The sequence below is a fragment of the Ochlerotatus camptorhynchus genome, unplaced genomic scaffold (assembly GCF_037179485.1).
Source record: "Ochlerotatus camptorhynchus isolate MF236.1 unplaced genomic scaffold, CSIRO-AGI_Acam_v1.1 ptg000091l, whole genome shotgun sequence".
Taxonomy (NCBI): domain Eukaryota; kingdom Metazoa; phylum Arthropoda; class Insecta; order Diptera; family Culicidae; genus Ochlerotatus; species Ochlerotatus camptorhynchus.
The window spans coordinates 223,281-337,353 of record NW_027040581.1 but is presented as its reverse complement, the minus strand read 5'-3'; the positions used below and the strand labels follow the sequence as shown (position 1 = coordinate 337,353).

General features: G+C 41.1%; 1 protein-coding gene across 5 annotated transcripts; it reads right to left on the bottom strand.

Moving 5' to 3' along the window:
- Positions 1-9,639: 9,639 nt before the first annotated feature.
- On the bottom strand, positions 9,640-112,875 carry LOC135698609 (diacylglycerol kinase theta). Of its 5 annotated transcripts, none has more exons than XM_065218656.1 (16): positions 112,112-112,875; positions 78,991-79,173; positions 78,719-78,910; positions 78,432-78,638; positions 70,178-71,179; positions 52,412-52,570; positions 51,948-52,084; positions 51,756-51,868; positions 40,040-40,526; positions 39,742-39,971; positions 39,519-39,667; positions 39,176-39,448; positions 32,872-33,163; positions 32,660-32,816; positions 32,495-32,602; positions 9,640-14,447 (listed from the first exon to the last, which is right to left on the bottom strand). In XM_065218656.1, exons 1-16 carry the CDS (start codon positions 112,221-112,223, stop codon positions 14,301-14,303), a joined length of 3,948 nt encoding a protein of 1,315 aa, XP_065074728.1. In that variant the 5' UTR covers positions 112,224-112,875; the 3' UTR covers positions 9,640-14,300. The 5 variants fall into 5 exon arrangements, with proteins under 5 accessions (XP_065074728.1, XP_065074729.1, XP_065074731.1 ...); XM_065218657.1 differs by having other exon boundaries at positions 39,266-39,448; positions 112,112-112,873; XM_065218658.1 differs by having other exon boundaries at positions 14,346-16,520; positions 39,266-39,448; positions 112,112-112,874.
- Between the last annotated feature and the right edge of the window lie 1,198 nt (positions 112,876-114,073).

Genomic DNA, 114,073 nt, shown 5'->3' with positions numbered 1-114,073 from the left:
GCGCCTACCAAAACTTTAAATCGATTTATCTCCGTAAATATAGCTCTAATCGCGAAAAGGGGGGTGTTCAGATGCTCGAAATTTTCATACCCAGATTTCCCAGTATAAAATATTCCAAAAACCTTAATTTATTGGCTGGTGCGCCTACCAAAACTTTAAATCGATTTATCTCCGTAAATATGGCTCTAATCGCGAAAAGAGGGGTGTTCAGATGCTCGAAATTTTCATACCCAGATTTTCCAGTATAAAATATTCCAAAAACCTTTATTTATCGGCTGGTGCGCCTACCAAACCTTTAAATTGATTTATCTCCGTAAATATGGCTCTAATCGCGAAAAGAGGGGTGTTCAGATGCTCGAAATTTTCATACCCAGATGTCTAGTATAAAATATTCCAAAAACCTTAATTTATCGGCTGGTGCGCCTACCAAAACTTTAAATCGATTTATCTCCGTAAATATGGCTCTAATCGCGAAAAGAGGGGTGTTCAGATGCTCGAAATTTTCATACCCAGATTTTCCAGTATAAAATATTCCAAAAACCTTAATTTATTGGCTGGTGCGCCTACCAAACCTTTAAATCGATTTATCTCCGTAAATATGGCTCTAATCGCGAAAAGGAGGGTGTTCAGATGCTCGAAATTTTCATACCCAGGTTTCCCAGCCTATTATATTCCAACAACCTTTATTTATTGGCTGGTGTGCCTACCAACACTTTAAATCGATTTATCTCCGTAAATATGGCTCTAATCGCGAAAAGAGGGGTGTTCAGATGCTCGAAATTTTCATACCCAGATTTCCCAGTATAAAATATTCCAAAAACCTTAATTTATTGGCTGGTGCGCCTACCAAAACTTTAAATCGATTTATCTCCGTAAATATAGCTCTAATCGCGAAAAGGGGGGTGTTCAGATGCTCGAAATTTTCATACCCAGATTTCCCAGTATAAAATATTCCAAAAACCTTAATTTATTGGCTGGTGCGCCTACCAAAACTTTAAATCGATTTATCTCCGTAAATATGGCTCTAATCGCGAAAAGAGGGGTGTTCAGATGCTCGAAATTTTCATACCCAGATTTTCCAGTATAAAATATTCCAAAAACCTTTATTTATCGGCTGGTGCGCCTACCAAACCTTTAAATTGATTTATCTCCGTAAATATGGCTCTAATCGCGAAAAGAGGGGTGTTCAGATGCTCGAAATTTTCATACCCAGATGTCTAGTATAAAATATTCCAAAAACCTTAATTTATCGGCTGGTGCGCCTACCAAAACTTTAAATCGATTTATCTCCGTAAATATGGCTCTAATCGCGAAAAGAGGGGTGTTCAGATGCTCGAAATTTTCATACCCAGATTTTCCAGTATAAAATATTCCAAAAACCTTAATTTATTGGCTGGTGCGCCTACCAAACCTTTAAATCGATTTATCTCCGTAAATATGGCTCTAATCGCGAAAAGAGGGGTGTTCAGATGCTCGAAATTTTCATACCCAGATTTCTCAGTATAAAATATTCCAAAAACCTTTATTTATTGGCTGGTGCGCCTAAAAAAACTTTAAATCGATTTATCTCCGTAAATATAACTCTATTCACGAAAAGAGGGGTGTTCAGATGCTCGAAATTTTCATACCCAAATTTCCCAGTATAAAATATTCCAAAAACCTTAATTTATCGGCTGGTGCGCCTACCAAAACTTTAAATCGATTTATCTCCGTAAATATGGCTCTAATCGCGAAAAGAGGGGTGTTCAGATGCTCGAAATTTTCATACTCAGATTTTCCAGTTTAAAATATTCCAAAAACCTTAATTTATCGGCTGGTGCGCCTACCAAAACTTTAAATCGATTTATCTCCGTAAATATGGCTCTAATCGCGAAAAGAGGGGTGTTCAGATGCTCGAAATTTTCATACCCAGATTTCCTAGTATAAAATATTCCAAAAACCTTTATTTATCGGCTGGTGCGCCTCCCAAAACTTTAAATCGATTTATCTCCGTAAATATGGCTCTAATCGCGAAAAGAGGAGTGTTCAGATGCTCGAAATTTTCATACCAAGATTTCCCAGTATAATATATTCCAAAAACCTTAATTTATCGGCTGGTGTGCCTACCAAAACTTTAAATCGATTTATCTCCGTAAATATGGCTCTAATCGCGAAAAGAGGGGTGTTCAGATGCTCGAAATTTTCATACCCAGATATCCCAGTATAAAATATTCCAAAAACCTTTATTTATTGGCTGGTGCGCCTACCAAAACTTTAAATCGATTTATCTCCGTAAATATGGCTCTAATCGCGAAAAGAGGGGTGTTCAGATGCTCGAAATTTTCATACCCAGATATCCCAGTATAAAATATTCCAAAAACCTTTATTTATTGGCTGGTGCGCCTACCAAAACTTTAAATCGATTTATCTCCGTAAATATGGCTCTAATCGCGAAAAGAGGGGTGTTCAGATGCTCGAAATTTTCATACTCAGATTTCCCAGTACAAAATATTCCAAAAACCTTTATTTATTGGCTGGTGCGCCTACCAAAACTTTAAATCGATTTATCTCCGTAAATATGGCTCTAATCGTGAAAAGAGGGGTGTTCAGATGCTCGAAATTTTCATACTCAGATTTCCCAGTACAAAATATTCCAAAAACCTTTATTTATTGGCTGGTGCGCCTACCAAAACTTTAAATCGATTTATCTCCGTAAATATGGCTCTAATCGCGAAAAGAAGGGTGTTCAGATGCTCGAAATTTTCATACCCAGATTTCCTAGTATAAAATATTCCAAAAACCTTTATTTATTGGCTGGTGCGCCTACCAAAACTTTAAATCGATTTATCTCCGTAAATATGGCTCTAATCGCGAAAAGAGGGGTGTTCAGATGCTCGAAATTTTCATACCCAGATTTCCCAGTATAAAATATTCCAAAAACCTTAATTTATCGGCTGGTGCGCCTACCAAAACTTTAAATCGATTTATCTCCGTAAATATGGCTCTAATCGCGAAAAGAGGGGTGTTCAGATGCTCGAAATTTTCATACCCAGATTTCCCAGTATAAAACATTCCAAAAACCTTTATTTATTGGCTGGTGCGCCTACCAAAACTTTAAATCGATTTATCTCCGTAAATATGGCTCTAATCGCGAAAAGAGGGGTGTTCAGATGTTCGAAATTTTCATACCCAGATTTTCCAGTATAAAATATTCCAAAATCCTATATTTATCGGCTGGTGGGCCTACCAAAACTTTAAATCGATTTATCTCCGTAAATATGGCTCTAATCGCGAAAAGAAGGGTGTTCAGATGCTCGAAATTTTCATACCCAGATTTCCTAGTATAAAATATTCCAAAAACCTTTATTTATTGGCTGGTGCGCCTACCAAAACTTTAAATCGATTTATCTCCGTAAATATGGCTCTAATCGCGAAAAGAGGGGTGTTCAGATGCTCGAAATTTTCATACCCAGATTTCCCAGTATAAAATATTCCAAAAACCTTAATTTATCGGCTGGTGCGCCTACCAAAACTTTAAATCGATTTATCTCCGTAAATATGGCTCTAATCGCGAAAAGAGGGGTGTTCAGATGCTCGAAATTTTCATACCCAGATTTCCCAGTATAAAATATTCCAAAAACCTTAATTTATCGGCTGGTGCGCCTACCAAAACTTAAAATCGATTTATCTCCGTAAATATGGCTCTAATCGCGAAAAGAGGGGTGTTCAGATGTTCGAAATTTTCATACCCAGATTTTCCAGTATAAAATATTCCAAAATCCTATATTTATCGGCTGGTGGGCCTACCAAAACTTTAAATCGATTTATCTCCGTAAATATGGCTCTAATCGCGAAAAGGGGGGTGTTCAGATGCTCGAAATTTTCATACCCAGATTTCCCAGTATAAAATATTCCAAAAACCTTTATTTATTGGCTGGTGCGCCTACCAAAACTTTAAATCGATTTATCTCCGTAAATATGGCTCTAATCGCGAAAAGAGGGGTGTTCAGATGCTCGAAATTTTCATACCCAGATATCCCAGTATAAAATATTCCAAAAACCTTTATTTATTGGCTGGTGCGCCTACCAAAACTTTAAATCGATTTATCTCCGTAAATATGGCTCTAATCGCGAAAAGAGGGGTGTTCAGATGCTCGAAATTTTCATACTCAGATTTCCCAGTACAAAATATTCCAAAAACCTTTATTTATTGGCTGGTGCGCCTACCAAAACTTTAAATCGATTTATCTCCGTAAATATGGCTCTAATCGCGAAAAGAGGGGTGTTCAGATGCTCGAAATTTTCATACTCAGATTTCCTAGTATAAAATATTCCAAAAACCTTTATTTATTGGCTGGTGCGCCTACCAAAACTTTAAATCGATTTATCTCCGTAAATATGGCTCTAATCGCGAAAAGAAGGGTGTTCAGATGCTCGAAATTTTCATACCCAGATTTCCTAGTATAAAATATTCCAAAAACCTTTATTTATTGGCTGGTGCGCCTACCAAAACTTTAAATCGATTTATCTCCGTAAATATGGCTCTAATCGCGAAAAGAGGGGTGTTCAGATGCTCGAAATTTTCATACCCAGATATCCCAGTATAAAATATTCCAAAAACCTTTATTTATTGGCTGGTGCGCCTACCAAAACTTTAAATCGATTTATCTCCGTAAATATGGCTCTAATCGCGAAAAGACGGGTGTTCAGATGCTCGAAATTTTCATACTCAGATTTCCCAGTACAAAATATTCCAAAAACCTTTATTTATTGGCTGGTGCGCCTACCAAAACTTTAAATCGATTTATCTCCGTAAATATGGCTCTAATCGCGAAAAGAGGGGTGTTCAGATGCTCGAAATTTTCATACTCAGATTTCCTAGTATAAAATATTCCAAAAACCTTTATTTATTGGCTGGTGCGCCTACCAAAACTTTAAATCGATTTATCTCCGTAAATATGGCTCTAATCGCGAAAAGAGGGGTGTTCAGATGCTCGAAATTTTCATACTCAGATTTCCCAGTACAAAATATTCCAAAAACCTTTATTTATTGGCTGGTGCGCCTACCAAAACTTTAAATCGATTTATCTCCGTAAATATGGCTCTAATCGCGAAAAGAGGGGTGTTCAGATGCTCGAAATTTTCATACCCAGATATCCCAGTATAAAATATTCCAAAAACCTTTATTTATTGGCTGGTGCGCCTACCAAAACTTTAAATCGATTTATCTCCGTAAATATGGCTCTAATCGCGAAAAGAGGGGTGTTCAGATGCTCGAAATTTTCATACTCAGATTTCCTAGTATAAAATATTTCAAAAACCTTTATTTATTGGCTGGTGCGCCTACCAAAACTTTAAATCGATTTATCTCCGTAAATATGGCTCTAATCGCGAAAAGAGGGGTGTTCAGATGCTCGAAATTTTCATACCCAGATATCCCAGTATAAAATATTCCAAAAACCTTTATTTATTGGCTGGTGCGCCTACCAAAACTTTAAATCGATTTATCTCCGTAAATATGGCTCTAATCGCGAAAAGAGGGGTGTTCAGATGCTCGAAATTTTCATACTCAGATTTCCCAGTACAAAATATTCCAAAAACCTTTATTTATTGGCTGGTGCGCCTACCAAAACTTTAAATCGATTTATCTCCGTAAATATGGCTCTAATCGCGAAAAGAGGGGTGTTCAGATGCTCGAAATTTTCATACCCAGATATCCCAGTATAAAATATTCCAAAAACCTTTATTTATTGGCTGGTGCGCCTACCAAAACTTTAAATCGATTTATCTCCGTAAATATGGCTCTAATCGCGAAAAGAGGGGTGTTCAGATGCTCGAAATTTTCATACTCAGATTTCCTAGTATAAAATATTTCAAAAACCTTTATTTATTGGCTGGTGCGCCTACCAAAACTTTAAATCGATTTATCTCCGTAAATATGGCTCTAATCGCGAAAAGAGGGGTGTTCAGATGCTCGAAATTTTCATACCCAGATATCCCAGTATAAAATATTCCAAAAACCTTTATTTATTGGCTGGTGCGCCTACCAAAACTTTAAATCGATTTATCTCCGTAAATATGGCTCTAATCGCGAAAAGAGGGGTGTTCAGATGCTCGAAATTTTCATACTCAGATTTCCCAGTACAAAATATTCCAAAAACCTTTATTTATTGGCTGGTGCGCCTACCAAAACTTTAAATCGATTTATCTCCGTAAATATGGCTCTAATCGCGAAAAGAGGGGTGTTCAGATGCTCGAAATTTTCATACCCAGATTTCCCAGTATAAAATATTCCAAAAACCTTAATTTTTCGGCTGGTGCGCCTACCAAAACTTTAAATCGATTTATCTCCGTAAATATGGCTCTAATCGCGAAAAGAGAGGTGTTCAGATGCTCGAAATTTTCATACCCAGATTTCCCAGTATAAAATATTCCAAAAACCTTAATTTATCGGCTGGTGCGCCTACCAAAACTTAAAATCGATTTATCTCCGTAAATATGGCTCTAATCGCGAAAAGAGGGGTGTTCAGATGTTCGAAATTTTCATACCCAGATTTCCCAGTATAAAATATTCCAAAATCCTATATTAATCGGCTGGTGCGCCTACCAAAACTTTAAATCGATTTATCTCCGTAAATATGGCTCTAATCGCGAAAAGAGGGGTGTTCAGATGCTCGAAATTTTCATACCCAGATATCCCAGTATAAAATATTCCAAAAAACTTTATTTATCGGCTGGTGCGCCTACCAAAACTTTAAATCGATTTATCTCCGTAAATATGGCTCTAATCGCGAAAAGAGGGGTGTTCAGATGCTCGAAATTTTCATACCCAGATATCCCACTATAAAATATTCCAAAAACCTTAATTTATCGGCTGGTGCGCCTACCAAAACTTTAAATCGATTTATCTCCGTAAATATGGCTCTAATCGCGAAAAGAGGGGTGTTGAGATGCTCGAAATTTTCATACCCAGATTTCCTAGTATAAAATATTCCAAAAACCTTTATTTATTGGCTGGTGCGCCTACCAAAACTTTAAATCGATTTATCTCCGTAAATATGGCTCTAATCGCGAAAAGAGGGGTGTTGAGATGCTCGAAATTTTCATACCCAGATTTCCTAGTATAAAATATTCCAAAAACCTTTATTTATTGGCTGGTGCGCCTACCAAAACTTTAAATCGATTTATCTCCGTAAATATGGCTCTAATCGCGAAAAGAGGGGTGTTCAGATGCTCGAAATTTTCATACCCAGATTTTCCAGTATAAAATATTCCAAAATCCTATATTTATCGGCTGGTGGGCCTACCAAAACTTTAAATCGATTTATCTCCGTAAATATGGCTCTAATCGCGAAAAGGGGGGTGTTCAGATGCTCGAAATTTTCATACCCAGATTTCCCAGTATAAAATATTCCAAAAACCTTAATTTATCGGCTGGTGCGCCTACCAAAACTTTAAATCGATTTATCTCCGTAAATATGGCTCTAATCGCGAAAAGAGGGGTGTTGAGATGCTCGAAATTTTCATACCCAGATTTCCTAGTATAAAATATTCCAAAAACCTTTATTTATTGGCTGGTGCGCCTACCAAAACTTTAAATCGATTTATCTCCGTAAATATGGCTCTAATCGCGAAAAGAGGGGTGTTGAGATGCTCGAAATTTTCATACCCAGATTTCCTAGTATAAAATATTCCAAAAACCTTTATTTATTGGCTGGTGCGCCTACCAAAACTTTAAATCGATTTATCTCCGTAAATATGGCTCTAATCGCGAAAAGAGGGGTGTTCAGATGCTCGAAATTTTCATACTCAGATTTCCTAGTATAAAATATTCCAAAAACCTTTATTTATTGGCTGGTGCGCCTACCAAAACTTTAAATCGATTTATCTCCGTAAATATGGCTCTAATCGCGAAAAGAAGGGTGTTCAGATGCTCGAAATTTTCATACCCAGATTTCCTAGTATAAAATATTCCAAAAACCTTTATTTATTGGCTGGTGCACCTACCAAAACTTTAAATCGATTTATCTCCGTAAATATGGCTCTAATCGCGAAAAGAGGGGTGTTCAGATGCTCGAAATTTTCATACCCAGATTTCCCAGTATAAAATATTCCAAAAACTTTAAATCGATTTATCTCCGTAAATATGGCTCTAATCGCGAAAAGAGGGGTGTTGAGATGCTCGAAATTTTCATACCCAGATTTCCTAGTATAAAATATTCCAAAAACCTTTATTTATTGGCTGGTGCGCCTACCAAAACTTTAAATCGATTTATCTCCGTAAATATGGCTCTAATCGCGAAAAGAGGGGTGTTGAGATGCTCGAAATTTTCATACCCAGATTTCCTAGTATAAAATATTCCAAAAACCTTTATTTATTGGCTGGTGCGCCTACCAAAACTTTAAATCGATTTATCTCCGTAAATATGGCTCTAATCGCGAAAAGAGGGGTGTTCAGATGCTCGCCCTGGAACCGACTCAGGCACCAAGCGACCCTTATGACAGAAGAATGGCAGCTGAATCAGTCGGGAAAATCAATTTGGAGCACTTAATTTGTAACATGACGTGTTTGTTTACGTTGCATGATTACCGTCAAACATGATTGGAGGCAGGAGACGGTAAAAAAGGTTATTTCGGAGTGTATAGTATATTAGGACGACCCCCCGCGGATTAAAACAAGCGCAGTTTTTTTTTGTATATTTTTAATTATACATATATGTATATATATATTTTTTGTTGTTCTTGCTATTGACAAATTATGTTTAACCTATTTATAATCACATATATTTATATATTATATAATTCATTTTGTTTTTTTTTTAATAATAGTTATTAAATAGTTAATAGTATTTCTTTTGTTTATACTCGATTCATGTGTGTGTGTGTGTGTGTAATTTACTTGTTTCCTTCCCGCTCTGCTGCTTCTGCGGTCGGGTGCTACTTACTTGTTGTCTCTCCTTCAACACTGGAAGAGCGGAGAGCGAGGAGATTTCCCTTGTTCTTCTTTCTACGTCTTCTTCTTCTTATTCTTCTTCTTCTTCTGTAAGTGGGTGTAAGTGTAAGTTTTTACCTTGTTTTGTTTTGTTTTTTCCTTCTTTTCATCTTCGTCTACTTCTTCTTCTTCTTCTAGGAGAGAGAGAGTGAGTGAGTATAAACCTCGTCCCCGCTCTCGTTTTTTGTTTTGTTTTGTTTGTTGCTGCGTTCCTATATGCGTTTCTCGTTATTCGCCTAGTGATTGATTTACTTTGTTTGTTTGTTTGGTTTTTGTTTTGTTTTTTTTTTTGTTAAACCCCCCTTCACTTCGCGGTTGGTTTGGGTTGTGTTGTTACGGGTTTTGCTTGTCTATTAGAGTGTTTTTTGTTTTTACATTTTGATTTGTTTTCATTTGTTTAAATTCTTACTTCTTGCGAACCCATTGCTGGGTGGCTGTTCTGTAGATTGGATTTACAACAACGACTTTGTTTTGTTTGGCTTGGAACGAACCCCCCCCCCTCCGCGCAGTGTTGTTTCTCATGGGAGGGGGGATTTCAGTTCAGTAGAGCGCTTGTGTGAGGAATTGTTGTTTTTGAAAATGCAATAATGTCATGCGAGTCCTTGCTTGGTTTTGCATTGTCTATTTGCCTCCACAAGAGAGCGCTTCCGAGTTCATTTGTGTTGTTGTTGCCGTCAGAATTCGGTCTCCCTCGTTCAGTTTTTTGTTTTGTTTTGTTTTGATCATTTAGTATAGTCCGATTTTTGTTTTCGTTTAAGGTGGGACTGATAGTGAGGGAGCGCAATTTTTTGCTTTTTTGTTTGTTTGTTTGTTTCGTCTTCCTCTTTCGGGTTGTGATCCGGCGCATGCGCGAACGTCACCGCTGGCCGTTTGACGTTTCGCATCGACTGGCACGACGCGGTTCGTGTTCGTTCTGGATCGTAGATGGCGGCGCTTCGTTGTCTGTCGGGGTCGGTTGACCGATTTGCGGAAATCGACGCGCGGTTCGACAGGACGCCATTTTTTTTCTCTCTCTATTCTGTTTGTTGGTATATTAGTTTCTCTTTCAGCACGACACCGTTTAGAAGAGTTCTAATGCTTTTGTTTTTGGTTTTCTTTAATTATTCATACGAAAAAATATGGTTTTAATTAAATTTTTAATTATATCTGTTATATTTATATGCTTTTTCGACACTACATCAACTCTATTTTGAGATTTTTATTTAAATTTATTTTCTTTTAAAAGATATACTGTAATATATTATGGTCATTGTTTATTTTCTTTACCTTTCCTTTTTAATTACATCATAATTATAATAATAGTTTTTTCCGCTATTATTACTATTGTGTAGGTATGCGTGTGAGTGTGTGTGTGAGGATGTGTGTATGTGTGGGTGTTGTCGTATGTTTGTCTCTTTGTTTTGATGGGACTTTCGAATGAACTGAAGAGCATAAGTGAATTGGTTCGTTTGGTTTTGCCTAGAAAACCGAACATGTATGCTATATACTAACTTAGAATACCGGAACGGAATCGTTCTGAACTAACCTAGGGCTTAACGAACCTCGTACTTTCGCTTCCAACTGATACACTGGGAGGAGAGGAGTATATGTGTGTATAAATATGTAAATGACTTTATGCTACAAACGATAGCGTCACTATCCAGAAAAGTGTATGTGATACTAGATTTAAAGTGAGTCTGCGTCCGTCACCCAGGTGGTCACCGACCGGCAGGCGTTTCCCGCACTATTTAGGTGGTAAATGCGTGTCGCAAGGTCATCGACCCAATGTGACGTAAAGTGACGATCATGGCCATGGCCGGCCGGTTCCCACGGCAACCGGAATATTGAGGGACGCAACTCGGTTCTGAACCTCCGGAATTGCAAAGCTAGTAACACTGAGCCCCTACAGGTTTCTGGATAGCGAGGAGTCACGTTGTATGGTGCCCGTCGCGTTTGCGGTCGTTCTATTCCGGACCAGTGGGAGGCAACGCGACGAATCGGGAAAACAAGGTTCGAACAATCAAGGTGAAACTAAGGGCCGTCGTCGTCGACGACGACATACCTAGAACCAAGGTGGCTGGAAAGGTGAGTCTAGATGCCTATGGGATTGGCCTCGAGGGTTGTCTACCCGGATGACTTTGCTCTGCTGCTTGTGTGAGTGTGTGTGTGTGAATTTATTTCGACTTATCGCGTGGAAAGACTCGCGACGACCTAGAGATGAAAGGGTTCGTGTGTTGTATGAGTGTGCCTACTAACCCCTCGAAGGCGCGCACCTCTGGAAAGTAACAATGATCGCGTTTAGACTCACCCTTCGGGAGGGAGTTTCTTCGTATAAGCATACATTTCGTTTGTTTTTTTTTCTTCTTCTTCTTCGTCTCGCTTTCTCAACTGAATAACGCTGAGAACATTCTAGAAAACGCACCCATCTTTGTGTTGCTGTTGTTGTTGTTGTTGTTATTGATAACGTGATCCAATCATTCCTCGCTTGCGGTTAAATTTCAAATTTCTCGGGGTGAAATTTCGTCTCGTCTGTGTCTCTTCTTTTGAAAAACCTCGGTTGACCCCTTCGCATACCGTTTCCCGTATGCGAATCCGTGCGTTAACTAAACATTCCCAAGAAACGGTTATTCGAGGCTGCTGCGGCTGCTAGGTGGATTGATCGCCAGCACCCATACTCGCGGGCGTTCGGATCGCACAGCACAGAGCAACCCGAACGTTCAGCCCCGGTTGCTCTGGTTGCTACTGTCAGCGAGCGCCCGTGCATGTGGGGGCGTGGGACGTGTCGGTTGCAGCGCTTTCGCAGCCTACTGTGTTTTCGTGTCCTTCCGACTCAGGTCAGGTAATGAGTTTTTGTTTTTTGTTGTTGTTGTTGTTGTTGTTGTTGCGGATGCAGATTGTTTGTTTTTTTTTTTCCTATGGCTTTTTGGTGGAGGTTGAGCGCTGACCGCGCTTTCAGTGTTTTTGGTTGGTTTTGTTGTTGCTGCGAGCGTGTTTATGTGAGTGTGAGTGCGGTTGAAGTTTCCGTGAGTTTCGTGATTCGTCATATTCGGGATGTTTCGGTTTTTTTGTTTTCCTTACTTACGATTTACTTTTGTTTGTTTTTTTTTTTTGGCAAGTGTAATTTCCCTTGTATTCGTGACTAAGATTGGGTGTTTTTGTTTGTTTTGTTAGTATTTAATAGTGTTTTTTTTTTAATGTAGTTTGGTAAAATACCATACAGAACGTAATTGTTTAAATTACAATTTACGGCTATTAATTGTGTGTGTTTCCACTTGCTAAACGTACTCAACACGTTTGGTTTACCATTGTTTTGTGTTTTGTTTTGTGTACTTTCTCCCGCCGTATTTGCGACTGCGAATCGGACACCTGGAGAAAGATAGAACTAAACGTTAAATTATATCGTTTTGGTTTACCGTTCACGGCTTGTGTCGGCGTTTACTCCATCGTAAAACGCTTCAAAATATACCGTCTTCTAACTGTGTATGTGTGTGTGTGTGTGTTTGTATGTGCTTTGATCAAAGTTCCTTTGATTTTTCTCACCCTTTTCGTCTCCGTTTCCTTTCTTACATAAGCGTATTTATGTTTTTGTTTGTTTACACTTGAACAAGATTCGCTTTTCTGTTCGCTTTCTCGCGTGCTTAATACGTGTATGTTTGTGTCAGTGTGTGAGTGTGTGTTGATTTCAATATAATGACTTGTTTTTATTCTTTGCTTCATTTCACCGTTTGTCGTCCGATCTTCTCTCGGACGCTTGCGCGCGCGAACATTGTATAGAAAAAGAATAGAAATAAAATTCATAGTAAATATAGTCAACAACTTTCCGTATAAATATTTGTTTTTGTTCTTTGTGTTTGTCTCCAGAAGAAATTTGCGCACACACATTGGTAGACTTTTTCTCTTTGCGCGTAAATTAAATCGATCTAAAAAACAGTGTGCATGTACTTGCTTTGTTTACCTCCGCGCTTTACATGCGAATGTATTTGCATTTGTATTTGTTGTTGTTTGTGTGTGTATGTTTTCCTTTTTTTTTCTTCGCTTCGTGTTTGTAGGTAGAATGTTTATGTTCGTTTCGGGAAGAAAAAAAAAATGCAAAAAAATAGACAATAAATTCGATTTTGGTTGCTTTGTTTTCGCTTGTTTAAACAATAGTACCTTCAGCTGACAGCAGCTGTCAAAAAACAACAATTTCACCTTCAAAAATATGCATCTTCGTGTATTGTTAGTTTTTTTCCCCTCTGCTTCCCTTTCCCTCTTGTTTCAAATGCAATACTGAACGCAGATCAGTTTCTTCGTTTTTACTTCTGCTGCTGCATTGTTTGTTTTTGTTTTGTTCTCTTCCATGCTAGTTTTTTGTTTGTTCGTTTGTTAATAACCTAAGAGCCATTAATTTAACGTTCTTTGCGCGTTTGTTTACCTGTTGTTTGAGACATGATCGGGATTTGCGGGTTTCATCATGTTTCGTTTTGGTTTTTTGTTTTGTTTTTGGCAAAAATCATTGTTCCCATGGGGTTGGTTTGTTTGTTTATGGCTAATGCTCGGTTAACAATTTCCTTTGCCTTTCCTTTGCCTGCCTGTTTGGAGTTTTGGAGGGGTGTCGTGACGAGCGGACGAGTCGTCGCGCTTCCTCACCTTTTACATTTACACACACACTGAGCTGCTAGGGTTGCTGCTACACAAAGGTTCTCTAGTGTGTCAGACGGTGTAACTTTGTGTTTGTTTGTTTGTTTGTTTGTTTGTTTACTGACGCTATTTTAACATTGTACAATTGAGTGTTGTGTGTATGTGTATGTGTGGTGGGCTGTTTGCCTCATTATAAAGAGATGATCGCTTTTGTTCGCATGTGTGTGTGTGTTTTTTTTAGTGAGCGTGTGCACTATTGCTCCATCGAAGAAATGGCCCTACTAAGTTTCTCGAAAAAAGTTGCTACCACATGTACACTGGGGTGGGCTGAAGTGAAATGTTTATGTTTTTGTTTACCTTCCTCTCTAGAGTATTTACGACTTGTGGATTGTTTTGCTTGCGGGATTGACTTTTTACAAATGTGCTGCGCGCTGATGGCGTCGTCAGTCAGTGTTGCCAGCAGCGCGTGCTTTGTTTTGGATTGACATGCCGCTGCCAAGATGGCGGGTGTGTGTGTGTGTGTATGTGTGTGATTTATTTTAGCGAGCAGCGCCGATTTGATTTCCTACGAAGCATCCTCGGTTGATTGGCTGTCTGTGGTGGTGTTGGTGGTGGCGGTTGTTGCGGCGTCGGCCGCCGCTGCTGCTTTTGTAGTGATAATTGCCATTGTGGTAGTGGTAGTATCAACAAACGACGAAGCACGTTAAATTAATCGCTCGTTATACCAAATTCAGAAGTCGGTATTGTTCGAGTCGACTTCCTCCGGCTCCTGGGGAGCGGCCAGTGTCATCTGTATCCCCGATGGGCCCATCACCTGCATCGTCGGTTCGGTGTTTCGTCGCTTCATTTTGCCCTTCATTTTTTTCAACATGGTCGCCTGTACCGTCCGGTCCGCGGAAAATGATTTGTTTTCATTGTTTGTTTGTTTTGGTTTCATTTTAAGGGTAACAGTGTAGGTGAGGTGAGTTGATTTTTAAGATTTTTATTTTCGTGTGCATGAGCGTATAAAGGTGCAATAGTAAACAACAAACGATTGCATTTGTTTTGATTGTTGAGTTTCGAAGGGGATTTATTTGGTTGGTTTTCGTTGCGAGTTCGTTATATATTTTTTTTTTGTATTGTAGTTGAATGTATTTTGTTTGCAAATGTGTGTTGGCAACCGAATGAACGTCACACGGAGGTGGTGTTTGTCCAAGAAAAAGAGAAAGAAAAGAAACAAACCGCATCGGTAATGAAAATGGTACTGTTTTTTTTTTGTCGATTTACTCAAATTTTGCTTTTTCTGTTTTTGCGTGTAACAATGACTGTCATTAGCATCGAACGAATCCAAAAGAAGAAAAAAAAAATGAAAGAATGAAGAGAAAGAGTAACAACTGCCAGCGAACGAAAAACGGAAAAACAAGACCTTGTTTCAATCAACGCCAAGGAGCGACTGTGTGGTAGTATTAGTAGTAGTAGTTATAGTAGTAGTAGCAGCGTAAAACAACATTCCGTTAGAGATAGAAAATGAAAGAAATAACACGGTAGGCGACATTCCTTTAATAATAAATAGGTGTTGAAAAATAAAAACCAAATCCAAAACCAATCGAATCGAACGGAACAATGTCGGTGTAAATGCAAAGTCACGGCCGATCTATTCCGCGAAACACTAAACTAAAAAGCCTTTTTATGATTTTCTAATCGTTTTGCATTGGCATCTCCAAGTAGGCCTGGGCTTTTTTTTTTCTCTAGAGAGCAGCAATCAAAGTAACCGAAAACCGCAAAAAACATAAACAAACGCGTTGCCTACTACGTTGCAACAGCAAAACTTAGCTCACGCCGAACAAATATACAGAGAGACTAGGAGTTTTGCTAATTCGAGATATATATATGTGTTGGTTATAGTTTTTTTTTAATTTAGTTTAAATAACGATATACAATAGTAGTAACGAACGAGAGATTATATATTTTACCTCTAAATAAATGGTTAGTTCAATAGCTAGCTCTGAGTTATAGATATAACAATTCGAAAGGTACGGAAATACTATAATTAGCAAATATATAATATATATGAATATGTAGTCGTACAATAAACAAATTAGTAAAAAAGATCAAAAAACAATAGAATATAGACGAACGAGAGATAGTGAAAGAGAGTTATCATAAGATCAAAGAGAGAGAGAGAGAGAGAGAGGGCGTTGTGTTTTTGGTTTGGTGTGGCTAGTGATGAAGGTGGATCGTTCGGGTAGGTGTTTAAATGTATATATATGTGTGTGTGTGTGTGTGTGTGCACTCATTCGATATTTGAGAGGGTATTAGTGTTTGTTTGTTTGTTTTCATTTGGAATTGGACAACAGTTACAACCATAACAGATGCAGTGTGTTAGATTCTTTTTCAGCTAGAGAGTGAGAGTGGGAATATTGAGTGAGAGACTCGAATTCTCCTTAAATCAAAACTGTATAGGACCCAAACTAAGCTTAAACACCTCCTCCTTCGTCTGCCTGTTTTGGAACTAGTTCGGATACCGTGATCGGCGCAGTCCGGAAACCGAAAAAGCAAATATTTTCCATTTTTCTGTATTTCTTTGGACTGTAGTTGGTGGAACTACTGTGCTCTCGCTTCTTCGCTCGATAGTTGAAACGGGTAGTTTTTAGTCTGTGTGCTCTAGTAGTAGTAGTAGTAAGTGTGTGCTATCACGATACTCGAAGGTCCGGATCGCTTTGAGATTGATCAGTTAGATTTGGTTTATTGTTGTTGTTGTTGTTTATTTTGTTGTTGTTGTTGTTGGTTACAGAAAGCAGGAAAACAGAAAACTAGGACCGGACGGACGGGTATTCTATGCTCCGCTCAAGGCGTCTCGATCGCGGTCTCCATTTTCTGGAGCACCACCCTGCGAGAATCCCGATACGGCCGGTGAGATATGCGGCTCAGTGAGTCTCCGTTTGCTCTTGATCTTCTTCAGCATCGTGGCCTAAGAAAACAAGTGGTAGTTGGAGGTATTGGTGTTTTGGTTCTAACAGGGTTTTTTTCGGGGCAATCGCATGGTTTCGAACACAGTCAGTTTGGGGTGGTGGTGATGGTGGTGGAGAAACTCAAAAAATAAAACATGAGGCATAGATTCAGTTCCGTCTGGTGCTGCCTTGTCGGAAACTATTCACAGAACTCAAAAAAAAACATCTAACCGTTGTGGAACTCGAAATAGTTTTGAATAATTTATCGCTTTCGAAACAATGTTCTAATCAACCGTTTCTTTTTCAGATGATCCCGGGAGTGCTGACCTATAGCGTAGCAAACGGAACCAACCTTTCAGAAACGATAAGGTACATCACATTACATTAATCTATTTTGAACAAATTGTTGCATGTTTTGAATCTCCATTGCAGGTAAGTTTTTTTTGGCAACACTGCCGTGAACGTCAAGAATTGATGAAAGCTGCGTATGGCTACAACCTCAGGAACGATCGGGTTTTGACGTAGGACTACGTCTTTGATTTCTATATGGGGGTACACTTTGTGAAAACCGAAAATGGAACATGAAACAAATTAAGAAAGATTTTGAACGTTAATAACTCAGCTGCCCCTAGTCCAATTTCAATAATTTTATCACCAATCGATCAGAAATATGGCTACGCATCGATAACAATGCTTTCGAATGTTGATTTTCAACAAGAAACTATTGAAAAACTGGTAAATGTCCAGCATTATCCAATAGCGTCGAATTAACTAACAAATCCACCAATTACCTACATGCATATGCTGCTTCCCCAGCACAGTCGTCAGAGAGTAGTAAGTAGACGAAACAAGTCGAAGTGGCATTCGCCTCCGATCCTCGGGAGCGTGCGAATAGGAAGGATGGAATTGCGTAATATTTTGCACACTCATCGCCATATTCAGAACCAAACGCAAATTCTTCGAGATAACTACCATCCGTCGTCTGGCTCGCCGTGGCGGTGTCTGACGTATTTCCGGTCTGATTTACGAGGTGTGCTCAAGGTGCTCCTGAAAAATGAGATCCGTGATGCTGTCACCTACACTAAGCCCGCCAAGCGTTTTGAAGTGACAAAGACGCACTCTATTTGGTTTCGGAGGTTAAATCATCACCAACTTTGGCAACAAAATGGCTCTTTTCAGGGCCGGCCACCAACCTTATTACAGTAAAGAGTGGCAATAGAATTCATCTGCCTGTTTGTCCATATTCAGAACCAACGACCACACAAAATGCTCATGTAATCAAACTGGAACCAGGGGTACAAATTATTTTGATCAACCTTGATCAACTTTGAATCGCCACGGCCGGATATTTTCGATGGAAGAAGCAACAATCTAGCATCTAATTCGACGAAGACGGCAGGAAACATTTGTGAAGACGAGTTATTTACGAAAGAGAGTGTCGATGGAGAGAATCGATCAATGTAGATAGGACCTATTGAAAAGTGACGCGAGATTTGTTTTCCGTACTGAGCTCCAATGCTACCGACGCCAGGAAGGCAGCTCCCACACCTGGACCCTACCAATCGACCCATCAGCTCAACCGGGGACCAACGGCTTTACTTCCCGAAGGAAGGCGTGATCAGAGATGTTATGCCTTAGAACATGCCGGTGGCGCCGACTGAGATTGGACCCAGGCCTGCTGGGGTGAGAGGTAATCACGCTAACCACCGGCGCCGATATCTTTCAAGGTGATATCACGGTGAATGAGAACGACCCAAATTTGAGTTTAGTTATCTCAGAAATAAGAAACAAAGTGCAGGAACTCAGCGATGAGACAATTTGTCTCATGTTTTCCCAGGTTTTTCTAGGATTTTCCAGGAAAAAATTTCCGAATTTGAGAAAAGTAAAGATTGGATTCACTCAGTCTATTGGTTCTACTCCGAGACTGAATAAAATTGTCGTCAATTTCCTCATTTTCTGGCAGCCCAAGCAGCACACTTCGATAGAAATAAGCTGCTGCAGCTTGATTTTGACTGGAATAAGTGGCACACAAGTAACCACAATTGTTCAGTGACATGTGTGCTGCTAGGGAGATTTTTTAGGTTTTCCACAGAAAACCATGAGACACATTTACTCATCGCTGAGTTCCTGCACTTTTGGCGATTATGAGTGAACTAAACTCAAATTTGGGTCGTTCTCATTCGTCGTGTACGCAAAAGGAAAAGAGCCAGTGTCGCTACTTGATAGCAAACTACTCATAATGGGAGGAGTCTTTGTAGCTTTTATACCACTTGGTTGCACATCATTCTGCTTTAACCTGAAAAGATATAAAAGAGCGCTGCAGTGTGGCATTAGCTCATTTTCGCTTCGGACGGCGTGGTGAACAGCAATAGCAGCAGTAGGAAGGTGGTGGCTAATCCACTCCTTCACACCTAACAAGCAACAATTGACTGGTCGTGGCAAAGGAGGAAAAGGTCTGGTAAAGGAGGCGCCAAGCATCATCGCAAAGTTCTTCGACATAACCACCATCGGTCGTCTGGCTCACCATGGTGGTGTCAAACGTATCTCCGATCTGATCTACGAGGTGTGCTGAAGGTGTTCCTGGAAAATGAGGTCCGTGATGCTGTCATCTACACTAAACACGCCAAGCGTAAGTGGCCATGGATGTCCTCTTCAATAAAACGGCCCTTTTCAGGGCCATCAAGCTTACATCAGTAAAGAGTTGGAATAGAATTTATCTGTGCTTGTTTGTCCATATTCAGAACCACAAGCCCCCAACGACCACACAAAATGCTCTCCAGAGTTGTAATCTTGTGACCAAACTTGGAAGCAGGGGTGCAAGTGATTTTGATTGATTCTCTTAATCAACTTTCTCTTTGAAAAAGATTTCTACAAATTTGGTACGCCTACAATTCAAAAACGGAAAGAGTTGAGATAATAGATAATTGATCAATTAAAAGAACTAAATGCTCTTCACATTTATTCCGTCCACTAGCGGTCCTACGTCAAGCTTCCGTTCATGCCCCTAGGCACAGACCCTTCTACTTTTTAGCACCCGTTGACGTGAACTCTGTAACTCTTTACTCCTATGGGGAAATTACATATGTAACTGTCAGTCTATGTGTGAAACATGGCAAACTTTTTCTTCCCATAAGGAACTATCAAAATTTGTGTGAAGAAACGTCACTTCGGTACTGCCGTTAAGGCGAATTCAGTTTGATCCGAGGATTTATTACTCTTAAGTTTGATTTCCATTTCGGAGGAATCAATTTAATCGGTTTCATGCCATATAAACGAGCTTAACTATCTTGGTCACATCTCTGTGTATAATTATCATGGCTGGTAACGGTGACAGTCGTTTGTTTATAAGAAAGGAACGTCGCGAAATCTCAACCAACAAAAGGCGGATCAGCTTTTGTTATCAAATCTGGTAATGCTCTTTTCCCGCGAATCGAAGCTTGCCTTTTTTTTTTTTTTTCTTTGGTTTTTTTTCCGTCGATCTTGTTTTCCGTGCTGAGCACCAATGCTACCGACGCCAGGAAGGCAGCTCCCACACCTGGACCCTACCTATCGACCCATCAACTCATGAACCGGGGACCAACGGCTTTACTTCCCTTCCGAAGGAAGACGTGATCAGAGATGTTATGCCTCAGAACATCCCGGCGGCGCCGACTGGGATTGAACCCAGGCCTGCTGGAGTGAGAGGTAATCACGCTTACCACTACACCACCGGCACCGCTCGAAGCTTGCCTTGTCAAATGAACAATACCGTCGGCTAGGCAAAATTCTCTTCTATCCGATACGAGGGGGGCGACACATCTAAATCTCAAGTTTAGATGCTCAACAAATCTCACACTAGCGAATCAATCTTCGAACAATCTTCTTTCATTTGTCGCATCTACTTGCATCGCTCATCAAGTTTTTGCAGGAAATCTTCAGAATCGTCATCAATCTTCTTTCTATCTACTCAGCGTGCGCGCAGGTAGCTACAGCAAAACACAATCTTTTTTGCATCGTAGATAGAGTCGTCCCCCTCGATCCGATAGTGGAATTGGATTGCGTAGATGAGCTTCAGTTTGCATGATAAGTTCATTACATGTTTGCTGATCCACCCTTTAGTAAAGTCTGGTCCACTTAGGATCCGGACCAAGGGTTAATCAACTCTGCACATTGTGCCGAAACGCATCGTGGCACACTGATCGGCACGTCATGCCACACGATGACAAGTATGACACAACATATAATAAAAAATGGCATCACTGTTTTGCGTTGACATTTTGCCAATCGTTGCTAAGGTTTACTTTTTTGTTTACTTCAAGTAAGAGGGAAAAGGGATTTTTTTTTGTCAATGCCATTTTCCAGCGAAATTTTCCCCAATCATAATAAGACATTGTATAATTGACGAGACTATCTGTGTCCTTATGCCGTCTGGGGGATGAACCTCTACAGAAAGTCCACACGGCTTTTGAGAGGCGTCCATAGTTTCAGAGAATTCCGAACGAATTAGTCAGAGTCATCACACCCCGCAGAATTAACTAGAATTATGTATGGCCATAAGATTCGGACCGAGAGTCAATCGAATAGACTTCTTTGACGTTTGTGAAATGGACAAGTATTAGTGTAGAACTTTGGGTAAATTATAAATATTAGTGCAAGAAAACATTTGAATTTATCCAAAGTTCTGCACTAATACTTGTGAAATTCACAAACGTCAGAGAAGTCTATGGGTAATGAGCATTGCAGCGATAATGTACGGTGTCAACAACAGTCCGAACGATCCTACCATTCTTCAGATGCATCTGAAATCGCAGCTGTTTCTCGAGCTGTTCTCTCGCAGAACAACCCCGGTACGCTTTATGGTTCACCAATCAGTCAGCCGTACAGCTCATTCTATGGACTGAACTCGGATTCGATTGACTGTGGAAAGCTGGTGGAGTCAGTGGATCCCGTATTACCGGTTTGCAGTCTCTCTACGCTCTTTCGAAACTGTTCGCATCACCGACGGCAACAGCAACATTAAGAAAGATGCTGCTAACAGAATTGTGAAGGTAACCACACCGGAGGTAGCAGAGCCAATCTGAATCCGGTATGACCAAGGATAAAAATATGAAGGATCGACAAGCAGCATACAAGGAGGAGGTAGTCATCAAAGATAAACCGTGGACGAAGTAGTTTGACCCCTCCTCCCTATAAAGGGGAGATAGTTAAACGAATTTAGTACCTAACCACGACTTCTGACACTGGGAAACTACTGCAGGTCTATTGCCGCTACTACTACCACCGGTGGGCATTTTAGGTCGAGTCCTTATTGTTTTTCAGGTTGTAGCATGATGATAATGCAGACAAGATTCATCTTCCATTTGCCGGTTGGATACTTCGTTTCGGCAAACGTCTGCCAGAATGACGCACGGCACAGAAATGTCTTCTCGCGGAGGGGCTAAACTTCGAGTGCGGAATGAAGCGGATGACCGGCAACCAGCTCGTTAAATATTATCTTGGAATAAAGTTTCACAACTTTTTTCCGTACTTGACTTGAAAATGTAAACACACAATCCCAAGTCATAAGTGCAAGGGTTGCCAAACTCATGGGTTGCTGAAACTGATACATTGATTGCCACACTTCGGCACGTTCGGTACAACGCTTGACCTAGCTTTCGGCCCAGATTGGAATGTGCAGAGTTGAACACCCCTTGATCCGGACACATTAAACCTGGTGTTTATCGGGATTGATTTGACGTAAGAAAAATGAAGGAACTTTATCGTGTCTTCTCTAAAAAAAAATACAAATTACTCCGACGATGTTCGGATGAACTCGCGGACACTTTCTTTGGAATTCCCACCATTATCTGCCGCACACTGGTTTTGAGTCCGCAGCTGAAAATTACCTGCCAGATTATCAGTTTCCGGGCGAATTTATATTGACATAGGTTTCGTCGTCCATGAGAAGGCACCTTATGTACTTCGTCAGAATCCGGTCGTACAACATCCGGGCGCGTGTTATAGCCACTAGATTCTGCTTCATTGTGCGGTTCGGTTGCTTGGAGGCACGGAATGAACGGTAACCTGCTCGCAGATAGATCCTCCGGACGGTACTACGACTGGCACCGTATTTTTTGGCGACATCCCGATCCGAGAGTCCTGGATTTCTCTCGATCGACCTCAACACCTTTCAGTTCAGCTGCCGATCCAAAGATCCAGCACGACATTTGTTTTGAACCTTCCGGGTCACGCTCTTGTGGTTACGGAACAACTTTCGCTATATTTTGAACTGACCACGTCGGTGTGCAGGATTAATTTTCTTTTCTTGTCTTCCATCTTTACAACTTACAACTTTTTGAATGATGCACGTATCGAGACAAAACATTCATCACTGAAACACGTGTACGTTGAAAACAAATCGCTGTCAAAACATTCTCAATCCGACCATTAAAGGCGCTGCTAGAGGATAAATAGGGTGTCCGGATTCTAAGTGGACCAGACTTTACTAATAGACTGAGTGAATCTAATCTTGACTATTCTCATATTCGGGAATTTTGTCCTGGAAAAACTCAGGAGAATTCACTCAGCGCTGCACTTCCTGCACTTTTTGCGATTGGCCGTGTGCTCAAAAAAGCGACAGCTCGGCAGTGAGCATACATAAGGGCGCAAACGCTATGGTCGATTCTCTTCATCGATTTTCTCTTTTGTTAATAACTCGCTTGGATTAACGTTTCTCGGTGCGTTTGCTGGAGCTTTTGATAGCCAATACAACCTGTTACAACTCTGCATTGAACAAATTCTAGAAAATTGTTTCCCTTAACTGTAGCAATGCAAAGAGAAAATCGATGAAGAGAATCGATCATCGCGTATTCGCCCTTATGCATGCTCACTGTCGAGTTCACACCACGAAACACACCAAAAATAACACCACCATAATGCTCGATAATTCTAGCACATCGAAGATTATCGATGAATAGTGGATGAAATCGGATAATATCGGCAGGTGCGTGTTATTAAAGGGTGATACGGTCAAAATTTGGTCAATATCAACTTGACGTATTTCTTTCAATTTTGCATTTAAAAAACCTGAACACCCCTCATTTTGAAGGTGTGTGTGTAGAATGTTGCTCCTATTTTGATTTTGGAATTCACTCTTCAGTTGTCAAAATGCCGTCCAAGCAAGAAGAGCAGCGTATCAAAATTTTGCTCGCGCATCGCGAAAATCCGAGCTACTCGCACGCAAAGTTGGCAAAATCGCTAAAAGTTGCCAAATCAACCGTTACAAATGTAATTAAAGTGTTTGGGGAACGTTTGTCGACAGCCAGGAAGTCTGGATCGGGGGGAAATCGAAAACCGGAAGCCGCTGAGACGACAAAGAGAGTTGCCGGTAGTTTCAAGCGAAACCCTAACCTCTCTCTCCGAGATGCCGCAAATAAGCTGGGTGTATCGTCTACAACCGTGCATCGAGCCAAAAAACGAGCCGGACTATCGACTTACAAGAAGGTAGTGACTCCAAATCGCGATGATAAACAAAATACGACGGCCAAAGCGCGATCCCGGAGGCTGTACACGACGATGCTGACGAAGATTGACTGCGTGGTAATGGACGACGAAACCTACGTCAAAGCCGACTACAAGCAGCTTCCGGGACAGGAGTTTTATACGGCAAAAGGAAGGGGAAAGGTAGCAGATGTTTTCAAGCACATGAAACTGTCAAAGTTCGCAAAGAAATATCTGGTTTGGCAAGCCATCTGTACCTGTGGCTTGAAAAGCAGCATTTTCATAGCTTCCGGGACTGTCAACCAAGAAATTTACGTGAAAGAGTGTTTGAATAAACGTCTGCTGCCTTTCCTGAAGAAACACGGTTGTTCCGTACTGTTTTGGCCGGATTTGGCATCTTGCCATTACGGTAAAAAGGCCATGGAGTGGTACGCCGCCAACAACGTGCAGGTGGTTCCCAAGGACAAGAACCCTCCCAACACGCCAGAGTTCCGCCCAATTGAGAAATACTGGGCTATTGTCAAGCGGAACCTAAAGAAGACCAAAAAAACTGCTAAGGGCGAGTAGCAGTTCAAGGCAAACTGGTTTTCTGCGGCGAAGAAGGTGGACAAGGTGGCTGTACAAAATCTGATGGCAGGGGTCAAGCGTAAGGCCCGGCAATTCGGATTTGGAAAAGCGGAAGCCTAACTGAATATTTTTCCTGAATTTTATACTAATTGAACTTGAAAAAAAAATTTAATTTGATTTTTTAAATAAACGATTTCACCGATTTACACGCGTTTTCCCTTGACCAAATTTTGACCGTATCACCCTTTATTCATAACAAATCGAATTTCTTAAAATCGAAATTTATAGAAATCTGTTATATGAAATGTAGAGTCGATTACTTTCGTCCCCCTCGGTTTGATCCATCAATTTAGAGGTGAATATCTAATTTAAGCGCTGAAAACACACAGCATACACGGCGAATGATAACGACCCACATTTGAGTTTAGTTTACTCATAACCGTAGAAAGTACAGGAGCTCAGCGATGAGTAAATTTACCTTATGCTTTCCTGTGGAAAACTTCAGAAATTTGCGCGGGAAATGAGGAAAGTTGACGAAAATTTTACTCATTCTAGGAATAGTACCAATAGGACTGAGTGAATCCAATCTTAGCTTTTCTCATATTCGGGAATTTTTTCCTGAACAAACCTGGAAAAACATGAGGCAAATTTACTCACCCCTGAGTCCCTGCACTTTATGTAATTTATGGGCAAACTAAACTCAAATTTGGGTCGTTCTCATTCGCCGTGTATAGCGACACAAAATTGATTTGAGTCGATGGTAAATGGGAAATTTTTGGGGGGAAATAAATAAAACGGAAACGGAAAAAAGTGATATTTCGAATGGCGTTGGGGTTTGGTGAACTTGACGGAAGTTCCATGAACACTTTGGAAGTTCTATGAACTGTTCAGAAGCTTTATGTACTGCTCGGAAGTTCTATTCAATTCTTGGAAGTGCTATGAACTGCTCGGAAATTCTTTGATCATCTCGGAACTTCTATGCGAATCTCAGAAGCTCTATAAACACCTCGGAAGTTTTGTGAACTGCTTGTAAGTTCCATGAATATCTTGGAAGTGCTTTGAACTGCAGGGAAGTTCCATGCTCATCTCGGAAGTTCCATGAACATCTCGAAAGTTCTATGTGAGTTTTGGAAGTTCTATGAACTGCTCGGGAATTCTATGATTACCGTGGAAGTTCTATGAACATCTCGGAAGTTCAATGAGAATCTTTGAAGTTCTATGAACACCTCGGAAGTTCTATGAGATTCTCTGAAGTTCTAAGAACACCTAGGAAGTTCTGTGGATTGCTCGGAAGTTCTGTGAATTGCTCTAAAGTTCTGTGAATATCTCGGAAGTGCTATGAACTACTCGGAAGTTCAATGCTCACTTTGGAAGTACCATGAACATCTCGAAAGTTCTATGGTTTGCTCGGAAATTCTACGATCATCTCGGAAGTTCTACGATCATCTCGAAAATTCTACGATCATCTCGGAAGCTCTATAAGACTCTTTGAAGTATTATGAGTGCCTTGCAAGTTCATTTAACATCTCGGAAGTTCTGTGAACTTCTCGGATATTCTGTTAACTGCTTGTATGTTCTATGAATATCTAGGAAGTTCCATTAAATTCTCGGAAGTGCTATAAACTGCTGGAAAGTTCCATGAACTGCTCGCAAGTTCCATGCTCATTTTGGTAGTTCCATGAATATCTCTAAAGTTCTATGAACTGCTCGTAAACTCTAAAATCATCGTGAAAGTTCTATGTGAGTTTTGGAAGTTCTATGAACATCTCAGAAGTTCTATAAACATCTGGAAGTTCTGTGAACATCTCAGAAGTTATATGAACATCTCTTCTTCTTCTTCTTCTTCTTCTTCTTCTTCGCATTTCAAGCTTATTGCATATCGCATATTAGCCTATTGCGTGCTCTCAACTTAGTGTTCTAGATGCACTTCCATAGTTATTAATTAAGAGCTTTCGATCCCTGTACCATTTTCGCATTGGTATAATTGTGTGGCAAGTCCAATCATACTTTTATGCCCAGGGAAGTCGAGAAATTTTCCAACCCGAAAAATTCCTAGACTGGACCAGGAATTTAACCCAGCCACCTCCAGCATGGTCTTGCTTTGTAGCTGCGCTTTTACCCACTGAGCTAAGGGAGACCCCCCTCGGATGTTCTATAAAATGTCCAGAAGCTCTAAGTACTGATTGGAAGTTCTATTATATTCTCGAAAGTGATATGAACTGCTCGGAAGTTGCATACTCACCTTTGAAGCTCCATGTACATCTTGAAAGTTCTATGAGTGTTTTGAAAGTTCTATGATCTGCTCGGAAATTCTATGATCATCTCTGAAGTTCTATGAACATCTCAAAAGTTCTATGAGATTCTTTGCAGTTTCATGAACGCCTTGGAAGTTCTATGAATATCTAGGAAGTACTATTAAATTCCCGGAAGTACTATAAACTGCCGGGAAGTTCCATGAACTGCTCGAAAGTTTCATGAACATCTTAAAAGTTCTATGAGAGTTGGAACTTCTATGGATATCTCTGATGATGATGATATCTATGAGAATTTCTGAAGTTCTATAAACACCTCGGAAGGATTGCTCGGAAGTTATGTGTACTGCTTGTAAGTTCTATGAATATCTCAGAAGTGCTATAAACCGCTGGGAAGTTCTATGAATATTTCGGAAGTTCTGTGAACTGCTGGAACGTCCTATGAATATTTCGGATGTGCTATGTACTGCTGGGAAGATCTATGAACTGCTCGGAAGATCCATGCTCGCCTTGGAAGTTCCATGAACATCTCGAAAGTTCTGTGAGAGTTTTGGAAGTTCTATGGTCTGCACGGAAATTCTATGATCATCTCGGAAGTTCTATGAACACCTCTAAACTTCTATGAACTGCTCGTAAAATCTATGATCATCGTGAAAGTTCTATGAACATCTCGGAAGTTCTATGATAATCTCTGAAGCTCTATGAACATCTCTGAAGTTCTATTAACATGTCAGAAGTTCTACAAACATCTGGAAGTTCTGTGAATATCTCTGAAGTTCTATGAACACCTCGGATGTTCTATGAAATGTTCAGAAGCTCTAAGTACTGTTTGGAAGTTCTATTATATTCTCGGAAGTGGGGGCGACCCCGGCGTAGAGGTTAACATCCATACCTCTCACGTCAAAGTCACGAGTTCAAATCTCACCCCCGGACAAGTCACGAATGACCCAAGAGTGTTAAAGTGACTATAATAAAATAAAAATCTCGGAAGTGCTATGAACTGCTTGGAAGTTGCATGCTCATCTTTGAAGCTCCATGAACATCTTGAAAGTTCTATGAGTGTTTTGAAAGTTCTATGATCTGCTCGGAAATTCTATGATCATCGCTGAAGTTCTATGAACATCTCTGAAGTTCTATTAACATGTCAGAAGTTCTACAAACATCTGGAAGTTCTATGAACATCTCAAAAGTTCTATGAACTGCTCAGAGATTCTATGATAATATCTGAAGTTCTAGGAGAGTTTTGGAAGTTATATGCACTGCTCTGTAATTATATTATCATCGTGGGACTTCCAAGAACATCTCGGAAGTTCTATGAGAATTTCTGAAGTTCTATGAACACCTCGGAAGTTATGTGGATTGCTCGGAAGTTCTGTGAACTGCTTGTAAGTACTATGAATATCTCGGAAGTGCTTTAAACTGCTGGGAAGTTCCATGAACTGGTCGGAAGTTTCATGCTCATTTCGGAAGTTCCTTGAACATCTCTAAAGTTCTATAAGAGTTTTGGAAGTTCTATGATCTGCTCGGAAATTCTATGAACATCTCGGCAGTTATGAGATTCTTTGAAGTTTTATGAACGCCTTGGAAGTTATGTGAACTGCTTGTATGTGCTATGAATATCTCGGAAGTGCTATGAACTGCTCGGAAGATTGCTCGCCTTGGAAGTTCCATGAACATCTCGAAAGTTCTGTGAGAGTTAGGGAAGTTCTATGGTCTGCACGGAAATTCTATGATCATCTCAAAACTTCTATAAAACCTCGGAAATTTTATTATCGCCTTGGAAGCTCTGTGCACATTTCGGAGGTTCTGTGAACTGCTACGAAGTTCTATGAATATCTCGGAAGTACTATAAAATTCCCGTATGTGCTATACACCCCTATTCTGTATTTAGTTTCGAACGAAATTCTCATACAAAAAAATATTTTTTTGTATGAGAATTTCGTTCGAAACAAAATACAGAATAGGGGTGATAAACTGCTAAAAAGTTCCATGAACTGCTCGGAAGTTCCGTGCTCACCTAGGAAGTTCAATGAACACCTCGAAAGTTCTATGAGAGTTTTGGAAGTTCTATGAACTGCTCATAAATTCTATGATCATCGCGGAATTTCTATGTGCTTGTGGTGACAGTTCGGAAGTTCCATGAACATCTCTAGAGTTCTATGAACTGCTCGTAAATTCTATGATCATCGTGAAAGTTCTATGAACATCTCGGAAGTTCTATGATAATCTCTGAAGTTCTATGAACATCTCAGAAGTTCTATAAACATCTGGAAGTTCTATGAATTTCTCAGAGATTCTATGATAATATCTGAAGTTCTATGAACGTCTCAGAAGTTCTATAAACAATCTGAAAGTTCTGTGAACATCTCAGAAGTTTTATGAACACCTCGGATGTTCTATGAAATGTTTAGAAGCTCTAAGTACTGCTTGGAAGTTCTATTATATTCTCGGAAGTGTTATGAACTGCTCGGAAGTTGCATGCTCATCTTTGAAGCTCTATGAACATCTTGAAAGTTCTATGAGTGTTTTGAAAGTTCTATGAGCTGATCGGAAATTCTATGAACATCTCTGAAGTTTTATGAACATCTCAGAAGTTTTATGAACGCCTTGGAAGTTCTATGAATATCTCGGAAGTCTAATATCTAGGAAGTACTATTAAATTCCCGGAAGTACTATAAACTGCCGGGAAGTTCCATGAACTGCTCAGAAGTTTCATGCTCATCTCGAAAGTTTCATGAACACCTCAAAAGTTCTAGGAGAGTTTTGGAAGTTCTATGCAGTGCTTTGAAATTATATTATCATCGTGGAACTGCTATGAACACCTCGGAAGTTCTATGAGAATCTCTGAAGTTCTATGAACACCTCGGAGCTTATGTGGATTTCTCTGAAGTTCTGTGAACTACTTGTAAGTTCTATGAATATCTCCGAAGTGCTATAAACTGCTGGGAAGTTTCATGCTCATTTCGGTAGTTCCATGAACATCTCTAAAGTTCTATGAGAGTTTTGGAAGTTCTATGAACGCCTTGGAAGTTATATGAATATTTCGGAAGTTCTGTGAACTGCTTGTACGTTCTATGAATATCTTGGAAGTGCTATGAACTGCTGGGAAGATCTATGAACTACTCGGAAGATCCATGCTCGCCTTGGAAGTTCCATGAACATCTCGAAAGTTCTGTGACAGTTTTGGAAGTTCGATGGTCAGCACGGAAATTCTATGATCATCTCGGAAGTTTAATGAACGTCTTGGGAGTTCTATGGACATCTCGGAAGTTCTGTGAACTGCTTGTATGTTCTATGAATATCTCGGAAGTACTATAAAATTCCCGGAAGTGCTATAAACTGCTGAAAAGTTCCATGAACTGCTCGAAAGTTCCATGCTCGTCTTGGAAGTTCAATGAACACCTCGAAAGTTCTATGAGAGTTTTGGAAGTTCTATGAACTGCTCGTAAATTCTATGATCATCGTGGATGTTCTATGTGCTTGTGGTGACTGGTATCACGACATCGATCTGATCTGAGATCTGATCAGATCTAAGTTGTATGAATCCCTTAGGGCCCGAGAAAAACAACCTGCTACACCCGTTAGAGACGTTCTGGCTAGCCGTGATTTCGAATATATGAAGATGATTTACAACTTTCTAAAACGGATCGATTTGAGAATTTAGTTTAGAATTCGTAGTTTTTTCAACTGAAGTATCAGTCTTCTAATCGTTCTCCCAAGATAGCCCTTTTTTGTGTTTCGTTCCTGTTGTCCCATCAACCGTCTGTTCACCTTTCGAGATTCAGAGCACTTGCCCGCCACTGCAGTGCTTCTTCTACGTTCATTCATCGAGTGCAACGGCGACGGAGATTAAAACGGCAGTTCACCTCCATGTGCCATGTCCCAAACCCACGTCCAACCTGTTTTAAAAATTGCAGTCTGTAGTCTCGAGAAAGCCCTCGAGTATTCGGCCCCCTTTCGACTAATTTTAGTCATAAGAAATATTATTAATAGACATCGAATTACGGCTCCGCAAAGCTAACGCTTTTGAGCCGCGACAAATTTATGAATTTAAATTAAAAAAAATCCTTGTTCAACTTGGCATTAAACTTTGCATAATTGTTTGATTAATATGGGCAATGATTCACATATCTTCTAAAATTGGGTCATTTTGAATCTTGTAATTTTCTCAAAAGGGCGCATTTGACATTTTTCAATAAATCATAGTACGAAAAAATCACTTCTAATCGAAGTGACGTCTGAGACAATGTTGTTGGGAAAAATATAGTCTTTCCAGGAAAAATATACACGGTAAATTTTATTCAGTAATTTTTACAAAAAAATTTAGATTAAAAAATAGTTGATACAAAATGCGAACTTTTGGAATATTGAAAACTTTGGACACTAAAAAATTGACGTGGTGTTTCGGGGTAGCAGCCATTCGGGGGTAATGACGTTCTGAGTCAATTACTTCTAGATAGAGCTGGAATTAGGGCGTAACAGCTTTTGTAAACAATGACTTCTCTCGATGATTTCTAGAAAGCCAAGACTTGCCCACTCAAATCAACGTCACCATCGGATAGAGGAAGACTTCCCCTTCCCGTTGGTTATGTTGTTTGGTGTGGGCGTGCCTTGAGTTACGAGAAATCATCGAGAGAAGTCATTGTTTACCAAAGCTGTTACGCCCTAATTCCAGCTCTATCAAGACTTATCAGTTGCCAATCCAGCATTTTACGAGCGCTGATGGCCGCCACAATCTAGCTGAGTTTCTGGTAGGGATCATTCGATTTGATGCTTGGGTTAGGTCGTTTAACGTATAAACGATCAAATGTGACCGTTTAAAGGTCAAACGACACATGCCAAACTTCAAATCGTATATTCCCTACCAGAAACTCAACCAGATTGTGGCGGCCATGAGCGCTCGTAAAATGCTGGATTGGATTACTTAGAAACGCATTTTACCCTTTAGATTCGATTTAACAGTTTTCGATCAATTGTTATCCTCCCTATTCAAAACTATTTCGAGCACCATGGACGGTTGTTTGCAACGAAAAAACAAAAACAAAGCTCAATCAAAAGCAGGGATCCTGTTCGACAACTTAAAAACAGAAATCGGTTGAGATGTGCGACGCTGCGTTCTTTTCCGTAAGGCTTTCTGTAGCTCTGTAGTAGTGTATCAATTGCTATTTTTTTCTGTTCAATAAAAAGGCTTTTTTTCCGTTCGAAATGACTTACGTTTACACAAGTTTGGGGGGTTGGGGGCGGCGGGGAGGGTGGTGAAGAAACTATGTTGTGCTTAATTTTAGTTAGGGATAAGTAGCGTATCAATGCAGAGCATGCAAACTGTAGTTCTCATCGCCTGTGTGGGTGTGTGCGTGCGTTCGTGCGTGCGTGTGATCGTGTGTCTTGAAAGGATCAAGGATCATCTCAACATACTGGTGATCCTGTGGTAGAAGGGAATTTTCAAACTAAATTCTACTGATGAAGCCTAACGAGTAGAGTGTATGCTGTCTATTATGTGGAGAGCGAGAGATCGCCGGCGTGTGTTTCGTAATCAAATTTATGTATGAATATGTATATGTAACGGAAGCAACACATGCAAAATTCAATTCACAGCACAGGAGCAGTCAATTCGAGAAGGCTAACTTGAGTGTGTTCATACTAGTAGTAGTAGTAGTAGTAGTAGTAGTAGTAGTAGTAGTAGTAGTAGTACGTAGGTGAGAAATCGTGATACTGACCTTGAGAGCGGATTTTAGAACCACCACGTCACCGGGACTCTGAACCCACGGTTCCCCATCGACCTGTACCGGTATGTCCGAGTGTAGATGAATCTTGATGTGGCCTCCCTAAAAGTATGCAAACAGCATTACTACGGTTCGGATGTCACCTGATGGCACAATTACCTGGGCTATTCGCATGGCTGAACGCAAACCGGACTGTATCTGACCGAGATGGACGACTCCGGTCACACCGACGACCTCCAGCATTCCGTCCCAGTGGTTCGGTTTGCTGAACTGATCCTCCTTCTCCGGTCCCCACGGATTAGCACCAGAACCCCAACTGTTTTGGTAGAAAACCGTCATTCAGATTCGCCGACCTGTTGAAAATCACTCACCTCAAGATGTTCAGTATGATGATCCCCTCGACGGGCGGTAGGTCCACCACCTTGCCGTCGACTTCGAGCCGTATCGCCTTGTGCAGTTCCTTGACCGTCTTGCGGCCGACCATCTTTCGTAGGCCCATCTTGACGTATACACCCTTGTTGTGCAGCCGGGAGTTGAACTTGTCCGGGTTCTCCTCGCGGGCGTTGTGAAAGTCGAGACACAGATCGGCGTCGATCCCAATGCCAAAGTAGTTGTTCATGACGAAGATCTGCGAGTTGTCTTCGCTCTGCGTGGCTCCAACGACTGTCGAGAAGAGGAAAATTTGTAAAAGGTTTCTTTTGGAGTGGTCGCTGGGAATCTGAACAGAAGTACAAGAACAAGGCATCCAAGCAAGGCATATATGTCATACAAGTCGGTAGTTTAGTAGGAGGTCTTCGATACTGTGGCAAACTGATCCGAAATCTGGTTACATAGTTTGAAGAGGCTGCTACGCTAGCTAGTGGGAAGGTTCCAACAGAATTTTAACGCTTTCAGGATCAAAAACCTATTTCGTTTTACTTTGTTTAAGCCGGATGGATCGACGGTTGATTTTGACATCGGAAATCACTACGATCTTTGGGCCCATGGAAAGGTGATTCCCGGTATGATCTCTCCCAATGGCAGGGGGTGAGCTCGCTATCCAGGGTTGGGAGAATAGCGAGCTCACCCCCCCTCCTACGGCAAGGTAATCAAACTGGGGCATTCGAATTGTAGGAAATCACCCTTCCGGCATCAATAACATCAATAACAACACCACATTCACATGAACACCAATTACAACAACAGCAAATGATAACGCTATGGTAATATCATTATTGCAACACATCGATTGTAACTCTATCAATGGTTAAACCGTTTCAATTCGACTTGCAATATAGTAAACACGATCAGGTCATGCTAGTACGGTACGTATTTGGGTGAGTTTCGAGTGTTTGTGTTTCGCAAACGGATGCACCAAAGTGTGGATTTCTATTTAGTAAGATTGTCAGTGCTACTGCTATTGCTTGTAATTTGTTATGCTGCCGATAGACGAATAATTGATGGATGTTTAGTCTGACCCAGGGTTGCCAGGTGTATTTTGAAAAAAAAATCTTCACCGAGATCGACGAACTGTCTTCACCTGTACTATTCCAAAAAATAGGGTAAGCTATGCAGTATTTAAGATTTTTAAAACTGAGTCTTGTTGAAGTTAAGAGAACATCGTTTGATTTCAATGAACGAGGTGTGAACGGTTACAACAACTTTGAATAGCGGTACGATGTGATATGAAGGGCTCGGTGGCCTTAGAGTGACCGTGTTTGCATACTGAGTTTAACATCAGACCCATCCACATTCAAGATTTGCCAACGGTTTTTTTTAATTTGACTACATGGTAATACAGCAAATCGATGATTAAAACGGAGCTCGTTTTTGCTCTCAAGCTCGTTAGCGTTATACGACCCTATTCAGCTTATCATTTACCAAAACGAACCCTGCTGCAAACCCAACATTCCAGTGATTTCTCGTGAAAGTGCAGAGGAATCCTCGGTTTCCATCAAAGCAAGCGAGTGTCACGTCAACACATTCCTACCCATTCCTTTCTTGACCTGCGTTCGGGCGCGGTCGGCGCTGGTATTGCCCAGTTTGAGATCAACAGTTTTTACACATTGAGGATGATTGTGTTGGAGGTAGAAACCTAGCAAGCGACGAATAATCAAAGCAACCTACAAGTAAATGTATTCTCATAGTCTGAAATAAAATGCCATTCCAAGTTTGTCTCTCATCAAGCTAAGACGTATTTTCAAGTAGTAGTAAATCCGGTCTACGACCATATCACATTCAAGAGGTTATGGGCCCGAAGAAGTTCAAGATGGAAAGATCCGGAATAACGAAGGTGACGAACGAAAACTACGAAACCTGGAAGCTGGAGGTGGAATTCCTGCTGGTTCGCGAAGGACTATGGAAGTACATCGTGCCCGGAGTCAAGCCGGAAGAGGCTGCAAGCCGAGCGAACGCGGCGGAGCTGATTGCCTGGGACGAAGGGGATCAGAAAGCGCGTGCGACCATTGGGCTGCTGCTGAGCAGGAGTCAACACGGCCATATCCGGGCTACGAAAACCGCAAAGGAAGTATGGAAGAATCTGGAGAAGCAACATGAAAAGAAGTCACTAACGTCGAAGGTTCACCTGCTGAAGCGGATTTGCGATCTCAAGTTCCAGGAAGGAGACGACATCGAGGACCACCTGGTAGAATTCGAGAGTTTGTTTGAAAAACTGGCCAACGCTGGTACGAAGCTCGACGACGATTTGCAGGTAATCCTGGTGTTCCGCAGTCTACCAAGCTCTTTCGACGCGCTGACGACTACCCTCGAAAATCGGTCGGAGGACGAGCTGACGCTGGCTCTTGTAAAGGATAAAATTATCAATGAGGTGCAGAAGCGAAAAGGGACTGTTCCGGCGGATTCAGCGGTATTGAAGGTGGCCGGGAAATCGAAATCCATTGTGTGCCACCACTGCCAGAAGGTCGGCCACAAGAAGCGAGATTGCAGAATTTGGCAGAAGCAGAGCCAGGATGAAGTTTCTCGAAGTGAAAAATCGGTTGCCAAGGAAACCAAGAAGTTTGCCAAGCAACAGGCAAATGCAAGAAAAACGGAGTCCACTGAAGAGGATTTCGTTTTCAGCGCTCGTGAAGGACCAGTGACGAAATGGATTGTGGATTCTGGAGCCAGCTCCCACATGTGCGCCAATCGAAAGTTTTTCGTATCCGTTGAGAAACCACGAGACGATATCCCAAGTATCGTTACTGTCGCTAATGGGAAGAAAGCATTCGTGAAAGGTGTGGGGAACTGCCAGATCCATTGCTACGGGAAAGACAGCGAAGCGAAGCAAATCGTGCTCACCGGTGTCCTGTACGTCCCAGATCTAGATATGAAAGATGGCACGACTGCCATTTCCAAAGGAAGCAACGAAGAAAACGACGGCTGTGATGGACCTGGTACACAGTGACCTGTGTGGACCAATGAGGACGGTGATCCCGGTTGGTCGTCGTTATTTCCTGACGCTTATTGACGACCACAGCCGGTACACAACGCTGTATCTGATGCGAGAAAAATTAGAAACATTTGACGCTATCCAGAACTATGTGCAGAAAATGAAGACGAAGTTTGGCAGACCGCCGAAAGTGCTGAGATCCGACCAGGGAGGCGAATATCGTGGCTCGAAGATCATGACGTTCCTCAAGCGTGAAGGTATCCAGCAACAATTTACGGCAGCATATTCACCGCAGCAGAACGGAGTCGCAGAAAGAAAGAACCGTTCCTTGGTGGAGATGGCCAGGTGTATGCTTTTGGAAGCAGGTATGCATAATCGCTACTGGGGAGAAGCAATCAACACAGCAAGTCATCTGCAAAACATGTTGCCAACGAAAGCGGTTAATCAAACTCCGTACGAGATTTGGCATGGAGTCAAGCCGGACGTTTCGAACCTGCAAGTGTTCGGAACATCAGCATACGTATTTGTTCCTGAAGTCAAACGATCGAAACTCGAATCCAAAGCCGAAAAACTTACTTTTGTCAGCATGAAGACGAACAAAGTGACGATTAGCCGGGATGCCCGATTCCTGCCTTCGATGATCGACAAGTGGGAAATTTCCACAGAGGACGAAGGTACGTTATTCTTTCCGTTATCGCTATTCAATCAAAACCGTTGTGAGACGGATACACTGGAGGAACTGAGACAACCTGAACCAGCAATCGATCGTGAAATCATGGAAGAGGAAGATCTCCACGGTGTTGAAGAACATTCGGATGAAAGCCTGTACGAAGATGCTGATGAAGCAGAAGTACTCGATGGAGGTGAGTCACAGGAGGAGCCGGTACCAATCCACGTAGAGCAAGATGTAGGTACACAGCGACTATCAACCAGGGTGATGAAGGGTATTCCACCTCAATGTCGTCTCCTTCCTGGAACTTGAGATCGCAAATCGCAAAGAAGTCACTAACCTTCGACGTTAGTGACTTCTTTTCATGTTGCTTCTCCAGATTCTTCCATACTTCCTTTGCGGTTTTCGTAGCCCGGATATGGCCGGTGAGAAGCTGTGACTAGTCCGGAGAAAGACATGTGGAAGCAAGCCATACAGGATGAATTGCAATCGATGTACGAGAACAACGTGTGGGAGTTGACCATGCTGCCGGCTGGTAAGAAAACCATTGGATGTCGGTGGATCTTCAAAAAGAAAACGGACGAGAATGGAGGGTCATCCGGTACAAGGCGCGGCTTGTCGCTCAAGGGTTTACGCAGAAATATGGATTCGACTACGACGACGTTTTTGCTCCCGTGGTGAAGCAAACAACGTACCGGACACTATTCTCCGTCGCCTGCCAGAAGAAACTTCTCATCAAACATGCAGATGTCAAGACAGCGTACTTGAATGGTGAGCTACAAGAACCCGTCTACATGCGGTTGCCTCCTGGATGCACAGCGAATGCAGAAAACGTGGTTTGTTGTCTTCGCAAAGGATTGTACGGGTTGAAGCAAGCCTCCCGTATTAGCATGCGAGACTGAAAACGACTACAAGGCCATCGTTAATGAGCTGATCCAATATTTCACGGTGACGTCGCTCGGGGATATCCAGCACTTCCTTGGTATCCAGGCCTTCCGTTCCGAGAAACACGTTGCACTAAGTCAGAGAGCCTACATCCAGAAGCTTCTGACCAGATTCGGTTTGGAAAACGCGAAGCCATCCGCTATACCATTGGACCCAGGCCACCTACATCCAAAGGAGGAGATCCCGCTGCCCAATAACCATCAGTATGCCAGCTTGATTGGTGGGTTGTTGTACGTGGCCATGTGTACTCGACCTGATGTTGCAGCAGCTGTTTCAATCCTGGGGAGAAAAACTAGTTGCCCATCACAGGCTGATTGGGTGGAGGCGAAGCGTATCCTGAGGTACTTAAAAGGTACTATTGATCACAAGCTAATCCTGGGAGCCGATTCCACGCAATTGGAGGTGTACGTAGATGCCGACTGGGCTGGTGACACCAAAGATCGCCACAGGCTACCTGATCCGGTATGCAGGTGGTATGATTGGATGGTGTTCCAGGAAACAAGATTGCGTAACATTGAGCAGTTCGGAAGCCGAGTACGTTGCTATAACGAAGAGCTGCAAGGAGCTATGCTGGATATTACGACTATTCGACGATCTGGGAATCCACACCAAGTTTCCGGTTACTGTGAACGAGGACAACCAGAGCGCCATCAAGCAACTCGAATCCAACTCCAGCGAGCGATGTTCGAAGCATGTTGACACGAAGTACCACTATGCGCGTCAACTGAAGGAGCAAGGAATCATCAGTCCACAGTACCTTCCAACAAACGAAATGATTGCAGACATGATGACGAAGCCTCTTCAACGTATCAAGCAAACGCGGTTTCGAGATGCAGCCATGATTCTTTCGTCGAGGAGGAGTGTTGGAGGTAGAAACCTAGCAAGCGACGAATAATCAAAGCAACCTACAAGTAAATGTATTCTCATAGTCTGAAATGAAATGCCATTCCAAAATTCCATATAAAAGGTCTCTGAACTACCTTGTAGAAGTAGAAATTTTTCGAACTCACTTCTAGAAGTTGTTTAGGTTTAGTTTCCTCTGGCCTTGAGCTAGATGTCCTTTAAATGTTTCGTAAAAATCTACTAAACTAGACCTCCAAGACCTCTGGTCCAGATTTTTAACAAGCTCACCACTGAAGTTCGGTGAACATTATCAAGAAGTTGCATTTTCCCTAAAGACTTTTAGATCTAATTAATAGACCTGTGCTATTTGAATAACTCCTAGAAGTTTTGGAGGCTTCTTTCTGAACTCGACCGAGAATATTTCCGGACTTGGTCCAGAAGTCCTTTGACCACGACTTAGAAGTTATTTGAACTTGATTTTGTGCTTGAATTCATTGGACCTCGACGTTCAGAAATTTTCCAATCAGGACATACTTGAAATCTTCTGTGAATCCTTACTGATTGTTCCCCAAAGAAAATCGACCGAGTAACGATTCTTGAATACTAAATTCCGTACTGCGCTCAACTCAAAAAAAAAAAAGATCAACGGTCAAAATCAACACCAATTATTCGCATCTCGGGCAGCAACTCTGGTTCTTTGTCGAATCACAAACAGCACGAAGGCGCGTCCGGCATTACAGGATATTTCAACCGCAAATATATATATATATATGATTTATGGTGTACTGTACTGTGATTATTTAGTTAGTAAATTAGGAAAGTAACAGCCATCGATAACATTCAAAAAGACCTTGCGTTTGGCTGATCGCGCTGATCGTCGTCGCGGGATGATGGTGTTGATTCTGTTGTTGTGATTGTTGTTGTATTTTCTTCTTCTTACCCGCTGAGTTGCCCTGCGACGGTCTCGGTGCTGCGTCTTCCGGCTTGTCCTCGGGATGGAAGACCACGGTCCAGCGGTCCAGCCGGATCTCCTCGGCGTCGATGACGTCCCGCAGCAGGTTCAGCGGATCTTCGCCACCGGTATAGCCGGCACCCCAGCGCAGCACCCGAGCCAAATCGTTGCCTGCCGGGGAAGAGAGAAGGAGTTTGGTTAGATTTTTTGTTCTGCTAGTTCTTCAACATCGTTGTCCTACCGGTTCCAAGCGGGACGATCGCACACGGTGGACTAGAACATTCCGAATCCTGACCGACATTGTCCAAGCACTGCAGTACCCATCCGATTGTGCCGTCACCTCCACAAACTAAAATTTTGTAATCCTGAATGTGTCTGAATACATACAGTCTAGAGGGAAATACGAGAGCGGAAAAATTAGGTTTATCGAAATCAACCAGCGGAATTGGTTGAACGCTGCTTACCCAGGCAGTGGTCCACCATTATCCAGATCAAATACTTGATATGGATTTAACAATTTCCGAAAACTACTAATAAGCTCTAATCCTTGGCATCCACCGGACTTGACGTTGACGAATACCAGCAACGGTTGGACTCCCTGTGCAACCATGCTCGGTTCAATGTTCGGTAACAGCAGCACTAGCAGATGCTTATCCTCGTACTTGGACTCCCGCAAGGCTTGGAATGCACGAACCTAAGAAAAAAAAACAGAAGCGTGTTAGAACAAACCTCCGGCATACACTAGGGGAAAGATCAACTCACAGCTTTGGATGCGTTCTCGTAGGTTATCACTAGCGATCCGTACTCGTAGTAGATCGGACCGATACTACTAAACTTGTTTTCGAAACCAAGGATTTCAGTCAGTATGTGTTCGTAGTTCCGCTGCGACAGGCCCGGAGGTAGATTGCCGACAAACAGGGCCAGGTTCGGTCCGTGCGGGTCCTGTTTGAGCTGCAGGTAGAACCGCATCATCTCCATCTGGCGGATCGAGTCCTTCCCGAGCTGTTTCATAATCTCCCACGGGCGTTCGTTCCACGACAGGACCCGCTCGGTGACCCCCCGGTCCAGCAGTATCTCCGAGCAGCGGTAGTCTTCGATCTGGTGTCCTTGGAGGCCGAATTTCTTCAACGACTCGCCGATGAGATCCTTCACCGCCGAGTCGTTGTCCACCGGGATGTTGACGTACGCGTTCTCCACCTGCAGCTTGCCGGGGTAGACCCTCACGAAGCCGTGATCGTTCTCGCGGTCACTGGAATGAGAGAGTGGGGTTATGTTTTTTTAATGTTCTTCTTATTATGTTTTCTCGTTTCAACTATTCGAATTAAATATGTCAAACATAGTTTGAACAGGTCGTAATAGTGATTAGTAGATGTATGGCTTATTATTATTCAGATTCGGATGTCTGTGTTAGGGAGATTCACTTCAACGATTCACTGATTTAATCTCAATTGCTTAAGGTGGACGGAGATTCGGTGGGTTTGACTTTGCTAATTCGAATTTAATAAAAATATATAGAAATGATCTTGCGAAAAATTCCTTCTGTGCAAATTATAACAATATTCCGAGCTATCACTAGCAATGTCTACAAATGGAAAACAAACTTCAATATTCCGAAAACTTTTTCTAAAGCTCTGAAGGTAAAATACATCATTTATCCTTTGCCTTTGAAAAATAACATCAACTAATTCGAAGTTCAAGATTTTTAAAAGCTATTTACCAAATCCTGAGTCTTGAATCTCTATGTCAGGAGCCTGAGGAAATTTGCAGTGGCTGAATTACCTATGAAGATAATTTCTTCATTTCTAGAAAACAACTCTTCGTCGGATATCCTTGGAATCATCCAACCCAAGTAACAATTTGGGTTTTATGAGGGTACTGTAGACCATAATTCAGACTTGCAGAGTGCTTTAAAACCTCAATAAAACCTGCAATGTTACTTGGGCAAGATGTCAACGGATTTGCTTTCCTCTTGATTTCCCTGAACACTGTTATTATTCTCTCTGGCGTTCCATTGAAATGTTTGAATCTTAGAGCCTTCAAAATCCTCTGTTTACCACTTTTGGAATCCCCTCTGGGAAATGCTTAGAATTCAATCTACAATTATCTTAGTCTATTTTCAGGTTGCAATCATATGCAATTGTCGTTTCAATCGTGAAAAAAGTCATTGCTGACATTTTGTACATAGGTTCTCGGGAAATGGCTTGAAAATCTGTACAGAAATTTCTAGGAATTTTCACGATATTTTTTTTCAGGAACTTCGCTTGAAATTTTTTCTAAGCATTCTCGAATCATCCACCTGGAAAGTCGCTTTAAATTCTGAGAAGATGTTTTTAAAAATTTGCCAAAGATCCTCATTGGAATTTCCTTGCATTTCTCTTCTCAATTTTGTTTCAAAGATCTGAATTTTGAACATTCTTTGAAGCCCAAGAAAATAATGAGGAGAATTCAAATTCAAATGAATTGAATGAATTTCAAGTATGTTCTTAGGAGAATTTCAAGGAAGTTCTGGGTATAATTCCAGGATAATTCTGAGGAGAATTCGATGGAAATGTTGAGGATAACTTCAAAAGAAATTCTGAGGCATTCCTGAAGGAATGCCGCAGCAATTTAAACGGAAAGCTTCAAAGTAATTCTGTGGTGTACTTAAAGGTGATTCCTTTGAGCGTTCATTCTTACACTAATTCTGAGCAACATTTCAAAGAATTCCCGATCATAAATCCATAATAATTTAAAAGAATATTCAATTTAAGTTTTAAGAGAATAGCTATAAAACGCTGTGAAAATTCCGCTAGAATTTTGAGAAGATTTCAATGAAGCATTCCAGGTGTTTGTAGAGAATTTCTAAAGTGTTTTGAAGAAAATGAAATGGGAATACTAGCGAAAGTAGCTGGATGGATTCCCAAGTAACATTTTAAGTTTTATAGTGGATTAAAAGCATGCTACAAGTCAAAATCATGCTCTACAGAACCCTCATAAAACCAAAATTGCTTCTTGGGTTTTGAGGCAGTTCCATACCAAATGGCGCATCGATCAGACTCGAATTTACAAGAAGCTTTGCATAATTGTATCACATTTCTGCTAAAATTCGGCCATTTTGAAACGACTAAGATTTTTTTTTTTAATTTTATTAGAGAGATTTTTAGCCGTTGGCTAGTTCATCTCTAAGGCCTAAGACGCGGTACACAAGTTACGTAAAAAATCTGCATTTTGACCCCCTCCCCTCCCTATGCAGCAAAAAGTAACGCTTGTTAAGACCCCCCTAAAATTTCGTATTGCATACTCACTTGATTTCGAAAAATTGCGGACCACTTAGGATCAGACTCATGAATTGACACATTTTTTGGAAGTTCCGGATCATCCGGACCCTTAGACCATATTCTGGTCACAACTTCGAATTCATTCTGATAAGACGTCTATGAGAGATTTTCACTAACCCACGGAGCTCTAGAATCAGTTTGATGAATTGACCACTTCTACTGATGTTCCGGATCTCCCAGAGGTCCATTGCGTGATCCCCAGAGTCCATATTCCGGTCACAACTCCGAATTCATAGTGCTAAGACGTCTTTGAATGGTTTCGCAAATAAGCGAAGCTCTAGGTTCAGTTTCAAGAATTGACCACTTTTACGAATGTTCCGGATCTTCCCTTCCGGTGGACCATCCAGTGGTTCCCTTAGACCATATTCCGGTCACAACTTCGAATTCGAATATGAGAGGTTTTCACAAACCCACGGAGCTCTAGAATCAGTTTGATGAACTGACCACTTCGACGGATGTTCCGGATCTTCCAGAGGTCCATTCCATGATACCCTGGGCCCATATTTCGGTCACAGCTCCGAATTCATTCCGATAATCAACACAAATCGACAAAACCGCGGTGCTCTAGAATCAGTTTGATGAATTGACCACTTCTACGGATGTTCCAGATCTTTGAGAGGTCCATTTCGTGATCCCCAGAGTCCATATTCCGGTCACAATACCGAATTCATTCTTATAAGATGTTTATGAGTGGTTTCGCAAAAACTGTGGAGCCCTAGGATCAGTTTCATGAATTGACTATTTTTTCGGATGTTCTGGATCTTCCCTTCCGGTGGACCATCCAGTGGTTCCCTTAGACCATTTTCCGGTCACAACTTCGAATTCGAATATGAGAGGTTTTCACAAACCCACGGAGCTCTAGAATCAGTTTGATGAACTGACCACTTCTACGGATGTTCCGGATCTTCCGGAGTACCCTCCCGTGAACCTTAGGGTCCATTTCTGCTCACATCTCCATATTGATAAGAGTATAAATCGCTGAGTTCTAGAATCCATTTCATGAATTAACCACTTTTACGAATGTTCCGGATCGTCCAAAGGTTCATTCCGTGATATCCAGAGTCCATATGCCGGTCACAACTCCGAATTCATTCCGATAATCAACACAAATCGACAAAACTGCGGAGCTCTAGAATCAGTTTGATGAATTGACCACTTCTACGGATGTTCCAGATCTTCCAGAGGTCCATTCCGTGATCCCCAGAGTCCACATTTCGGTCACAACTCCGAATTCATTCTGATAAGTTGTTTATGAGTGGTTTCGGAAAAAAAACTAGGGAGCTCTACGATCAGTTTCATTAATTGACCACATTTACGGATGTTCCGAATTTTTCAGTGGACCATCTTGTGGTCCCCAGAGTCCATATACCGGTCACAACTTCAAATTCATTCTGATAAAACGTTTTTGAGAGGTTTCGATAAAACCACGGAGCTCTAGGATCAGTTTCATGAATTGACAATTTTTTCGAATGTTCCGGATCTCCCGGTGGACCATCCAGTGGTTCCCTTCGACCATATTCCGGTCACAACTTCGAATTCATTCTGATAAGACGTTTATGAGAGGTTTTCACAAACCAACGGAGCTCTAGAATCAGTTTGATTAATGTTCCAGATCTTCCAGAGGTCCATTCCGTGATCTCCAGAGTCCATATTCCGGTCGCAACTCCGAATTCATTCTGAAAAGGCATCTATGAGAGGTTTGAAAAAAAAAACCGTGGGGCTTTGAGATCAGTTTTATGAATTGACCACTTTTACGGATGTTCCGGATCTTTCGGTGGACCATCTCACAGTTCCCAGATTTCACATACCGGTCTCAACTCCGAATTTATTCTGATAAGATGTTTATGAGTGGTTTCGAAAAAACTGTAGAGCTCTACGATCAGTTTCATGAAATGACCAGTTTTACGGATATTCCGGATCTTCTAGTGGTCTCCAGGGTCCATGTTCCGGTCACAACTTCAAATTCATTTTGATATGACATCTTTGAGAGGTTTCGATAAAACCGCGGAGCTCTAGGATCAGATTTATGAATTTACCACTTTTACGGATGTTCCGGATCTTCCAGTGAACAATCCTGTAGTCCCCAGAGTTCATATTCCGGTCACAACTCTGAATTAATTCTGGTAAGACGTCTATGAGTGGTTTCGAAAAAAAACTGCGGAGCTCTAGGATCAGTTTGATGAAATGACCACTTTTACGGATGTTCCGCATCTTCCACAGGACCAGACTAGTGACCTGCCGGAAATTGAATTCTCTCAAAAGTTGTCCAACTATCTGTTTAACAACTTCTTCAAAGACATCAGGAAGCTTTCTCTTCAAATTGCCGTACAAGTTCAAACCCTATATGGTAGGTATATTCGTTAATGCCGGATCGACCATATTACAGGAATCCAGTGGCAACCGTACTATAGGAATCTTGACTGTATAAGAAGTTCCAAGAACCACAGGGAAGCTAGGTCTAGAGATCATCAGGAATCAGAGCTCTCAAGGGCAGTCACAATAGCCTCAGAAACGTCCAGACTTTCGGGCACGTTTGAAGATCTGTGAAGATTAGTTTCGCTAAATTCAGGACAGCACTATAAGCAACCGGTGGAAACTAACGATTTTAAATTTGCTCACTACTTGACAAGCCTATTGGTCCCAAGCAAATCGATTATCGTACCCCATTCCAGGCTCGTGGATTTTCCTTTGTTTTGAGGGGTGCATCGATTAGCTTGGGACCGAAGAGAGTACCAGAGCTGAGCCAAAAAGTTGAGCACGTTTCTTCGGGACCTACTAGTCTTAGAGTTACCTCTATGCCATAAGCGTCAGAAATTTGTTGAGAAACTTTTAGAAGTTCGAAAAGTTTCAGGGAAGTTCAGAACTCCTGAAATTTTAAGAAGATTTTAAACTTGTTTTTCAAACTTTGCAGCAGTCCAGACTGCAGAGATTTTCAGGGGTATTAAAAAAAATGGACAGTAGTATTAATTTTAGGGCAGTACCAAGAAGATAAGAGAACCTAAGGCCAGTACGATTAACTTAAAGTAAGTAGAAGGAACTTCACAGAAGAAGAAAACTTCAGCAAACTTCCGATACCTTCAGGGAAGTCCAGAGAACTTTAGAGACAATTTTCAATAATTATTTCCTGGGGAAATATCCTCCCCGGACAAGTCGCGACTTAAGTGACAACTTCGGTTTTTGATTTCGACATGTATAATGCTTTAAAACCTCAATAAAACTAGCAATCTTACGTGGGGAATGACTTAAAATGCGTTAAAGTGACTATAATAATAAACGCAACAATATATATTCAGGGATGTTCCAAGTAGTTCGAAGAAGGTCAGACAACTTCAGAGCAGTTCCATTCCAATTACTTGCAGGAACTTTCTAGAAGTTCCGAGGAATTACGAAATAGGGGAAATGGCTCTAATGTTGGCCTATGGATCTAAGATTGGGCCCATCGCTAAAAATCTACTATTTATCAATTTTATCTAGATGAACGCGTCATTGGGACGGTACTAATGGATATTTTTGGTCGCTATTGAATATTTAATCCATTACTGAATTTATGTATGGGCCCAAATTAGGGGCATATTCCAATAATTTCAGGAATATTCCAAACATTCTTAGAAATTTACGTGGTTTTCAGGGGTGTTCCATGAATTTCTGGAATTTTGTTGAAACATTGGGGAAGCTTAGAGAACTTCTTGAAAATTTTGGAAACGTTGGAGAATATCCGAGAACTTCTTAAAAATTGAAGAAACTTCAGGGAAGTTTGGAGATTTTAAAGAAAATTCCATGAGCTTCAAAAATGTTTCGAAAACTTTAGGAAAGTTGTGAGAGCTCCAGGATTGATCAAAGAACTCAATGGACTTGCCTTGTCTAAACCCGGCACTTTGATGTGGGTGAAACATTCTGGAGTTAAGCTGGGTTTAGACAGTGCAAGTCAATTGATCAGCTCAGTTGAATTCAATAGACTTGAATGCGAATTGAACGTGTAAACCATGGCATTCAACTGACTTGATCAACTCAATTGAATTGAAAAAAGTTGAAACATGCTCTACTTTTCAAGCCAACTGGATTCAACTGACTTACCTTGTCAGGAAGGTCGGTTAATGCTGGGTAATGCGCAATACAGATCCCATTGAGATCACTAGCCTCTTCCCAGCAACTCCTATCCCTACCTCCCCGTGGTACCGGCCGGGAACTGTGAGCAACCTTAGGGAAGATCGGGTAACCAACCCCCGTGGGAACTTTGGTCATAGGCTGACAGGGAAGGGGGGGGGAGGGTTTGCTTCGGCAAGCCTGAGCGTCTTTTCTCCAGGAGGAGCGGCTCACAACAGCGTCTGTTCCCATGTTAGGGGCGGCTGATCTACGTCCGAGTGCCAGTGAAGGACTCTAAGCACAACTGTGCACCCTGGTCCTCCGGAAAGTTAGGGGGCTGGTGTCAGGCCCTGCGAGCCAGCCGTAAAAAAAGCATTGCAACGGAAAATCAGCAACAGAAGAATACGAACCGAGACCAACGGCAACGATCCCAGCGACGAAATAGGACTTGCGATTGGAAACTCGGCACGTGGAACTGTCGATCTATCAATTTCATCGGCAGCACCCGAATACTCGCCAATCTACTGAAGGACCGTGGATTCGGCGTCGTAGCGCTGCAGGAGGTGTGTTGGACAGGATCCATGGTGCGAACGTTCAGAGGTAATCATACCATCTACCAGAGTTGCGGCAACACACGCGAGCTGGGCACAGCTTTCATTGTGATGGGCGAAATGCAGAAGCGCGTGATCGGTTGGTGGCCGATCGACGAAAGAATGTGCAGGTTGAGGATCAAGGGCCGATTCGTCAACTTTAGCATAATCAACTTGCACAGCCCTCACTCCGGAAGCACTGATGATGACAAGGACGCATTTTACGCGCAGCTCGACCGCGAGTACGATCGCTGCCCAAGCCACGACGTCAAGATCATCAGGTAGGCCAGGAGGAGGAATTCAGACCGACGATTGGAAAGTTCAGCGCCCACCAGCTGACGAACGGGAACGGCCTACGACTCATCCATTTCACCGCCTCCAAGAACATGGCCATACGCAGCACCTTCTTCCAACACCACCTCCCCTATCGTTACACCTGGAGATCACCACTGCAGACGGAATCACAAATCGACCACGTTCTGATTGATGGACGGCACTTCTCCGACATTATCGACGTCAGGACCTATCGTGGCGCTAACATCGATTCTGACCACTACCTGGTGATTGTCAAACTGCGCCCAAAACTTTCCGTCATCAACAATGTACGGTACCGACGCCCGCCACGGTACAACCTAGAGCGACTGAAGCAACCGGATGTCGCCTTAGCATACGCGCAGAATCTCGAGGCAGCGTTGCCAGAGGAGGGCGAGCTCGATGTGCCCCCTCTAGAGGACTGCTGGAGTACAGTAAAAGCAGCCATCACCGACGCAGCCGAGAGCACCATCGGGTACGTGGAAAGAAGTCGACAGAATGAATGGTTCGACGAGGAGTGCAGAGCGATTTTGGAGGAGAAGAACGTAGCGCGGGCGGTAATGCTGCAGCATGGAACCCGACAGAACGTGGAACGGTATAAACAGAAGCGGAAACAGCAGACCCGCATCTTTCGGGAGAAAAAACGCCGCCTGGAAGAAGCGGAGTGCGAGGAAATGGAACTGCTGTGCCGTTCCCAAGAAACACGGAAGTTCTACCAGAAGCTCAACGCATCCCGCAACGGCTTTGTGCCGCGAGCCGAAATGTGCAAGGATAAGGACGGGAGCCTCTTGACTGTGAGGTGATTGAAAGGTGGAAGCAGCACTTCGATGCGCACCTGAATGGCGAGGAGAACGTAGGCACGGGAGACCAGCGCAATGGAGGAAACGACTACGTCAGTGCAGCAGAGGACAGAACTGATCCAACTCCCACGCTGAGGGAAGTTAAGGACTCCATTCAGCAGCTCAAAAACAACAAAGCAGCTGGTAAGGATGGTATCGCAGCCGAACTCATCAAGATGGGCCCAGAAAAGTTGGCCACCTGCCTGCACCGGATGATAGTCAGGATCTGGGAAACAGAACAGCTATCGGAGGAGTGGAAGGAGGGGGTAATCTGCCCCATTCACAAGAAAGGCGACCATTTGGAATGTGAGAACTTCAGAGCGATCACCATTTTGAATGCCACCTACAAAGTGCTATCCCAGATTATCTATCCCAACGCATCATTTGTTCATCGACTTTAAGGCGGCATACGACAGTATCGACCGCACAGAGCTATGGAAAATCATGGACGAGAACGGCTTTCCTGGGAAGCTGATCAGACTGATCAAAGCAACGATGGACGGTGTGCAATACTGCGTAAGGGTTTCGGGTGAACTATCCAGTTCATTCGAATCTCGCCGGGGACTGCGACAAGGTGACGGACTCTCATGCCTACTCTTCAACATTGCTCTAGAAGGTGTAATGCGACGAGCCGGGCTCAACAGCCGGGGTACGATTTTCACGAAATCCGGTCAATTTGTATGCTTTGCGGACGACATGGACATTATCGCAAGAACATTTGGAACGGTGGCAGAACTATACACCCGCCTGAAACACGAAGCAGCAAAGGTCGGACTGGTGGTGAGTCCGTCAAAAACAAAGTACCTACATACTAGTAGGCGGAACCGAACATGACAGGATTCGCCTAGGAAGTAATGTCACGATAGACGGGGATACTTTCGAGGTAGTGGAGGAACTCGTTTACCTTGGATCCTTAATGACGGCTGACAACAATGTGAGTCGTGAAATACGAAGGCGCATCATCAGTGGAAGTCGTGCCTACTACGGGCTCCAGAAGAAACTACGGTCAAAAAAGATTCACCCCCGCACCAAATGTACCATGTACAGAACGCTAATAAGACCGGTGGTCCTCTATGGACACGAGACATGGACTATGCTCGAGGAGGACCTGCAAGCACTCGGAGTTTTCGAGCGACGTGTGCTAAGGACGACCTTCGGCGGTGTGCAGGAGAACGGTGAGTGGCGGCGAAGAATGAACCACGAGCTCGCTGCACTCTACAGCGAACCCAGCATCCAGAAGGTGGCCAAAGCCGGAAGGATGCGGTGGGCAGGGCATGTTGCATGAATGTCGGACAACAACCCTGCAAAGTTGGTGTTCGCTACTGATCCGGTTGACAGAAGAAGGCGTGGAGCGCAGAGAGCACGATGGGCGGACCAGGTAGAGCGTGATCTAGCGAGCATTGGGCATGACCGAGGATGGAGAGCGGAAGCCGCAAACCGAGTATTGTGGCGTACTATTGTTGATTATGTCTTATCTTAAATGTGATGTTGTACAAATAAATGTATATGTATGTATAAAGCCGGGTTTAGACAAGGCAAGTCAATAGATCAACTCAACTGAATTAATTTGGCTTGAATGTTGAGCCCGGTTAGACTTTTTTCAATTCAAGTCTGTTGATCAACTCACTTGAATGGCAAGGTTTAAGCTGGGTTAAGACAGTGCAAATCAATTGATCAAGTCAATTGAATTCAACAGACTTAAACGCGAATTGAACACCATTAAACCATGCCATTCAACTGACTTGATCAACTCATTTGAATTGAAAAAAGTTGAAACAGGCTGAACTTTTCAACCGACTTACCTTGTCTAAAACCAGCTTAACACCAGAATGTTTCGCCCAAATCAAAGAGCATATAAAGCTGGGTTTAGACAAGGCAAGTCAATTGATCAACTCAACTGAATTCAATTGGGTTGAAAGTTGAACCCGGTTCAACTTTTTTTCCACTCAAGTCAATTGATCAACTCACATGATTAGCAAGGTTTAAGCTGGGCTTAGACAGTGCAAGTCAATTGATCAACTCAACTTAATTCAACATACTTGAACGCAAATTGAACGCTATTAAACCATGACATTCAAATGACTTGACCAACTCACTTGAATTGAAAAAAAAGTTAAAACAAGCTCAACTTTTCAAGACAATTGAATTGAACCAACTTATCTTGTCTAAAACCAGCCTAACTCCAGAATGTTTCACTCAAATCAAAGTGCATATAAAGCCGGGATTAGACAATGCAAGTCAATTGATCAACTCAGCTGAATTCAATTGGCTTGAAAGTTGAGCCCTGTTCATTTTTTTTCAATTCAAGTCAGTTGACCAACTCACTTGAATGTTTGAAACTGAGTTTAGGCAAGGTAAGTCAATTGATCAACCCAGTTGAATACAGCTGATTTGATCGCAAACTGAACGTGTAAGCCATGGCTTCAACTTATTTGATCAACTCACTTGAATTGCAAAAATCTGAACTAGGCTAAACTTTTCAACCCAATTAAATTCAACAGACTTACCTTGTCTAAAACCAGCTTAACCTCAGAAAGTTTCACCCATACCAAAATGCATATAAAGCCGGGTTTAGACAAGGCAAGTCAATTGATCATCTCAGCTGAATACAACTGGCTTGAATGTTGAGCACTTTTCGAATTTTTTTAAATTCAAGTTAGTTGATCAACTCACTTGAATAGCATGGCTTAAGCTGTGTTTAGACAGTGCAAATCAATTGATCAGCTCAGTTGGATTCAGCAGACTTGAACGCGAATTGAACGCCATTAAACTGATTTGATCAACTCACTTAAATTGAAAAAAGTTGAAATAGGCTCAACTTTTCAAGCAAATTGAATTCAACTTAGTTGATCATTTGACTTGCCTAATATAAACCCAGCTTAACCTTACCTAAAACCTGCTGAACTCCAGTTAGTTTCACCTAAATCAGAGTGCATATACAGCCGAGTTTAGAAAAGGCAAATCAACTCAGCTAAATTCAACAGACTTGAAAGTGAATTGAACGCTATTAACTATAACTTGAGTTGAAAAAAGTTAAAACAGGCTCAACTTTTCAAGCCAATTGAATGCAACTGACTTACCTTGTCTAAAACCAGCTTAACTTCAGAATGTTTCACCCAAGCCGGGTTTAGACTAGGCAAGTCAATTGATCAACTCAGTTGAATTGTACTAGACTCAACTTTTCAAACCAATTGAATTCAATTGAGTTGCTCAATGGACTGGCCTAGTCTAAGCCCGGCTTAAGGCCGAAAATCGCTACCTCTAGGCATCTTTTGCGTGACAATTTGTGTGGCCTATTTGACTTGACTTCACAGAAACAACTTGAGAGAGTACTCACCGAAATCGCAAATAGATTGCCGGTCGTTTGCCCTCGACTCGGTGCAGGTTCAGAACCGGCGTCGGATCCTGTAATCTTACTTCATCACCGTAAACGTCAGTAAGAAAAAATAGCTGTTGAATGGAGGAAAAGAAATAGTTAGTTAGAAAACGGTTCGAAGCGCTTGCCACAAACCATGCAGAAATCACTTACAGTTGAATCCCTGGCTATATGAAAGGCCCTCAAGGCGGTGGTCAGTAATTGTTCTAACGAGCATGTTCTAGGTACGGTGATGGCTCTAAATATTTTTCTTCGATATGAACAGTTGCCGTCAAATACTTTGATTGTTTCTGCGAATTTAATGGTTGGAAGAAGAGAGGTGGATGGTTTAAAAAGGGGAAACCTGTGTGTGAGTGTGTTGATGGAATGTGTGTGACGGGGAGGTAAAAGTTTTCCAGTAGGTACCAATGAAATGCGAACTCAACATACAAAAAAATCACCACCAGAAAGTGAGAAAAATAAATGTTTTCAATGGAGGGGGGGGGGGAGGGGTAGCTGGATGGGAGAGGATGCTGAGCTGAGTGCCGAGTGAGTGCAGAGAAGAACTTTGCGGGATGGGAGGGTAGTGGTTGTGATTGGAGCGATTGCGAGGGATCGGAAAACTGAACGACACTTACCTTCATCACGTTCCTCCTTTTCCTTATCTTTCTTATCTTTATCTTTGTCACTCTTGTGCGCAGAATCGGGTTTCGAGTGAGTGCCAGAACTGCTCTCTGCCTTCGGTTGGTCGTCGCAGCGTGAGGGATCTGAGTACATTTCTTCTGAGATGCTGCGAGCTACTCGACGGAGCAGCAGGTGGAAAGAAGAGAAGAGAAGAAAAAAAAAGAAAACACAAGGGAACGCATGAGTTTTTGCGAGTAGTCTAGTTTTAGGGGCGAAATTGTCACGGACGGACAGACGGACGGTCGGACGGACGGGTGTGAGTGAGAGAATGAGTGCGATATTCCGCGATGATGATGGTTAGGAGATGTGTCAAAAACGGAAAAAGGAGATCCTTTTTCTTGCTTTTCGGGGAATGGTTTTTGAACCGAATGGATTTATGGTGGAAATTTTCCTCCAGCTCAGGTCCGAGCGTAGGCAAATGGGCTGGCTGCCGTGACGATGGAGAGGACGTCCTTCAACAGCGGTGGTCCCATCCTGTCGTCGTCGGCAATATGATTTTCCCATTATATATTTTTTTTTTCGGTCCACTATTCTCGGTGGAAAGTGGTAGCAGTCTCAGCTGTAGGCGCTGCTACTAGATGATGATCACGATGATGATGATGATGATGATGAGGATGTGTGTGCGCGCGGTTGAGATGTCCCGAGAGTTGTTCGGGAATGGCAGGCAGAGGAGGACAAAGCAGTAAATTATCTCCCTTAACTTTATTGATTTTGCCTTACGGACTGTGACGATGAAATAGAACTCGCGCGCGCTCTCTCTCGCTCGCATGTATTTATACACACAGAAGTTTGATTATTTTTTTTCCCTAGATTTCTGCTTGACTGAAGGGAAAGTAGGTCCAGTTGGCTCAGTGCTCAGTGTATGCAGTGTGTGATGTCCTCATTATGAGAGTGAATTTTTGTAAGGCACTTGAACGCGGAAAACATGATTTGGGATTCCACGACTTTGACAGTCTCAGAATCTTGAAAAATTTCGCGAGCTCTGGATCTCTACTTCTCCCAAGTCCCCAATTTCTACAACGATTACAAGTTTTTTCTTTTGACTTTTCCACATTCGGTCTAAGGACGTTTGGTCTGATGATCAACTAATCAGTCGTTAAATGCGTGAATGACACACAGTATGACAAGTCTGTTTTGATTGACATTCACCAGTTTGAACTAAATTTCAGCATCTTGGATTCGAAAATCCATTTTACATTCAACAGTTTGAGCTAACTAACATGATAATTATTTTGGCAATTGATGCCGAACAGCCATGTTGAAAATTGTGCTTCGCTCATTGACTTCTGTCTGTGTAGCAATACCGATCAATGCTGATAAAAATCTTTTCTTCTACACTCAACTTAGCTGAAAATGAAGACAACCTTAACAGATAGACCAACTGCAATCTCTTGATCAAGGCAACCTCTGAGAATCGTCTTTTTTCATTCGTGGCTGGATGTTCATTATCGTCTGTGTTGTTGTCAATATCAATATTCGTCTTCATTTAGATGAGGATGATTTTGAGGATCAAATGAAAATATAGCGCTGAATAAAGTGTCGTGCTGAATTGAAGATAATATCGAGGTTTAAGACGCTGGCGTTAACAATCAATTTGATTATTTTGCTTTTGAGGATCGCTTCTGATGGTGACACTTTTGGGTGGGATAATCAAGGACATGCTTGGCATGCACAGTTGTACACACCAACTGCTCATTTGTTAATAGCTTTTCACTCAGTCGTTGACATTTATTTTTCTTTAAAGTAATTGATAGATTAGGATCATAGTTTACTATAGGCATGCAAAGAGTAGGTAAATCTTAACATTTGAATCAACACCAATGAATTTTTACACTTAGAGCCCGAGATGTGCAGCGAGCATTTCTCACTTCATTGTTACAATGCAAAAACAAATACAGTTTATTACTAGAATGAAAATCTACTTTTTTTACATATCTATAACAAGCTTAAACTCTATTCTATCTACTGCTTCAAAAAGAACTATGTTTCGTCAGCGGTGTGCAAAGTTATTAGCAAATGCGATGCCAAGCATAATCAAGGAGTGGTGAATATCAACAAACGCGTATTCGTTGATCTATAATGAACTCATTTGTTCATTTCGCTCATACGTGACAGCGAAGATTTTCAAAACAACTGTGGTTAAGTAATGATCAACTGCGGTTAAATAATGATAATTTGCCAATGAACTACCAGCACTAATAACAAAACAATGATAAGAATGTATCCCCAGTTGAAGTAAAGTACGAGGTCAACTCACAGACTCCTGACTGAAAAAAAAATCAATCAGACAATTTTAAAACAACTAGCCATGATGTTTTAGTATACAATTATCTACTTAAGATACTACTGAATAATATGGATCAGTGTTGGGAAACTATCAAAAAATCAAATCTCACCAACGCCCAAGATCACGCTTGATTTTCGTAGACAAAAATCAACAAGCAAACAACTGCGGTTGATTTTGCAAGCTGTGATATCGCAGCTCGGAATATCAAGCTAACAAAACTCACCAACTGCAAATCTCACCAAACTGTGGTGAGATTGAGTTTAATGATTTTTGCTTTACACCCGAATGCAACCGAAACTTCCATAACGGCTTGCAGCAGTCCCTTCGCGTCTGCCATCTGTGAAGATTAAAAAGAGATAGCAAACTATGCTTTCTCTTTCTAAGAAAACGATGTGCAATGGAATCATTTTTGTGACGAGTCAACTCTCAGCTTGATGTCTGCACGTTATGAATAGTCTCGCAGTATCAAAGGAGCTTGTAAAATCAATATCAAGCATGATATTTTGTTCCAATAACACGCCTGATATTGAGAGCGTATGATAGCGGAAAAATATCAATTGATTTCTGATTTTTCCAACACTGACGACAACATATTGATTTTTTTCGTGGAACTCCCGGAAATGATAGAGAACATTCATAAGATCACATGCGTACCATGGAATCGGTTCCGGATGTTCCTGATTATGGTTCCATATGGTCAAATTTATTGTCTGTCATAACAATATCAAGCAACATATAAAATCACATCTACTTGACGAAATATGACCAATGGCACTCAGAACGACGTCCACAGAGACATATGGCCAACGTAAAACCGGTCCAGATCTTCCGGATTATGGTTCAACATGGTCAAATTTTAAATCTCACTTAATTATTTCAAGCGCCATCATATCAAATCACATCTACTCGATGAAATATGACAAATGGCACTCAAAACGACGTCAACAGAGCCATATAGCTACCGTAGAACCGGTTCCAGATATTCCGGATTATGGTTCTGTACGGTCAAATTTGATATCGCTCATAACCATACCAAGCGACATATCAAATCACATCTACTCGACGAAATATGACCAATGGCACTCAAAACAACAACTATAGAGCCATATGGCTACCGTAAAACCGGTTCCGGATATTCCGGACTATGGTTCTGTAGGGTCAAATTTGATATCGCTCATAGCCATACCAAGCGACACATAAAATCACATCTACTCGACGAAATATCACCAATGGCACTCAAAACAACAACAATAGTGCCGTTGGTCATATTTCGTCAAGTAGATGTGATTTGAAATGTTACGTGATATGATTTCAAACGATACAAAATTCGATCATACGGAACCATAATTCGGAATATCTGTAACCGGTTGCACGATGGCCCTATGGCTCTGTTGTTGTTGTTTTGAGTGCCATTGGTCATATTTCGTCGAGTAGATGTGATTTGATATGTCGCTTGGTATGGTTATGAGCGATATCAAATTTGACCATACAGAACCCTAATTCGGAACATCCGGAACCGGTTTTACGGTGGCCATATGGCTCTGTTGACGTCGTTTTGAGTGCCATTTGTCATATTTCGTCGAGTAGATGTGATTTTATATGTTGCTTGATATTGTTATGACAGAAAATAAATTTGACCATATGGAATCATAATCCGGAACATCCGGAACCGATTCCATGGTAGGCATGTGATCTTATGAATGTTCTCTATCATTTTCGGGAGTTCCACGAAAAAAATCAATATGTTGTCGGGATGATATGTAAGATATATGATAAAGATTGAAAAAAAAACACACCCGTGCCAACACATTCTTGAATATATAGAAAAGAGGGAGGGTCCTGGGGGGGAGTACCACCCAACAAATGTAAGAACAACTCACCGGAATGGTGTTAAAAAACAGTCATTTTAATCGGCAATGGCATCTCTGAGATGCAAATTTTTGAAAATAATAAGTTTGTTCCGGGCTTTTACGGGTTAAAGCCTTTGGAAGGTGATGATGACGTGTAGTCAGCTGGATCAGCAAATCGGACTGGACAATCCCATATGGTTCAATGATTAGGCACTCGCCAGAGTCTCGGCCCTTCTGCTGCTGTACAGGAGTTGAACTGGTGTCTGCGACAGGTTGGAAGGTTACAGAATATCAGTGTCCACCCAGTGAAAGCTCCTACTTCTCTTAACAAGTTGGTAAATCTGAGCCTTTACACAGCAAAAAAATAATTTTGATATCACGTCAAAGTGGATACACTACAATCATGTCGAAAATATGGTGTAATATTACTTGCTAAAAAGGACAAAATTATCATTAATACAATGCATGAACTGACATTACGCTGCTTTTACTGCATTTGTTTATTTATGTGGTCATAAAAATTACATGAAATTTTCGACATGATTGTAGTGCATCCACTTTGATGTGATATCAAAATTATTTTTTTGCTGTGTAGCAGAAAGACGCCTAACACTTTTTTTCGGCGAATTTATGATCCTGTATCTCTATGCCTGTTCAGATAAATTATAACTATTATTTATTTTCGCTACTGCGCTAAATCAAACGAGTAGAAATTATGGGATGTCGGTTACGTGCGCGAATAATTGAAAATTCGATACATAGGGGAATTTACGTATTCTCGTCAATCTAACAGCGTCTGCACTTCTACTAGCATTTTCTCAGCGTCACGCACATATATGATGTGTCTGTTTGTTTACATTCATCTGCTGCTTGCTTCTCTATCCATTCCAATCGACAGAATTTTTCAAAACGTTTTGAAAGCGTTTTTACAACGCTCCAAACTTCTCAGGTGAGTGTGACTATTGTCGGCAGCCTCTTTTTCTTCGGCAACCTTCGCATTAGAACTGCGTGTTAACCAGCTGTTCTATTATCGGCAACTCGAAATCAACCCCATTTTGTAGTGCGTATGCTTTATTTGAAGAAAAATGTAGCATTACTGGATTGCTCGATCGTTCAAATATAATCAGATTGAAGCTGAAAGGCTAAACAATCGTTTGGACACATTCAGGGAAGTGCGTTGATGGGAAAACATAATGAAATTAACGTTTAAATTTAGGTTGCCGAAAACAGTCAATGGATGCCGAAGCCAACATTTACCCTATTTAATCGAATAGCTGGAAAAATCTTTAAAATTAATCGTTAATCGAATGATTGGACTTTTAGGCATCCCTAGAAATAAGTGTAATTTCATTTTTTGGTGGTCCTTCGAAAATGTTGAACAGCAGAATTGCAACCAGCAAATGTAAGCCGTGTAAAGCAGGTGCATAAGAACGCCTATCAATGGTTGTTGGGTTCTGCCCTGACCGGCGATTTGCGACCTCTGTGCACCTGAACTCCGATTCTTACCTCCACGCGGTGCCCGGTGGGGCTGCTGGCGGTGATATTTGCCCTCAGTAATGCGAACAAGACCGGGGGATCATCGTTGTCACTAATGCACTATTGTTTATAAGTCGCTAGTGTCAGTGATGACGATGACAGAGCAAATAGGTTATAGCCAACTCTAAGTAGCCCGGGATTATCGCCACCTGGGGATGCTAATCGGCTTGGTGCTGGTTGCGACTTGGCCGTCCTGAATGAACCATAGCCATCTCTTCAAGGTGGTTTGTTTAAAAGGACGTTAATAAATGGAAGCACAGCAAATGTAACCCAAGAACCAAAAGTGGTGCGATGATTGCTGCTATGACGACGACTGAGTTAAGGGGCTTAGGAGCAGAGAGATGAAAGTCAATTCTCTTCATCGATTTCCTCTTTTGATGACCATGGCTTCACTAACCTATTTCGTACTACTTCTGCTATGCTCTTCTACGTATCAATGAATGTGTTTGCCATCGAGTTATTAACGAAACAGAGAGTCGATGAAGAGAATCGATCAAAATCACTTGCACCCCTGCTTCCAAGTTTGGTTACAAGATTACAACTCTGGAGAGCATTTTGTGTGGTTCTGAATATGGCGATGAGTGTGCAAAATGTTACGCAATTGCATCCTCCCTATTCGCACATGCCCGAAGATCGGAGGCGAATGCCACTTCGACTTGTTTCGTCTACTAACGACTCTCTGATGACAGTGTTGGGGAAACAGCATCGACATGTTTCATCTAGAAACGATTTTCTGAATCTTTTGGAAATCTGATAGTTATTTCGACGCTTTTGGACAATGCTTGTCATTTGCCTCTTTTTCAAAAGTTTCTTGTTAAAAATTAATAAATAAAAGAAATGCTATCGATGCGTCGAAATATTTCTGATCGATTGGTGATAAGATTATTGAAATTGGTCCAGCAGCAGCTGAGTTATTAACGTTCAAAATCTTTCACAATTTCGTTACATGTTCCATTTTCGGTTGTCACAAAGTGTACCCCCATATAGAAATCACAGACGTAGACCTACGTCAAAAAATCAATCAGACAAAATCCGGAGATGAACCAGCGCACAGTGGGCAATAATTGTCAAAACCGCGACTAAATTGAATATCTCAGCTGCCAAACTGTTTCAGTCAACATGTTGTACATATTCTCAAAGGAAAAACTCTGCTGAATCGATTGGTGGTGGTCTCATTGGCCGGAGACTTTTGCGTACCTAGATAGAGGGTCATCAACCCGAGTTCCCGGTGAAGTAGGAAATTCCACTATCTATCGACATAATTTTACACTTTATTTAACGTATATCACTGAAAATTGATAGTACAAAGTATATATGGTGTAAATACACCATATACGCCCTCAGGAAAACTCTACTGACCTGAAGGAGGATCCGGAATGACCGATAAAGTGGCCACATTATAAAAATTGCCCTAGAACCTTGTGATTTTTCTATGTTGTTCAGAATCAAGAGATCAAAGCGTATTTAACATGGAAACTATATTTTGGGGTATAGTGGCCATATTCTGGTTCTCCGGATAATCTGGATTGACCGATAAAGTGGCCACATTATAAAAATTGTCAACCTTGCGGTTTATTCTCACCGTTTGGCAGCCGAGATATTCAATTCAGTCGCGGTTTTGTCAATTTTTGCCCACTGTGCAGCGTCTGGCTGAAAATCTCCTTAATACAGACAACCAACCAATCAGACAATTTTAAAACAGCTAGCCATGATGTTTTAGTACACTTCTCGCTAGTCTTTTTAAGATACTACTCAATACTATGGATGAATCAATTTAATCATATTTAGCTCAGTATTCCTATCCAGCAAGTATTTGTATTTTCTTTAAAGAACTCCTCTCTGAAGTAAGAAAATCAATCAGACAATTTTAAAACAATAAGCCATGTTTTGTTTTAATATTCTAGAATATTCCTTGAGAAGAAGTGGAATGATATTTCACTTGGTTTTTCCACCATACATGGTTAAATTATATGGGTCATTCCAGCTCAAGTGGGTACCGAATTTAAAAAAGTTGTGGTCGATGTCACCGATTTGAGTCAAACTTGGCCAAACATGCCTATTTTGGCATTCTGAACAATCGCCTTTTTGATTTTACTCTAAAGTGCCTAGATCCTTCAGGGCTACAACCCTGTATTTTCGAGATTTTCAAAAATTTCAACTTTTAGAAGAGATTACTCCACAACGAAATAAGCTATTCGTGATCTTAGAACGTCAATTTAAAGGTTTTTTAAATGTAGATTCACATAGGTGTACCCACATTATGTTTTTGTTATAGTAACAACAGTAAACAGAATGATTACCGACTGATTGTCAATAAATTAATTACTCAAATAAAGGTATTATTCAATCAGCAGCTGTCATCCACAGCTGAAATTTTATATATGTACCTGCTAATATATCTGATTTCATTGTACTGCTAAAGCAAAACGTGTTCGCTGTATCCCATAGGAACGCATTTTTCACTTTTAGGACCACAATTAAATTATGGACAGACGTAAATAAATGAGCTAGTTATGATTTCATATAATGAAATTAAAAAAAAAAATTAATTAGGGGAAATGTATGTAATGTCGGCCTAAATGTCGCTAATTTGGGCCCATACATAAATTCAGCAATCGTGATAACTTGGCTCTGTAAAGTTTATTCGATTGAGCCTGTACAAATAAATTAATTAAGGGGGTATTCCCGATCTTTTTTTTCAAAAAATCAAATTTTTTTTTCACGTTTTTTTGTACTTTAGACTATATACTTTCATCCCCCCAAGCCGTTTTCCGATCAGCGAATTCGGTGTCCAGGCATAGCTGACTAATGGTAAGAACCCCCAAATGGTTTTAACTAAAGTCAAAACTTTAAACGCGTTTTTCTCGAAACCACATTTTTTTTATCGGGCGAAGATTTTTCTCAGAAACTACAAGAGATATTGACTTGAATCTTTGCGCATTTTGTTCCTTATTAAATTCTTTGGAGCTTCTCCCACTTTCAGCCAAAAATATTAACATTTAACATTGTTTGAAGCACCTTAAAGCTGCAAAAAAGCGGGCTAAAAATCGCCTGTTTTTTCATATGGCCGCCATTTTGTTAATTTGCAAGATTTTTTGCTGCCAACGGGAGAAGCTCCAGAGAATCTTATGCAGATTATAATTTCATCACGAAATCTGTTTCAGATGAAGCCGTTCCAGAGAAAAGTCTTCGCCCGTCCAGGCGTTTGCGGCGAACAGGGGTCTGTTTGCCGCCATTTTGTGACGTCAATAATGTCTTTTTTTATGTCGAAAAAAATTTATTTGTAAATTTTAATGTTCAATAAACAAGAATCCCAAAGAGTTAGGCGCATTACTATTCATTTTCCTTGAAAAAAAATTAATTGAAAAACAGGCCGAAAAAAGGCAAAAGATTGGGAACACCCCCTTAATAAAAAAAAAATCAGCAATCGACTTAATTTTCAATAGCGTCCAAAAATATCCATTAGTACCGGCCCAATGACGCGTTCATCTAGATAAAATTGATAAATAGTAGAATATTTGATCCATAGGCCAGCATTAGAGCCATTTCCCCTAGCATTGATTTTCCACCAGAAAAGCTCAAAACTACCACTCACTCATCTAGTCATATCTCAAAAACTATTTGTCCAAATCTTTTGCCATTCGCAACATAGGGTAAATGTTGGCTTCGGCACCCATTGACTGTTTTCGGCAACCAAAATTTAAACGTTAATTTCACTATGTTTTCCCATCAACGCACTTCCCTGAATGTGTCCAAACGATTGTTTAGCCTTTCAGCTTCAATCTGATTATATTTGAACGATCGAGCAATCCAGTAATGCTACATTTTTCTTCAAATAAAGCATACGCACTACAAAATGAGGTTGATTTCGAGTTGCCGATAATAGAACAGCTGGTTAACACGCAGTTCTAATGGAAAGGTTGCCGAAGAAAAAGAGACTGCCGACAATAGTCACACTCACATGAGAAGTTTGGAGCGTTGTAAAAACGCTTTCAAAACGTTTTGAAAAATTCTGTCGATTGGAATGGATAGAGAAGCAAGCAGCAGATGAATGTAAACAAACAGACACATCATATATGTGCGTGACGCTGAGAAAATGCTAGTAGAAGTGCAGACGCTGCTTAGATTGACGAGAATACGTAAATTCCCCTATCTAGTAGAAGAGTTTTCCAAAGTGTGATGAAAATTTGAGCCCAAAATAATAAGAAAATAGTGAAAATAGGCCTTTTTTGATAATTTGGATACCTGCCGATAATCAGTCTGTTTACTGTAGTTACTGTAACAAAAACAAAATATGGGTACACCTATAAGAATCTACATTAAAAAACCTTCAAATTGACGTTCTAAGATCACGAATAGCTTATTTGGTTGTGGAGTAATCTCTTCTGAAAATCTCGAAAATCCAGGGTTGTATCCGAGAGGGATCCAGGCACTTCAGAGCAAAATATAAAAAAATGCGTTTGTTCAGAGTGCCAAAATAAGCGTTTAGGCCAAGTTTGGCTCAAATCGGTGACAATGACCACAGGTGGTGACCCACTTGAGCTGGAATGACACATATGTAATAATTAATTAATTTATCTTTATTAGAGAGGCTTTCAGCCTTGGGCTGGTTCGCATCCACGTATGTAATATCATTAATTGGTGACTGTTTTGATTTGAATGTTTATTTAGCAACATAATTGCACGATTTACGTCATGAAGACTTAGTATGCAATAGTTGATTTATGATGCATGCTGGATGGTACGGTACTGGATAACTTCCTGTACTAGAAATTAGTACATGCTGGATGGTATGGTACTGGATTACTTCATTGACATCCATTAAAATTAGGAAAAAATGCGGGAATCTTCAAGATGACAGTTCTGAGAATTGCATGGACATTCCAAGAATTTAAAAGAAGTTCCCAAAACCCAAGGGCAGTTCCGACAGCTTCAAGAACGTCCAGAACTACGGAGAAGTTTTATGATCCTTTAGGGGTGGGTTAGTTCCGATAGCTTCTGGGATGGTTCATAGATTTCAGAAAAATTTCTTGAAATTAAGTCATAAAGGGTGTCCACGATGAAATTGCCACACTATGAAATTGCTCTAACTTTTTAACCGTTGGGTAGAATTTAATGAAAATTTGGGTGGATTTAGTTCATAGTGCATTATTTACATCCTGCAAGTTTTAAAGTCCTGTGATCAAAACTCGCGGAAATGGAGTCGAAAGAACAGCTCGTGCGTGATAAAATCTTGCGCATTCATCACGAGAACAAGGATCTCTCGCATCGTTCCATCGCTAAAACGTTGGGAATCGCGAATTCCACGGTGTCGCGTGTGATTAAGCGGTTCGAGGAACGGTTGACCACCGATCGGAAGCCCAGAAGTGAAGGAAAAAGTATTCCGTACAACACCAAAAATCACAACCGCGTAGTTGGGGCCTTCAACCGAAATCCGAACGCCTCCGTTAGGGATGTGGCTAAGAAGCTGCACCTAAGCCGAAGTTTTGTCCAGAAGGCCAAAACTAAGGCTGAGCTTCGAACGTTCAAGGTACAAAAGGCCCCTAATCGCGACGAGAAGCAGAACAAGTCCGCCAAAACCCGTGCCAGGAAGTTGTACCTCAACATGCTGACGAAAGTTGAATGCTGCTTCATGGACGACGAAACATATGTGAAGGCCGACTTCAAACAGATCCCCGGCAACCTGTTTTTCACGGCCAAGGATAAGTTCAGCGTTCCGGAGCATGTCCGCACTCAGAAGATGTCAAAATTTGCGAAGAAATTCCTGGTTTGGCAAGCCATCTGCACGGGCGGGAAGCGGAGTGCACCTTTCGTGACCCAGGACACGATGAACGGACAGGTGTACATAAAAGAGTGCCTCCAGAAGCGGCTGCTTCCTCTCCTGAAGGCCCACAACGTCCCAACAATCTTCTGGCCGGATTTGGCCTCATGCCACTACTCCAAGGACGTGCTGAAGTGGTATGCGGACAATAAGGTCAATTTCGTGCCGAAAATGTTCAACCCTCCCAACACTCCGGAGCTCCGCCCCATCGAGAAGTACTGGGCGATTATGAAGCAGCACCTTCTTAAACGACCTAAGGTAGTGAAGACAGTCGAGGAACTGAAGAAAGTATGGGTTTACATGCAAAAAACGGTTGATTCACAGGTTGTGCAGAATCTTATGGCCGGGGTTAAGGCCAAGGTGCGGGCATTTGCGTATGGACTGTAAATAAAATACGAGTAAAATGGTAAAATGAAGTTTAATAGTTATTTCTCAATCCCTGAAAATTTGATGGCAATCGGATGAAAACTCGAATTTTGCGAATCAATTTTGTGTGTGGCAATTTCATCGTGGACACCCTTTAATTAAATATCTTCTGGGCAGTTCCATTAACTTCAGAAAAACTGCAGGAACTTTACAGAAGTTGAGCTTATAGATCTTAACGCAACTTCGGCCAATTCTGCGAACTTCAGATCCATGATTATCAGTAAATTTCGGGAACTTCAAGGAAGTTCTGAAAACTTCAGGGCAGTTCCGAAAACTTCAGGGCGGTTCCGAAAACTTCAGCGCGGTTCCGAAAACTTCAGGCGGATTTCGACAATTTTAGGAAAATGGCGAAAAAATTCTAGAAGTTCCAAAAATTAAGATAGTCCGGAAAATATTAGGGAAGTTTAGATAACTTGAGAAAAATATAGGAACCTGCCCAAAAGTTGTCAGAAATTCAAGGAAATGCAAAAAAACGTCGTATAACGTATAATGCAATATGGGTATTCTCGGAACGATGACGACATGTAGATACCGAAAATCGATGTTCGATGCCATTTTGTAATCCAAGATGGCGGCTGTTGGGTTCAGAAAAGTGTCAAATACCCTACAATATTGGTCTTTTCGGAACGGTGATGACGTGCTAAACATCATTGTCTTATGTCATTTTAGAATCCAACATGGCGGCCATCAGGTTCGAAAAATTGTCAAGTATCCTAAAATATGGGTAATGTTGGAACGAGGCGACGCGTATAGGCCAAAAATCGATATCCGACACCGTTTTAGAATCCAAGATGTCGACCGTATCGAATGGTATTTCCGGAGTGATTTGAGATTTGGGCGTAATTGCTTTTGTAAACAAATACTTCAATTACTGATTTTTCTTGAATAAAAGCTCATTCTCACAAAAAAAAACTATACCAAATGATAGAGGAATCATTCCTCTACCTCATAGTGTTAGAACTTTTCGAGATTGAGCTTTTATTTACGAGAAATCGGTGATTGACGCGTTTGTTTACAAATGCAATTACGCCCAAATCTCAAATCACTCCGGATTTTACACTTTTTCTGAAACAGGTGGCCACTAACTTGGATTAGAAAATGGCGTCGGACATCGATTTTTGGCCTTCACGCATCATCCGCGTTCCGAAAATGGCAATATTGTAAGGTATTTTAATGGCTTTTATAAACCAATGGCTGCCATCTTGAGACATCCAATTAGGGGTCGTACATCGTCGTCCTTTATCTGAAAATACCCATATTGTATGGTATTGTACACTTTTATGAAACCAACGGCTGCCATGTTGGATTCCAAAGTGGCGTTGGACGTTGATTTTTGGAGTCTACGTATCGTCCTGTTCCGAAAATACCTATATTATAGGGAATTTTACACTTTTTCTTTACCCAAGTGCTGTCATCTTGGATTCCAAAATGGCGTAGAATCGGCATCTACACGTCGTCCTCGTTCCGAAAATGCCCATATTGTAGAGTATTTGACACTTTCTGAGCCCAATGGCCGCCATATTGAATTCCAAAATGGTGTCGGGCATCAATTTTTGGTATCTACACGTCGTCCTCGTTCCGAAAATACCCATATTGTAGAGTATTTGACACTTTCTGTACCCAATGGCCGCCATCTTGGATTCCAAAATGGTGTCGGACATCAATTTTCGGAGTGTTCACTCGGCTGTCAACAGAAGCAGACCACCCGCAATGTGTGTCACGGGATCGCCTGTTTACTCGTCAGCAACCATTGTGTGGTCCTCCCCATTGTTCTTCATCAGCAGGTCTTTCAGTCGATGCGTCGTCGACTTTGGAAAGCAACCGTTTCGTGATGAATGTGTGAGTGCTGACCACGTTTTGCGTCCATTGCTGCAATGGAAGCGCTCTGACCCCCTTTGGTGAATCTGCCATACAATGAAACCACTGGAAGCCGCTCCCGTTCTGGTGGAGGAGGCTTAGTGGATAGCGGAAGATAAAATGTTTATTGTGTTGTACCTTTTGACTATAGTTTTAAGATGGCCACCATAATGGATTACAAAATGGCATCGGACCTCGATACATTTGACTGATTGGTTAACTGTCAAATAGTGTTAGCGTTTTTATGATATATCTCGCATATTGGATACTAGCGACAGTCACGACTCTTTTGAAATACTCAGTCAGACAACTTTCAGGAATAATGTTGGGGAGTAAACATTGATTCCAATCCAAACAAGAATTCCAAAAGCATGACTGTCACTATTCCCGCCCACGCCCATCTTTACCATAACGAGGGATAGGGAAGGAAATGTTGATGTATTTCTTACTTAACGAGAGACCCATTGGTTAACTGTCAAATTGAACGCAAAGTAGCAAAATCGGATTAATAGTGCGCGGTACTCACACTTTCATAACACTTTTAGGTAGGGTCTGTTCAAATATGACGTAATGCCCCATTGATGGGTATTTGACATAATTTTCCAATTTTTCTTGAAATCGGAAGCCACCATCTTGGAGTTTCAAAATGGTGTACCCATACCCATATTGATGGGTTCATATTTGACATCAAACATCCCTATTCTGGACATAAACTTTTCGGAGTCTATCCCGATAGAAAAACAATGGATATTATCCCTATCCACTTTTTTGATGTAGGACTACGTCTTTCGGGAAGGATGCCAATCCAGGGAAATGCAACGAAAATGGGTCAGACTTTAAATGCTAACAACATGGCCAATAATCAATGGATTTGGATGATTTATATGTCGATCGATTCGGCAGTCTTATAAAATTTGTGTACATTATAAATGTGCTAGCTAAAATAGCTAAACATAAGGAAACATTCAAATTTCTCAAACATTTTCTTCGATCGCAAGGTGCTCACCCCTAACACAGCCATCAGAAAGTTTTGTCCCTAACAACACAAGCCGAAGCCGCATAAATCATTCAGCGCTGCACGTTGGACGGGTCGACCTCGAACTCGTTCCAAGTGGACATCGTAGCATTTTTTCTATTCATTCACCTACATCAGCTATAACAGAAAATAGGAGGGGCATAGAATGATAATCCTAATGCTTAAGTAAGCGAGACGTAGAAAGTTTGACTGCAATCATTGTTTGGCTGCCGAGTGATAAACAGGGATGTTCGTTGCGTTGCACACTGAAAACGAAACTAACTCAGAGGGTAAATAAAAGAGACTCATTCTCTGAGTAATATTCGTTTTCATTGTATTTAGCTTGCCATCTCGGTTAGAAATTGGATATTGGATAGTCAAGCTCAGTGCTTAACTTGACAGCACGGCCAGAAAGCAGGTTTCTGTATTCAGTGAAGTTATTCGGATGGGCAATACCTATCGCATGATTGGCCTCTTAGTTTAGAATTCACTCACCATGCAGCGCTAGTAACATTTGATTCAGAAATACTTGCTTAAGCAGTCTACATTCACTGAAAATAAATCTTATTCAGAAAGTGAGTCTCTTTTACGTGAGTTACTCATGCGCTGAGTGACCAACGCTTTTAGAAATGTGTCTTTACGAATGAGAAAAAGTTCTTCACTCTCTGAGTTAGGTTCGTTTTCTGTGTTTCGACTAGATAGGAGATTGCTATCTCTAGTAATGTTAGTCAGATGGATAAGACCTATTGTATATTGGACACAGGATGACCAGTGAATGCTAAATCACCGGGAGAAGTCCGTGAATTTCGATGATGAACCGGGAAAATATATACTTCTTCTCTTTGGAAAATAATAATCTTTTCAATTACTAGATTTTCCGGTACAATCTCTTTGAAGAACTTATTCGAAAGTTTCGATGAACATTCCAAAGGAATTTAGAGGAAATTTTAGAATGAATTCTGGAGATAATAAGATACAAATTCTAATGGAGTTTTTGGAAATAGTTTTAAAGAGTTTTAACTACAACGCCAAGTCAATTGTTTAAATTTAAAGAAGAATTATTATGTGGTTCTGTGTGAAATTGCAAGACGATTTTAAAGAAGATTACAGGTTAATTTCTATTGAATATTCTAAAAAAAAAATCCTAGAAGAATGTAAAGAGAGTTATTATGAGAACTTCAAAGAAATTCCGAGAGTATTGAATTCTGAGGGAATTAGAAAGCTAATTTCAAATGAAATCTTATAAAAGATCCAAGAGACATCCGTAAAAAATATCAAGGGTTTGGAATTTTCAATTAAATTTCTAAACCATTTATTTTGTCATTTATGTAGTATTGAATGGAACAGCAAACTAATCTCGTAGTTCTAATTAAAAAATGCGGTCGTGCTTTGGACCGAGGGGGACGACTCTATCTACGATGCAGGAAAGATTGTGTTTTGCTATGGCTAGCTGCGCGCACGCTGAGTAGATAGAAAGAAGATTGACGACGATTCTGAAGATTTCCTGCAAAAACATGATGCACAATGCCTGTAGATGCGAGAAATGAAAGAAGATTTTTCGAAGATTGATTCGCTAGTGTGAGATTTGTTGACTTGAGATTTAGATGTGTCGCCCCCCTCGCTTTGGACACAACTCTAATTTTTTTTCTATCCGAATAATGTTATAACGGAGTCTAACTCGGATTTATTGGATAGGGATAATGCTCATGCGTCGTGAGGCTGACAAAATCGGGTAATTGCTGTAGTTGGGTTTTTTTAGCTTCATCACCAACATTTATTAATCCCCATTTAATTATTATTATAAAAAATATCTTGCCCCTCCAATAAGTTCATGAAGCTGGCGCTTCTGTCTAGACATAGATTGGGAAAACTATGCAGAACAACATTGTCAAAGATAGTAAGTCGATTCGACTTCTGTGCAAAAGTTATTAAGATTTTAGAAGCCTCTGTTAGTAGTTCGCCCGTCGCTACGCTCCTCCAACTAAAAAACACGTGCATGACACTAAACCTGAGTAGATACGCACTAGTTGAGCGTTTTTCGATTACCGGTTTAAGGTGAATTTATGAGGTGAATAATCGTTTGCATGACCTCTACACCTTCATCTAACAGTACCATTTTTTGCACAGACTCTTATTTTGGGATTAGGGAATGTCCATTAATTATGTCATTATATCGTTTGGCCCACTTTCAACCCCCCCCCTTTTTTTAACATTTTTTGTATGGATCTTAATTTTTTGTATGGATCGTCACAGCTTCCAAACCCCCACATCCCCCCTTAAAGTGTGACATAATTAATGGACGATCCCTTATGAATCAAACTATAGGATGGCCTATTAGATTGCAAATACTTTTTTTTGTGAACAGCCCTTAATATATTAAGACAGGACCTTTGCCGCAGTTATCCCCTATATACATATTTTATATATCGACAGTGAGCATGCATAAGGGCGTATACGCTATGATCGATTCTCTTCATCGATTTTCGCTTTACATTGCTACAGCTAAGGGAAACAAATTTCTATAATTTGTTCGATGCAGAGTTGTAACAGGTTGTATTGGCTTTCAAAAGCAACAGCAAACGCACCGAGAAACGTTAATTCTAGCGAGTTATTAACAAAAGAGAAAACCGACGAGAAGAATCGATCATCGCGTTTACGCCCTTATGCATGCTCACTGTCGATATACATAATTAGTTGATTAGCGATGTCAGTAATGTTAAATCAAAAGTGTTAAACCGAAAGCAAATAACACGCCATTTTGAAGCACAGCAAGCAAACGATTGTTAGTAATGAAACATTCTCTGTTCTGTTAAGTCTAGTACTTTAAACGTTACCAGCACCTACTTGAAGTTGAAACTACAGCAAAGCAAATAAATCAATCAATCAATCAACTAAAACCGAAAAAAAATGTAACACAAAACAAATCACCTCTACGCACTCGACGTCCCGTTTTGCTCCATCCCATCGAGCACTTGCGCATCCGACGATAAATTCTACCCAGCAAATGACCTCGTCGATTTTCCTTATCGCCTCCAGCATCTGTCCCCTTGGCCTCCATCAGCGCTGCCGCCCCGGAAGCATCATTGTGAGCATTTAATTTAGCACTTGTTTCGCAAGGAGCTAGCACTACCACTACGACATCGTCGTCGTCGTCGTCGTCGGCATCGCAATCAAGCTCAGGTGGAGCACCAATCTCGTTCCGCTGTCGATCCATCACACCGCCACCGTCGTCGATGTCCTCATCGATGAACACAAAACTACTGACGTCACCGTAGGATAGAACCCGCCGTTCGCCGTCCCTCCGGCGTACCTCTGCCACCGAATTGTTAATGCCGGTCAACTTCGCCTGTTGGCCATTGCTGGACCCGTGCCAACCCCCATCACCAGCAACGGTTTCATCGATTGGGATCGTCATCGCGGATGCAGTGGCCGAGGTTGATGCTGACGTCACAGGCGAACCGGTGGTGGTTTTCATCGTCGATAGCATCGGCGACGGACACCCGGAGGATACACTGCATAGCGGAGATCGTCGGAGTTGATGCTTCGGCCGGTCTTTGGCCCGCAGGAAGGGCAGCATTTTCAGCCGCATTGGAATGCTATTGCTTTGGTCCTGGAAGGATTTGCTCCGCATGACGATGGTGTCCTTTGCCGAGAGCTTGGTTCGTCGCATGGCCGGATGGATCAGGTTCCGGCTGGGAGCCGGTTTGAAGTGCTCTTTCTCCCTGCTCCGGAATATGCTACCGTAGTCGTCGGTGGCGCCATGACGCAGGAGCAGATCGTTGTCGCTTGGGAACCGGCCCTGGCCGGACTCGCTGTCTTCGCCGTCACCGTCGTCGAAGAAGGTGAACACCGGCAGCTTGTGTGGGCTGTCGTCTTCCTTGTGGTCGCCGTTTTCGCTGAACTCGTCCTGTCCGATGGTCCACAGTTCCGCTGGGGGTTTTGGGGGTTGTTTTTTCGTTTTTTGATTTTGTTGTTGTTGTTTGTTGGGGAGTTAGTGTTTGGCGACAACATCGAGAGCGGGTATTTTTTTTTTTCGATACATAGATAGAGAGCGTTCGCGAGAAGGTGGCAGGACATACATTGAGAACCGAAAAGAGTAGATGTACATACATAAAAATAAAGAAAGAGACAAAAGAAAGAGGAATCAAATTAAAATCAACATTGAATGAGAGGAACGTAATGCGGATAGAATTGATTATTTGTAATAGATGGCAAACAATTGACTAGAAAACGAGTGGCATGGTTGCATTTTATCCTAAAAAATACCAAATCACTTTTTTGAACCTCTTAGAAACACACAAACCGATATCTGACCGATCAATGGTCACAGGTTTGTCTTCCAAAAGGTACTTCACAACTGAAAAGGTAACCAATTCACGAAACTGTTTAAAATGACCTTTCCAGTTGGGAAGTTTTGGCATTTTCTTGTCTGCAAACAGCTTACAATAAACCTAATTACCGTGCACCCCCGGTAGTCTGACCGTTCTTAATCTGAACACTTTCTAGTTTGAACCCCGCTAATCTGCACGCCGTGCAAACTAAATCGAAAGCAAGCTGCTTTCCTGTAGATTCGTTGGCCGTCAATGGATGGCAATCGATGTCCGTCGGTGATTGGCACTAGATTGCGGAACAGAGACCGACGTTAAATAAAGGAATGAAGAAGAAGAAATCGAAATGGAACGATGCGAAACGGAACGCAGAATCAAAACAAAACAGAAAGTAAGGTTACCAGAAACGCTTTTGAGGGATTCCATCCAGAATGAGCTGAAAACACCTGAAATCGTGCTCGACCATCTTCGATTTGGATGATACTTTGCCCATATTTTCAGTATGATAGACCAAGTATTTTCCGCAGGAGAGGAGACTCTTTTGACTCAAGGGTAATTTTTGAAAAGGCCTATGTGTTTTTGCACACATACTTTAAAAAAAAATGGTAGTTCGAAAACAGTTGGTTGTAGAAAATTTTTTTTTACTAAGAACGAGTTGTAGGAAACTAATAAGGCTTTATAAAAAAAATATACACGGAATTATTTTTTTCGTTTTTTTTACAAAAAAAAAATAAATAAAAATAAACCTCAAAATTCAAATAACAAAAAAAAAAACGTATTTTTTTATATTTTTTTTTATAAAAACTTGAATAGAAAGCAGAAGTTTTGAAACAACTCTAGGATGGACAAACTTTCAATAAAAAAGTTTTTCTAGGAGCAACTTTTGAGGCATTTTTGAAAATTTCATTATTTACGGCAAAATGTTCAGTTTGATGTTAGTATATGATTATAGCCATGTCGAGATGTATATGGCTGCGGCTCCGCGATGTCCATGACTGACGGTTGCACTTCTAGTTCCAGATTTTCAGCACATGGTTCGATTCTATTTAAATTCAAGCGACACGTATCACAGATTGATAGAGATGTATCCAAATTGAATTTCCACTCTAGGAACTTATGTTTTTCAATCAAATTTTCGGATAATTTACGAAGCTTTGACGAACACCGTTTATTAGGAAACGGCTTGCAACACTCGACCTTCTTGAATTCCATATTCAAATTATACTTGTTCACTCAAAAAGATTTTTTTAGTGATGTCTGTTTTCAAAAGGATGGTCATGCTTATATACAAACGTAGGTACCATTTGGATATTCAGGTATAAATATTGTTTTGGTATTGAAGCTACTCTAAACAGAGAAGCTCTTTTTTTCATGAAAAATACCACGGAAGACATCTCTTCCGTGGTATCGTTTATCGAAGTTTATCGATATGAGCACTATCGTTTGAAATATTTTTTATAATCATATACTGACGTCAAACTGAACATTTTGCCGTAAATAATAAAAGTTTCAAAAATGCCTTAAAAGTTGCTCTTAGAAAAACTTCATTAAAAGTTTGTCCATCCTGGAGTTGTTTTCAAAACTTCTGCTTTCTATTCAAGTTTTTATAAAAAAAAATTCCCTGAAGTTACTCAAAAATCTCTGAACTTCAACGGAGTTTCCCGTGTTTCTACAAAATTCACTAAATTTATCTAAAGCTCGCTAAACTTCTACAAAGTTTGATGAAGTTCTACAAAGTTCACTAAATTCTACAAAATTTGCTGAAGTTTAAGGAAATTTCCTGAAGTTACTCAAAAATCCCCGAACTTCAACGGAGTTTCCCGTGTTCCTACAAAATTCACTAAATTGATCTAAAGCTCGCTAAACTTCTACAGAGTTTGGTGAAGTTCTACAAACTTCTCTGAATTCTACAAAATTTTATGAATTTCTTATATGTACAAAATGCGCTGAAGTTTAAAGAAGCTTCTTGAAATTTACTAAATTTATCATAAATTCGCTAAACTTCTACGAAGTTCTACCAAGTTCACTGAACTTCTGCAAAATTTGCTGAACTTCGGATGTTCCCCTAACGTCATTTCTGTTTTGAGCAATTCCCTACGAATTCGCAAATCGGTTTATTTTTGTATTTTTTGATTTGGTTGAAAATTTGCTAAAAACGTTCCTTATGACATGACCGACCATGCCATTTTGCATCTTCATATCGCCAATTTGAATCCAGCCTTATTTTTGAAAAGGGTTTATAGAAAAAATATCAAGCTTCTGTTCAGAAAATTTTTACTCGAAAACTGTTTGCCCGATCGGTTTGGTGTCTTGGCAAAATTGCAGATAATGGATGAGACTATTTGAAAAAAAATATGCACTCTAAATAAAATTACTCAACTTTTTTTTTAATTTCAAATAAAATCTTAAAAACAATTCTTCTCAAAAAAAGATTTTTTGTTTGTTGATATGTTTTAGGGGACAACAAATGTTATCTATTGCACTATAGGTCAAGATGGAGAAATTATGGACAAAAAAGTTATAATTTAAAAAACACTCAGTTTTTGGAAAAAAAATATCCAAAACTTGAATAATTACTGTTTCGACTTTATATAATGAAGGTACACCAAATTTATGACTTAGCAAAATTTTACTTGAGTGCTTTTTTATTGTAAATTTGGTGTACTTTCATTCTATAAAGTCAAAACAGTAATTGGACCAAGTTTTGGATATTTTTCCAAAAACTTGAGATTTTTAAAACATCAGAACTTTTATGTCCATCATTTTTTCCATCTTGACCTATGGTGAAATAAATGGCATTTTTCGTCCCCTAAAACATATCAACAAATAAAAATAATCCAAAAATTCCTTTTTTGAGAAAAATTGTTTTTAAGATTTTATCTGAAATTAAAAAAAAGCTGGGTAATTTTTTTTAGAGTGCTTATTTTTTTCAAATGGTTTCATTTATTATCTGCAATATTGCCGGAGACATCAAACCGATTGTACAAACAGTTTTCGAGTAAAAAAATTCGGAAGATAGGCTTGCTATTTGTCTATATGCCCTTTTCAAAAATAAGGTTGGATTCAAAATGGCGCCATGAAGATGCAAAATGGCATTGTCGGGCATATAAGGAACGTTTCCGCAAATTTTCAACCAAATCAAAAAATACAAAAATAAACCGATTTGCGAATTCGTAGGGAATTGCTCTTTTGTCACTCAGGTTTTTTTTTTTAAATTAATTTATTTGACAAGGCTCAACCGAATTAACTTTACAGAGCCGAGGATTCTTGTTCACTATACAAAACATTTTAAAACTATTTTTATCTTCCGCTGTCCAATAAGGGGTTGTTCAGTAACTACGTAGACAGTTTTTTTTTTGATTCTTTACCCCCTCCCCTCCCCCTGCGTAGACAACTGTCCATACAAAAAAAAATTAATTTTGTATGGGCCGTGGATAATTGACAACCCCCCCCCCATAAACTGTCTACGTAGTTTATGTACAGCCCCTAAGCCTTCTCCACCAGAACGGGAGCCGCTTCCAGTGGTTTCATTCTATGGCAGATTCGCCAACGAGGGTCAGAGCGCCTCCATTGTAGCAATGGACGCAAAACGTGGTCAGCACTCACACACTCAACACGAAACGGTTGCTTTCCAAAGTCGACGACGCATCGACTGAAAGAACTGCTGATGTAGAACAATGAGGAGGACCACACAATGGTTGCTGCCGAGTAAACAGACGATCGCATGACACACATTGACAGCCAAGGGAACACTCGTCACTCAGGTTTATAAATAAGAAATATTGAAATCCCCCTCTCTAGTTGCAAATTTGATCGAAGATTTGATCTTGAAGAGGAATGAGAAAGGTTTGAAATCACAGTTATGTGAAATTATTGAAAGGTAAAAGTCTGATGCGTTGGAGGGGTTGACAAAATGGGGTCATTCTGTAGTAGTGGAAAAGACTCGTGAAGACGTCCAAATATACCTGGCATCCCTGGCAGATGTCTGTTGTCTAATGAGTACCCGAATGAAATGTTTGCTTCATTTGACGTTTGATTTTTATGTCCACTCAAAAGTACTCATGTTTTCAAAAAGTGCTCAGATCAAATTTTCAGGTGAAATTTGTATCCAAAAAATGAGTAATTGATACCCAAAATTGTGTATTTTTGGGTAACAGTTACTCTTTTGGTGGCTAACAGTTGTACCCATTAGGAAAGATGCATAAACGACGTAGCATTTCAAGGTGACTAGCCATGTTGAAAAATACGGTACAAGGGGGAGCAAAATAGGTGCTTCAATGAGTTCATTATAGACCTTTTTGACGTCTAATTGTCTTTCTCTATCTAGCACACAGGAATGAAGGGATGGTTTGTTTTCCCACTCATCTGTTTCCCTCTTGCTCACACTTCTTTAATTGAAATTGTGCATTAGTGTGCGCCGATTTAACGTCAAAAAGCTCTTCAACGAATACGCATTTGTTGACATTCACCAGTGCTTGATTATCTAACCCAAAATTGTCAAAATCAGAAGCGATCCACAAAAGCAAAATAATCAAATTCATTTTGAATATTGTCGACTACAGAACCTAAAACCTAGATATTCAGCATGCACAACACGACACGTTCTTCAGCGCTATATTTGCGTAAAATGAGATTTTGCATTTGATCCTCAAAATCATCCCCACTAAGATGAAGACGAATATTAATATTGACAACAACGGAGGCGATAATGAACATCCAGCCACGAATGGATGTTATTTTTGTTATTTGAATTTTGAGGTTTATTTTTAATTTTTTTTTGTGAAAAAACAAAACAAAAATCCGTGTATATTTTATTTTTAAAGCCTTATTAGTTTCCTACAACTCCTTTTTTGTAAATTTTTTCTACAATCAACTGTTTTCGAACTACATTTTTTTTAAAGTATGTGTGCAAAAACACATAGGCCCTTTTCAAAAATTACCCTTGAGTCAAAAGGGTCTCCTCTCCTGCGGAAAATACATATGTGTTCATTTTTAGTAAACAGGGCCCCGCTGTTGTGTCACTTTTTGTCGAGTGAGTGAACTCAAATCCATCCGTGCACTCGTCAATAGACGAGTGCACGGGTGAACTTTTGTTCATCTACTGGAAAAAATTTGACACAACAGCGGGGCCCTGTTTACTAAAAATGAACACATGAATAATGCTCGCGTAACATTTGGAAGAGGCCTATCAACTTTTGTAAATAATTTGCTAGGTTCTTTCCACGAGAACCGAAGTACGTCCACGCAAACCAAGAGCACTATCGGGAAGGGAATAATTTCCCCTACCCGATGGTGATGTTAGTTTGCGTGGTCGTATTCGGTTCGCGCGAAAAAGGCTTAACAAGTTTTGTGTACGAAAGTTGATAGGCCGGTTTCAAATGTTACGTGAGTATTATTCATGTGTTCATTTTTAGTAAACAGGGCCCCGCTGTTGTGTCACTTTTTGTCGAGTGAGTGAACTCAAATCCATCCGTGCCCTCGTCTATCATACTGAAAATATGTGCCAAGTATCATCCAGATCGAAGATAGTCAAGTTTGGTGACTGACCGATTTGGCGTGGAATTGGTCATGATGTAACTTTGTTGTCTTAAAAACTGCCATTATTTCGAACAATTTTACCTAGTATCTAACTTTCCGGCAGGTGCTTCCAAAAATTTGATATTTTGTAATCGTAAAATTGAACATATTTGTAGTTCTGTGGCGAACGTTTCAGCTCAACTGTTCTTAAGAGAACAAAGTTACAGCATGTCAAGTTTGTATGAAAATCGGCATGCGCTGCAATTATATCGAACAGCACTGTATATAAAAAATATTCACTTGTATACTAGCGCCGCTTAGTAAATGAATTCTCAACTAATCTGCCCACCGTCCTTAAGGTCTTGGTCACCTGAACAACTTTTCTGAAGACAGAAACATTCTCAAGATATAGCTTAAGCAGGAAATACACATGCACACTAGCGCCGCGTAGTAAGACAATTCTGAACTGCACAGGCTGCTGTTCACCAACCACAACTTTTCCGAAGGCAGTAACCTTCTATATGTCCACGACCACGAGGTATTTTCTCATAGTAATTCACCAATTTTCGTGACCCTTAAATCCTTAAATTCCCTCTTCCTTCCGCGCTAGAGATTGCCCAATGAAAATGCGTCACGTTCTTAGATCTAAAGGTCAATTTCTGTGTGTTCTGTGCTTGTGTCACAGTTTCAAGCCAAGTCTCCCTACATCACCGGCCTGATTTGTGCCTGCTGCCTGTGTGCCACGTCACTGTAGCCATAATCACAGCCAGCAAAAATAACGGCCATAAATAGTAGTGCTTCAAACTCTATTTTTGGAACTTCAATATCGACAGACACGGAAGGCCACGGTCGAAAGAAATGTTGAGCGTGTTTCCCAAAAAAGAAAAAAAAAACAAAAGACTTCGAAACTGATTGGAAACTGCTGGTCAGCGCTTATTGAATCCACCCATCCCGCAGTCGCCCAGTGCCGTGTGTTTAATCATTCAAGGATACCCGGGCTGAGTACCAGCAGGAAAAGTTTGAGGAGTGTAGTTTCTAAAAGTGGAACCGACGACGCCTACGGAATGGAACTAGAAAGAAGAAAGCCGATGGCACAGATAAAGGGCACCGATTCTTGAAGCCGGCTAACGAGCGTAAACAATGGACCTCGATTGGAAACCGTCGGCCCCGTCCGTCCCCTCTATTGTTCATTCGGTTCCCGAGATCGGCTGAGGTACGTGATGCATGAATTTCGCTTGACAATGACGACTACGACGGACGGCATATAGCAGTGCGTGGGATGTTGGTATATGAAAAGAAGCACCCCCCCCCCCTCCCCGAAAGAAGTGTGTACTTACGACAAGAGTAATCCCTTTGCATGCCCGGTGTTCCCTTGTTCTTGTTCTGCACTCCGATGATTGCTTCCATTGGCACTTCAGTTCGCGGTATGGAGACAGCATGCGGTGGCAAGTAGATTGGCTGTAGCGTGCCGAAGGTGCACTCCGATGGGATGTTGTTCCGGCAGCCACCGTGCGTCGTTGTACCACACCATTCACAGCGGTAACCTGCGAGAGCGAGCGAAGCAAACGAAAATTCGAATTTTAAGTAATCAACCGGACCGGACGACTCCCTCCAAGGAACTCACCTGTAAGGCATTCATAGGACCAGCATGCCTTCTTGCAGTTCGCGCACTTCGATGATTGCGGCAGGTTGCCCTCACGCCAGTGGTGCTGGTGTTTGACGTGACCCAATTCCTTTCCCGGCACGTACGTGGCATTTTCCTTGCAATCGGGAATCGCAAAGTCCTGACACTCGACGTGGGCAAAGTACTCGCAAACTGTGATAGGGGGGAAGGAAACAAAACAAGGTTAGGACATCTGTGTAGGCTCTTGGAGATCTACACTAGTAGGTACTTACTTAGACAGTGAACGGCGGTGGTTTCATCCAATCGTTTGCGGCAGACCGAGCAGAACTTCCGTTTATGATGCGACGGCTCGGACCAGCAGTGTGCGACCGGGTTTCGGATGAGATACGGTGCGACGCCCAGGCATGGTGTTACTACATTCGTCACGCACTTTTCGTGCACGATAAAGTTGCACACTGTTGCGGGAGAGATTAGGCAAATGTTTGGTCTTGCATTAGTAAAGAGTATTGTTTCGTTTGTTATTGGTTCCAAGTGGGCCCGAATAAGCCAGAATACGGTTCGAATTTCAACGGTTCTGCCGGGGTTCGCTTCCATCGTTGGCTCTCGATATTTGATTTTGAAGCACTTTTTACACTCATGTTATTTAGTAATAGTCTTTAATAATTAAATTCAAAGAACGCTAATATTGAAGTAAAAAACATCCAACATACAAAAATACCTAATGATAAAAATGATAAGTGAGGCTTAATTGGCTAACAAATGTGTTCTAATAATGCGTTAAATCAGTTTTTCTCAATCTGTTGGTCGCGGCCCACCAGTTCGCAAAGGGCAAAAATGGACACAGAATTGCACATTTTTATTGATTCTAATACAGTTCCTTCCCGTTTTTTGGTACAAGGCATCAAATTTGATGTTTCCTCTATGACGTAGTCATCATCAAAAATATGCATATCCATCATGTACAAACTACGTCCCATATTTACTAAAAGCGCTTTGAGGGTTTAGCTAAGTCATTAAAGCAGGCTTACTCATGGTTACTCTATGAGTAATCAACTCTATTAAAACTATGCACCGAAATGCATAAGGAAATTTTTTGACGTCCATCCTGATGTAAGCAAAACTGCGCTGCAAATATACCTAACATAACATAGCTTCAATAAGTGCCCTTAAATAAACTATGATAAACTGCCTGCACGAGTAGAGGTAAATAGCAAAATCATAGCAAAATAATATCAAATTTTTATATGTTATCTTAATATTGAGTAATTTGTATGTTCTTCAATAATTCAACTCAATAGCATAGCAATAGCTTATTTTGCTATTAGATAATTATTTGCTAATATTATGATCCGGAATCTTCGGGCACCCCTCGGCGCCCGAGCCAACCAGTCGAATTAATGAGTGCTTCGGGCACGCAGGGCACCGGCAGTGCGGACGTCATAGCCCCACCGGAACTGCCGGATCACCTCTGCGGCCCGCTGACGAAGAAACAAAAGAAGAGCCCAGCGATAGCCCCCTTTGCCGGGGGACGTCTGGAAGAGGGACGCACAAGGGCGGAAACGCTCATCCCCCTATGGAAGACGAGGGAGTCAAGTCTGCTTCAAGTATCGGGACGGACAAGGCCTCGTCGACCCATTCCCCGAAGGACTTCGAGGGACTCGAACACGCTGCTATAACAATGACCGAAGCTGCCAAACCCAGTACGCCACCATGTAATACCTCTTCTCTCTCTCTGTTGGGTCATCCCTGCCCTGGGTGGGTGGAAATTCTACACCTGCCCTTGGTGGGGACCTCTCTCATTCAGGTGTCGATGGATCGGACACCTACGATATAGATCTACCCGTCGACCAAAGTGGCAGTCACCGTCGCGATGACACTAGCTCCACAATCACGGCGCGCTCGTACCCCACTCCTGCCTTGCCTAAGCCAGAAAACTTTATCCTGCAGTGGAACATTAACGGGTTCCTGGGTTCCGGGTTCCGGGTGGTGATCTAGGGCTGCTTTGCCACGACGATCCCCCCTGGGTCCTCGCACTCCAGGAAACTAACAAAGCGACAAAAGACCAAATGAACCGCTCTCTAGGCGGTAAGTATACGTGGACAGCAAAACGGGGAAACAACTTCCGGCACTCCGTGGCCATCGGGGTTTTGAAGACGATACCTTTCCAGGTTGTCGATATGGACTCCGAGCTTCCCATACTTGGCGTCCAGCTGGCGGCACCGGCGAACATCTCCGTCGCATGTGCATACCTGCCATGCGGACGGCTGCCAAACCTGCACGATCAACTCAGCGAAGCCATAGCTAAACTACCGGAACCGCGCATCCTGGTTGGGGATCTGAACGGGCACCACCCAAGCTGGGGCTGCCCCCGCTCCGACCCTCGACGTGTTACCCTGGTCGATATTTTCGAGAAGGAATACATGGTGATTCTGAATGACGGTGTACCCACGTACTTTAACTGCCGGCATACTTCTGCCATCGACGTCTCTGCTGTCAGTCGCTGCTTTGCCGGAAAAATTCAGTGGAGCGCGAACGCGGATCTCTATGGTTCAACTTTCGACCGACATCTTCCCGATGACAACACGGAGGCCCCGATGGCGCTATGAACAAGCGGACTGGGATAGCTATGGTGAAGCCTTTCAGTCCTTGTTACTACAGCGTAATCCGAACAGCATTGAAGACTTTTCAGAAGTGGTATACGAAGCAGCAACAGCAACCATCCCAAAGACCAGCAGCGTTCCGGGGCGAAAAGCGCTACGCTGGTGGAATGAAGATACGAGGAAGCCGTTAAAGCCCGGCGTAAAGCACTTCGCCGTGTAAAGCGCCTTCCTATCGGACATCCCGACCGCGAGGACGCTATCCGTCACTACCATAAGTCGCACAATCAATGCCGGCAAGAAATCCGTGTCGCCAAACGAACCAGCTGGATGGACTTTCTGAAAGGAATGAATTCGTTACAGTCTTCGGCCGACTTATGGAGGCAAGTCAACGCCCTCAGTGGGAAACGGCGCATGACACCGCTCCACGTACAGATTAACGGTGAAGCGGTTTCTGACCCTGCAATTGTAGCGGACGAACTCGGCTCGTACTTTGCCGTTCTTGCAGCCATCGAGAAGTACGAAGACGAATTAAGCGGAAAGCTAAGCCTTCGACGTCATCCATTGCAAGTTTCTCCGTTTCTTCTGACGCTGGAAACTCGGACATCAACAAGGCATTCTCCTGGCAGGAATTGCAGCATGCCCTCCGCTGCAGCAACGGAAAGTCGGCGGGCCTCGACGAAATCGGGTACCCTCTACTCAAGAGGTTACCAACGCCAGGCCAGCTACGGATGCTGGAGCTTTTCAACAAGCTCTGGCTCACCATCTCGTATCCAGCGTCGTGGATAGAGAGCTTAGTCATTCCCATCCCAAAAGCCAATGAAACAACCCGTGAAGCTAGCAAGTTCCGGGCAATAGCCTTGACATGCTGTATGGCCAAGGTCCTGGAGCGAATGGTCAACAGGAGGCTAAAGCATTTCCTTGAAGCCGAAAACCTGCTAGACCATCGACAGCACGCCTTCCGTCAAGGGTACGGAACGTCAACTTATTTCGCAACATTAGAGGAGGTCCTCAAGAGTGCCAACGACAGCAGTCTCCACACCGAGATCGCCTCGCTGGATATATCGAAGGCCTTCAACAGAACGTGGACGCCCCTCGCCTTAGAGCAGCTTGTCAACTGGGGGCTGTGTGAACCCATGGTCCACTTCATCAAAAATTTCCTGACCGATCGCTCTTTCAGAGTCGCAGTTGGCAACACAAGGTCCCAGCTTTTCAGAGAAGAGACGGGCGTCCCACAAGGTTCAGTTATCGCCGTTACCGTCTTCCTTGTGGCCATGAACGGAGTTTTCGGAGGACTGCCGAAAAATGTTTACATTTTCGTGTATGCTGACGATGTGCTTATCGTAACTACCGGCCCAACAGCAGCACGTAACAGGATCAAGCTTTCGGCCACCAAAAGCGTCAGGTGCCAGTGTGTCCATCCCGGCCAGCCCATACCACTGAAGAAGACGGTCCGTATTCTGGGGGTGCTTGTTGACCGGTCCCTTAACTTCGAGCAGCACTTTAAGGCGATCAAGAACGACTGCCGCAGTAGGATCAACTTGATCCGCACCATCTCTCGCCCCCACCGGTCTAACAATCGCTACACTCGTTTCCGGGTTGCAAGAGCCGTCATCGATAGTCGCCTACTGTACGGTCTTGAGATGACGTGCATCGCCACCGAAAAGCTCGTGCAGATACTAGCACCAACTTTTAACACCTACGTTCGGATTGTCTCCGGTCTTCTTCCGTCAACGCCCGCCGATGCCGCATGCATCGAAGCCGGTATTCTGCCCTTCCGCCATCGTATAACCGCAGCAATTGCAACGAAAGCCGCTGCCTTTACCGCAATGACCTCCGGAAATGACAGGATCTTTCTCCTCGATGAGGGGAACAGACTCCTCCGCAAGACTGCCAATTCGGAGCTCCCCCCAGTGGCCAAGGTCCACTGGTATGGAGACAAAAGTGGGCGCATACCTCCACCAAAAATCGAGAGTCGGATAAAAAGCAGGTTCAAGGCTGGAGATAATTCTGCAGCGCTGAAGAGAACAATAGCCGAACTGCTAGGCTCGGACAACCCAACCCATGCCCACATATACACGGACGGATCGCTTTCCCGAGCCAGGGTCGGAATTGGAGTAGCCGGAATTTCAGCACCGATGAGTAGCAGCCTACCGCCACAATGCTCGGTTTTCTCCGCCGAAGCTGCGGCCATCTTTGTTGCCGTTGCAACACCCTCGGACCGGCCCATACTGGTGCTATCCGATTCGTACAGCGTGATACAAGCTCTTACATCGGAGACCATGACTCACCCCTGGATACAGGGTATTGTGGAGGCCACACCTCCGAACATGGTGTTTTCCTGGATCCCTGGGCACTGCGGTATCCCAGGAAACAGCGAAGCCGACAGCCTGGCAGGGTCTGGACCAGCTGGCTCCCGTTACACCGACGAAGTGCCACTACAGGACATAAAGCGATGGATAGTCAGCAAAATGTGGGAAGCCTGGGAAGCAGAGTGGTGCCAATCCCAATCCCTCTTCATCCGAAGAATCAAAGGAATGACGAGTAAGTGGACGGATATGTCGAAACTACGGGACCAGAAGGTGGTTTCTCGTCTTAGGACAGGCCATACAAGGATCTCACATAGTTTTGATGGGACGCAGTTCCACAGAATGTGCTACGTTTGCGGAACCACTGCATCTGTGGAACACATCCTATGCCTGTGCCCGCAATACCAACAACTACGGGAGCAGTACGCACTTCCCTACAGCATTAGGGATATACTGGGCGACGAACCTTCCACTTTAGCGACAGTTATTTATTTCCTCAGGGACGCTGGGTTATACAACAACATTTAGATCCTTTTAACTTTCTTTTGGCTGACGGTATATCTCTACCGGACGGGGGATTACCCCTCCTACGGTGGAGCTCCGATCTCTTTCAAAACCCTACCTAACTTTGATGTACCAGATTGTTTTTTTTTCTCGTTGCCTGTATAGTTAGTCTTTTTACTGGAATTTGTTTTAATTGCTTCTATTTGAGTACATGTGAATTGTAAGCCAACTTCTTAACAAAATTTGCTGGCAGAACCCCCCTCTGGGGCCTCCCATTTTATAGAGATGAACTAGCCAACGGCTAAAAATCTCTCTAATAAAGTAAAAAAAAAAATAATAATATTATGATATTTTGATAGTTCAAAATTGTATTAGTTAAACAATCCAAATATTAATTTGAAAAGCTATCAAAAATACACGTTTATGATGCTCATAGGGTTACTGGAAATTCAAGTTAAAAATGAACTCCGATAATATGCACGAAGTGTCGTTCAGATTAGCCATGACCTCACAACAGCCCCAGCCATGGCATATAATGGAAAACGAAACTCTCAATCAACATCTTTGGCCGAAGACAGACGTAAAGTTCCAGTTAAAACGTATCAGCCAAAGAAGAAAAAAGAAGAATATAACCTTGCAATCGGTGCCATGGGATATACCACATAAGACCAAAATACCGCGGTCGCTGTAGTTTTGTGATCCAAACAGGAAGCAAGCATTAAATATAGAACTCATCTTCATTTATCCCACCAACCTTTTTGGCTGGAGGATGGTAATTCAAAGAAAAAAAAAAGAGAAAAGAACTACCTCATAAACAACACACGTGTGATGGGAACCGGTGACGTCAATGGACGACGCCGGCGACCTTCCCAAAACGTCACTGGTGTTGATCAACCAACCAAAATATCTCGGGCAACATGTGAAAAGGGCCCATGAGCCAAACGTTCACAATTTCCCCGACGAAAACATGCTACCACCGTCGGTTTACCCGAACGAGAAATCACCGTTTACATTTGACACATCGGCCCATTTCACATGTTGCTCGCGAATATAGCAACAGCCAGGTCAGGCCATGCCAAGCCAAGCTAAGCTCTGTAGCATTGGCAGCAGCAACCTTCTGGTTTATTTCACACCGAAACGAATATTTATAATTTCCCTTTGCTTGGCACACAAAGAGTAACACTCCGTTTGCCCCCGCTTTTGCCCGCAACTTCAAATATTTGAAGAAGTATCAAATACAGAACACCCACCCCCCCTGTGGAAGATTTGTGAAAAGTGTGAATCCGTTGCTAGCCGCCGCCATTCCGTGGCTTGTTCCTCTCGCTGTTCGTGCAGGTAGGTAGGAACCAAGAAAAGAATAACAAGACGACTCGGATTTGTGTAATCCCTTAGCCACCCCCCCCCCCCCCCCTTCGTTTCCACCCACCGCCGGGCATCGAGTTGTGAATGAAAACACTAAAAAACTATGACGCACGAAAAGCCCTTCACGACGCAGTCTGCGATGTTTGATGCTGTTGGCTCGACAAGGGCACACATCAGCGGGGAACATATAAACTTTCCTGGCACTGACTGGTGGGAAATCCGTCCGCTACATGATTCTTATTTTTTTTTTAGGTTTGTTTGTTTGCTACCATGGCGGGCCTGGGATGTGTTCATTTGAGCTATGATGATCGAATGATGGTCGGGAGCATGTTTTGATACGCGGGGGCAAGGTTGTTTGGTAATTTTCATTCAGGAAACGGTTTCGGTTTGAGAAATGAAGACATCTTCGAACAACCAACCAGGGAACTGTAAGATTCTCTGTACGGATTTGAATAAACATAAAGGATGCACAGATTATCTGTAATGAATCACTGCATTTAGAAATTCGGGTAAGTCGGAACTCGAGGTGTAAAGGTTGTATAGAGGATATCTTACGTCTAAATCATGGGTTTGATGCTATTTTTCGAACAAAGCTTGTTTTCTCCGATTCATTCGCCGACATTCGCCAGAATGAATCATTTCTCCATAATCTTAAGTCCGTCTAACATAGAACAATTTTCCATAGCAATGGAAAGCTGTAACCTTGAAGTACAAAATGTTTGTTTCGAGCAGTACTTTCTATGGGTTTCAGTGCTTAAACTGATCTCACAATAGGCGTAAGTCCGTTTTATAAAATGATATAGAGTGAACCCTGAATACAGGCCCTTCATATTGTTCTGCCCCATTTTTCATAATTCCGATTGACATAATGGTCATTTGGCATAACTGCCGTTTAACGTAATCAGGAAAATGCATGTTACTGCCTTTATGAAATATTACTGCTTGTGTATTATGATCTGTTTTTTGAAAAGAAGAAAAAGAAGAAGAACATCTCATTCTTAAAAGAAAGGAAAATACCCATTCAATAATTATTATCTCTTCTTTTGATTATCAGCTGTTCTTTCATATTCCGTTGAAGCCTGAACGGTAAAATTTATCGGTATTAGTAAAGTTTTTCCACATTTATGTCAAATGGCCATTATGGCCACCCTCCCCTTGACTAGTTTTTAACCTGGACGTTGGTGGGCGGGCCTAATCTTATGCTTCATAGTGGAGTGTTGGAGACGGTTGGTTTAGGTCCGGCATCGTGGCTCATGCCGTAACAGAATAGCGTCATGAGCATTCGATAAGGATTACTGAGCTTCCCCTCTCTGATGAACCATTGCATAAGAGAACCAAAGTTCTAGCCTGAAGTGATAGTATCACACTTGTTACTCCTTTATTTGAAAGCCGCGTTGTAGTACGCTTACGTATAGGCACTGACGTTGGGTGCGATACTGGCGGGTTTTTCCGCAAATCACTCTTATTTTATTTATTTTTACGCAGATAAATTTATTTGGGCTTGCAAGGAAATTATACTATTGAAATATTTCAGAAAGTGCCCAACAGTGCTCCTTCTACTTGCGTGACAAGCTTTCGTTGTTGTTTTCATTGAGGTATTACTCAGGGAACAATGTTAAACACCATTTTTGTACATGGTATTGCAACTAATCTTATATGTGCTTCATTTTGATTTGGGATAAGTGTTTGAACTATGGCTCGGGATTTCCACTGTGGCGTGCTTCTATTGTGACATAACCATACGTATTTTTGTGATGCGACATAGTGGAAACGTGTGAGCGTAGTTGAAGCATATACCCTATGTAATTTAAAAATCAGCTAGGAAACTAACTGAAGCATTTGAGTCACTTGAAGGTGTCACCTGGGACGAACTAATATATATTAAATATAGGTCAAAGTCAAAAACAACTTGAAACACGTTAAATTTTGGATTACATTCACAAGTGCAGGTACTTAATAAAGCATGGTAGGTACATTAGAGATTTCAATTATTTATTAAATTAGACTAGAGATATCATAATCATCAAACGAACTTATTTAAATAAGAAAATTGAGACAGCCTAGTAGCATTAAGTGGATTAACAGAAGAGTTAGGATGCGGAGGGTCCGCTTAGGGAGGCAACTAGCCTTTTCATGTATTGTCTGTTTATTTTGATTATTGCTTTAAAATATCAATTTGGTATATATGTGAAAGGATGAATCAGTGGGAGATGGATTTTCGGTTTCTTTACATTTACATGTGTCATTTCCTTAAAACACCCCAATAACCGGCCTCTTCAATCCCTTCCTTTTCCCATGGCGTTCAAGTGGTCCGCATAGACTATTCAGCCATTACCCGTCCTTTATCCTCGGCTTTGAATTGACTTGCGCTCCCATTGCCCCACCAAACGCTGCAAAATGAAAATGAAAATTTATGTCAAATGGCCATTATGCTAAATGGTGTAGCGCCAAGGGGTAGGTCACGCCGCACACCAATCTTGGGTCATCTTTTTTGTCAGTGTGCCCATTGAGCCGGTCATAGAGCAAGCTGCGCTTGTTTGTAAAATGCCCATCCCAGCAACCCGGTATTTCTGACACTTTGAATGTTTTGGTTTGAAATCGCAAGGATGAATCGGATTGAAGATGACGTGGGATGTGGCGGGTGTGCGAAATGTTTGTGTTTTATGTTCATAGGATGATAAAAGTCCTGTGTCTTAGGGTTTTATTATGCCCTTGAAGGCAGACCAGAAACCTAGCCTATTCTGCTGTGAAATGCAACGGTCTATCAGCGGCCGGGAAGAGATGAAACCGGTGGGGAACATTGTTGGAGACCGACTATAGAGGATGATGAATAGGCTTCTGTAGTTTGTTTTGTGTGAGTTGCATCATTATTTGAATTAAGAGTGCTAATGGTGTCTCAATAACTGCCTCTTTCTTTTGAGCCCACTCTAGAACCTAAATTTTGTATTTAGATCTATAAGTAAACTGCTGGTCTGAGTTCCTCTGGTATATTCAATTAAAAGGATGGTCCTGAATATACAGTCAAACAGCACGTAATGTTGTGAACAACTTCAATGACAGTTATCCAGCAGTGCTTCCACCAATTTTATTTACAACAATCCAATGCCTGCGAGATTGTGCCGAAGGTGTGTCGATGGATGTGCCCAAGCTGTGCCGAATCTAATTTCGGCACAATGAGCTGAGTGACTTACCCCTTGTGCAGTGTAGAGCCCATTTGTCATTAAGTCATATGGCATAAAGTCGTTTGACATAAAACCGTTTCGCATAATATCCATTTGGAATAATAGATGTTTGGCATAAAACATTGCACAGTGGGCCAGGATTGAAATCTTACAGGAAAAAAAATATAGCTTTCTGGGATTGCATCCAATTGAATTGAGTGAAGTTTCTTGGATTAATTAGGACTATAATTTTGTGGATGGAAATAGTTCAAGTTTTGGCCGCAAAGATGGCGCAGCGATGCAAACCTTTTTATTCCACAAGGTAAAGGTTTGCTGTCTTCGGCAAAAATGTAAAACGTAACATTTATTAAAAGTTTCCAAAGACATAAACTCTGTACATCTTCAAAAAATTGAGATATACTTTGTTTTATAACCTTTGTCTGGAATATTTATATTAATATGTTTCAAAAGAAAACTTCTTTCATTTTTTTCCCGATAGACAATGATAAATTCAATCTTTTCCAGAGCAATACACTCAGGTCTTTTTTACACGGGGGATATGTACCGTGTAAAAAAAAAACTACGAGATTTTAATTTTTCACATACTTAAATGTTTTTAACAAATCGCATTTTGATGCCATTTGTAATTATATCATGCTATGGTTCATATAGACATATTTAAAAATTTTCTGTATCTACACCAAAAATTGTGATTTTTTTAAAGTACGCCATTCGATTACCTATAGCTTGAAACGGATTATGTGATTGGAAACAAGTCGATAGGTTGTATCGTTGTCGAGAAATCGTTAAAAACGTACCGTGTAAATCGCGAAAAAAAAGACTACAGGGTACTGTTATTTTAATACTACTGAAAAATATTTAGCACATGAAATTTGTAAAAAAAAATACATGATTATCTGAACGAATGTTCTACAAAATGCGCAAGTGAACGCAAAATGTCGTAATTTTGATTCCTCAAAATATCTCAAAGGTACATTGAGGTATATTTGCGATCAGGGCTGGAAAGTACCTCAGAGTGTTAGCAAACCGACTTTGTGCATGAATCTCACAACACTCGACAAAGAGTGTGTGGTTCTCCCTGTTTCTTCGCACACTCTTTTCCAACTAATCTGTGAGAAAGCGAGCGGTACACTCCGTGCGGCGCAGGGAGCGAGTATAATACAACAAGCGCTAATGTCTTCTTTGAATTATTTGCAGACTTACCACGACTGTATGCATAGGGGAAGAAGAAGACCATAACGAAGAAGAATTTTGTCTTTTTGCTGGGTTTCTTATTTGCAAACCTACACTGAGTGGCGCTCTTTGCGTCGGAGCTGTCGGAGCGATGGCTACACATTGAGCTTTCGTTATTTCTGGGTGTATGTCTGTCTTCTCTTCTCCGCTGCTTCAAACTTGCGCAGGGTGAAAGACAAGGAAACACTTTGTGTTTACTTGATTCTCACTTTGTTTATTTTAGAAAATCCGTACAATGCGCACATTGAGTGATCAGATGACAGCCCTGTTTGAGATATTTGCATGTGAATCTACCAATATATTTACCATATACCATATACCAGGCCGACTAAAGCTCCTAATTTGGGCCCATACATAAATTTAGCAATTGACTAAATTTTCAATATAGACAAAAAATATCCATTAGAACCGTCCCAATGACGCGTTCATCTAGATAAAATTGATAAATAGCAGATTTTTAGCGATGGGCCCAATATTAGAGCCATTTTCCCTGTACAGTCGTACCTCGATATAAAGCAACGTTACGTTATATCGAGTTATGTTATATCGAAGCTAAAAAAAAATATTTTTTTTAAATCAAAAATTGTTTATCGTAACCCAAAGATGACCCAATTTTTTTCTAGTCATCTAACAGGTTTACAAAACCTTTCTTATATAATTTTCCCCAATTTTATTAGATAAGTTCCCAAAGCTCACATGAAATATATGAAAATGAAAAAAAAGTACTAGAGTCTGTGCCTAGGGGCACGAACGGAAGGTTGATGTAGGACCGCGTTTGGTCGGTACACTTGTTTTTGTACTTAGTTCTTTTCGTTGTTTAAAATCTATATCCTTAAAACTCTTTAAATATTTCAAATGGTGCCGTTTGTGTGAACATGGAATCGATACCAACAGTTAATGAACTGCGGCACCGGTGGTTTAGTGGTAAACGTGATTACCTCTCATCCCAAAAGGCCTGGGCTTCAATCCCAGTCGGTGCCTGTGCGGTATTTCTGGGGTATAAAATCTCTGATCATGCCTTCCTTCGGAAGGGAAGTAAAGCCGTTGTGTGGGAGCTGGCTCCCTGGCGTTGGTAGCGGAAAACAAGATCGACGGAAAACAAAGTAAGGAAAAAAAGTAAATCAACTTTTAAGTACAACCGCTGCATTGTTTTAATATTACCGATGAGTTTTCTACCGGGGTCTCATAGCCTAGTTAGTAAAGGCACGGTGCTACCAAGCCAGAGGCGGTTGGTTCGATTCCCGGTCCGGTCGAGGAAATCTTTCGGGTTGAAAATTTTCTCGACTTCCCTGGGCATAGAGTATCATTGTGCTTGCCACACAATATACAAATTCATGCATTGGTAATGCATTGAGGCGAATCTAGGAACCTAATGAAACGTGCCACACAAGGAACAAGTGTTAGTTTGTGAAGTCCGTGCGAGAGAATATAGATTCATCCTGCCTGCTGCCGTCGGAGAGTCGCGTCGGTCTTCTCCTGTATCCGATTCAGGATAACTTTGCAAAGAACTTTGAGGACAATACACAGTAACATGATGCCTCGCCAATTGTCGCACACAGTCAGATCCCCCTTCTTTGGGACCTTCACTAAGATGCCCTGCATCCAGTCGGCTGGAAAAGTCGCAGTGTCCCAGATATTACAGAATAGTTGATGCAACATTTGTGCGGATAGCATGGGGTCAGCTTTGAGCATCTCTGCTGATATGCGATCGAACCCTGGAGCCTTGTTGGATTTCATGCTTCGAATAGCTGCTTCAATCTCCTGCAGCGATGGGGCCTCGGAATTGACGCGAGTGATGCGCCGCACCCTAGGCGGATCATGGCGAGATGTTGATGGCTGGTTGGCCGTCGAAAATTGAAGATGTTGTTCGAAGTGCTCAAACCAGCGTTTCAGCTGGTCAGTGCACACCAAATTTTGTTTTCATCTTCCAGCAAAATGGTTTGCTGAAAATGATCCAGCAATACGATTTTTGCTGAAACAACAGCAAACAACTTTTTGATTACTGAAAACCCAGTAAATCAGTTTTTTGCTGGAAACCAGCAGCCATAAACTGTCAAACTGACTTGTGATTTTTCTCATTAATTTGACGACCGCTTACAAACAAAATTCTTCAAAAATGTATTGTATTAAGAATTCTTGGTTTCTGATTTATTTTGCTGGAAGGATTGCTGGCTTTCCAGCTCGGCAAAATCCAGCAAAATTTTGCTGGTTTACAGCAATAAAAAAAAATTAAACACATTACAACAAACAAATTAAGACATGACCGCAGTATGACGTAGAACCTATCTATTCATCTCTATCAATGATGCATGATATATGCATTTAAGTTAACATCCGACGTCCCTCCTTTTTTTACATATTTTGCAGAAAAAATACATCCAAAGTCCCTCCTTTTTTACATTTTCTGCACAAAACATACTTTCTAAGCCCCGCAACTGACAGGATTTCCCGCCATTTTATTATGAATGGGAGCGTGGCAGAACGTTTCTTTTGTGCCGAATATGGACAAAAGGATGGACTTTGAATGTTAATATAATTTCATATATAGAGGTACCAGATATGTTTTACAGTCAGTTGTATGTAATTCACCAACGGTATATCTTTCGAGCATTTTTTTTCTCAAATTTGAAAGTTTTGGTGTGGGAAGGAAACTTCTGTTTTTACTAATAATTGTGGTTTGTTTAAAATTTATTTCCCGGAAAAAAGTGTTCGTCAAAGTCCATGTCTTTTTCGGGTTATTGTTGAGGGGGGGGGGGGGATTACATACATTGCTTTTCCTCATTCCTCATTGCGTCGCATTCCTCATTGTGATCACACCGTGATCCACCTTTAGCCACTGACTGAAAACAACTGTATTGAAAACAACAAAGAATAAAATTGTCGTAACTTTAAATTATTCTCTCTCTCACAAGCCGAATCAAATAGCCTTTGTCAAGACTCAAAAAGAGTTGGATTTTCGCTTTCGCTATCGCTGTCGCTATTGTTCCTGTCGTGGCATTTTTCCTGACGGAGAAGTTGGCCAATCTGCTGGGATCCTTCCAGCCAAGGATCGCCACACTGTTCCAAGTGTCCGTGAGCGGACATTTTATGCTGCAGGACCAAGTGCCACGCCGTCCAAAGCGACAATGAGCAAAAGCACGACAGCAGCGCTGTTTTATATCTTTTCAGGTTCAAGCAGAGTGTGTGTCATTCGTCCCTGTTTGCTTCAATTATATTTGGTCATACAATCCGGTTGCTTTCAAGAACTCCAGCAGCTTCTGTTCAGTGGGTGGTGATAAAACTTCCTCTATGGTTGCATCTAGATTATAAGTCAAACGTTCGCCTCTAGAATCTAACAAAAGGTGGGGGATGGACAGTGGGACACCGCATGTGATGCAGTGTGGAGGTTCCTCTTTGGTAATTCGGTAGCTATGGGTAAGACGGGTAGCACCAATTCTAAGTCTGGAAAGAATACGGCGGTCTTTGGGGTTGTTATTATCTGGCCAACGAGATGTAGACTGTTTGATTCTTCTTAGGGCGAAACCTCGGCTATTGAACCATTCAAGATCCCAGCTTTCCCTGATTTGGTCCTTTACCCATCTGACAACGTCCATAGAAGGAACATCAACTGTTTCGGGATTCATTTCTCGACCAGCACCAGCCAATTGGTCCGCCTCCTCATTGCCTCGGATACCAGAGTGACCTGGGACCCAACAGAAGGAGACGTGATTAGCTATGGAGGAAATTTCTGCTGACATGAGCCAAGGATGTTTCATGGAACTGGAGTCCTTTTCGCGAAGACAGCTTGCTGAATCGCTAAAGATGACAGTTGGATTCTCAGACTGTGGAGGGTTCAAGTTGGAAGCTTTCATGAGGGCATAAGCTTCGGCACTGAAGATGGAACAAGATTGTAGGGAGGGAGGAACTAATACTGGTTAATGCGCTAGTGATACCATAGCCGACCTTTCCATTAGAAACGGAACAGTCGGTGTAGATGTGGAAGTAATTATTGTATTTTTCTGAACGGAGATTGTTAAAGTGTTGTTGTATTTTTAACGGGGGATCACCTGCTTTTACTTTTCGGAGAAGAGAGTGATCTATCTTAGGAGGTGGTTGGTTCCAAGGTCTGTTTTTGGTTTTGGGTAACACTGCAACTGGAGGGAGATTTAGTTTGGTAAGGGAGTTGAACAGATCGTTTGCTCTTGTTACTAAGGGGGCTTCTTGACTACCTTTCAGACTTAACCATCGAATAGCCTTAGTCACCACGAAGGGGAGCTGACCACACTCGGCCATTATAGCGGATATGGGACTAGTGATGAAAACTCCGGAGGCTGATCGGAAAGCCTTGTTGTACAACGGACGTAGCTTTTTGGTTATGATATCGCCACCTCTGCTGAAAAAACGTGCACCGTAGAAGATTTTGGGCAGAAGCCAGCCGTTAACTTTTTGCATGATGGATGTTCTATGTGCACATGGAATTCTTGTCCCAATCGTCCTAATGACCTGTAGCCGCCGCTCGGTGGTTTTCCGAACAACGTAAACTCCAAGGATTTTCAGAGTCTGTCCTGCTTCTATTGTGGTCTAGTTTAAGGTTAGTTGGGGTAGTTTGCTAAGCTTTTTCCTATTGCTACTAATATGGAGGAGTTGGGATTTTTCAGGGGATATGATGAAACCTTTCATCAGCCCATTTGGCAACAATATTGACTGTGGATTGAATTCTTTTTCTGGCTAACGATTTGAAAATATTGAAAGTGATGATGGTAATGTCGTCTGCATAAACCAGTATATGGACATTGGGGGGAATAGTATCAAAAAGGTATTGCATACAGATGAGAAAGAGTGTGGGTGCGATTACTGAACCTTGGGGGATACCGTTCTCTTGAGACCTGACCGGTTGATTCCTATGATGACTCTGAATCTCCTATCGTCAAGAAAACTTTGAACGTAGTGACCCATGCGGCCCTTGATTCTCCATTCTTCGAGCGACTTTAGGATGGGAAAACGCCATGTACGGTCGTAAGCCTTCGACAGATCCAGAGAAACACAGTCACCATGCATACCTCTTTCAAGGTATCCATCAATGAGATCCTCTAGCTCCGTAAGGTAATCATCCACGGACTTTTCTGGACGGAAAGCAAACTGGCGATTGTCGAGTAAGCCTTGGGACTCCATTTGAGAAATGAGTCGTCTATTTACCATCTTCTCAAAAACCTTCCCAATACAGTTCAAAGGTTCAAGCAGAACGATGTGTAACCGCACCTAACAGGATTTCCCGCCGTTTTTTATGAATGGGGCAGAGCAAAAAGTTTCTTTTGTGCAGAATATGTAAAAAAGGATGGACATTGAATGTTAATATAATTGCATATATAGAGGTACCAGATATGTTTTACAGTCAGTTGTTGGTAATTCATCGAGTGTATGTCTCCTTTTAGGCAATTTTTTTTTTAAATGTTGGCTCTGCATGTAAAAAATTAATTGTTTATACATAATTGTAGTTTGCTTAAAATTTATTTCCCGGAAAAAAGTGATCGTCAAAGTCCATGTCTTTTTCGGATTATGTTAAGGGGGAGGGGGTTTTACATGCACGTTTTTTCAAGTCTCATTCCTCATTGTGGTGGACACACCGTGCCACTGACCGTCCGAAGCGTTAATGAGCAGAAGCAGGAGAGCAGAGCTGATTTGTATCTTTTCAGGTTCAAGCAGAATGATGTGCAACCAAGGGGTATTCGTTTATGATAACTGGGTTTGGGAAAAAGGCTTATTTCATGAAAACAGTGATAAAATTATCATTTGTACATTTTCAAAAGTTTAATTAAAGCAAAATTGAAAAAATGTTTGTTTGTAATGTAATATCCTATCGATTGGCGTATTTGGATTTTAATTTCATCTATAAATGCCAAAGTTACAAGCGTTAAAAACCTAACACTCCTTCACCACACATATTTTTTGATTTGCACCCCAGTATAGTCGACAAAGACGTAGTTCTACGTCAAAATGAGTGCGTGGGGTCGGTAAGCAATTGTCCAGTCGTGTCCTTCACTGGCATTCTCGGGTTCATCCTTGCCCCACTCAGGCGTCGTGAGATATCGTAGAGGGGGCGTATTTCGCCAGTGTTTGCGGCTTTCTCCCCTTCGTCTGCCAGGGAGTTCACCCAGGCTCGCTTGTCCCGTATGCAAGAGCGCTTGACTTCCTTCTCTAGAGCCGAGTACTGTTGACGGGCTTCGTTCTTGGCTCCTCTGGTTCTCGCCCGCACTATCGTGGCTTTTGCTTCTCTACGCTCCTCAATCTTCCGCCAGGTTTCATCTGTGATCCACTCTTTCCTCTGGGTGCACAGCTCACCCAAGTTGTTCTCGCTTGTTTCTATAAAGGTATTCTTGATGGCCGTCGATTGTTCTGGAACGTCCGCAGCTCGAGTCTCAAGTTCTTCAACAAAAGACCTTTTTACCGCTCGATCTTCAAGTCGGCGTGTGTTGAACCGTCGCCCGAGTCTCTCCTCCCGTCGCTGGATCCGAGCCATGCGTAGGCGGATTTCACCGATTAGAAGGTGATGGTCAGACGCGATGTCGGCGCTGCGTTTATTCCGGACATCAAGAAGGCTCCGTCTCCATTTTCGGCTGATGCAGATGTGGTCGATCTGATTTTCGGTATGTTCTTCACGGGAAACCCACGTGACTTTGTTCACTGGCCGATGGGGGAAGAGCGAGCCCCCGATCACCATGTCGTTATTTCCACAAAATTCTGTGGTCTTATATGAAAAATGTTATTTGTTAACTGCAGAAGGAGATTTTTAAGAAATTTATGGTGGTCCAGAAAAGGACCGTTTTGTCGTGATTATTGAGTAATGCTGAGCTACTATTAGGGTGTTCAACACTGATGAAGCTGACGAGCTGTATGTTGTATGGAACGAGGTTGATGCACTTGGCATAGATGGCCCACAGCGGCTCACGACGCGCAACTGAATTCATTCAGTAGCGGTGCGGCTTCTTCCTCTTTCTTCGGTGAATCCAGGGCTCTTGTGGGCAGCCTTTCATTATGTACTGGAAAACGCCACGCACCGAAAGCACTGCTGCTGCTAATGACGATCGGACACCACCATTCATCACGCACGGTGATTGAGTAAACACCGTTCGGCGAGGCAGAAGGGAATTCGATTTTTAAATCTGTGTTCGCTTTTTGCAGGCAATCGGTGGTAATTTTGATCGCCATCGCAACAGTTGCACATTCGTGCAATTTTCAATAGTGACCTTTTGTAAATTGATAGTCTTATTCTCATTTGTTGAAAAATTTCCACGAATTAAAATCCATCATCTCTGGATCAAAATCAAACCACTTTCATGCCACGACCAACTTTGGTTTTTGTAATTGTGGGTTGTCTTAAAAATACATGGTATGTTAGATTGAAACTTATGGGAACTGATATCCGATTAATGACCTTGAGAAATGTCCAGAAAAAAACTATTTAACAAATGTATGGTGGTCCTGAAAAGGAAAGTTTTGTCGTAATGGTTGAGTAATGCTGTTCTACTATTAGCACAAACGAAGTGACAGACGGAGCGGCTCGAAAACTTTGGTGACGTACCTGCTATTGCAATTTTTCAGTGTACCACATGGCAACACCTCTATTACTAGATTGTACCACATGGCAACACTACTAATGGATTGTACCACATGGCAACACTAAATGTACTAGAATGTTTTGGTTCTATCTCTTTCACTCTACTCTAAACTGAAATGCATAAAAAAAAAATGACAAAATGATACACTCTTTGCACACTGTCAAAACTCATATTGCACACAAAATCAACTATGTTCAAATCAAAACAAAAATACTAGCCCATCTGGTGGCTGATGGCACAAGCTTCTAAGAAAATTTTATTACAGCGAACCACATAATTTTAATTGATTTCTTCGCCAGTTAGTCGTCTGTCACTTCGTTTGTGCTATTAGGGTGTTCAATACAGATAAAGCTGGCGAGCTGTATGTTGTTTGGAACGAGAGCGATGCACTTGGAATAGATGGCCCACTGCGGCGCACGACGCGCAACTGAATCCGATCAGTAGCGGTGCGGCTTCGTCCTCTTTCTTCGTAGAATCGAAGGCTGAATCGGCAGGCTTTCATTATGTACTGGAGAACGCCAAGCGCCGAAAGCAATGCTGCTGCTAATGACGATCGGACACCACCACTCACCATACGCAGTGATTGAATAAACACCGTTTGGCAAGACCGGAGTGAAATCAATTTTTAAATCTGTGTTAGGAAAAGCGCTTTTCGCAGGCAATCGGTGATAATTTAAATTATGATAGCAACAGTTGCACATAGTGACCTATTGACAATTGATTAAGTGTTCATTTTAACTGATTTGTAGATGACTTTCCAATCGATTGGCTTGTTTAGAATTAAAATCCATCCGATATGGACAGAGTTATAACTGTTCAAAATCTTTCATAATTTTGTTACATATTCCATTTTGGGTTTTCACAAAGTGTACCCCCATATAGAGATCACAGACGTAGTCCTACGTCAAAATTACTGGATGTTTTCTCCGTCGAATGAAATATTTCCCAGTATGTAATGGTTTATTTCTCCATTTATAAACTTTTCGTTGCATGCCTCCCATGCCTGAAATAATAAAAATCTGAGAGAGAAGAGACAGCTTTGCTATCGATCATGCAAATAGTCATGAACTGTCACTGCAAACTAGGCCGAACATTAGAAATGGGGCTATCATCCTTTTGAAAACAACTTTTTTCGTGCGGGCCCAGGCTTGCCTTCGCAAAACCAACAACACGATTGGGTAGGGGAGAAAAAAAGAAGACAAAGAAAACAAACCATCCGTCATTAAGCTGGCTTCTCTCTCTAGGATAAAAATGATGTTTATTCAAGAAGTCGGCTATGGCATATTCGGCCCCAACCTAGATACCAGCAGAGGCCTTCCTAAGCCTACATCGATCCTCTCGGCTGAGGCAGCTGCCATCTTCTCAGCCGTTACGGAGTCCAGTTTTTCCTGGAAGACCATCATTACCGATTCGGCCAGAGTGCTGAAGGTCCTTGAGAGTCCGAAGAACCGACACCCGTTGGTGCAAGCAATCAGAATGGCTTCGAACAGTAACACTGTATATGCCTGGGTTCCCAGCCACTGCAATATCAGTGAAAACGAGGCTGCGGACAAGCTGGCAGCGATCGGCAGATCGAAAACCCCAGTGGAACCGGAAGTCCCTACAGCGGATTTAAGAATCTGGATCAAAACGATCATCGCTTCGGCATGGGACAAGGAATGGGCTAATACCCGAGACCCTTTCTTACGCAAAATAAAAGGAGATACGAAATGCTGGTCCAACACCAAAAATTGGATGGACCAGAGAGTACTGTCCAGATTACGCTGCGGCTACACCAGATTCTCACACGATCTCGGATCCCGTGATGGATTCCACAAACAATGTATGGGGTGCTCAACCAAAATGTCAGTTGAGCATCTCATAATAAATTACCCTGCACATCAAAACCTCCGAGACCAATACGGTATCGGTCTCAGCATCAGAGACGCATTATCCAATGACCCAGACAGGGAAAGATCACTTCTCGACTTCCTTAAAGACACAGGCTATTATCAATATACGTAGAACCCCGCAACGAACAATGACGAACGACGGCACTTGGACAACACCAGCTCTCTAAATGACATGTCAAACGGAAGAACAACGATGACAACCCCGCAGGCTACGGACATTGACTCTCTCTCTCTCGGAAATTAACCAAAACTTCGTTTACCTTCCTTACTGTTAAAACAATCGACACAGAACTCTAAAATACTTAAACTCTGTAACAAACACTATGTAATTTATTTATTTCCTCTCTCCGGGGCCCCCTCAGGAGGCCCAATCCTTCAAAGAGACGAACCAGTTACAGGCTGAAAGTCTCTATAATAAAGCAAACAAAAATGTTTATTCAACCCAGCGTAATATGAAAAATTCAATAATACTATGTATAAAATAACTTAAAATGCATTTGTAACGTTAATAATCGATTGTGAGTTGATATTTTTCAATTTTTAGACTTAAAAAAAAAGTTACGTTATATCGAGGTGGAAGTTACAATATATCGAGTTACGTTATATCGAGGTTGCTTTATATCGAGGTATGACTGTATATCAATAACTGCCTCTTTCTTTTGAGCCCACTCTAGAACCTAAATTTAACGTATTTACATTTATAAGTAAACGTATTTAAATCTATAAGTAAACTGCTGGTCTGAGTTCCTCTGGTATATTCAATGAAAGGATGGTCCTGAATATACAGTCAAACAGCACGTAATGTTGTGAACAACTTCAATGACAGTTATCCAGCAGTGCAGTGCTGGTGTAAAAATATCATCAAGGTGGTGCAGCATGGAGAGACTAATCAAACTGAATAACATGGAGGGACTAATCAAAATGAATGACTAATCGTGATGAATTAATTGAATCACGCTAAAAATCTGGAGCTGCACACCCAGACAACCAGAATGCACGTATATTCAAAGTTGTTTTCGTGATATACAAACATATATACAAACGAACAATTCGTATAGAATGCAAATAAATGGCTTATACGTACAAAAGTGGAGGCCATATACGTGCATATTTTAAATTAATTTTAAACGAGTTGATTTAACATCATACACGATTTAATCTGTAATAACAAATTCATTTTGAAAAGTCTTACGATGTAATCCGATTTAATTTGGGATAGAGTACGACGGAAAAATGAGTCATCGCATATAGGTCGGAAATTTGCATTCTATACGATTTAACTTAACCATAATGCGAGGTATGCCATTCTTATATGCGATTTTGACTTAAACTGTAGCAATTTACGATACTATGTGTACATTGTTATACGATTTCTGGTTGTCTGGGCATTTAACTTAAAATTTCTGGTGGAAAGTTCGCAACATGTGAATGTAGAAGCAAGGTTTATTCATTTTTCTGGTGCATAATTTGCATCGTTCTGATGAATGTAAGCTTCATTGAAAATTTATGGTGGAAAATTTGCACCATTATGGTGCATGAAAAGGTAAAGCCTGAAAATTGACCCACAAAGGTGCATGGTGAAACAAACTTCACTGGGAATTTTTGGTGCACCGTTCTGATGAATGGAGGAGCATGATTTATTGAAAAATTCTGGTGCAAAATTTGCATCGCTCTGATAAATGAAATGAACAGAAAATTTCTGGTGGAAATCTTGCACTGGTCTGGTAAATTAAGGCACAAGCTTTATTTAAAATTAAGCTATATTGAAAATATCTGGCGGAAAATCTGCACCACAACAATGAACGGATGGGCAAGCTTTTCGGAAAATTTTTGGTCTTAAATTTGCATCTTTCTGTCTGCTGAATAGAGAAACATACTTTAATAATAATTTCTGGTGTTAAATTTGCACCATTGATTTGCCCTGATGATTGAAGGGAAGCTGCTTTACTGAAAATTTACGATGAATAATCTGAAAATAGGGGCAAGTTTGTTTTTTCATGGTTTTCATGGTCGGTACAGAGGAAGCAATATGTTTTTTTAAATATTTTTTGTTGAAAATTTAAGCATATAAAAAAAAAAACAACGATGTGTTTTTGTGACTAGACTACCATGCGCAGGCATGGTAAATCATTTACATTCATTTCGTGCATTCATTTACATTCATTTGCCACTAACTTTTTCCTTAAACAAAATTCCGTAAAATGATGTTTGTAGCTTTTACAGAGTTTTATATTAGCTCAAACTTTTGCCAATAACTCAAATCTGTACCTCTTATGCATGATGAACTACAGGGCAGGGCTTGTTATTATTTTTCAGTGAATGTTAATTACAATGGTGGGTCCTGTTCGCTCTGGTCCATCATGCAAATTAGATACTGATTTGAGTTATTTAAAAAAGATGTAGCTAAAATAAAATCCCACCAAATTAATACCATACAATTTTACCGAATTCTGTTGATCAGAAAAGTTAGAGGCAAATGAATGTACCATGAATGACCATGCGTCATGACCATGTTACAGTCGCTATAAATCAATGGAGACGCATGGTAGTCTAGTCGCATAGGAGTATTGAGCGAAAACTCAAAATTTGATAACGATTTTTTGGACCACCCTGATGACCAAATTAAAAAAAATACGGGCTTAATATGTTGCGATAAGGAACAAAACAACCAATTTTTTTACGAAATTCTTAGAACCACTATATCGTTTTGCTATGGAATGGCTGTATAATGAAAATGACAACTCGGCTCAGTAAAGTTTGTTCGATTGAGCCTGTACAAAGCAATTAACAAGATTGTCAACACTTAGATATTTGTCCAGCCTATTGGAACTAGGAAAACTTTTTGAAAGAGCTCGGACGGCATTTTTTGGTCTTCCAGGAATCCCCTGAAATGTGAAAGATTCAAGTGTGGCAAGCAACTAAATGGCAATGTTTTAAAGTATTTTCCCTTCTTTCAAACATGAGCAGTTCTTTTGAGTTTTACTGTTTTTGTGAGTTTTGGCATCACGAATAAAATATGCCATCGCACTCATTTTCCTTCTTTCAACAGCAGCTCGTTATGTTCTCACACCAATCTATGTGACTTAGATTTTTTTTCGGTGATGAAAAAATGTTATACGTCCTCTGCATTTTCTAAGGGTTGGTTTTGGCAATTTGGAGAGGAATCAAAATGCAACATTTTTCAGGATTTTTCCTTGAGATGAGCAATTCTTTCGTTTACTGCAGTTTTACTGTTTGCGTGATTTTTGCATTCAAATTGTGTTCCCTTCTTTTCTTACACCAATCTATTTGACTGGCTGATAGTTTACTTTGACTAAGTGTTTCTATAGTAATTTTCTTCTACTTATTATTCTTCTTTTTCTTCTTCCTGACATGAGACGGAATAATTTGAGGCGATTTGAGTTCAATATGGAATAGCCTTATTTGCTGGTTGTTCTCATTTTAAGGCCTGACATTCGGCCTAGTTACCATTAAAGTGATGCAAACTTTGAAATTTTCGCTCGAAAATGTTCAAACGGTTGCAAATCAGGTCCTCATTAACATCCGAAAGTTTGAACTCATTTGGTAAGAAACTGACTTGGCACAATCCATTTAACATTACTATGGGAAATCCATACATTTTGTTCATTGTCTTCTAGCCATTTACCATATTGCTTTGTTTGAATATTCTATGGTTATTCTTATGGGAAATTTTCTCAGCTCCAACTTTGCAGAAGATTGTTTTTCAGCCAATCGTCAATTCAAATAGTTATCAATTGTTTAAGAGATTGATAATTTTACGGTATGACTTCTTCTTTCTTCTTCTTTCTTCTTCTTATTCGCATTTCAAGCTTATTGCTTAGTGCATATTAGCTTATTGCGTGCTCTCAACTTAGTGTCCTAAATGCACATTCACAGTTATTAAATGAGAGCTTTCGATGCCAATACCAATGCATGAATTTGTATATTGTGTGGCAAGCTCTATGCCCAGGGAAGTCGAGAAAATTTCCAACCCGAAAGATTCCCTCGACCGGACCGGGAATCGAACCCACCGCCTCCGGCTTGGTAATACCGTGCCTTTACTGACTAGTCTATGAGGCCTTACTTTTACGGTATGATCAAGCAGTTGATTTGTGGGCATCATAAGGGGTAATCAACTCTGCACACTGGGCCAAAACACAGCACGGCACACTTTTTGGCACGATTGGGCACACTTTGACTAGTAGGACACAAACGATATAATATAAAATGACATCACTGTTGAGTGTTGACGTTTTGCCAATCGTTGCTAAGGTTTACTACACGGTTGAATACTTTGTTTACTCAAAAGTGAATCTAGTGAGAGAATTTGTTGTCATATATAAAACTGGTAAAACAACGATTCAATCAAAAATTTAAGAACGACTAACCGGTTTCGAGGATCGCTCCGAAAAAATCTGTAAGTATTCTCTGAACCGTGAATCTTTCCGTCTCGTCCAATTCACAGTAAAATTCCAAGTGGCTCGTGATTTCATCCAGAACAGCTTCTATTCGGGATTGACTTCAATCTAGTTCATTCACACCATGGTCGAGAGGGTCTTGTCGATACGATAGTCTTGTGATTTCAGTACTCTAACGGAACTATCAACTCTATACTTTCATCTCCTCATCTATCATATAAAACTTTCCACTTTGGTCTGTTATTTGAAATCAGCATCTTCAACTATTTTCTGAAGTGATTCTAAACTTTTATGAATTGATTCAGTACTTTCCGAAGAGATCTCGAACTTTTCTGAAGTGATTCAGTATTTCTCAAAGTGATTCAGTACGCGGTATTGATCCCAAAATTGTATGAATTGATTCAGTACTTTCCTTAGTGATTTCAAAATTTTCTGAAGTGATTCAGTGATTTCGTGCTTTTCTGAAGTGATTACAAACTTTTGTGTAGTGATTCGGTACTTTTCGAAGTGATTCAGTACTTAAAGAAGAGATTACTAATTTTTCTGGAATTATTCAGTATTTTCTAAAGTAATTCCGAACGAAATCTTCTAAAATGAACGGCGCCGGTGGTGTAGTGGTAAGCGTGATTGCCTCTCACCCCAGCAGGCCTGGGTTCAATCCCAGTCGGCGCCGCCGGGATGTTCTGAGGCATAACATCTCTGATCACGCCTTCCTTCGGATGGGAAGTAAAGCCGTTGGTCCCCGGTTCATGAGCTGATGGGTCGATAGGTAGGGTCCAGGTGTGGGAGCTGCCTTCCTGGCACGTCGGTAGCATTGGTGCTCAGCACGGAAAACAAGATCGACGGAAAAAAAAACTAAAGAAAATCTTCTAAAATAATTCAGTACTTGCGGAAGTGATTACAAACTATTCTGAAATTATCATATCAATACTTTCTGAAGAAACTCTGGTCATTTCTAAAGTGATTCCATAGTTTTCGAAATGATTCAGTAGTATCCGGAGCGATTGAAAACTTTTATGACGTGATCCAGTACTCTCCAATTCAGTACTTGTGGAAGTAATTACAAACATTTCTGGAATGATTCAGTATTTTTAAAAGCGACTCAAAAAATTACCGATGTGATTCAGTACTCAGTGATAACAAACTATTTGGATTGATTCAATTCATTCTTAACTTATTCTGAGCTATTCTGAAGTGTTTTCAAATTTTTATGATTTGATTCAGTACTTTCTGAAGCGATTCAGTAGTTTCCAAAGTGTGTCAGTACTTGCGGCATTGATCCCATAATTTTATGAATTGATCAGTACTTTCCGAAGTGACTCATAAATTTTCTGAAGCGTTTTAGTGATTCCGTACTTTTTTGAAGTAATTTAATTATTATCTAGTAGTGGTAAGCGTGAATGCTTTTCAGCCTACAGGGGTTGTGGTCAATCCCAGTCGGCGCCGTCGGGAGGCATAAAATCTCTGATCACGCCTTGCTTCGGAAAGGGAAGTAAAGCCGTTGGTCGATAGGAAAGGTCCAGGTGTTGGTAGCTGCCTCCCTGGCGTCGGTAGCATTGGTACTCAACGAAAAACAAGATCGACGGAACACAAATCAAGAGTGAAAGTGATTCAGTACATGCGCAATTTCGGAAGTGATTTCAAACTTTCCTAAAACGATTCAGTCACTTTCCGAAGTGATTCAGTACTTACAGAAGTGATTGCAAACTTTTCTGAAATTATTCAGTATTTTCAACAATAATTCCGAACTCTTCTAAAGTGATGCAGTACTTGCGGAAGTGATAACAAACTATTCGGGAAAGACGTATTATTTTCCAAAGATATTCCGGATTTTTATGAAGTGATTCCGCAGTTTCTGATGCGCTTTCAATCCTTCCTAAAATGATTCAGTTCTTTCCGAAGTGATTCAGTAATTACAGAAGTGATTACAAACTTTTATGGAATTATTCAGTATTTTCAAAAGTAATTCCGAAATCTTCTAAAGTGATTCAGTACTTGCAGAAGATATTACACACTATTCTGAAATTTCACTTTGGAAGATCCCGAAATTTTCTGAAGTGATTCTGTAGTGTCGAAAGTGCTTTCAAACGATTCTGGAAAGATTTATTATTTTCCAAAGTGAGTCCGAAATCTGCTAAAGTGATTCAGTATTTTTGGAAGAGATTCCAAACTTTTCTGCAATGATTTATTATTTTCCAAAGTGATTTCGAAATTTTTTGGCGTGATTTCGCAGTTTCGGAAGCGATTTCTAACTTTCCTAACACGATTCCGATCATTCCGAAGTGATTCAGTGCTGTCAGAAGTGATTACATTGTTTCTGGATTATACAGCATCTTGAAAAGTAATTCCGAAATCTTCTGAAGTGATGCAGTACTTGCGGAAGTGATTACAAGCAATTCTGGAGAGATTTATTATTTTCCAAAGTGATTTCGGCATTTTCTAAAGTGATTCCGCAGTTTCGGAAGCAATTTCTAACTTTCCTAACACGATTCCGATCATTCCGAAGTGATTCAGTACTTGCAGAAGTGATTACAAAATTGTCTGGAACTATTCAGTATTGTCTCTATTCAGTAATTTCAAAATCTGGATTCTGGAACTAAGCAGTATTTTCCAAAGTGATTCCGAAATCTTCTGGAGTGATTCCAAAGCATCGGAAGCGATTTCCAACCTTTTCTAAAACAATTCAGTTCTTTCTGAAGTGATCCAGTTTTCTGGAATTATTCAGTATTTTCAAAAGTAATACTGGATTCTTCTAAAGTGATGCAGTACTTTCGAAACTAATTACAAACTATACTGGAATGATTTAGCGCTTACCAACTTTCCTAATTTGAATCTTCTTTCCGAAGTGATTCAGTACTTGTGGAAGAGATTACAAACTATTCTGGAATGATTTATAATTTTCCAAAGTGATTTTGAAATTTTCTGAAGTGATTCCGTAGTTTCGGAAGCGATTTAAAACTTTCTTAAAACGATTCAGCTCTTTCCGAAGTGATTCAGTACTTACAGAAGTGATTACAAAATTGTCTGGAAGTATTCAACAGTAATTTCGAAATCTTCTTAAGTGATGCAGTACTTGCGGAAGAGATTCCAAACTATTCTGGAACTATGCAGTATTTTCCAAAAAGTTCCAGAAATTTTCTGGAATTATTCCGAAGCATCGGAAGCGATTTTAACCTTTCCTAAAACGATTCATTTTTTTTCCGAAGTGATACAGTATTCTGGAATTATTCAGTATTTTCAAAATTAATACTGAATTCTTGCAGTACTTAATACTAAAGTGATGCAGTACTTACAGAAGTGATTACAAACTTTTATGGAATTATTCAGTATTTTCAACAGTAATTCAGAAAGTTTCTTAAGTGATGCAGTACTTGCAGAAGCGATTATTTACTATTGTAGAACTATGCAGTATTTTCCAAAGTGATTTCGAAATTTTCTGGAGCGATTCCGAAGCATCGGAAGCGATTTCATCCTTTTCTAAAACGATTCAGTTCTTTCCGAAGTGATCCAGTTTTTGTGGAATTATTCAGTATTTTCAAAAGAAATTCCGGATTCTTCTAAAGTGATCCAGTACTTTCAAAAGTGATTACAAACTATTCTGGAATGATTTAGCGCTTACCAACTTTCCTCATTTGATTCTGTTCTTTCCGAAGTGGTTCAGTACTAACAGAAGTGATTACAAACTTTTATGGAATTATTCAGTATTTTTCAAAGTGATTCCAAAATCTTTTAAAGTGATTCAGTACAAACTGTTCTGAAGTGATTTATCCAAGCTAGTGAGTAAATTCTGAAGCAATATCAAACTTTTCCGAAGTGGTTCAATACTTTCTGAAGTGACTCCGAACATTTCTAAAGTGATTCCATACTTTTCGAAATGATTCAGTATTTTTCGAAGTGAATCAAAACTTTTCTGAAGTGATCCACTACTTTTCAAAATGATTCAGTACTTGCGGAAGTAATTAGAAGCATTTATGGAATGATTCAGAATTTTCCAAAGTGGTTTCGAAATATTATGAAGTTATTCAGTAGTTTCCTAAAATAGTTATGTTTTTTCCGAAGTGATTTGGAACTTGCAGAAGGGATTACAAACTTTTCTGTAATAATTCAGTATTTTTCAATGGGATTCCGAACTTTTCTGAAGTGATTCCGTAGTTTCGGAAGCCATTTCAAACTTTCCTAAAACGATTCAATTCTTTCCGAAGTGATTCAGTACTTACAGAAGTGATTACAACCTTTTTTTGATATTCAGTATTTTCAAATGTAATTCCGAAATCTTCTGAAGTGATGCAGTACTTGTGCAAGAGATTACAAATTTTCCTGGAGTGATTTATTATTTCCCAAAGTAATTCCGAAATCTTCTAAAGTGATGCAGTACTTGCGGAAGTCATTACAAACTTTTCTGGAACTATTTAGTGATTCCGAAATTTTCTGGAGTGATCGCGAAGTATCGGAAACCATTTCAAACTTTCCTAAAACGATTCAGTTCTTTCCAAAGTGGTTCAGTACTTACAGAAGTGAGTACAAATTTGTCTGGATGTATTCAGTATTTTCAAAAGTAATTCCGTAATTTTCTAAAGTGATTCAGTACTTGCGGAAGAGATTACAAACTTTTCTGGAGTGATTCCGCAGTTTCGAATGCGCTTTCAATCTTTCCTAAAACGATTTAGTTCTTTCCGAAGTGATTCACTACTTACGGAAGTGATTATAAATTATTCTGGAATTATTCAGTATTTTCAACAGTAATTCCGAAACCTTCTAAAGCGTTGTAGTACTTGCGGTATTGATTCCAAAATCTTCCAATACTTGCAGAAGCGATTAAGTACTTTCCAAAGTGATTCCAAAGTTTTATGAAGTGAATCAGTAGTTTTGAAAGTGATTTCAAACATTCCTAAAATGGTTAAGCTCTTTCCGAAGCGATTCGGAACTTGCAGATGGGATTCCAAAGTTTTCTGGAATCATTCAGAGTTTTTCGAAGTGATTCCCAACATTTGCTGAAATGATCCATTACTTCCAAACTATTTAGGAATGATTCAGTTAATTCCAACGTGATTTCGATCTTTCATGAATTGATTCAATACTTTCCAAAGTAATTCTGATTTCTTCCTAAAGTGATTCAGTGGTTCCGAACCTTCCTGAAGTAATTCTAAACTTAAATAAAGTTATCCAGTACTCTGCAAAGTGTTTCAGTACTTGCGGTATTGATTTCAAAATTTTATGAATTGATTCAGAACTTTCCGAAGCGCGGAGCCGGTGGTCCCCGGTCTATCAGTTGATGGGTCGATAGGTAGGGTCCAGGTGTAGGCGTCGGTAACATTGGTACTCAGTACGGACAACAAGATCGACGGAAAAAAATTCCGAAGTGATTCCAACATTTTCTCAAGTGATTCAGTGATTTCGTGGTTTTCTGAAGTGATTTATTTATTTCTAAAGTGATTCCAAACTTTTATGTAGTTATTCAGTACTTTTCGAAGTGATGCAGTACTTGCGGAAGCGATTACAAACTTGTCTAGAATGATTTATTATGTTCCAAAGTGATTCCGAAATTTTCTGAAGTGATTCCGTAGTTTCGGATGCGCTTTCAATCTTTCCAAAAACGATGCAGTTCTTTCCCAAGTGATTCAGTGCTTATAGAAGTGATTACATTTTATCTGGCATTATTCAGTATTTTCAAAAATAGTTCCGAAATCTTCTAAAGTGATGCAGTACTTTCGAAAGTGATTACAAACTTTTATGGAATGATTTAGCGCTTACCAACTTTCCTAATTTTATTCTGTTCTTTCCGAAGTTGTTTAGTACTTACAGAAGTGATTACAAAATTTTATGGAATTATTCAGTATTTTCAACAGTAATTCCGAAAGTTTCTTAAGTGATGCAGTACTTGTGGAAGTGCTTTCAAACTTTCCTAAAACGATTCAGTTCTTTTCGAAGTGATTCAGTATTTTTCAAAGTTATTCCAAAATCCTATAAAGTGATTCAGTACTTGCGGAAGTGATTACAAACTTTTCTGAAATGATTCAACCAAACTTTTCTTAAGCTATTCAGTAAATTCTGAAGAAACATAAGACTTTTTCGAAGTGGTTCAATACTTTCTGAAGTGATTCCGAACATTTCTGAAGTGATTCCATACTTTTCTGAAGTGATTTCGTACTTTTATGAAGGGATTCCAAACTTTTTTGAAGTGACTCCGAACATTTATGAAGTGATTCAGTACTTTCTCCAATAAATCAGTACCTTTCGAAGCGATTCCGAACTTTTCTAAAGTGATTTAGTACTTTTTGAAGTGGTTCAACACACTTCTGAAGTCAGTGTTATCAGAAGGAATTTCAAACAGTTCGCCTCAGATATTTTAGTGTGATTGGGTGAATTTAAATAATTAAAACAAAATGCAACCTGAGGGATGCTAAACTTTTCAAGGCGATGCCATATTCAATGCAATCCTTTTCCAAGCGATTCTATATTTATTACAGGTAGTGTAATTTTCCAAGATAGTCAGCCAATGTATCTTATATTTATAAAACGACTAATTTGATTAAAATTTACGTCGATCGAAGCTGCTTTTTTATCGTCCGAGATATGAGACGCCCCCCCCCCCCCCCCTATTGGTTGGTTGGCCCCTCCTAATGAAGAGGTCTGCGCACGCCTATGGTTAACTGTACTTATATTGAATGATGTTTTTGAATTGAATTGACGTGATTCGACGTTTCGGTCCTTGTTGGAACTTTTTCAAGGATTCGTCAACAATTGCAAGCATTGTTCCCATGCTTATTTACGTTCCATCAACTTAAGCACTTGAATCATCAAGAACTGAACTACAAATAAGACTTCACACTACACTGCTGCCCGGGAATGACGCCCCCCCCCCCCCCCAAAGTAAGCCTAAATCAACTGAATAAAAATGGTGTTTGTGTACTCTACCTTACCACCGGCAATCCAGAATGCAAAAAGGTAATCCAACTAAGTGTGTATAATCCAAATGATATCAAAATCCTAAGGAGCATGCATAACACTATTCTAGGAGCTAGTATATCCATTACACAGACACAGAGAGCGAAACAGACACGGGTCATAAATCATCTACACAACACAGTTCATCGTGGTCGTCGTCGTCGTCGTCGCCGCGCCATACTTGATAATCACACTTGCCAAGCACAGTTTTCAATTTTGGTTGGATTGATCGATTCTAATTACAGAAGAAAAAAAAAAGAAGAAGAAAACTACACCACATTCATCACAATTAATCCAAAATCACCACCATCATTCGCAGTCCATCTTCGTTCCATATTTCTAATCTTAATTTTTCCGATGATTACCCACTACACACACTTCAAACACTCTTGGGCGCTTCTGGTTTTGGCGAGCAGCTCCTCTCGAAACAGATCTCCTCTACATAGGTAGGAAGGTAGGTAGGTAGATACACTCTGTGCTTGGCCACTTTCCTTCCACTTGAGTTTCTGCACTACGTTCCAAATTATTTTTTTTTTCTTTTCTAAACCGAACATGCAACTACCTGGAATTTACTAATTCGAATTTGTTTTCACTACTTTTGAACGGGATTATTGAATTTTTTTTCTTCTGGCAAAACATTTTCAATGTCATACTTGCTCATATGCTCTCGTTTTTCACTCTCTCTCTCTCTCTCAGTGCCTCCCAACAAATCTCTTTCTCCCGGCCAAGAGCCAATGTCCATCATCAACCAGTGTGTTTCTTTGCCTTCTTGTTGTTGATAAGTGAGTGTATTCTGTGCGTGCGTGCGTGCGTGAAAATAATGTGTGATAGGTACATGTTTCGCTCCACTCACTCTCTTGCTGAGTTTCCCGAGACCGAGCGAAAAAGGAAGAGCGAGCGTGAGTGAGTGGCGACTCCGGTGCTCACTTTTCCGACTGGATTGGAGATAACAAGAATTCGGGGGGAGTATAGATCAATATTATTTTTCGTTTTCCTCGGCTTCGAAGAAGAGTGATGATGGCTCTGGCTGGCTGGCTTGGCTGACTGGCACTTCACTTTACTCTATATGAAACACTTGGCAACGGCTGAGAGCGTGAGAGCAGGGCAGGAAACGGCGAGAACGAGAGCAAAAAAATGGCCAATGATGAAAACTCTGGCTACCGAAAGCGATCTGGAAGCGAACCCGCAGAAGATGATTCGAACGTTCCTGGAAAATTCGCAGGAAAATGGCTCGGGTGGGATTTTCCGTATTCTGGACCAAAGCGGGCTCCGGCCGTGCGGAGGAATTTTTCCCCCGGGCCGGGAGGCTTGGATTTTCGCTGGTTGCATTTTCTGTCTAACAGAGACGATACGGACCTTCACAGATGTATCCTTGTCCGATTAGTCCCCACAGCAGATCCGAGCAGTGATGGCAATAGGTTGGCTTGTGAAATGTCTTTCTTCCAAACGAATGCTCACCACCCGCCATTTTGTTTTGCGATGCAATGTGATGCTGATGATGTTGTGGTGCTCTGCCTCCGCGGATCCGCCGGTGCTGGTCGAGACTCACGCTACTCCGGCCAAGTGCGGATGACTCGTGACGGCTTCATCATCCATGGTATCACTTGCCTGCTTTTTTCGCTGGTTTTGCTGTTTTCTAAACTGACCCACTCTTAATCCGTCATCCTTGGAAAAATGGTGTTGGCGTTGCTCCTGATCCTATTTCGTGACTGGTCGCTTCACCACACTACCAATGGCAGAGTCTCTCTCTCACCAACAGCCTGTATCACCAGGAGTTCTTTTCCCTTGGACTTTTCTTCCCTCTCTTCTGTGTGTGTCTCTTGCTTCTTTTTTCTTGCTTCCAACAAATCACCCCTGTGCCTTCACCTTTCCCGAAGAGAAAAAAAATCCGAACTGAAAAGATATCCCCGACGACTTTTTCCAATCTTCCCCCGGGCTGCCCGACGGGAACGCGATCATCCGGTTACTTTTTTACGATTTGCACAACGAGCCGAACTTAAAACACAGTTAAATGACAAATTATACTAGGAAAAACGTTTTTTAAAAACTACTCTTTTAGCACATCCGTTGTGTGTAGGAAAGATCCTCGCACAACACACCTTTTCACGGGTGCTCTACTTCTTCTTTATCAGAGTCACACACTCGCGGGTTGGAAAAAAGTGTATTATCGTTTTTCCTCGCTCATTCACTCAGTCACTCACTCACGGTGGGAGGAACTCACGCTCGCAGAGAGGAAGAAGACGCACGCCCGCTCGCAAATACTCACACGCACGTACACACACCTGTCAAAAGTCAGCTCGCACTTTGCCACTGCGGTTGGGTGCCGTAGTGAGGAGGTCTTCCGTGCCCCTTTGTACTGAAATTTTTGGTTCTGGACCTGGGGGCAAGACAGCTGCACTCCGAGTAAATATATTTGCAGCGAGTAAATTTGAGTTACTCATATTTACTCAAAAATGATCAAAGTAGTCTCGATTTTCTCATCAAAGAAATATCGTCTGACAGCATATTTCGTTTGAAGCATCTATTTGCCCATTTGACAGATCGAATCGTGCGTTTAGAAATCGAATTGTGGACAAACGAAATGCTACTGTGGTAGTTTGACTACACGTTGGTTTTACGAGGCGTGTCGTTCGTGTGTGGCTTGGATGCCATTCAGGCGCCTACCCTCATTGGTGAGGATTGACACGGCCTAGGACGATACAGGAGTGACCCGTTCTAAAAGGAGAATGCTCCTTTTTGGTTACCTGAGGTACAACCTGAGCTTTAAGCTTCCTTCATGGTCAATAGAATTGGGACTGCTGATTGTGGCATATTATGTAGCTGCTGATTCTAGGCCAGAGAATTTTAGCGCTTTGCCAGCAATCGTAAATGTATCATTGAAAAAGCGTTGCCAGATGTATTGCCTCTAGCAATGAATTAATGTTTATTAAAACAAGCCATTGTAAAGTTAAACTGGATGTATTTATTGGTGAATAAATATCAGAAACTGAATAAATAAAAAAAAAACGTCCATTTAAGGCATTTTAGCGGTCCAATTAAAAAAAAAAAAATACAGAAAATTGTATTCAACGCTAACATGAGAGATGGCAGCAGTGCTACAAAACTGTATTGCTCTAAGAATTGAATTTATTGAATTATTTTAGTATAATCCGAACCTATCGAATCACCATAAGTTCCTATACAGAAATTCCAAGAAAACACGTCAACAAGTAAGCAAACAAGCAAAGTAATGCTTGACAGCATCGGTTTCAACATTATTTTCAATATAACAATCAGGTTGCTATGTATATATAAGACATTGAGCAGCGTGAGTTACTC

Excerpts from the sequence above, each read along its gene's own strand:
- LOC135698609 (XM_065218656.1), bottom strand. The coding sequence starts at position 112,223 with ATGGCGGGTGGTGAGCATTCGTTTGGAAGAAAGACATTTCACAAGCCA. Across the intron at positions 78,639-78,718 it reads GTCCTATGAATGCCTTACAG|GTTACCGCTGTGAATGGTGT; the intron begins GTGAGTTCCTTG and ends TCGCTCTCGCAG. Across the intron at positions 40,527-51,755 it reads GCAATCTATTTGCGATTTCG|TGACCGCGAGAACGATCACG; the intron begins GTGAGTACTCTC and ends CTCTCATTCCAG.